Raw genomic sequence first — 144,179 nt, 5'->3', positions numbered from 1 at the left:
AGCACGGCATACTAGCTCATTATGAAATAGTTACCTTGGAACGAGGTTAGGGGAACTTACCTGGTCCACGCAGAGGGAGATGTCATCTTTCCTCAGCGTTTCATCCGGGTATCGCCACTCCAGCACTGTGATTGGGTGGAGCGGAGATGACGTCACTCCCGCGCATGCACGCGGGAGACTTCATTCCAGCAAGGTCCGGCGGCCGCCGGGCCTTTACCTAAAGATCCCCCCTGCGCATGCGCCACTGCAGTCAGCGGCACATTGCGAAGGGAATATCTCCTGAACCGTACAGGTTTAGTAGATATTCTTTATACTTACAGGTAAGCCTTATTATAGGCTTACCTGTAAGTGAAAGTGGTAGTAAAGAGTTTACTACCACTTTAAGAGTCATAAAGCAGGCCTATAGGGCAGTACAGTAAAAGTTAGTGTTTGTAACCCTAAAAAAAAAAAAAGATTATATTCTTTTAAGGCATGCTGTATAGCACAGTGCATGAGCTAAATCATTTCCCATCGAGTAAAAAACCTGGCTGATCCTGCCAGTTCCTGTGCCGACTATGGCTGCAGATCCATGATTGCCGTGGTCAGTTTATGTGCCTCCGTAATCCACTGCTCTGCTCTTACAGTCTCGCCCCTCTCCCTCTTCCATTGTCAGCATGAGAGCGGCTCTTCTCCACACCCCCTCCCACCACTATTCTAGTAATACTAGCTGTATAATGCAGCAAACATACATGTACCCCCCCCCCCCCTTGATTATGCTGCCATTAACTCCTGTGTATTTTTATGCAAAAGCTAAATACCTTTTCCCACACCACCGCTGTGCAGTCACGTGATCCACCTGTGCTAGCCGGCCCCGATCTATGGATAGAAACGGGAGGGAGGCAGAGAACCCCCTGTGCTGGCTGGCTGACATCACAGGGGAATCTCAGCCCCTACCCAGAGATAGGCCAGCCAGCTCACGTGACCACCACAGCAGAGGTGTGGGACAAGGCATTTAGCTTTTTCAGGTTAAGGTTATTAACCGATTAATCGATAAATCAAAACAATAAATCGGTCAACTAATAGATTATGAAAAGAATTGTTATTTGCAGCCCTATAAAAAACAAATACACTCTTAAATGGCAGAATACATGTAAAGTTACAAGAAAACAACCAAATCTAACTTTTTAACAGAATTGTGCAACCAGTGTGGTTCTGCATAAAGGTCCCGTTGCCAGCTCCTAAAATTCCCTGAAAAAGATCACACGACCAATACCTTGGGACTAGTCTTGTGACCATGTCACAATATTGATTTTTCCAGCCATTTTACCATATTATAAAATGCCGATTGAAACGTTTGCTAATGGTCCGCTTTGATGCAAGCTCAGCAGAGCGCAAAAATGTATAAGAAACCTTTACCTTTAGTAAAGAACACATCAGGAGATCTGTAAAACCAATATACTGTACAGGCAGTTGAAATAAAAAGCAAATCTTAACTCCTTTAACAGTTCTTCTTACCTGACCTCTCCAGACCTACTGCTCACTAATGCCTCGTACACACGATCGGAACTTCCGATGAAAAAAGTCTGACAGAAGTTTTTCATCGGATATTCCGACTGTGTGTATGCCCCATCGTACTTTTTCCGTCAGAATTCAGACGGAAAGAGAACATGTTCTCTTTCTTTCCTCAATGGGAAAAATGTATATCGGAAATTCCATTTGTCTGTATGGAACTCCGACGGAGAAAAAAAAAAAAAAACACGCATGCTCAAAAGCATTGAACTTCATTTTTCTAGGTCGTCGTAGTGTTGTACGTCACCGCATTTTGGACAGTTGGAATTTGGTGTGTCCGTATGTATGCTAGAACAGCTTGAGCAGAATTCTGTCGAAAAAACCTGTCTGAGTTTATCCCGATGGAAAAAACGATTGTGTGTACAAGGCATAAGGCTGGATTTACACCTATGCATTTAGTACTTTTTGCATATTTGCACTACAGAATGTGTTCCATTGGAAACCATGTTAAATGGACTGTAGTGCAAATCTGCAAAAAGCAATAAAACAGCATAGGTGTGAATCCAGGCTTAAGGCGTATTCACGCTACATTCGTAGAGCTGCATTGCTCGTCGTCTTAAACTAAATTTTAAGTTCCCAATTCATACCACAAGGCTGTCTTGGAGCATTATTTAAAAATACAGACACGCTGCATATTTGCGGCACCCCAAATAGAAACGAATGACATATTGTGACATTCTAAAATTAAAAAAAGTTGTTGTCACTGAAGGCAAGATCTGGTCTGTGACCAAACATACAAAAGAAGTGTATGCATTTTCATTTTTTAATCTCAGAACGAGACATAAAATAAAAAAATACATAGTTTACTAGGTAAACCTGAAATAATGAATGAAACTATTCTGGGGAGTACTGAAAGTGATGGTTTGGCCCCCAACAGAGCCCTGATCTCATCACCATTGAGTCTGTCAGGAATTAAAACGGTTCTCCACCCTAAAGTGAAGTTCCGCTGATCGGAATCCCCCCCCCCTCCGGTGTCACATTTGACACCTTTCAGGGAGAGGGGGGTGCAGATACCTGTCTAAAGACAGGTATTTGCACCCACTTCCGGCCCGGCATTCACGGGCAAAAGACGGGCATTGCGTCACATCCCGTCGCCCCCCCGTTGTTTGCTGGGAACACTCGGCTCCCAGCACACAGCGGGAGCCAATCAGCGGGCGCGGCGCGACTCACGCATGCGCCGTAGGGAACCGGGCAGTGAAGCCGCAGCGCTTCACTTCCTGGTTCCCTCAGCGTGGATGGAGGGGGGAGCAGCAGGGTGACGAGCGATCGCTCGTCATCTGCTGCGGACGCCGCTGGACTCCAGGACAGGTAAGTGTCCTAATATTAAAAGTCAGCAGCTGCAGTATTTGTAGCTGCTGGCTTTTAATATTTTTTTTGGCGGAACATCCGCTTTAAATGGAGACAGAAGGATATGGGGCAGCCTACATCCCCAGAATGATCTGTGATCAGTTCTGCAAGATGTTTGAAACAACCTGCCGAGTTCCTTCAAAAACTGTGTGCAGGTGTACCTAGAAGAATTGATGTGGATTTGAAGGCAAAGGGCGATCACACCAAATATGCATTCCTCTTTACTTTCTATTTTGTCAAGTGGTAAAAATTTATATATATCTATATATATATATCTATATATCTATATATCTATATATCTATATATCTATATATCTATATATCTATATATCTATATAATGTATGTATGTATAAACTTTCAGGCATTTTGCAGATAGAGAAAAAAGGGAAGGCGATGTGGTGCCGAAATGCATTCAATTTTGTGGCAATAAAAGCCATCAAAAATGTGTATTGGTGTGTTTTCTTGCTGCATTTTCAGTGCATTGCAACAGGGAGGTGCATTTTTGGTGCACTTTTTTTTAACTGACCAAAAATGCAAGCAAGATTTTTAACATCAGTGCAATGGAATCGTGTGAAGACATGCATTGAATTTATATGGATGCATTTTTCTTGCACTAAACATGTCGATAATGGTGAAGCCTGAATTTTCATTACCAAAATTTCCATTCGGTGCACCCCTAATATATATGTTGAGGTCAGGGGGAAGTATTGCATTTTCAAAGTCTCCCCCACCAAGAAATACTCCAGGGATGAATCCCAACACCAACTTTCACTGAATCCTGTTATGTACGACATCAGCCACAACTTTACCGCAAACTGCAGGAGGCATCAAACACAATGCTATTTCAATCTGGGGTCACAAAGGAAAGTCAACACTCAATTTTATACCTCTAGTTACTATACACCACGCTGACCTCATGACATGCCATAGCAGATTCCTGTGCTGTCAGAGCAATTCATGTCTACCACCAGCGTTCGCAACTGAAACCCTATACATAAAGAATGCATCAAGACGGCATCCATACATCCCGTAACCTGACCTCTACTTAACTATTAAAGAAGGTCTGGAAAGTGATACTACAAGGGGGGTAATGAGACACAGGATTCTTACAAAGCACGACCTACAACAGTGTGCTCCATGACACATGCAGCTCCAGGAATAGGGCCATTCTGCCATTCAGTATACATTTACATTAAGCCTATTTACAGCTTACGCGTCAAAATAAAAGCACATTAATAGCTCGGAATTGTGGAAAATACCAGTCTTCATGTTACAGAATAAAGAATATAATGCAACTGCAGCCATCAAGGCAGACATGAGCAACTCACAAAACCATCTAAACAATCTCTAAGCGATCGTTCACAGAATGTGCGTTAAGCTGCGTTGAGGACAAAGCAAACACCATTACTGTCTATGTCCAGTTCACACCAAAGTGGAACTAAACCCACCCATTTAAAAAGGTTTCCCCAAATCATGCCATGAATGATTAAATGTCACAGTTGCTTGAGCTTCCGAATAAACTGTCAAGCCTTCAAATAGCTGGGGTCATAGCTAATCACATCTGTACACTTGCAACTGCAGATCAGAGGCCAAGACAGCAGCTTCCTTAGCTGTAAAGGAACAAAGTGTTTAGTTCCTCTAAGCATTGTATTGATTTGTGCAGCGCAGATAAAGGTCTTACAACAGGCAGCCTAAAGAAATACATTGAAGTATAAAAAGAGAAAATAATGCACTGCAAATGACTATCCCTCAAGCCTTCGCCAAGCAAGCCATAAATAAAGCAAGTTGGGGCCCAAAAAAAATGGCCCCATGGGATCATCACCCATTTGTTTTTAACCACTTGCCTACTGGGCACTTCCACCCCCTTTGCTGCCCAGACAAGTTTTGGTGTTGCATGACTTTGCAATTGTCATTAAAAGTGCAACACTGTACGCATACGTTTTTTTTTTTTCCCCCACACAAGTTGATCTTTTAGGTGTTTTTTCATCACCACTGTTTTTTTTTGCTAAACAAATGGAAAACCCCAATTATTTTTTTTTTAAATACAAATTTTAGTTTTGGCGATGAAATTTTGCCAACTGGTAATTTTTCCTCATTCATTTATGTGCTCTGATGAGACTGCACCAATGATCTGTGCCCCGATTATCAAGGATGTCCCCTTTAAAGGCCGGTTCCCACTGGGGAACCCTGCAAATCCAGTGTGAGTTCTCACATCAGATACAACTCACAGGCAGTCCACACTGCCATATGCAAACTGCTGGGAGTGCAATAGAAAGCTAATGCCACCCCCAAATTAGTTTGCATATGGCAGAGCGAACTGCAAATTCAGACAGGAATCGGATTGCATGGGTGTGAACACCCATGCAATCAGATTGTGCTGCGGATCAAAAAAATGGTCCTGTGTGAGTTTGGTCCAAATGCGATGCAAATTCAGCTTTACAATCTGTATAGCCGAGTTTGCATCGCACAAGCATCGCATGTGATTTGCACTGCGAATCACATCTGATGTCAGACAGAACAGTGGACCTCAAACTTGCTGGTTACTGGCTCTCCTCAAGCCGTGCCGGAGGGAGCGGGTCATGAAAGAACCCACCGACATCTGTGCATGTGCCAGTTGTGTGCCATCTGTGCACACTAAAGGTTTGCCACGCTCATGCAAAGACTATTACCAGGAAGTAAGATGCCTTCCCTGCCTTTGTGCAAAATTATTGTGTGCATGTGCCGATGGGTTCTGCCAGGACCCGAAAGGCCAGGTGAGTAGAACCTGTGTGCATATCTGTGCATGCGCCATAATCTGACGCCTGTGGGGTAGGGGGAGGGACAGTCACCTGGCAGGCGGACTAAAGTTCCACTTTAAGTAGAGGTCTTTCTGGGGAAGCTTTGCATTTCAGGTTATAAGCGGTTTGCAGTCGCCAAGAAGATGCACCGTGGCTGCTGGGCAGATCTTCAGTCAAGTGATCACTGGATTGGTGCCAAATATTGGTGGGAAAAGCTGGCCGATAAGTGTAACCTTTCCGTATATTCACTAGCCAATGGGCAGTGTCAGCAGTTACCTTGGGTCTGTCATCTGGACTAAACTCTGGATCATCCTCAGCACTCTTGATCTTGTGACCTGCTCCCCAACCACCCTCTGCATTATTTTGCGTTCATCACTGTCAGTCTATTACAGCAACGCTGCCCATTTTATGGGTGGGTAGTGGTTAAGCTGGCCAGAAATGGACCAAAATTCATCTAGTTCAGCAAGATTTAACAAGTCGTCTAATGATTGACCTCAGAAGAGCAAAGCAGCAGGAAAAGTCTCAATCAGCAGCTGCTGATCTGTGTATTCTGATGGCAGAAGTGTCCTGACGCCAGAACATTCAAATAAATGGGTTGCCCTATGAGTGTGGTACAAAAAACAGAACATAAGTGGGGCGCAATTTGGCTCGAGTTCACAAAACACTAACTGTGAATGTAGTTAGCCTACATTAAAACCTGGCAGATTAAAACCAACATTTCAGAAAATCTGTAGACTATTCAATAACTTGTTAAAACATACTGTACTGGGGGAATTTATAAAGAATGGTCGACACCTTGTAGTGCAGTGGACCTGATGGGGCACCAAAACACCAATCCCCCCCATCAGGTCTGCAATGGATTGTCAGGGTACAGTAGACTGTGGATCCTTAGCTGGGATTCAGTCCCACAGCAAGCTTACGAATTTACCATCACCCATTGTCCATGAAAAGTAAGGCAGACCTGATCGAAACTAGTCTCAGCAACCTAGTCAACCTCAACCCACAGAACTGACAATGAGGCCGTGGCGACGAGTTCCCCATAAAGTCTGCCTACCGTCTATGGGCGCTGTCATAGTGAGTTAATGACATCACCAATATACCTAGTCCCTTTGATCCAACCGCTGAATGAGGCCTGTGTGGGGATTGGTCACATTGAGCATCACTTCCCTGTATAGACATGCCCCATTCGGAGTGCTGCCATCTTCCTGTCCTGTATGCCAACTCAGAGCCGATCTTACGCTGTTACCAGTTTCTTAGCCTATGGTGGTAGTTCTTAAAGTGTGGGCAGTTAGAACTACCTGAATGGAAACCACTGCCAGAAACATGTCAAATATGTTTTATAGAGTTCCCCAGGGTGTATTTGGATGTGGTGTATTCTTCACAATGCAGGAAGGCCATTGTGCAGAACACAGCTACAAGCCTGAGAGAAGGAAGGGTGGCCCAATGCCCAGATCTGTCAGAGCACCCGGTACAATACCATTGGAGAACACACAAGGTCTGGTACAAGATAGCATTGTGTACACACAATGCTAAACACTTAAGCAAAGTATTCCACATGGTCAGATAGTCTTGGCACTAGTCTCCATCTTTGCTGTGGTCATAGACTAACAGTTCCGCACCTGACCGCTTCTGTTGAAAATACTAGTTGCCTGGCTAGGTTACACAGAAAACTGATCACCTGTATGTAGACCAACTTTAAATTCCTCTGACGTCAACTACATAGTTTTTGTTAATCAGCAAGCTGAGGAGACCAGGCATATAGCATTTTCAGGTGATCGCCTATCGTTCTCAGTAGACGGAATGGGTCCTATACAGATTTTGGCATTTGCATCCCATGGACCGTCACACCACTGCTGCAGATTTCCCTTTGCCAAATGCCTCTATAAACTGTTTAATAAATACAAACAGTCCATTTTCTTCTTCTCGTACCTGTACCGCGGTTTGTCCTCAATCACTCACAAAGCCAGCAAACCCAGCGTTCTCTGCTGAAACTTTCTGCATTTGGCGCCACACCCTATAATGACATCATCAGGGGGCCAGGTGTCTATGTTTTTTACCCAGCCCCCTAATGATGTGCTGTGTATGCATATGTGTAGTGTGCCTGAGATGGTTGCACAGGGATACAGAGGGGGTGCATCCACCTTGTGTGTAGGCAGCCTATACAGGTAGACGTGGACAAAGCCGCCTAGGCAGCCCTGAATGAAGCCAGTGTGGCGATGCTGTGTCTGCATACACCTCTATAGGCTAGCTGCACGCTTTGCACCTTGATCTGTCCAAGCTGCGTGCAGCTAGCCTATAGAGGTGTATGCAGACACAGCATCTCCACACACTGGCTTCATTCAGGGCATGCAAAATGGGTGCCAGTGCCCATATGAAATGATACTTTAAAGTGATAGATGAACTTTACAGAAAAAGTGAAAATCTGAATTCCTGCTGCACCATAAACGTGGGTAAGGATGAGCTCCAGCGTGTTCGCAATCGCATAGTAGACATGCAGAGCCCCGCCATGAAGTCCGCACGGCGGTGTGCTAATCACAGCCAGGGAGACATTTCCCGATGCTCGGCTGCAGAGACCGGGAAAGGTCTCCCTGGCTGTGATGAGCGCAGCGACGTGCAGACATCCTGGCGGGCACTGCGCGTGTACTATGCGAACACGCCAGAGCTCATCCTTAACCGTGCGTGATACAATCTAAAGGGTCACTAAAGGAAAACAAAATCTTTGCTGAAATGATTGTTTACAGGGTATAGAGACCGATTCCTTTTAAAATTAATAAAAAATAGATAAAAGACAATCATATAATGTACCTACAGTTTAGTTTCGTTTTTGCCGTTTCCTGGTTCTCTGATGTACAGAGCCAATAGAGGGCAGTGAAGGTTTTGCAAAACGAAACTGGATTGGCGCTGATAAGTTTTAGACACACAGTAATCACACCTCCTTGATTAGTCACCACAGTGAGAAATCTCCCAGTACTGTGGTGATCAGGAAACAGACAACCAGGAAGTGTCCAGAACAGAGAAGCATTACAGCAACATCAGAGCAAAATCGAACAATGAGGACATGAAACCAGGACTGCAGTAAGGTAAAGGAAGCTATTTAGCTATAAAAAAAATTCCTTTAGTGACCCTTTAACTATCCACGCAGCCTGGTGCAGTTTTCCCAAGGATGGGTCAGATGGTTGTGATTGGTCAGCATAGTCACCTGACTGTCTTGACCACTTAGAACAGCTCTGATCTGTGCCGGCATTCCCAGGGAAAGAAGAGGAAGAAAATCATGGTTTTCAAACTGCACTAGGCTGTTTGGTCAGTTAAACTCTCATTACCCACAGAGGTACATGCAGCAGGGACCTGGGGGGCAGACTTATGGGGTGGTGCAAGTTAACTTAATCTAAAAATGTAATTAAAAGTCACAAAATTACTTATTCAACTTTACGCACCAGTATGTGGTAAGGTGTGTGGCAACACCCACGACACAAAAATGCAGCAGATCCCACTTTTTCAGGACGTGGGGACTCAAAACAATAGGACAGAAAGCAAAGTGCCTGGTCAGTGCGCCAAAACTGCGTTTTGCCCAGCACCACCAAACACATTGTGCAAATTTCTATAGACAATTACAGACAATTTTCTGGCATTATAAAATCCATAAAAAACGGTATTTTGTATATAGGGGGCCCGGGGCCATCTCCATCACCACCTCTATATCGCCAGTCTGTTCTCTATAAGATGAGGTTTAGATATATGCGCGTGTGCAGTTAATGCAGCCTCGTGGCACGGTTTCAGGCACGTTTTGCATTTTTGATGCGTTTTTTGGGAAGCATCGATGTTGCTAGGAGTCTGCTGTCATGTAGGAAGACATACCAAAAACACTTTCTTTTTTATGCAATTCTATTGACGTTATGGGGCCCAAAAACTCACTGTGCTGCGTGTAAGACCCCTTTCACACTGGGGCGTTTTTCAGGTGCTTTAGCGTTAAAAAAACGCCTATAAAACGCCTAAAAGAAGCTGCATCTGCAATCCCAATGTGAAAGCCTGAGTGCTTTCACACTAAAGCACCTGAAAAACGTCCCAATGTGAAAGGGGTCTTAGCGTTAAAAAAAGCGCCTGAAAGAAGCTGCATCTGCAATCCCAATGTGAAAGCCCGAGCGCTTTCACACTGAGGCGCTGCGCTGACAGGGCATCAAAAAAAGTCCTGCAAGCAGCTTCTTTGCTGCGCTTTAGGAACGGTGAATACACCGCGCCTAAAGCCCGCTTCCCATTGAGGGAGCTTTTTTTTAATGCCAAAGCGCCTGAAAAACGCCCCAGTGTGAAAGGGGTCTAAGCGGCGCTTTACCAGCTTTTTTTTGGGCGCTGGCAGTGTGAAAGGGCTCTGAAAGAACTCTGGCTTTCACATTGGGATTGCAGATGAGGCTCCTTTCAGGCTTTTAACTAGGGTTGTCCCGATACCGATACAGAGTATTTGCGGAAGTACTTGTATTCAAATAAAAGCTGTAATGTTCCCCACCCGTATTAACTAAACGGCGGCGCGGCAGCATCTAGGTATGGGGGACATGGCTGCATATATGGGGGGGACATGGCTGCATCTGTGGGGGGACATGGCTGCATCTGTGGGGGGACATGGCTGCATCTGTGGGGGGACATGGCTGCATCTGTGGGGGGACATGGCTGCATCTGTGGGGGGACATGGCTGCATCTGTGGGGGGACATGGCTGCATTTGGGGACACATTTAAAAAAAAAGTACCGGTATTCGGTATCGGCGAGTACTTGAAAAATAGTATCGGTACTTGTACTCAGTCCTAAAAAAGTGGTATCGGGACAACCCTACTTTTAACACCAAAGCGCCTGAAAAACACCTAAAAAACGCCCCAGTGTGAAAGCCCATTCACACCTAGGCGTTTTGTCGCCTGTAGTGTGACGCCCGCTGCCGCCCCGACACGCCAGAGGGATGATTTAACATTGCCCTCTATGGAGATGGTTCACATCACTACGCCGAACGCCTGCAAAAAAGTCCCGGACCTTTTTTTCAGGCGGCTTTCGGCATTGGAGATGGGAACCATCTCCATAGGGGGACAATCTAGGGGCACATCTAGGCGGACAATCGCGGCGTTTTTGTCGCCGCAAATCGCGGTACAAAATGCCGCTATTTGTCGCCGCAATTCGCAGGACAAAACGCAGCGATTTTGTCCGCCTAGATGTGAATGCAGCCTAAAAGGGGTCTAAAAGAAAAAGTCCCTGCACCCTCATTCACACTGAGCACAGCTTTGAAATTGTGTTCGTTCATTTGAACCTGCGCAATTTCAAAGCCGCATTTCAGGTTGACTTCGGGGGGCAACTTGAAAGACATCTTTGAGCCCCCGAAGTCACTAAAAGTAGTGCAGGAACTACTTTTGAAAAATGGGTGCAGCGTCGCACCAATTGGGGCGCTCCTAGTGCTGACAATAGGCTTTGATTTGACCTCTCAAGTCACACCATTGTGAGAGTGATATAACTTTCCAAAAAAAAAAACGCATTGCGAGACGTGAGCGCGACCAATAAGAAATAAAGTTAAATGGATTCTAGAAGTACCTGGAATAAATAAATAAATCGCAGTGGGTTTCTGTAGATCTACAAACACATAATAATAATAAACCCCATAGATGTGATACTAGAGACAGTTAAACATGAGGAGGGACTGATAGAATATATTCCCTCATTATATACAATGATCAGCAAGGCTCCAGCACATGACACACAGCATTGTACATCCATTACCGGGATGGAGGACCGCTACACAGGGAAGACACCGAGCTGTCATTGGACCAGGTACCTCCATGTGTCGTCATACACCTAGAGGGGACTCATCAAGGTCATACCGGAAGAAGAGAGGGGGGGGGGGGCTTCACCTGCCTGCTCCGCACTGCCGCTGCTGCTGGGGGCGTCCCGGGAGATGCCGGACACTTACACGTGAGAAGTGCTGAGCTCAGCTTCCTGCAGAGACCGGCACACATACGGGCAGCTCATTTAAATCACTTCTCCCGCTGCGGTACTGGCGCCCCCTGCAGGACACAGCGCTCACTGCTGACAGAGGAGATGAGAGGTCTGTCTCCACCATAGTCCAGTCCCATTCATGTCACCCAAAGATCAACGGCCCAGATTCTCATACAATTACGTTGCTCCTGGGCAGCGTAACGTATGTGATTTACGTTACACCGCCCCAGGTTTACAACGTTAGTGCCTGATTCTCAGAACACTTACCTGTAAACTTGCGGCGGTGTATCGTAAAAGCGCTCGGCGCATGCCCGCCCAATTCAAATGGGGCGGGCACCATTTAAATTACTGCGCATGCTCCGTCGGGTAAATTACCCGACGTGCATTGCGCTAAATGACATCGCCCCAACGTCATTTGCTTAGACGTTAACGTAAATGGCGTCCAGCGCCATTCACGGACGTCTTACGCAAACAACGTAATTTTTTTAAATTTCGACGCGGGAACGACGGCCATACTTAACATTGGTTGCCCCTCATAATAGCAGGGGCAACTTTACGCGTCGCTTAAGCTACGGAAACGTCGTAAATTCTCAGCGTCGACCGCGCGTATGTTCGGGAATCTCGCGTAATTACCTAATTTGCATAGACGACGGGGAAAACGACGATGCGACACCTAGCGGCGGGGAAAAAAATTGCATTTAAGATCTGACAGCGTAAGAGCCTTACGCCTGTCAGATCTAATGGGTATCTATGCGTAACTGATTCTAAGAATCAGTCGCATAGATACCCGGGGCCAGATTAGGACTTACGACGGCGCAAATGGTGTTGCGCCGTCGTAACGCCATTGAGCATCTGGGCCATAGTGTTTACACTATATTACCAAAAGTATTGGGACGCTTGCCTTTACACGCACATGAACTTTAATGGCATCCCAGTCTAATGCCCCGTACACACGATCCGATTATCAGACGAATGATCGTCTGTTTTTTTGTTTGCATGCTAATCTCACGTCGACTCTGATGAGTTTACTAAAGTCATGAAAATTCTTGTACGGCAGAATAACAATTCGGAAGTGATGTCATATATTGTAATGCATTTGTATTGCATTATTAATAGAATTTTCAAACGACAGCTGTACTGAAAATCTTACGATCTGTCATCGTACGAAAACATTTCTAACCCCCGGACCATATTGCTGCCCAAAGACCAGAGTACTTTTTGCGATTCGGGACTGCGTCGCTTTAACAGACAATTGCGCGGTCGTGCGACGTGGCTCCCAAACAAAATTGGCGTCCTTTTTTTCCCACAAATAGAGCTTTCTTTTGGTGGTATTTAATCACCTCTGCGGTTTTTAGTTTTTGCGCTATAAACAAAAATAGAGAGACAATTTTGAAAAAAATGAATATTTTTTACATTTTGCTATAATAAATATCCCCCAAAAATATATAAAAAACATTTTTTTTCCTCAGTTTAGGCCGATACGTTTTCTTCTACATATTTTTCGTAAAAAAAAATCGCAATAAGCGTTTATTGATTGGTTTGCGCAAAAGTTATAGCGTTTACAAAATAGGGGGTATTTTTATGTCATTTTTATTATATTTTTTTTACTAGTAATGGCGGCGATCAGCGATTTTTTTTTCGGTATTGCGACATTATGGCGGACACTTCGGACACTTTTGACACATTTTTGGGACCATTGGCATTTTTATAGCGATCAGTGCTATAAAAATGCATTGGATTACTATAAAAATGCCACTGGCAGTGAAGGGGTTAACACTAGGGGGCGGGGAAGGGGTTAAGTATGTCCCTGTGTGTTCTTACTGTGGGGGGGGGGGGGGGGGGCCTCACTAGGGGAAACACTGATCCTCGGTTCATACATTGTATGAACCGAAGATCAGCATTTCACCTGCTGACAGGACCGGGAGCTGTGTGTTTACACACACAGCTCCCGGTCCCCGCTCTGTACCGAGCGATCGCGTGTGCCCGGCGACGATCGCGCCCGCCGGGCACACGCACGGGAGTCGGGGGCGAGCGGGGGGCACGCGCGCGCACCCCTAGTGGCGGCTGGGAGAGAGGACGTCATACTACGTGCTCTCGCCCAGCCGAGCCAACTTGCCGACGTATAACGGCGGTGGGCGGTCGGCTAGTGGTTAAAGCGGAGTTCCACCCAAACCCTCCCCCCATCCGGTGTCACATTTGGCACCTTTCAGGGGGGAGGGGGGTGCATATATCTGTCTAAGACTGGTATTTACACACACTTCCGGGCATATAGGTAGATTCAGGTACGTATGCCTAAACTTGCGGCAGCGTAGCTTAGCATGTTTAGGCTACGCCGCCGTAAGTTAGCGAGGCAAGTACATGATTCACAATGTACTTGCCTGCTATGTTACGGCGGCGTAGCCTAAAGCGGACGGGCGTAAGGGCGCCGAATTCAAATGTGTGTAAGGGGGGCGTGTTTTATGTTAATAAGGCTTGACCTTACGTTTTTGACGTTTTTTTTTTGTTACTGCGCATGCGCCGGGTGCCTACATTTCCCAGTGTGCATTGCGGCTAAGTACGCCGCACGGCCTATTGATTTTGACGTGGACGTAAACGACGTAAATCGCTATTCGCGGGCGACTTACGCAAACGACGTAAAAATTTTGAATCTCGAAGCGGGAACGGCGGCCATACTTTAACATTGCTATTCCATCTAATAGATGGAATAACTTTAGGCCTGATAATGGCTTACGGAAACGGCGTAAATGTACTGCGGCGGCCGGGCGTACGTTCGTGAATCGGCGTATCTACTAATTTACATATTCTACGCCGACCGCAATGGAAGCGTCACCTAGCAGCCATCCGAAATATTGCAACCTAAGATAGGATGGCGCAAGCCGTCCTATCTTAGATATGTTTAAGCGTATCTCTGTTTGAGCATACGCTTAAACATAAGTCGGCTTAGATTCTGAGTTAGGTTGGCTTATCTACTGATAAGCCGGCCTAACTTTTACTGAATCTACCTAATAGACTCCTGTGGGAGTCACGCCACTTCCCCCCTGCTGTCTCCTGGCAAACACTGTTCCCAGGAGACAGCGGGGACCAGTGAGGGCCCCGCCGTTCGCGCATGCGCAGTAGGGAACCGGCCAGTGAAGCCGCAACAATTTACTTCCTGATTCCCTCACCGAGGATGGCGGCGGGGGCAGCCGAGAGATGAGCGATTGCTCGGCCTCGGCTGCCAACATCGCAGGCGCGCTGGACAGGTAAGTGTCCATTTTTTAAAAGTCAGCAGCTGCAGTATTTGTAGCTGCTGCCTTTTAAAAAAAAAAAAAATCGAGTGGACCTCCGCTATAATATCGGATGAACTGTCCTGATCGGCTCTCGAAAGCTCTGTACTACCGATCCGATTATCGTACGATCGATTTGAAAGCGGCAATTTTCGTACGTTTTTTCGGATGGTGCGTGCGAGGCTTAAGTCTGTAGGGTTTAATATTGACTTGGCCCACCCTTTGCAGCTATAACAGCTTCAACTCATTTGGGAAGTCTGTCTACAAGGTTTAGGAGTGTCTATGCAGAGGCGGCTCTAGGCTTTGTGAGGCCTTAGGCAAAACTTGACATAGGGCCCCACTCTTGCCCATAATGGGAAAAATAATTCAAGGACAAGAGCCTCTTCTCCACAACCCTGGCTGGTGGTTGTGGGGGTCTGCATGCAGGGTGCTTATCGAAATCTGGAAGCCCCCCAGATCCTGCTCTTTAGGGGCGTGGGCCACGCAATGATTTCACCTGGTGAACCTGCCACCCTGGTGAGATCATTGACTGAGGGCATGCTGGGTCATTGACGTCACAAGGGGTGGTGTCACCGATATTCACTGGTTGTTAGAGACACTGGCGCCCCCGATCCTGAGTCAGGGCTCTTAACGCTGCCTGAGCACAGCAGCCATTGGCTGCATTCACACTTGAGCGTTTTGTCGCCTGAAGCGCGATGCTCAAAAACGCTAGAGGGGAAAAAATACATTATTCCCTAAGGAGATGGTTCACATCTCCACTCCAAAACGCCTGACGCCGAACGCCTGAAGCTCAAACAAGTTCCGGACCCTTTTTTGTCGCGCGAATTGGGCGGTTTGGGCGTTTTTGAGCGTTTCCATTTCCCATAGAAAGTAATGGAAACGCTCGATTCAAGCGACTAGCGCGACAACGAGCGTTTGCTACGGGCGTTTCGTCGCTTTAATCAATAGAACTTTTCACCCAGGCAGAAGATTAAAAAAATCTACCAACATAGCAACAAGTGATGAAAAGATGATAATTTTTCCTATTGGCTAAAATAAAAAACGTCGAAGTACAAAAATGTCGGACGACGCTGTATGCAAAACGCGCAAATAAGCATGAATACGCGCGACAAAACGCCGGAAAAAAAACGACCGAACGACCTACGCTCAGGTGTGAATGCAGCCTTAAGGTCCCCCGTCCCTCAAAACTGGGGTAATGCATTGGGTAAGTTAGGCGGCTGTGAGGCCCCTGTGACTACGAGGCCTTAAGGCGACCGCCTAATTTGCCTAATTAAAGAGCCGTCTCTGTGTCTATGAGAATGTTTTATCATTTCTCCAGAAGCACAGGTTAGGCACTGATGTGGACGAGAAGGTCTGGCTTGTTTTCTATCATGTTCAGGTCAGGACTCTGTGCAGGCCAGTCAAGTTCTTCCCCCCCCCCAAACTCGCTCATCTATGGCTTTATGGATTTTGTTGTGAAGGAAAAGATCCTCAATGGAAAACAGATGGAGAAATAAAAAAACTGACGGGGTTATAACCTTCCCTTATCCAAAATGAAAAAAAAAAAAGTTTTGCCTATAGCTGTAATTTAAAATAAGCACATATTAAAAAAGCAACAAAAACAGTCCAACAACTTTGACCCCTTCCCTGCCCTCACTACATTATCCGTGCTAAGCTGCTCTTTCTCAGGATCCAGACAGTTCCGTCTGTAGGCTATGATTATTACAGCCAACAACATCCGTCCCCATACAGCCCCAGAGCCATAGCCCCATTATTTCTTAATTGCACCCCAATTGCAGCTAGCAGACACACATTTTGCCATGCAACAAAACACTTGGTACAAAAACCCACGAGGCTCAGGAGATACTTTGGCGTGTTTGTCGCTTGTAAGGCAGCGCATTCTTAGGTTTGAAAATGTTGTAAAATAAATGTCAGGACATGACTGATGTCTATTTTGTTTTATTTCTGAATTTGTTTTAAATTGAGTATTCAATGGTTTCTATAATACTGTATATGTGATACAAATCTCTGGTAGGCCATCAACCAATACTTATGGTATTTGGCTTCAGTATGCCTATGAAGACTCTAGATCAGGGGTAGGCAACCTTTGACAGGTGGAGATCTACCTGGACAACATCAAAGAGAGCAAAGATCCCCGGGGGGCGCCGCACCCTAAAAAAAAATAAAAACTATCAAGCCCCCCTAATAATTAGTGACCTCTCCCCCCTTCAAATCACTCTCTACAGTAGTGTCCTCTGCCCGACTTACACATCACCCCTCACTGTAGTTTTCTCTGCCCCCCTCTACTAATTAGTGTCCTCTGCCCCCCCCCCTTCAAATCACCCTCTACAGTAGTGTCCTCTGCCCGACTTACACATCACCCCTCATTGTAGTATACTCTGCCCCCCTCTACTAATTAGTGTCCTCTGCCCCCCTCCCCATTCAAATCACTTTCTACAGTAGTGTCCTCTGCCCGACTTACACATCACCCCTCACTGTAGTATACTCTGCCCCCCTCTACTAATTAGTGTCCTCTGCCCCCCCCCCCTTCAAATCACCCTCTACAGTAGTGTCCTCTGCCCGACTTACACATCACCCCTCACAGTAGTATACTTTGCCCCCTCCCCCCCTAATAATTAGTGACCTCTCCCCCCTTCAAATCACTCTCTACAGTAGTGTCCTCTGCCCGACTTACACATCACCCCTCACTGTAGTATACTCTGCCCCCCTCTACTAATTAGTGTCCTCTGCCCCCCTCCCCCTTCAAATCACTTTCTACAGTAGTGTCCTCTGCCCCCCCTTGCACATCACCCCCCACAGTAGTGTCCTCTACCCACCCAGTAGTGTTGTCTGCCCCCACACAGTAATGGCCTGTGCCCCCCCATAGCAGTGTCATGTGTCCCCCCCCCACAGTAGTGTTCTCTGCCCCCCAAGCAGTATTTTTGCCCCCAAAGTAGTGTCCTGTGCCTCCCTACTGTAGTGTCCTGTACCCTCAAAGCAATGCCATGTGCCTCCCCACAGTAGGGTCCTCTGCCCCCCCAAAGCAGTGTCTTGTGCCGGCCTTCACAATAGTGTCCTGTGCCCCCCCATGGTAGTGTCTTGTGCCCCCCAAAGCAGTGTCCTCCTGTGCCTCCTCACAGTAATGTCTTGCGCCCCCCAAAGCAATGTCCCCCCAAAGCAGTGTCCCCTGATAAGGATCGGCTGCTGCAGTTTTACTGTGGCAGGTTGGCCCCCCTGGGTGAACCATCATAGCTGTATGTCTGCCACTATAAGAGCACTAGGGGGCGTGTGCGTCTGACAACGAAGCAGATGCGTGTGCCCGGCATCCACAATGTCCGCAGGGCACCGTCGATCGCTCATGAGAGAGACAGAACGGAGGTCTGTCAATGTAAACAGACAGATCTCTGTTCTGTCAGGGTTGAAGAGAATGATGTGTTGTTTCTACTGCTTAGGAACAACAATCCGTCTCCTCCCCAGGCAGTCCAACCCCCCCACAGTTAGAAACACTCCCTAAGACACACATTTAACCCCTTGATCACCCCCTAGTGTTAACCCCTTTTTTTCCAATGACATTTATAAAGTAATCAGTGGCTATTTTTAGCACTGATCGCTGTATAAACGACAATGGTCTCAAAAAAGTGTCAAAAGCATCCGATTTGTCTGCCGCAATGTCACAGTCTCGCTAAAAATCACAGATCACCGCCATTACTAGTAAAAAAAAAAAATAATAATAATAATTTTGAAGATGCTATAACTTTTGCGCAAACCAATCAATATACACTTATTGTGATTTTTTTTACCAAAAACATGTAGAAGAATACATATTGGCCTAAACAGGAAGAAATTACATTTTTTTTTTTAATTGGGGGATATTTATTATAGCAAAAAGTAAAAAATATTGGGTTTTTTTTCAAAATTGTTGATCTTTTTTTTGGTTATAGCGCAAAAAATAAAAATCACAGAGGTGATCAAATACCACCAGAAGAAAGCTCTATTTGTGGGGAAAAAAGAACGTCAATTTTGTTTGGGTACAGCATCACACGACTGCGCAATTGTCAGTTAAAGTGCACAGTGCCGTATTGCAAAAAATGTCCTGGTCATTAATGGGGAAAATCTTCCACTTCTTAAAGGGGTTGTAAAGGAAAAAACATTTTTCCATAATAAGCATCCTTTACCTGCAGACATTCCTCTTTTCACTTCCTCATTGTTAGTTTTTGCTCAGAAGTTGCTCTATTTCTTCTCTGTTCTGTTCACTTCCTGCTTGTCTGATTGTTACTCACCACCGTGACGGGAGGCTTTACTGCGGTGGTCAGTGACGTGCTCACCCCCTCCTGGGAACTACATCTGTGCGGCAGGACGCTCTCTACATGTTAGAGACTTCAAGGAGGTGTGAATTACTGCCGCAATGCATAGTGGGAAATGTAGTTCTTACATGAACGAGCGCCGCAAACCAGGAAGTGAATGAGAGAACAGAAACTAGAATGCCGGAGGGGATATAGATGAAGGAATTTAATAGGTATGTACTCGTTTTTTAACAGAATCATTACACTATTCTGTCTGTCTACCTTGAAGACATTGGCCCAGATTCAAGAAGCAATTGCGCCCGTGTAACCATAGGTTACACGGCGCAATTGCTTACTTGCTCCGGTGTAACGAGTGCTCCTGATTCAGGAACCTCGTTACACCGACTGCAGCCTAAAATCTGCGCGGCATAAGGCTCTTATGCCATGCAGATTTTCGGCTGCATTCTTGCGTGGGCCGCTAGGGGGCGCTCCCATTGTGATCAGCGTGTAGTATGCAAATTGCATACTACCACTGATTCACAAACTTGCGCGGGCCCTGCGCAAGCCAGGTACGGAGTTTCCGTACGGCAACTTTAGCGCAAGGCTGCCCCTTCTAATAGTAGGGGCAGCCAATGCTAAAGTATAGCCGCCGCTCCCGCGACGTGAAATTTGAATTTCACGTCGTTTGCGTAAGTGATTCGTGAATGGCGCTGGACGCCATTCACGTTCACTTTGAAGCAAATGACGTCCTTGCGACGTCATTTGCCGCAATGCACGTCGGGAAAGTTTCCCGACGGAGCATGCGCTGTACGCTCGGCGCGGGAGCGCGCCTAATTTAAATGATTCCCGCCCCCGGGATCATTTACATTGCGCGCGCTTACGCCGGGCAATTTTCGCGGCGCGCCCTCGCAATTTACGAAGCTACTGCTCCGTGAATCGAGGGCAGCGCAAAATATTTGCGGGGACGCAGGGCAAAATCGTTGCCCTGCTCACCCGCAAATATCGCGCAAATGTACCTGAATCTGGGCCACAAATTTTAGCCCAAATTTTTTTTTCCTTTACAACTCCTTTAAGTTGGTAAAGTAGTACACAATCTAAAACCCTGACTTAATGGAAAAGGGAACGTCTGTGTATTATATTTATTGTTGTTTGTGTTCCCATTAAGACATTTCCCATCACTTCCTGGGAACTCTGAATATGTTCCAAATGTTTCAGAACACAAAACAGCAAGTAACATGATCCTTAGCATTCCAGATAAGTATTCCCAGTACTATGAGCTCCATCTAGTGAATCATAAATAGCTAACAGCCCCATGATCATCTACTGCACATTCCAATAACAATGCATTAACAGACAGCTAACACTTTGCTAACTGCCAGAATACAGGTACACAACATGTTTCTCTAACATGCCTGCAGGTTGTGGCTCATTGGTTACTAGCCCCTATGGATCATCTAATGACAGCTTATTAGCACATAGCGAACCCACTCACTCAGTGGAGGTGTGTACGTTAATGGAAGGTAAGACTTAGTGGTGACTCACAGTGTTCTTGGCAACTGAAAGCCAGTCTTCATTTTTTTAATCCACCTACTAATTTTACAGTCTAAGTTACAGGCCGTCTCTGAGTTGCAGACTAAAACTGGCCACACACATTACAATCTGATTGTGCAATTTACATTAGATTTGCCGACTATGTAGTGCAAGTTCTTATAGGAAAAACCTGTAAATTGAATGGATTATTGAATAGATTGTTCTTTGGTCTTTTGGCGGATTCTTCTCTGGGTCTTTTGGCGGATTCTTCTCTGGGTCTGGCCTAATAGTACCCCAAGAGAACCCCTGAGAGGGCCAGCTAGGGTCGGTTCTGGTTTGAGTTACCTCCAACAGCATGTTAATGACAAAGGCCTAATGGAGAGCTAAGACTGATGCCCATAAGAGAGTAAGACAGCGAACAGGGCCGCCATCAGGGGGGTACAGGCAGTACTCAAGTAAGGGGCCCAAGCGTCCCAAGGGGCCCGCTCCACCTACAGCAACTTTTTTTTTTGGCAGCAGCCAGGGCTGTCTTTAATGCAGGGCAAACGGGGAACCTGCCCTGGGCCCAATCTTTGTAGGGGGGCTTGCCCTACCTGTGAATTGCGGCCCCCGATGACAGCTTTGCAGAGTGCACAAAGGACACGGGAGGCTGTATTCCCGATTTAGCCAGCAGAGAGGGAGGGGGGCCGGGAGCTCCACTGACGCACTGACCGCAGTGATCGGAGTGGGCACGTCAGTGGAGCTCCCGCCCCGCTGGCTGAGGAATACAGAGGTGGGGGGTGGGGCCTGGGAGCTCCACTGACGCGCCCACTTCAAACACTGCTTTAACTACAGCCGCTCTGTTCCGAGCATACAGGCTACATTGGGGCTCCCGACCCCTCCCCCTCTCTGCTGGCTAGCCCGCGAATACAGCCTCCCGTGTCCTCTGTGCACTCTGCAAAGCTGTCATCGGAGCCCCAATTCACAGGTAATCTCATGCAGTATGACCGCAGTCTCTGGTAATCTCATGCAGTATGACCGCAGTCTCTGGTAATCTCATTCAGTATGACAGCAGTCTCTGGTAATCTCATGCAGTATGTCCGCAGTCTCTGGTAATCTCATGCAGTATGTCCGCAGTCTCTGGTAATCTCATGCAGTATGACAGCAGTCTCTGGTAATCTCATGCAGTATGTCCGCAGTCTCTGGTAATCTCATGCAGTATGTCCGCAGTCTTTGTTAACCTCATGCAGTATGTCCGCAGTCTGGAAATCTAATGCAGTATGACCGCAGTCTCTGGTAATCTCATGCAGTATGTCCGCAGTCTCTGGTAATCTCATGCAGTATGTCCGCAGTCTGGTAATCTAATGCAGTATGACCGCAGTCTCTGGTAATATCATGCAGTATGTCCGCAGTCTCTAGTAATCTCCTGCAGTATGTCCGCAGTCTCTAGTAATCTCCTGCAGTATGTCTGCACTCTCTGACCCTCTCCTGTAGTACTGTATGTGTATTAATGTTCCACTTTACTTGCTCAATTATTTGGGTTTGCACCACTGTTCAATAAGTAGTAATGACTGTGCATTAACCTGTAGCAACCAATCAGTGAGCGCTAATAATGTGCAGTAACCTCTAGCAACCAATCAGCAAGCAGAAATATGTTTTATAACCTCTAGCAAACAGCCAGTGAGCGGTAAGGATAGGCTGTAACCTCTGGCAAACAATTGCAATCGCTGCGTGATCTGCTGGAGGAAACTGATTTTGAGTCTATCTGCTATTTTTTTGTATGTCTCAGAATGGAGGGGGGGGGGGGCAAAGAAAATGTTTGCCCAGGGCCCAATCAAAATTAAAGATGGCCCTGGCAGCAGCACAAGAAATTAATCTATCACCTGCTGCACTGCCGCTAGGGCGAGGGGCCGTTAGCAGTAAAGCGCTGCTAATTTTAGCGGCACTTTACCACTGTTATAGTGTAATTTTTCGGCCGCTAGTGGTCGCCACTGCTGAAGCGCTTTGGAGGTGCATCGGCAGCGGTGCCAATTGATTTCAGTGACGGGCGGTGGAGCAGCGGTGTATACAACGCTCCCGCATTGCCCAAAAGATGCTGCTTGCAGGACTTTTTCTAACATCCTGCAAGTGCACCGCCCCAGTGTGAAAGGGGTCTTAAACTCTAATGTTGGTGGTCAGGCTTGGGGGGGGGGGCCCAGGCCTAAAACTGTGTAAGGGGCCCCAAAATTTCTGATGGCTGCCCTAACGGCGAACCACCCCTGCGAGGAGCAGAATGATATTGCTCAAAACCATAAAGTCATCAGAACTTGGGGTTCGCCCCGAGGATACCAGCACTGGAGGAATGCCTCTGATAAACTCTGTGTAGCGCTACCCCCTCAGGAGCCGCTGATTGTTGTTGGGATCGGCATATTAAGTTACCTCTTACTGTTGTCTAGGGGTGAAGTTGATGAGTAGATTAGTGAGCGAATGTCCAGACAATAAATGAAGGTTTTCTGAATGCTTTATTCTCGGCCCAACATGACCAACATCAACATGAGGTAGAGAGAAAAGGTTGATGAAGCAATAGAGAACTTTGCAGTATCAGGCCTGGATATGAGAAAGAGCAATCCTGCTCTCAGTAGTAGTAGATACGGTTCGTCGCCACTCTAGCCAGAGTGGGTGAAGTGCCTCCGGACAGACTCCTGCCACAAGCCTGGCAGCCGAAGCGCCACTTTAAGGTTGCTGGGAGGAACAGGCCTCTGCCACAGGCCTGGCTCTAGGGACCTCTGCCACAGGCCTAGTACTTGGATGAGCTCATTGGATTGAGCGAATCCTCCCAGTAGATTAGATTTGGGTCACCGGGTGACAGTTGAAGTGTACCTGTCAATGTCCCGGTCACCAGATCCCCGATGGTTCCTTAAAGCCCCTCAGATAACCTGCCTCTGGGTTCTCCTTGAGCCGATCCCCCACCGTTCAGCACATAGCTTGGGATCTCTTCAATAGAGCCGGGGACCCAGCGAGTCACTGGGGCCCCTTTCAGCAACATGGAGCTCCGCGTAGCATGCGACCCCGGCCTGGTAGGCCATATCGCCGGGGTCTGTTGGATGCGCACACCCTAAAGGTGGGTGCCGCACCTGGAACCTGGAACCCGCGAAGAACCAACGAAAATGGCGTCTGCCACAGACATACTCTCCCCCAGCATGCCCCGCGAGGGAAAACTCCTCTAATTGGCTGCTGGAGAAAAGCGGCTCTGCCAGAACCCCTCTAGCGCCAACTGTCACCCAGGGGTGGGATGGGCACCCCTGGAGCGCAGACTGACCTACAGGACAGTTCAGGAATGACAGCAGCCTAAATTTAACAAATTATGAATAGGAGCAAAATAACTCTCCCATTCCCCACTAACTTTAGCGTAGTGCCCATACTGAAAGTAAGGGGGCGCTACATCTGCATTGCATGAACACTACCTCTGTAGGTAAACTGGGGCAGCACAAAGCCTGTAGTTACAGTGGGGAATTAGAGAATAATTCTTTATTTGAATGTTAGACTCTGTAATTACCTTTTGCACTTGACTATGTAAAGCATTTGAAATGTTGTCCTTGCCTGGTCTGAAGTTACTGAAAAGGGTGTAATCCAAGTAACCATCAGACACAGACTACTGAGTAGGTCTTAAACACATTGGGGTATGAAGATATCGGTAAGGAGTGGAGCAGTGTAAAGACATAAGTCGTTACCTGGGGTAACGGAAATGTATCAAGCAGCCTGTCAGTAGCATGTACCTATAGGTGCCTATAGCAGCGAGGGAGATGTTGTCTGCACTAATTTCGCCAGCAATATGTGTAACAGAACAATAGGATCAGATTCAAGCTGCAGAGGTTTCCCAACCTGTACAGACATACGGAAGTTCAAGAGTTAAGTCAAGTGCACGTGTGGAGCCCATGCAGGGTGCAAAGCGGGCCCACTCCGCTACTAGGAATGGCAATGGAAAATGCTGGACAGGTGGATGTGGACAGGGCTCAGCATGTCCCTCCTAAATGCAAGGTACAGAGAAGGTGTGCGTTGACACGGAAGACCTGAGCGTTACCTGGAGAAGAGTTACAGTGCAAGTGTACAAGGTGTATGTTCATCTCTGAGAGCAGAGGCCCGTCTTAAAGTTGAGTATTCCTTCACGGCAGCCTTAGCCTTGTCCCAGGGCATTGATGAAAACAGCACAAAGCAAATGTGGGCTTCACATTCTTCACAGAATTAGACAGAATACCATTACTTTATTCTACTACAGTTAAAGAACACGTAAACCCAACATTTCATGATATGTGCCTGCTGTACCATGTACTTGTATGAAAAAGTATCCTGTTCTCTTTGTATAGCTTCCTTTGTGTATTCACAAAGCACTTGTTTCTATATTTACGCCAGCGTAACGTAAATAGGCCGGCGTAAGCCCGCCTAATTCAAAGTAGGCAGGTAGTGGGCGTGTTGTATTAAAATGAGTCGTGACCCCATGTATATGCATGGCCGTACGAACAGCGCATGCGCGCGCATGCTCAGAATCATAGATACGTTGGCTCAATGCTTTCGCCGTGAACGTAACCTACGCCCAGCCCCATTCACGTACTACTTACGCAAACGACGTAAAATCCGACGGCAGTTCCGACGTCCATACCCTACACGACTTAGACCAGCTATTTGGTGGTTTATCTTTACGCCGGACGTACGCCTTACGTAAACGGTGTAGCTTACTGCGACGGGCGCAAGTACGTTCGTGAATCAGCGTATCTAGCTCATTTACATATTCGACGCGTAAATCAACGCCTCATAAGCCTCCCGCGCTCCTCAATAGAGCCATGTAAGGACGCCAGCACACATGCTGCTGCAGCGTCTCACACTGCCATGCTCAACCACGCCCCCACTGCATTTTACTCTTATTTACTTATTATGAACTGTTTCAATGACAGTTGTATATGTAGCGCCTCTGTACTTTTTAGTACAGGTGCTATGTCAAATTTAGTTCGGGATGAGAGAGTTACCTTGCTTTCATCCATGTGATCTGTTAAATTGGGTTTCTGTCAGTCCTGGGCTGTCCTGTGGTGTCAGAGTGTGTTCTAAAGATACCTTCCCATCTTTGGATAGCAGGTGGCACCAGAGGGGTCCAGGCGGAGCGCCTTTCTCCTGCAGCCAATGGGAGGAGTGTTTCCCTTGCGGGGCATGCTGGAGGAGGGTATTTCTGTGACAGACGCCATTTGTTGGGGTTCTTCGCCCATTCCTGTTTTCAGGTGCGGCACCCACCTTTAGGGTGTGCGCACATCACGGGCCCTGGCGATATGGCCTACCAGGCCGGGGCGCACGTGGCACGCTGGGGGAGGGTATTTCTGTGACAGACGCCATTTTTTTGGGTTCTTCGCCCGTTCCTGGTTCCAGGTGCGGCACCTACCTTTAGGGTGTGCGCACATCACGGGCCCTGGCGATATGGCCTACCAGGCCAGGGCGCACGTGCCACGCGGAGTTCCTGACTCTGGGCCCTCATGGCCCGGAGTGACTGATGCTGCCATGGGGCCCCAGTGACTTACTGGGTCCCCCATCTCTTGTTGAGAAGATCCCAAGCGAGTTGTGCTGTTCGGTAGGGAGTCGGTCTGAGGTGAACCCGGAGGCAGGTGATCCAATAGGGCTTAGACAATCCATCGGGGATCTGGGTGACGGGACACTGACAGGTTGTATGCTGCAAACTGTCAGTCGGTGACCCCAAGCTAACAAGCCTACCTGAGGAAGATTCAGGAGTGGCTGGAGTGACGACGAAGCAAGAGCTATTATCCTGTAGCAGGACTGCTTCGCCTATCTAGAGGCCTGAATCTGCAAGTTTCTCTCCTTTCACCAACCTATTCTATCTACCTCGAGTTGACTGTTGGTCATGTTGGACCAGTAATAAAAGCACAGAAAACGTCACCCTGCTGTCTGGACATTCCGTCATTCGCTCTCATAACCATCCTCTCCTTCATCATCATCCCTAGACACATCACAGAGGTAACATAATAATGCCGTCCCAAATCTAACCATCGGCTCCTGAGGGGGTAGCGCTACATATAGTTAAAAAAAGCATCTTACAACACAACTTACTATGACAACACAATGAGATTTATCATGCTGAGCTTTGGTTCACAGTACATTGCAAGTTCATTATGTAAACCCTGTTGACATGCTTGATTAGATTGTGCATGGTTTTATTGTAAGAGGGTCTGATCCGTCAGCACAGCGAGGACTGGCGTTCAGAACACTTGATTCCTGTGCATGTCTGAGCCTGTCGGGAGTCATTACATCAGACCTGTAATACCAGGCACAGTACAGAACATTGGTGTGATTCCAGTGCTCTCCTTCCAAGTATTGCTTTTCTAGTTATCCGCTTCTTAAATAATGATCCTGTGTTGGCATGTGACCACTCATATGTCAATCTTCTTGTGTATCAGATTTTCTTCTCTTTGCTGGGAAGAAAAGAATTTAGCATTTTCATTTGAGATTAATTAAGGTTTTTGCTTCACATTCACTAAAAAAACGATGGGCCAGATTCACGTAGGGAGTGCGTATTTGTGAGCGGGCGTAACGTTTCCTATTTACGCTACGCCTCCGCAACTTTGATAGGCAAGTGCAGTATTCACAAAGCAAAGTTGCGGTGGCGCAGCGTAAATAGGCCGGCGTAAGCCCGCCTAATTCAAATATGGAACATGTGGGCGTGTTTTATGTTAATTTCTTGTGACCCCATGTAAATGACGCTTTTTACGAACGGCGCACGCGCCGTCCGTGAAAGTATCGCAGTGCGCATGCTCCAAATTAACCCGCAAAAAGCCAATGCTTTCGACGTGAACGTAAATGACGCACAGCCCTATTCGCGAACGACTTACGCAATCGACGGAAAATTTGACGCTGGCCCGACGTCCATACTTAACATTGGCTGCGCCTCATATAGCAGGGGTAACTTTACGCCGGAAAAAGCCTAACGTAAACGGCGTATCTGTATTGCGACGGCCGGGCGTACGTTCGTGAATTGGCGTATCTAGCTGATTTACATATTCTAGGAGTAAATCAGCGTAAACGCCCCTAGCGGCCAGCGTAAATATGCAGTTAAGATACGACGGCGTAGGCGACTTATCTTAGCAAAATTCTGGCGTATCTGAGTCTTTGAATCAGGCGCCAAGATACGACGCCTCAGACTCAGAGATACGCCGTCGTATCTCCTACGTGAATCTGGGCCTATGTAACATATACAGGGTGTCATTACAAACCACTTTGTAATGTATAATTATTATTAAAAAAATCCTTACCCTCTCTTATGCATGGAATATGTCTCACTAATATAATACTTTAACTTGAGAGTGGCTTTTCCTCGCGGTAACACTCCCTTCCTTGGTATGTATCGTTTTGACCCCCTGTTCTATTTCTTGGGGGGGGGGGGGGGTAGTGATAGTTATTAGCTGCAGTGGACACACATACATTGCCCCTTTATTTATGTCGTTCCTACATATTTTACAGCATCATTTTATCTTTTATATTTTATAGCCTAATAAAAAAAACAAATACAGGGAAGCACTTTGGGGCCTTACCTTTTGGATCCCAACTTGTATTAACCTCCTTTCTACCACCGAGAGTGCAGGTGTCAAACTGTCAGCCCTCCAGCTGTTGCAAAACTACAAGTCCCATGAGGCATTGCAAGGCTGAGTCCTCGTACACACGAGAAACTCGGTCAGAGCCTGATTCTGCCGAGAAACTCTGTCGTCTGTACACTTTCGGCCCGATGGAGCCGCCGAGGAACTCGTCGAGGAAATAGAGAACAGGTTCTCTATTTCCTCGTTGTTCTATGGGAGCTCTCGGCCCACCGAGCTCCTCGGCGGCTTCAGGGCTGAACTGGCCGAGGAACTCGATGTGTTTGGCACGTCGAGTTCCTCGGCCGTGTGTATGGGGCCTGACAGTTACAAACAACTCCCACAGGCAGAGGAATGATGGGAGTTGTATTTCCGCAACAGCTAGAGAGCGGCCAGTTTGACACCCCTGACCAAGAGGGTTCTAAACATTCACAGGGCCAGCCCTTTCTATAAGAGTGTAGAGATTGCAATGTCCCGTGTCTGCCCGTGCTTGAGTGTTCTATACCCCTCCTTCCCCATTCACCCTATGAGCTGTTATGGTATCCCCTTACAAGTTTGGATTTCTAGCTTCTTATATATGAGTTCTTTGTCTGTTACAGACTCTCTGATCCTAAGTGTAGTTAGTGTCTATGGCGCTCCAGTTGCTAAGGTCAGACTATCACTGACAGTGTCGCACATGCTGCAGTAGCTCACATACAGCCAGGGAGTCTGGTAACAACTATAAGCCCGTCCACCACCCAGGAAAACAGAGAAAACTAATTGGGATACCCCCAACCAGGGTTGGACTGGTCATTGGGACTACAGGGAGTTTCCCGGTGGGCCGATGGCTCAGTGGGCCGGCTTCAGTGACATCGGACCGCCGCCCCCCTCCTCTCCCTCCCTGCAGTGCTCACCTGGGGGGAACAGAGGAGCATGGGGGAGGGGACAGACAGCTGACTCAACAGCTACGGCCTGGGAGTTTCTCACTTCTGCCTAATCGTGTCCTGATACTTTGCCCCGGGTGAAATAATGTCTAGCTTCCCCACTGGTACTGCCTATAAGAGTACCAGTACCAGCCATTCTACTCTAATAAAGCAGAATGGCTAGTGGCTAGTGAAGGTGGAGAGGGGGCTTGGGTGGCGGGGGGGGGGTGCTGGAGTTGTCCGGCCGCCATGAGAGAGACCTGTCAAAGTGGGCCAGTCTGGATGAAGTCCAGGGCCGAATTTTTGTCCCAGTCCAGCCCTGCCCCCAACCTTTACTTGATAAAATGATGGCTCTTTATGACTTTCCTACTGGGAGAATTTGTTTTATTGGCTCCCTTTTGACCCAATGGCACTCTCCAAGGTTGCCTTATATCAGTTGTCATGAAGGGCTAGACTAGGGTCTGCAGATAGGTAAACACCACCACAAAATGGCCTAATACGCAGATGATTTCCTCCTTTGTGTTTCCAACCCCCACCATTGGCTTTCCTTCTATTCTTTGGGAATTTGCCACATTCAAAGCTTTTTGACATTTTAAGGTCATTGCCCACAAATTGGTCACACTTGACATTTGCTTCTCCAAAGGTGATAAGCAACATGTCATAGGTAATTTTCCTTTGCAATGGGTTTCCACAAACAATTGATATTCAGAGGTGCAGATTCTGATTTTACACACCTATATTGACTGAATTAACACTTCTTCTATAGACCTCAATGAACAGACTTGTGTAGTAAAAAACACTCTTCGTTTGGCCGTATAGCACTCTTTAAAATGAATCTTACCATGTAAGCACTATGCCTTTTTTAAATATTGTTGATTTTTTGTCCTACAAAGTTTGTATTTTGGTATACTGACTAGGTCAAACAACTGGGAGGATGGAACATCTTTACACATTGCTGGTTACTATAGGTCATTGTTCCTAGCTCATATCTTGAACTGGACTTTCCATGGTAAAGACAAGTTGTGTGTAGCCAATATGCTCTTTTTTTATACCCCTTACTTCTCTACTGTGGATTCATCCCCAATTACTGCCGATACCATTCCTCTATCTTGTCTGCATCCCTTTTCTCAATTGGATTAGTGACTATGTGATTGGACATTGTTCTATCTCTTCCTATGTGGATCTAATGACTATGGTTATAGGGAACCTAGTTTTCCCTTAGAGCAGGGGTGTCAACTAATTTTCATCGTGGGCTGCATCAGCATTATGATTGCCCTCAAAAGGGGCGGTTGTATCTGTAAGATTAGATGTCCAGCGCATCCCCTCCCCTTACATTAGATGTCAAAAGCCACCCCACCATCAGAAGTTGAGTCCCCCTCTCTCCCTTACATCACAGTGTACCCCCTTTCCTTATGCTGCTGTCAGGGATTTACCTCTCAAAATCGCCAGCCCATCATTGGGCTGAGACAACGGCGCGCATTTGCGGGACGTGCGCGTGCGTCAACGGCGCGCGCAGCGGGAGCGCGCGCGTGCACGTGAGTCCTCCTTGGCACCAAAACGCCTTTAAAAGGTCAGTCTTCCTTTCTGCACGTTGCTGTCTGATCTGCAGTCTCTGAGCAATCTTTGAACCTGAAAACCTGATTACCTGTTTGAACCTTCTGACCCGGCTTGTTTGACCATCCGTACCTCTCTGATCCTGACCTCGGCTTCCATTGACCTACCCTTCTGATTGATCCACCGCTACCAGATCCTCCTGCCTGTACCACGATTACTCTTCTGCCTGCTGTACCTGATTATCTGAACTACCTGTTGTGACCCGGCTTGTCTGACCCTGCTTCCGTCTGCTGTCCATTAACCAGCTTACTTCTCCAGCCTGCTGTCGTGAACCTTCACCTTCCACTAGGGTCGCTGACCCACGTCCCTGGCTTCAGTGGTTCCAGTCTACCCTTCCAGAGGAGTCAGCACCCCCTTCACCTACCCAGCACGCCGGCACTCCTACCCCGCCGGGCTCCTGAGTCTGCTGTTCCCAATCCGGCAGCTCACGAGCCGGACCTGTAAGAGAGGCCTCTTCCTACCATCAGGCTCTGGCTACCAGGTACGTGGTACATAACAGCTGCTGCTGGGAAGAAGCTGGATGCATTGCTTGAAAGAAGAAAGTAAGGTTCTGGAGGAGGACCAGAGGAGGGCTGGAGCTCACCTGCAGCTGCAGGAGAGGTACGAGGGCCGCATGAAATGGCCTGGAGGGCTGGATTCGGCCCGTGGGCCTTGTGTTTGACACCTGTGCCTTAGTGCATCATTGTGTCTTATATCTCTGCTGCTCTCATGGATCTCCTAATTCTGTAGTCAAAGCAGCCAGTCATCTGTCAGATTACCAAACCTGAGGCGGTTCAATGGTTTCCGTTTCCGGGGGGAGTGGCCTGAGCATGGAGGAGTGAGGCGGCGTGTGAGGAGCTCCTAGCGGGATCACCGCATGCACCCGACAGAGGACCGACCGACAGCGAGCACTGGAAATAAGCAGAGCCCTCACCTCAGAGCGCCGATCTCAGTGTCAGTGACGTGCGGATGCACGCTGTTTCGCCGCACTGCAGCCGACGAATGCAAGCCAGCTGAGTTGAGTGGCGGGGAGCGGAGCAAAACAGAGCGCCTACTGCAGAGTGCCTGCTCTTGTACTTACTCTGGTGAGCAGGCTCTGTAGCGGCGTACGGGGGGGCCGGTGCTGAAGAGCGGAGCGTCTACATCAGACAAGCGGGTCAGTACTGGCACATGTCGCGCCGTGGAAGGAGACCCGGAAGGAGTTCACGAGCATCAAGCACCCCAGTACACTCCTACATTACCCGCTATCTCAGGGCTCAGACGGACGCGACGCTGCAGTCACTGGAGGACACCAGGGAAAGAAGCAGCAGCACGAAAGACCCCTCAGGGATGGCTGTTGCAGGAAATGCTGTGAAGGGTAGACGGGACTCTATAAGTGAGGTAATATCTGCTGCACCAGCGGTATCTTCTATGCTGTATAAAGGTATGCCTAAGGGGGGAGATCCCCCCACTGAAGTTGTGGTAAACAGGATGGGGGAGGGGATGACAAGTCTGGAGAATAGTAACAAGGTCCCACAAACCCAGGAGAATAAGGTACAAGAGACTATATCAGATATGGAGCAGCTTAGAGCACTTATTCAGGCGCTCCCCACAAAGGAGGATATACAGACTCTAACTAAAACTATTATAAATACACTAAGAGAGGAGATAGAAGAAGTGCGCGCTGGTGTGGAAAGGGGCGAACAGAAAATAACAAATTTAGAAGTGCAAAACAGTAAATTAGAGCATAGACTATTGAATATGGAAGAAAAGCTCATGAGACAGCACCAACAGATGGCTGTGTTACAACTACACAGTGAGGAGGCTGAGGATAGAAGCAGACGAAATAATATCCGCATTAAGGGGGTTCCTGAAAACTTGGAAGGCCCGGCCCTGAGAGAGGCTGCCACGACCATATTCAATGTAATTTTGAATAGACCTGCTGATACACCAATCGAACTGGATCGGGTTCATAAAGTCCCTACGTTTCACCTTCCCGCCCAAGGGGGCCCTAGAGATGTGGTCTGTAGAGTACACTTCTTCAGGGTAAAGGAAGACATTATGCGGGCGGCCTGGAAGGAGGGAGTGGTAAAATGGGAGGGTGGGGACATTCAGGTCTATCCAGATCTTTGCAGGCTTACAAAATGGAGAAGATGCTTGCTAAAACCTCTCTTGGACTATATTCGCCTTAAAGAAGCCACGTATCGATGGGGATATCCTTTGGCAGTAATTATAAAAAAAGAAGGGCAGAACTTTAGCTTAAGGTCCCCTGCTCAACTACAAGAATTATTCCGGTTTCTGGGTGCTGAGCCCATAGAAGTGCCGAACTGGCTAGAGTCACCCATAATGATGGACAGATATTAAACTGACAAAGGGGACGTTTGTCATGTAGGAAATATAAGAACAGAGCTCCCATAGAGTAAGAAGAGGAAAATGGACAGTTTTTTTTTTTTTGTTTTTTTTTTTTTGTTTTTTTTGGTATCTCATCCCTACATGGGTCTCATATAGGTTTATGGGGAGAGGGCCCGGACTTGAATGCCTCTTGTCTCGGGGGCTTTTTTCTTTTTTTTTTTTTTTTTTTTTTTTTTTTTCTCTCTCCCCGTGTGATTTTCTTTTTTGGAGGAGGAGTGGAGTGATGGGTTAAATATACACTGAATGATATATAAAATAAGGGGGCTGTGTTAGAAGTGTATAGGCAAAGAATATATATAAGCTATACAAAGGCTGGTAAAATGAATGGTGCATATATTTACATATATTCCTGTTTTTTTTTTTTTTTTGGTGGTTTCTTGTTGTCGGCATGAGGTATCTGATATATGGAGGTTATATATATCATGGACCGATATAAGGAGGCTATGCATATTATGTACCATATATATAAAGGAGTGACAGAGGGGTAGGAATACATGTTTGTATGAGAGAGATAGGATTGCTCCACCCCTCCACCTTTTTTTTTATTTTTTTTTATTTTAGCATAGGGGAAGGGAGGGAGTAGAGGGAAGGAGGAAGGTGGAAGGAGGATGGAAGGGAAAGGGAGAGGGAGAATAAAATTGCAGATACATTTCCCTATTGGGGAGAATAGGCAGAAGAATAAAATGCCCTCTTGGAGGCCCAATAAAAGGGTGGGGGGAAGGGGGGGGCAAGAGGTGTTTCTTCTTTGTAGTGGGGTGGGAGTTGTGGGGGGGGATGTGGGTAGTATCTTTTTATAGGGGGGATGGATCCCTGATATTTTAGGGAGGGTAAAAAGGGGGGGCATAAGGGTTATTAAGGAGGGGAGGGGTAAATAGTAAAGATGGGGTCACAAATAATGGGCACATATAGTAAAGTCATCACAGACATTAAAACTGACTGCAATCGTGGTCACAATAATAAGTGGGGTGTATTCCCACCTTTTTTTTTTTTTTTTCCTTCTCTTTTTTTTCTTTTTTCAGGGTCCCATGCTTTTTTTTTTTTTATGGGGGTATGACAATTTTATCACTTTATACACGAATACACGAATATGGAAGTGTGGTTATTGGGGAAATAGAAGTATTAGGTGGGGAATAAGGGGGGGGGGGAAAGGGCCAAGGGGGGCAAGAGTAGGGTGGGAAATGGAAATAAAAACTCAAAAAGATTAGCTACCAGGGGCTGGTAAACAAAATTCACCTTCTCTCTTCTTTTTTTTTTTTTTTTTTTTTTCAAGCACACCCCCGATATCATTATGAGGTTCAAGAAAAGAAAATAGGGCTTGTATATTGAACAGTTGAATGGATTATTGAATAATTGTATAATGTATGTAGATGCTGGGGAGATGCGCATAGAAGTTTGTATGCATAAGATGGAGGATGCAGATACGCTAGATGTCTCCCATTACCCTAAATAAGCTAAAGAAGGAAGTCTGTTTTTTTCTTTTTTGGTGATATGTAGAAGTGTAGTGGGTTGCTATTGGGGTCCGGGTACGGTCGGGAGGGGTGAGGTACAATTTTGTGGGGGTGAGGGGAGAGGAGGGGAGGAAGGGAGGAAGGGAGGAAAGATAGCATTCTCTTTCTTTTTTTTTTTTCCCTCAGGAACCTTCCTCCATCCCTCCCTTCTCTCTCCCTCTTCTTTTTTTTTTTTGGTGTCCAAAAGATTGGGAGATATCTCCCAGTGGAGCTATCTCCAAGGGAGAACGTCTGGAATAAGGGGGTGACTCTGAAGCGGAGGTGAAGGGATATAGGACAAAGCTAACACTAGGGCAATGTGAAATGACTAATGGGGTGCATGTGGGATAACGCAGGGGAGCCCTGGACTCGCTATCCTCGCTCTCTTCTGCACATACATTCTCCCCACTAAAAACGCTTCTCCTCCAATTGGAGGTGAACCGGAAGCGTTAAATAAAGGGATAGGGATTTTTTCTCTGGTCCCTTTTTTTTTTTTTTTTTTTTTTTTGTTGTCCCCTCCGCGCCTGCGGGGTCTGGCCCCCAATATTAGGGGAGACACGAGAGGGGGGCGGAAGGGTAATTACTCGGGCACTTGGACGAGTGACTAGTTCTCGAGGTACGGGGGAAAGGGAGGGGGGTTTTCTTTTTTTTTTTTTTTTTTTTTGGTCTGTCTCTCTCCCCTTTTTCTCCCCCTTGCACCGTAGTTTTATTTTTTTTACTACTGGACCCCTTTGTGAGGTATACCAGATTAGAAAGGCGATAAAATGGACATAATAAATTTTACATCATATAACGTCAAGGGCCTGAACAGCCCAGAAAAACGTACTAAATTAATGGCAGAACTCAGTAGAATCAAAGCTCAAGTAATCTTTTTACAAGAGACACATTTCAGAAGAGATAAAATGCCAAGACTAGGCAATCAAAGATATCCGACAGTGTACCATGGTGCCTCCCAAACATCCAAAGCGAACGGGGTGGCAATTATGCTCTCAAAACAAATGAATTGGAAAGAATCAAATGTAATTACGGACGACGTAGGAAGGATGTTAATAGTGATAGGAGAATTAGGGAACCAAAAAGTTACTCTGGTGAATTTGTATTTACCCAATGAGGATCCTATACCTACACTGGAAAAATACTTGGAAGTGGTACAACAAAACAAGGAAGGATTTCTAATTTTGGGAGGCGACTTAAATATAGCGCTGGACCCAGCAATAGACGTGTCAAAGGGAGTATCTCATATATCTAATACAAAACTACGTAAAGCAAGGCGTCTACTGAAAGATACACAGATAATAGATAGCTGGAGGATAATGCATGCCTATGACAAGGATTATAGTTTCTTTTCCGCAAAGCACAAGACATACACAAGGTTAGACTATATTTTTTTAGACCAGAACATTCTTTCTAGGCTACGAGATGCAAAAATAGGATCTTTCACAATATCTGATCACGCGCCAACCAATTGTAGCATAGAATGGGGTGAGAGAGGCCCACGAGAATGGAACTGGAGAGTCAATGAGACACTCTTAAAAGATCCGGAATATGAGAAACAGATAGCCCAGGAACTTGATAACTTCTTCTCTACTAACGATCTGGATGAAACACTGCCTATGAGTGTATGGGAGACACATAAATGCTATTTGAGAGGAGTGCTTATATCATTGGGGGCACACAGAAAACGTACTCAGAATGCTAAACTCGATAGTCTGTTGGGGGAAATCCAATCGCTGGAAACGGCACATAAGAAACTACAGTCGCACCAGATAGGAGAGAAATTGGCGGGATTGCGGGAAAAACTAAATCTCATGTTAACGGATAAAGCAAAAGCTACATTGAATAGGTGTAAAAGAACTTATTATGAATATGGGAATAAACCCAGCAGACTATTGGCAAATGCACTCAGAGACACGAGAGCCCGTAACCAGATTGAGAAGATTAAAACACAGGGGAATGGGATGGTGAGCTCTACACAACAAATAGCGGAAGCATTTAGAGAGTATTACTCAAACCTATATAGTTTAGAAAAGCAGTGTTTAAGACCAGACCTTGTGGAAAGAGAAGAAGCTATCAAGGAATACTTAGTGTCCTCAGAAATGCCAAGGATACCCAAAGAAAGTGCAGAGAAGATAGACGGCCCGATTACAGTAGAAGAATTTATGGGAGCGCTGGGCGCCCTAAAAGCGGGAAAGGCGCCAGGTCCCGACGGATATACACTGAGATATTATAAGATCTTCGCGGAAAAACTGGCACCTAGGTACATAGCGGCATTTAACTCGATCCGCGATGGTCAGAGGATGCCGGCAGAAACCTTGCTGGCTGAGATTGTAGTGATTCCCAAGGAAGGGAAAGACCCTGCCCAGTGCTCCAGCTATCGGCCAATATCTTTGCTGGATGTTGATTTAAAGATTCTAGCAAAGATTTTGGCCGATAGAATACTAACATATATCCCGTTATTGATACATCCTGACCAAGTGGGGTTTACCCCGGGCAGAGAGGGCAGAGAAAACACTCAAAGGGTAATAAGTACAATATACCTCGCCCAACAACGCCATAAGCCTGCAGTCCTGATATCCGCGGATGCAGAAAAAGCGTTCGATAGGGTGGAATGGGGGTATTTAAAAGCAATGTTATCACATATTGGCTTGGGAAAGGGGGTACAGAATTGGGTCACAAGCCTATACTCCTGCCCATCGGCAAGAGTTAGAGTAAATGGGAAAAAATCAGACCCCTTCCCTATTCATAATGGTACCCGGCAGGGTTGCCCGCTATCCCCAATCATATTTGTTCTTTCGTTGGAGCCTTTTTTAAGAATTATAAGAGCAAATAATGATATACGGGGGATCCGGGTAGGGGAGGTGGATTATAAGGTGGCAGCATATGCCGATGATCTACTGTTCACATTAACATCCCCGATAACATCGCTTCCATGCTTATTAGCTGAAATTAAAAGATACGGAAAAATTTCCAATTTTAAAGTTAATTATAACAAATCAGAAGCAATGGGAGTTGAGGTGGACAGTGGATTGCGGCAACAACTAGCCAGTAATTTCCCTTTTAGATGGACGGAATCCCATGTAGAATATTTAGGGACAAAAATACCAAGAAACTTGGGTAGGCTTTATGAACTAAATTTTCTACCCCTATTAAAACAAATAAAACTAGACCTACTAAGGTGGGACAAAGAAATCTTTTCATGGTTTGGCCGAATAAACATAGTTAAAATGAACATTATGCCTAGACTACTCTATTTATTTCAGACCCTCCCAATAACACTCTCGAGGGGATTCCTGAAAGATTTAAGCTCTAAATTTACGAAGTTCATATGGGCAGGAAAACCGGCCAGAGTTCGGAGGAACATACTGATCTTATCCAAAGAAAAAGGAGGAGTGGGCCTACCCGATCCTATGGGGTATTACGAAGCTTCTCATCTGGTACGAGTTGTGGACTGGTGCTTACACCAGACAAACAAACCCTGGGTAAACCTGGAACAAGAAGTTAGCAATATCCCCATAGAAGGAATGGCGTGGCTGGATATGAATAAGATATCTCAGTCTGCAAAGAAACATCCCATGATAAAGGCCACACTTAGAGTTACCAGAAGGATAGGTATGAAATCGAATCTGGTGAAGTGTATTGGCCCTATGACACCTATTCTGGGAAACCCGAGCTTTGAGCCAGGTATCAGAGACCGACAGTTTAAAAACTTAAGACGGAAGGGAGCCAGTAGGCTGATACACTTCATAAGAGAAAATCATGTAATGCAGAGTGAAGATTTAGAGATGGCATACGGAGAAGATATAGACAGTTGGAGACGAAATCAATTAAGAACGTTTCTAGGCTCTCTGAAGATCCGGGAGGCAGAGATAGGAAGCCTCTCCAAATTTGAGGAAATCTGTTTAAAAAAAGAACCAAGGAGACATACGCTGTCTTATATGTATAATATATTGACTGAAGTTAACGCCCCACAAGAGCTCGTCTTTATGCAGGCATGGGAAAAGGATTTGGGCATCAAGTTTACGGAGACACAGAAAAATAAGATTTTTGCATTCACACATAAGGCCTCAATTGCATCTAGGTACCAGGAGGGGGGGTACAAAGTCCTGACAAGGTGGTATAGGACACCATCAATATTAAATCGGCTCTTCCCTAATACGTCCAAAGTCTGTTGGAGATGCCAGAAGGAAGAGGGCACTATGGTACACATATTTTGGGACTGTCGGGTGATAAGAGAATTCTGGGAGATGGTCTCGGAGACGGTCCTGGAAATTACCGGGATTGACCTGGGACATAGACCCGCAGCGTTCTTGTTACTCGACATTCCCATAACAATGGAAAAATATAAACAATCCCTAATACGCCATTTGATAACAGCTGCGAAGGCCTGTATACCAATTTTATGGAAGAACACCTCGTCCCCAACTAAATCGCAATGGATAAGTAGAATAAATGAGATACAGATGATGGAGAACCTCACAATGGGAATACAGGAACGAGAGGAGACCTATTGGAGGGTATGGACTCCATATAGGGAATATAGGGAGCGGAGCGGATAGGGGGGGAAGAGGGGAGAGACTACGGCCGACTCTTTTTTTTTTTTTTTTGTATATATTTTGTTTTCTATTTTTATTTTAGTTGTGGGAAGGGGGGGGGAGGGTAGGGAGGGTGATTAATAATTTTGGAGGCACAGGACACCTCTCTGAGGAAGGTAAAAGAAGAACGTGGGCATATACAAGAGAGGAGACCCGGGCTGTTGAAGGGGGACCAGAAGGGGTACAGGAGGTCGCAATATAGAGTATAAGAAATGTTAAGATAAGGAGTGCAATGTATGATGTAAAGATAAGCTGTACCTAGTCTGACTTGTATGTAGAAAACATATATAAAATAAAGAATTGTAAAAAAAAAAAAGCAGCCAGTCATCTCCAGTTGCCTAAATCTTGACCGCAGCCACTGGTTGCAATATTTTCAAATATCAGGATTGTTAGACAAACTTAACAAACCAGGCAAGATCCACAGGGAACTTGCATCATTTGAGGCTTTGTGTCTCAACGTAGAAGGCCCTTCTCACCTCTTTTCATTGCTTTATCCCATTTTACTACAGTATGTATTGTGGAATAATATTACCCATGGGTCATGTGGAAGAGTCATTGTATTGATCTTTGTAAATTTAATAGCAATCTGTCTCCAAAAGGATTTTATTAATGAAAAATTCCATCATATGAGAAAGGGTGCCTTGGGCAAGTTTACACCTTAGGCACAACTGCAAGGTCTAAGAGCCCCATCTACAGCATAAAGCAAAAACACTTGGTAAATACCACATCGAACAGAAATGAAAGTCAATGAAAAAATAAAACATTTGGTTAATAAGTAGTGGTCCCGCTCTGTGATTTTTAAGGAACTGGCAGTCGCCGGCATCCTTAGCAACCAGTAAACTGCCTGGTTGTTAAAGAGTGCTTAACAACCAATGAGTCACCCGCTGAAAGTACAAATAAATACAATTGCTGGCAATTAAAAACATGTAAAAAAAAAGATGGATAAAGGCCTGGCATGGATTTGAGGGGAGCCCCACACCATTTTTTTTAATTGCCCGCAATTGTTTTATTTTATTTTTACTTTCAACTGTCAGCAGGGAACCCCGCTCAATTATACTGGATATACTGCACGATGAGATGTTTCTTCTTTTACCTCTACATGGGGCAGTATGAGCATCTAGGAATCTAGAAACAACGGCAGTGGCAACTTTCCCTGGGCTGACTTTTCTCTTCAAGTGCATATATCCATCCATGCAGTCTTCCTACCTGTAATGGGGGTCAATACATACCGGCAGGATGCACATGTAGATGTTGGTGAAGAGGAGACACATTTAAGTCACGGGTGAAGTTGATCACATAGGTGTTTGGATTCCACGAAATGTTTATGGGACTATGTATTTTAATTTTTGTTTGTTTTGATATCTTTTTTTAACAACATTTATCACTTGTTACACAATTTATGGTAATTATTGATGCACTTTATTGGGAGCGCAGTTAATACATTTTTGCTTTATATTTATACTTTTTGTGTGCCTGACTGAATATAATTTTAGGTACAAGCTTTCAAAAACAAACACTTTCCTTTTTGTTGACCTTTTATTGAAAAATCATATTTATATGCACATAGCAGTACATATCAAAGAACAAATTCTTGCCAAAAAAGGGTATCCTCCTAACTTGACATTTTATAGCATATAGTGTCTGGAAGACGTTCATGGACAAACATTTAGGGGCAGATCCACAAAGCGAGTACGCCCGCGTATCTACTGATATGCCGGCGTACTTTCAAATTTCCCGCGTCGTATCTTTGTTTTGAATCCTCAAAACAAGATATGACGGCATCTGAGTTAGATCCGACAGGCGTATAGCTTCGTACACCTTCGGATCTAAGATGCAATTTTTCGGCGTCCGCTGGGTGGCGTTCACGTCGTTTTCCGCGTCGAGTATGGAAATTGGCTATTTCCGACGATCCATGAATGTACGAGCGGCTGTCGCATTCTTTTACGTCGTCTCTAGTCGGCTTTTTCCGGCGTATAGTTAAAGCTGCTGTTTTGTGGCGTATAGTTAAACCTGCTATGTTAAGTATAGCCGTCGTTCCCGCGTTTAATTTAAATTTTTTTTTTCGTTTGCGTAAGTCGTCCGTGAATCGCGGGATGGACGTAATTTACGTCCAAGTCAAAACAATGACGTCCTTGCGACTTCATTTAGCGCAATGCACGGCGGGAAATTTAGGGACAGCGCATGCACAGTTCGTTCGGCGCGGGGACGCGCTTCATTTAAATGAAACACGCCCCCCTACTCGCCGATTTGAATTAGGCGACCGTTACGCCGCGAGAGATACACTACGCTGCCGTAACTTACGGCGCAAATTCTTTGTGGATTCAAAGCTGCCAAAAGTAAGTTACAGCGGCGTAGCGTATCTCACATACGCTGCGCCCATCTAATTGTATGTGGATCTGCCCCTCAATTTATAATTTACCCTTGCCTCCCCCATATGCAGAAATGACATATTCATGGAGTCCTTTATGTGGTACAGTAAAACCTTGGATTGAGAGTAACTTGGTTTGAAAGCATTTTGAAAGACAAGCAAAATGTTTTAATAAATTTTTCCTTGATATACAAGCAATGTCTTGATATAAGAGTAGCGTCATGTCACAACTGAGTATAAATAAGAAGAGAGGAGCCTCTAAGTGTAGCAATATGTGTCATGTTACATGATATTGTTTTATTATAATGTACTGTCTCTTTAATGTTCATCTTATATTTGTCTCTTGTGCCACTCCGTAGTTTGCATGCTGCTGAGTTTTCTCTTCCCCCCTCTTCTCTGTATCAGCCTTTTTATGCTGTACATTCAATGTGACCTGTTGCATCTTCTATACCTGCATGGAAGAATCATTCTTTTACCTGTTGTAACTTTACACTCTACGGATCATACGACGAATAAACATCACAGATCTTCTTTCATGTGAGTTGTGACTGAGTAAGCTATCTGGAAAGGTGATTTGGTATGGATAATCTCTTTAGGGCAATGAGCGCCATGTGCTACTGAAAACCACATTCATAGCCTTTGCAGTAGATTCAGAATAATATGGTTACATTTATTGAAGGTACAACATTTAACAACTTAATGCTACACTTAGAGGCGCCTCTCTTCTATTTTATACCTTGTAAAAAAAAATGCTTTGATATACAAGTGCTTTGGATTACAAGCATGTTTCTGGAACAAATTATGCTCGCAAACCAAGGTTTTACTGTATATGGAAATGCTATCTTAAATTATGTTCTAATGAAAAATTTCCACCTGGAATTGTGAATTTCTTATATTTGATAAAACAGGTGAAGTGCGGGAGTTCTATAAATCTCCACCATTATGGGTTCTCGTTGCACAGAACTGATTGTTATAAAAGCAAATATATTTTTTTTACAACTTAGAGCAAAGGCAATATTGAACAGTAATATATATATATCTTTATACATTTTTCCTTCCTAATATAATATTTTCTGTAATATAAAAGTATAAAACCCACTTTTTTTAGGTATATATAAGATAGTAAGTAAATTTGTTATATATACCAGTGGTAGAAAGCAGGTGAAGCTCTATGCCAGAGTCCCCATGTGATGGTAGATTTCACAGAGAGGAGCTGTTGTGCTACTAGAAGACTTGAATTACTGCCCACTATAAGAAGTCAGCATCTTACCAGTGAATATAAAGAAGCAGGCAAAACGTACAAGCAGGGCTTTTTTTCAGCGGGAACGCGGGGGAACGCAGTTCCGGCACCTCCAGCACTGAATGTATGTACTGGAAAGAAGTGTTGGAGGGTCTATTGATTCTGGCTGCTGGGGTATCTATTGTCCCTGGTGGGGATCTGTTTTTGTGTGGGGGTCTATTGTTTCTGTGTAAGTCTACTTTTGCTGGTGGGAGGGGGGTCTTATCTTGCTGGGGGGTCAATTGTTGCTGGGTGGGATCTACTGTTGAGGGAGAGGTCTATTGTTTCTGGCTGCTGGAGAGTCTATTGATGCTGGCTGCTGAGAAATCTGTTATTTCTGCTAGGGGTCTATTGTTGCTGGGGTGGTATTTTGTTTTGGGGGGGGTCCATTGTTGCTGGGTGAAAAGTCTTTTGTTGTGTGAGTATCTTTTGTTTCTGTGGAGGGGGTCTGTTGTTGCTGCAGAGGGTCTATTGTTTCTGGGGTGGAGTCAATTGTTTTTGGGGTGGGGTCTATTGTTGCTGGTGTGGGGTCTATTGTTGCTCATTGCAAGGGATCTGTTTTACTATCTTTCTTGTTCTCATTACCAAATTTTATAGAAATTACAGAGTAGCACAAAATACTTGGTTCTGTATTCTCTGAAAGGTGCTGTACTAGGAGGCGGGTAGGGGGTGGAACCAAGGGTTGGCTCTCAGAGACGGGTAGGGGGAATAGATGAAGTGTGACTCGGAAGGGTGGAGTTCCTGCACCTATTCCCTGAGAAAAAAAGCCCTGCGTACAAGTAGCCCCCTTTCACATGGGCGGATAGAATTCAGCTTTTAGCTGCAGATAGATCAAATTATCTACCACAGCTAAACTAAGACAATGCTTTCCTATGGCCCTATTCACACACTGCGTTTATCAACGGTTTCGTTACATGGGGTTTGGTGTGGTTAGAAAAAATGTATTTGACTGCGTCCAGGGCCAATTTATTGCAGCTATCTGCACATAACTGCAGGTAATCGCAGTGTACTATTGCACCTGCAGATAGCAGCGGCAATAAGGAAAGAAAAACAACAGGAAGCACATCAGAAATGGTAGGAATGTTCCAATGTAGCTAAACACAGCTAAACGCAGCTGCATGTAAATGCACATAGGTGTACAAAGTAATAAATATTTATTTATAAAATAAAGTTTTTTTTTTTAATGTGTATCTAAATAGTATATAAAACATGTTAATATTAAAAACAATAATTCACGTGACCACAGTGAATTATAATCTCACTTTAAGTACTGTCCGTGGTGATCCACTTTCATTCTCTGTTATTTTCGCACAGTGTATACATTTGCTTGGTGGCTGTAAAGTAAAACAGCCTATCTGTGTTCTAGTACTGTTCAACACTGACAAACACTTGAGCACAACAACTTTTCTTGACCATTGGTGAAACTCTGGTATTTGGCCATTTTAGCGAAATGACTTGGAGCCAGCAAGGAAGGCAAAATGAAGGGTCGATGTGGTATACAGCAGTGGACCCGAACCTTTTTGGCACCAAGGACCGGTTTCATGGCAGCCATTTTTCCCCAGGAACTGGGGGGAAGGGTGGATGTGGTCACACCACAACCCCCCTTTACAGCACAGTCCCTCTTTACATTGCAGTGCCCCTTTTCATTAATGTAACGGGGACTGCTCTGTAAAGGGGGTGCTGTGATGTAAAGTGGACTGCTCTGTAAAGGGGCACTGTAATGTAAAGGGGGGCTGTGATGTAAAGGGGACTGTACTGTAAAGGGGGCACTGTGATATAAAGGGGACTGCACTGTAAAGGGGCACTAAAATGATTACAGTGCCTCTTTACAGTGCAGTCCCCTTTATATTACAGTGGCTCTAGCAATCACAGCCTCCTCCATCATAGAGCCCCTGCAGTCTGCCACCCCCCGTCCTTCCTCTCTAAAATCACACTTCCCCATTCCAATCTCTGCCTTCTCTGCACAGGACTCCTACCTTTTCCAGGGCAGATGCTGTTATCAGTCTCTGTGCCCTTTCCCAGCTCAGAGCTCTCCACTCCGATCTGCAGCACCTCCCGCCCCCTTCCTTGCTGATAGGATGACATTGTCGGCCGGGCAGGTGGAAGAGGACAAACAGGCATGGCCGCACAGCAGGAGGTGACCACGGTCTGTGATAGCCCCGTCCTGTGCGGAATGCAGTCACCGCTCACCTACTGCTGTGCGGCATGGCCATCAACAGGCCACGGACCAGCAACGGTCTGTGGCTTAGTGGTTGGGGACCCCTGGTATACAGTATATATGTCCTTAAGGTCTATATATTATAATATATACACTATATACTGTATTTACTGTGTGTGTGTGTGTATATATATATATATATATACACGGTATAAAATGGTGCACATAGAATATGGTGCAGCTGTGTATAGTAACCAATTAGTTTCTAGTTTTTATTTTCAAAGCTGCACCAGATTCTGTGTGCACCAGTTGTAGTAAATCTCTCCCAGAATAGCTATACTGTATATATTATGATTTATAGACCTTAAAGCGGTGGTTCACCCTAAAAAACAAGTTTCTACCATGAAATTCAGCATACTAGCGCGGGCTACAGTATGCCTTTATTTTATTTTTTTGGGCTGTACTCACAGTTTAATCCCGTAGTTAAGTTTCAGGGAACATGATTGACGGCCGGCTGTGGCGCGTCACGCTTCCCGAAAATAGCCGGAATAGGACTCGGCTCTTCACGGCGCTATACGGCGCCTGCGCACAGACTAGGAGCAGACTGCGCAGGCGCCGTGAAGAACCAAGTCCTATTTCGGCTATTTTCGGGAAGCGTGACGCGCCATAGCCGGCCGTCAATCATGTTCCCCTCTGCCTAAGAACACCTACTCCCTGTGGGGAGTCTGAAACTTAACTAAGGCATTAAACTGTGAGTACGGCGCAAAAAAAAAAAAAAAAAAGGCATACTGTAGCTCGCGCTAGTATGCTGGATGGCATGGATTATTTTTTTTTTAGGGTGAACCCCCGCTTTAAAGACAAATACAGTTGAATGACCCACAGTTGTGCTGTCTAGTCTATATTTACAACAAGAGGGATTATAGGAGTGAAGCTGTTGGGTGATACATAATTCCTCATTTCTGTTTCTTTAACAGATAAAGCTAAAGATCCCTTAGAATAATAATATGCTTCATACAGCATAATACAGAGTATCATCGCAATTGTATTATAAATCTGTTACGAAATAAATCTCTGGAAATGTTAGGGTTAAAAAAAGAACTCAGACAACATTTGGTTGAAAGTTTGCAGACCTAATCTTCATGGCAACATATTTTAAGGAATACCACCATCCATGCCATGTGTACCAAACAATCCCATCATCGGTTTTGGATGTGTAAGGTCCTTTGTAGTACACACCATTCAGATTAGCAGAGTGACACCTGGTGGAAATATGAAAAACATTTAACATAGACTAAGTAATCATTTATATAGTGCTAAGTCCATCATTCTTTTTGTAAAATTGTGTTATACATCCCAGTGTGCACTATAAAATGTTCATGAACAAAATGACTTTAAAATATTTTTTTAATAATTATGCAATAGTACTGAATTTCAGTAAATAAGGTTTTAAAGAATTACAGTTAATGTAGATACGAAGAACACATTTCCTTTTTTTTTTTTTGTTGTTGTTGCTACACTAAAATTATCTTTCTAGTAGAAAACATGGAAAGGGCATTCACCATCTTTTGTATTTAAATTTTTGTAATTATATAAACACACTAAAAAGAAAGAACAACGGGATGCAAAAAAAAAAAAAAAAAAAAAAAAATATATATATATATATATATATATATATATACCTGTATATATATATTTATTTAATTGATTAATTAATTAACCAAGGAGAGAAGAATGAATAAATTAGGGTTAATAAGGTGTACCTCAGGAGTTGATTCTGCTTCCTGCCCCAGGTTGGCTGTGTGTTTCTGGTGATTGATTAAAGCAGGCGTGTCCAAAGTCCGGCCCGCGGGCCAAATGCGGCCCCCCTGTTGATTTAATACGGCCCCCCTGGGGATTTTGATATATATATTGTTTGTGGCCCCCAGGGCCACAAAAGATATATACTGTATTTATCGGCACTGCCTTGGAGGGGGCAGGACGAGCGCCGTCAGATTACATGAAGAGAATCTCCTGTTTACTCAGCAATGTCTGTATTGGAAGTCCCGTCTCCTAGGATGCCATTGGACGATTGTTCTGTCTATCATAGGAGGACTTTGTATTAAGGAGGCCGCCGAGTAAACAAGAGATTTTCCTGTTTGTAATCTGTCGGCACTCGTCCCGCCCCCTCCCTCTGCCCTCTGAGGCTGCAGATGGGCATCGATCAGGCTGCACTGATGGCAATGGTAAGGCTGCATTCATGGCACATGTGAGGCTGCATTGGTTGCAATGGTAAGCTGCATTGGTTGCAATGGTAAGGCTGCATTCATGGCACATGTGAGGCTGCATTTATGGCACATGTGAGGCCGCATTTATGGCACATGTGGGGCTGCATTGGTTGCAATGGTGAGGCTGCATTCATGGCAATGGTGAGGCTGCATTCATGGCAATGGTGAGGCTGCATTCATGGCAATGATGAGGCTGCATTCATGGCAATGGTGGGGCTGCATTCATGTCAATGGTGAGGCTGCATTCATGGCAATGGTAAGCCTGTGAGTGTTATACGCCGATAAATACGGTATATCCAAATAGCACGCCCAAGATCATCCTTAGTCCTGAGCAGCGCTCTGGGATTCGTTGGGGCCACAAAATAAATATATACAGTATATCCAAATAACACGCCCGAGCTCATCTCTTCACCACACACAGCCACAAAGGCAAGAGAATTCTTGTTTGGCCGTGTATTAGTGCTCGAAAGAACACACTTAGACCGAATTTTAATGGTTCAAAGAATGTCAGGCAAAATTGTCGGCCCTCACGCATGTTTACTTCATCAAACCTGGCCCTCTTTGAAAAAAGTTTGGACACCCCTGGATTAAAGCATCACATGCCCATGTCTGCTACTTAGCTTCCGAGTCCCTACCTGTTGTGCCCTGCCTCCTGTGTTACCTGTTGGCGGATTCCTGCTTGCTGATCCTTGTACCACTCATTTGGATTTCTGCCTGACTTGACCTTGGAATTGTTCACAGCATTTTGCTTGCCTGCTGCCTACGCTGACCTTGTACAGTCCATAGATTTCTCTTGTGTTATCAGCCTCAGGACTACAGATAACATTTCTTACTACTTTCTTTTGGTCCTGGTGCCGTCTTGCCAGGAGCTATAGCATGGTGTGCAAAGACCTGGGGGCAACCAAGTACCAGTAGGCCTGCTTGCTTTAAAGTGGTTGTAAAGTCAGAAGTTTTTTTATCTTTATGCATTAAAATAAAAAACCCTGCGTGTGCAGCAGCCCCCTCAGCCCCCTAATACTTACCTGAGCCATCTTGATCCAGCGATGTTGCAGGAGTGTCTCGGCTGCCCGGGACTCTCCCTACTCATTGGCAGAAACTGCAGCGTGGCGCCATTAGCTCCCACTGCTGTCAATCAAAGTCAGTGAGCTAATGAGGAGAGAGGGGCGGGGCTGAACTGTGGCTCCATGTTTAAATGTACACACATATCAGCAGCTCGGCTCAGTTGCCTTCATAGCAAGCTGCAGGGGGGTGGGGCCAGAAGCACTGGCGAGGGACACGAAAAGAGGAGGATCTGGGTTGCTAATTCACACAACTGGGTGGGCTTGGGGCACAGTGCTCAGTCCCCCGAGCCCACCCTTTTTGGAAGCCTATTAGAGCCTCTGGCTCTAACCACGTTCTTAATCCATATGTCTGGCGCCCGGCATGTAGATTAGGGGGCCATACCCCTGTGCCCTGCATCACGGGCCGCCAATAATATACAACATCAAATGGAGGGGAAAAAAGGAAAGAGGTACCCGGACACAAAGGGTGCCGGGTAAGGGGTTACTTGTAGCAACAAAGACTAGATCATGCTGATATTTTATCAAAAATCTGATTTATTCTATTAACAAGATGTATATTTATTGTATCAAAAAAGCTCCAAAAAGGGAGAAATGGAAGGTTCTTTAAAAAATTGATTAATTTAATTACCGTAAACATTCCAACAAATAAGACAAACATTTAACAGGTACACAACAACACAAAACACTGTCCGGACGCTTTTGAATTGTCCCACGGTCAGCCAAACTACCGTTTATTGCAGGGATATGCAATTAGCGGACCTCCAGCTGTTGCAAAACTACAATTCCCATCATGCCACTGCCTCTGGGTGTCATGCTTGTGGCTGTCAGAATCTTGCTATGCCTCATGGGAATTGTAGTTCTGCAACAGCTGGAGGTCCGCTAATTGCATATCCCTGGTTTATTGTAACTATTGTATTGGAGTCAATTAAAGACCAATATATGCAAATTAGTAGTGGCTGGCGGTGGGACAGTCCAAAAGTATGGTAGTGTGGGGTGGGAGGGATAGTGAATTAGCCTTTTATTAATTTTGGCACATCCAATCATTACACAAGGTATTCACTGGTATAGTAATGTTACACGTCTGGGATGCAATGCTGATCCTGGTGTTGAAAAAAAAATGAGAGGAAGCAGGCTTTAGGACAATACTATCCCTAGATGCAACCTAGGCCTTTGACAGTATTGAATGGCCTTATTTATGGGAAACCCCAAGATGCTTTGGCATAGGCCCTAAATTTATAGCTTGGGTACAACATGTCCAATCAGTGGCAAAAGTCAGTGTCGATGGTCAATGCTCCCCCTTTCTGCATCTCTCAAGAAGCTCCAGGCAGGGGTGCCCTTTATTTCCCCCCTGTTTGCTCTCATTATGGTTCCATTGGCAATGTCAGTACAGGCGTCGTCTGGTTCCATAAAAGGTTTTAGATGTGCCTCATTAGAAGAATAGATAATACTGTATGCTCATGACACCCTATTTTTTCTTCAGAATACTAGTGTAGCACTACCCCCGAAGGAGCTGCTGGTTTGTTTTCGCCAGCCTCTCATTGGCTCTCCTCAGATGGACTCCCCACCAAACAGCTATCTCGCTTGGGATCTTCAGGATTGGGAACCTAGTCGACCACTGGGTTCCCTGCCACAGCTCAAATGTTCTGGACCATCATGGTCCCGGAACCAGGAATTCCGCGTGGCATGCATGCCCCGGTAGGCCATAACGCTGGGGCGCCATGGTGCAGACACCCTAAATGTGGGTGCCGCACTTGAAGAAGAAGACCCAGAACTAATGGCGTCTGCCCCATAAATACCCTCCCCCAGCATGCACAGAGAGGCTCAAATAATATGAAAAGCAGGTGATGGCGCCACCCTAAAGTGTAGAGTGTAGACTAGTGTCAATGGTAATTAATAATAATGTGTGGGTGGTACAATATAAAAAACAGAACAAAAAAACGAAAAATGCTTAGTGATAGTCCAAATAACAAACAAAAAATTCAAATGTGTTCCAGTGCTAAAACAAAATCCTCATTCCATTTCTGCTTCATGCACAAATTGAGTGAATCAATAAATATAAATATATATATGGTGCTGTGTGCTTTCAACAGACAGTACTCATACTGTAAGTGAAAAAGTCTTTATGCAAAAGTTCCATGCAATAAATAAATAAATAAAAGTGCTGTGTGCTTCTTCCACGTGAAACAACGTTGATCTAAATCTTCTGTGCAAAAATCGTGCTCACTCCCTGTGGTCCCGCACTCACCAGATACTTGCACCCCTACAGGGGGTATCCTGCAAGTATCTGGTGAGTGCGGGACCACAGGGAGTGAGCACGATTTTTGCACAGAAGATTTAGATCAACGTTGTTTCACGTGGAAGAAGCACACAGCACTTTTATTTATTTATTTATTGCATGGAACTTTTGCATAAAGACTTTTTCACTTACAGTATGAGTACTGTCTGTTGAAAGCACACAGCACCATATATATATTTATATTTATTGATTCACTCAATTTGTGCATGAAGCAGAAATGGAATGAGGATTTTGTTTTAGCACTGGAACACATTTGAATTTTTTGTTTGTTATTTGGACTATCACTAAGCATTTTTCGTTTTTTTGTTCTGTTTTTTATATTGTACCACCCACACATTATTATTAATTACCATTGACACTAGTCTACACTCTACACTTTAGGGTGGCGCCACCACCTGCTTTTCATATTATTTCATACCCTTCTCCATTTTGTGGGGATTTTTTTGCAGGGGCAGCCCCTCATACTCATTATATATATATTTTTTAATCACCTGAGAGTCTATCCGAGGGCTCCAGACTATTTTTAAATATTCTGTGGCGCAGATTCATATTTTCTTTTCACAGAGAGGCTCAACCCTCCTGAATGGCTGCTGGGGAAGAGCACCCAAACCTTGACGCCACTGCTGCCACCTACTGTCCTGGGGTGGGAAGAACACCCCAGCAACAACAGAATAAGCTCACAGCACAGCCAAGCTGAGACACAGACCCAATTTTAACACATTAACCAGATCAGAGTTTAACTAACACTCTGATCTCCCTCTAAATTTTAATAGCACTTTAAAGTAACCAGGCGCTACACTAGTTTGTCCTTAGTTAATCTCATCACTCTGATTCGAACATTTGGGCCCTTCTCAGGCCTAGAAATCAACCCTTATGCCATCAGACCGTAGCGTCTTCATATTCTTGATGCACTGAACCACAAGCTGATCTGGAAACAGGGTTCATCCAGGATTAGGTAGGAAACAATGGAGTGGCCTCTGGAGGAGGGAGGCTTGATGCTGCCTCATTTATGTTTTTATTATCTGGTGGAAAAACTGCAAATGCTTACATCAGTGTCTTGATTGTGGACCCCACCTTCCTCCTGATGGAACAGATTCTGGGCTCAATCCCATTTAGATGCAGGATCTCTGCGCAATTTAAAATCTCTGCCCACTATCCTGATGTTGCAAAGGGTTTGGGATACTATTAAGTCTATCTTGCGAAATAAGGGATACTCGGAATACACTCTGCTATGGGATAACATCACTTTGCCAGAAATTGCCAACCTAGGCACCTTTGCACAATGGAAGTAAACTTTCCCACCTGTTTACGAACAATTAGGTAGATTCAGAGAGAGTTAGGCCAGCGTGTCAGTAGATACGCCGACCTAACTCTGAATCTGCCCCGACCTATGTTTAAGTGTATTCTCAATCAGAGATACGCTTAAACATATCTAAAATACGACGGCTTGCGCCGTCCTCTCTTAGGTTGCAATATTTCTGCTGGCCGCTAGGTGGCGCTTCCATTGCGGTCGGCGTAGAATATGCAAATCACTAGATACGCCGATTCATGAACGTACGCCCGGCCCCCGCTGTACATTGACTCCGTTTACGTAAGAGATAGGCCGCCTAAAGTTAAAGCTAGGCCCTAGGTGGCGTAGCCAATGTTAAAGTATGGCCACCGTTCCCGCGTCGAAATTCGAAATTTTTACGTCGTTTGCCTAAGTCGTCCGTGAATAGGGATTTACGTCGTTTACGTCCACGTCGAAATCAATAGGCCCGTGCGGCGTACTTAGCCGCAATGCACACTGGGAAATGTAGGCGCCCGGCGCATGCGCAGTTTAAAAAAAACTTCAAAAACGTCAGGTCAAGCCCCATTGACATAAAACACGCCCCCTTAGACAAATTTGAATTAGGCGCCCTTACGCCCGCCCGCTTTAGGCTACGCCGATGTAACTTAGCAGGCAAGTACTTTGAGATTCAAGTACTTGCCTAGCTAACTGACGGCGGCGTAGCCTAAACACGCTAAGCTACGCCGCCACAAAGTTGCGGCAACGTCTCTGAACCTACCTAAAAGTGTTGAAATCATTTCAACAGATTCAGGATAAATTTCATCTCCCTCACACCTGTTTTTACCAATATCTCCAGCTGAGGCATGCACTACAAGCCTTGTACACACGACCGGGATTCCCGGTGGTAAAAAGTCCGCCGGGAATCCCGTGGGGAAAACTGAGAACCTGCTCGGTAACTTTCCCCCTGTACACACCAGAGGTTTTCCCGTCGGGAAAACTGCGGTGAGAGCTTTGGCCAGGAATCCTGGCCGTGTGTATGCTCCACAGTGTTTCTTATAGGAAAACTGCTCGGAAAAAGACCGCCTGGAGCCGCAGCAGGAAAAAAGAGAACATGTTCTCATTTTTCCTGCCAGGATTCCCGGCGGTTTTCCTGTCGAAGAAACTGCCATGGAGCATACACACGGCCAGTTTTCCCGGCCAAAAACTGGTTGTGTGTACGAGGCATTACGCGTTATAGACCATCTGTGCTCAACACCATATTCAAAGCCAACGATAGGGGGGGTAACGTTTCCTATGTATACATGAGTTTACTTAACTCTATCTTGCACAAAAATCTTTTATCCTCAAAATCTAAATGAGAACAGGATGTGGACATGATTTCTAGGGATTATTGAAAATCTATCTTACAAATGATCCCTTTAGTCTCCTTCTCTAAATCTAGGCATTTGTTTCAACTGTACATTCTAGATAGAACCTATCGCACCACTGAATGGTTGCAGAAATACTATCTTCTATTTCCTAGATGCTTGAGGGACACTGGAAACTTAGGGTCAGATTCTCGCAGACTGGTGTATCTTTGCGGCGGTGTAACATATCTGATTTACGTTACGCCGCCGCAACTTACACGGGCAAGTGCTGTATTCTCAAAGCACTTGCTCTGTAAGTTGCGGCGGCGTAGCGTAAAGCGGCCGGCGTAAGCCTGCCTAATTCAAATGTGGAAGGGGGGGGCGTGTTTTATGTTAATCTACTGTGACCCGACGTGATTGACGTTTTTAACGAACGGCGCATGCGCCATCCGTGGAAATCTCCCAGTGTGCATTGCTCCTAATACGCCGCAAGGACGTATTGGTTTTGACGTGGACGTAAATGACATCCAGCCCCATTCACGGACGAGTTACGCAAACGACGTAACTTTTTAAAATTTTGACGCGGGAACGACGGCCATACTTAACATTATATAACATTATTATAACCTTAGATACGACGGCTCAAAGCAGAGATACGCTGTTGTATCTTGGTTGAGAATCCGGGCCTTAAAGGGGTTGTAAAGGTAATTTTTTTTTCTAAATAGCTTTCTTTACCTTAGTGCAGTCCTCCTTCACTCACCTCATCCTTCGATTTTGCTTTTAAATGAAGGAAAAATTTGGGAACAACTGCGCTAAGGTGATAGTTTGAGATTGATAAGCAGCAATTAAAATTGTGTATAAACAAAGTATGAACAAGTGAAAAAAAAGGGGGGGATAATTGCGCTAAACTCAATTGTGTCGAATGTGTGACCAAATATGTGCAATTAACAAGTGAATCTATACTGGAGGCATAGATTCGTCCTGTGGAATCAGGGGGGCGTAGCCACCTATTCCCACTGTGCACTGGTGTTTAAAAACCCAGTCGTCGTATGGCACTGGGATGTGTAAATCGTGACTGCAAATATCAGAGTCAGGGAGCTGTGGCTGCCAGTCCCTCCCAGACAGTGGCTAGTGTGAGCCCAAAAAATTCTTTTGCAGTGAAAACAATGTAACACAAATAATAACACAAAAAACCGTGATAGCAGTTTCTGCTGAGATTAATCACAGAAATAATATACCGTATTTTCCGGCGTATAAGACGACCCGGCGTATAAGACGACCCCCTAATTTTCCAGGAAAATTTTTGGTTTTGGGATATACTCACTGTATAAGACTACCCCCTTTTTTTCAAGCCCCACTGTGCCATTACATGCCCCCACTTTGCCATTACATGCCCCCACTGTGCCATTACATGCCCCCACTGTGCCATTACATGCCCCCACTGTGCCATCACATTAAATGCCCCCACAGTGCCATCACATTACATGCCCCCACAGTGCCATCACATTACTTTCCCCCACAGTGCCATCACATTGCATGCCCCCACAGTGCCATCACATTGCATTCCCCCACAGTGCCATCACATTGCATTCCCCCACAGTGCCATCACATTGCATGCCCCTACAGTGCCATCACATTGCATTCCCCCACAGTGCCATCACATTGCATGCCCCCACAGTGCCATCACATTGCATGCCCCCACTTTCCCCCCCACTGTGCCATCACTCACGTTTTGCAGGCCGGTGACAGTCTCCGTCTGCTGCGAGTGTTCATGATTTCAAAGCCGCGCGCCGTCTTCTCAGCGTGTCCTGTGATTGGCAGAACACAAATTTTCCCAGTAGCGCCTCTGTTCTATGTTCCGCCAATCACGGATGCCTTCTCATCTCGTCCGAGGATGAGAAGGCATCCGTGATAGGCGGAAAACAGAACAGAGGCGCTGCTGGGAAGAGTTCTGTTCCGCCTATCACAGGACAGCGAGGACGTGCTGAGAAGACGGCGCGCAGCTTTGAAATTATGACGATCGCAGCTGCACGGAGACCGTACCCGGCGTATAAGACGACCCGCGACTTTGGATGCATTTTTTTGCATCCAGAAAGTCGTCTTATACGCCGGAAAATACGGTAAGTCCATAAAGTCCAAATTTAAAATTAGGTAGATAGTAAGTCCATAGGCTATGGAGACACCCGTGAAATTCCAGAATGCTGTAACTGAACACCAGATGTGAATCCACCACCAATTGTGCAGCTGCTTACCAGAAATTCAGGTCCTGCCGGACCACTATCAACATATCTCTTAACCCAGATTTTAAGGTAGTAGGGACTCCTCCACTTGCACCAGAACCCAGCCGTATCCAGCGATGGATATAGAAAACAAGACAGAGCTCCACATGGCATAAAATCCAGGTGATTTATTTAAAATAACATAAAGTGAATATACAACTCACATTTGCAGATAAAAAAACCAGCAATTGGCCTGTAACGCCGGCCGGACGTATCCAGGAACCAGCCGGCGTTACAGGCCAATTGCTGGTTTTTTTATCTGCAAATGTGAGTTGTATATTCACTTTATGTTATTTTAAATAAATCACCTGGATTTTATGCCATGTGGAGCTCTGTCTTGTTTTCTATATCCATCGCTGGATACGGCTGGGTTCTGGTGCAAGTGGAGGAGTCCCTACTACCTTAAAATCTGGGTTAAGAGATATGTTGATAGTGGTCCGGCAGGACCTGAATTTCTGGTAAGCAGCTGCACAATTGGTGGTGGATTCACATCTGGTGTTCAGTTACAGCATTCTGGAATTTCACGGGTGTCTCCATAGCCTATGGACTTACTATCTACCTAATTTTAAATTTGGACTTTATGGACTTATATTATTTCTGTGATTAATCTCAGCAGAAACTGCTATCACGGTTTTTTGCTTTTAAATGTCCTTATTTCTTCTGAGAAATTTTCACTTCCTGTTCTTTTGTCTGTAACTCCACACAGTAATGCAAGGCTTTCTCCCTGGTGTGGAGTGTCGTGCTCGCCCCCTCCGTTGGACTGCAGGAGAGTCAGGACGCTCTCTGCGTTGCAGATAGAAAAAGGAGCTGTGTGTTAGTGGGCGTCCTGACTCTCACCACTATCGGCGGCGGGAGAGGGCCCCGCAGGTCTCCCGCGCCCTCCGCCGCTTACCGGAGCTGTCGGTAGCGGCGGAGGCGATCGGGTCCTTCTCCCTCTGTGTCATAGATACAAATGAGGGCAAGATGGCCCCCACCCGTCTCCACAGCATAGCAGAAGCGACGTCAAAACGTCACTTCCGCCCATGCGTTTAAAGGCACATTTTTTTGTTGCAATTTTTTCAAAATTTTTGCATATTAGTCTAAATATGAGATCTGTGGTCTTTTTTTCCTTTTACAAGGGATGCTTACAAAGTGACCCTTTTTGTTTTTTTAAAAACAGTGTAAAAATAAATAAAATCATGTAAAATAAATAAGAAAACAAAAATTTTTTTTTTAATCGCCCCGCCCCGAAGAGCTTGTGCGCAGAAGCGAACACATACGTGAGTAGCGCCCGCATATGAAAACAGTGTTCAAACCGCACAAGTGAGATATTGCTGCAATCGTTAGAGTGAGAGCAATAATTATAGTCCTAGACCTCCTCTGTAACTCAAAAGATGCAGCCTATAGAATTTTTTAAACGTCACCTATGGAAATTTTTAAGGGTAAAAGTTTGACGCCATTCCACGAGCGGGTGCAATTTTGAAGCGTGACATGTTAGGTATCATTTTACTCAGCGTAACATTATCTTTCACAATGTAAAAACTTTACTGTTGTCTTATTTTTTAATTAAAAAACGTGCGCTTGTAAGATCGCTGCGCAAATATGGTGTGACAAAAAGTATTGCAATGACCGCCATTTTATTCTCTAGGGTGTTAGAAAAAATATATAATGTTTGGGGGTTCTAAGTAATTTTCTAGCAAAAAAACTTGTTTTAAACTTGTAAACACAGAGGGCCAGATCCAGAGAGAATTGGATCCTCGCAGCGTATCAGAGATACGCTACGTCGCCGTACCTTACCTGGCGGAATTTCGAATCCTCAACGATTTCGCACCGTAAGTTACGGTGGCGTAGTGTATTTCTGGCGGCAGAATTCAAATCTGCGATCAGGGGGCGGGTTTCATTTAAATGAAGCGCGTCCCCACGCCGAATGAACTGCGCATGCGTCGTCCAGAAATTTCCCGCCGTGCTTTGCGCGAAATGACGTCGCAACGACGTCATTTTTTTAACTTAGACGTGAGTTACGTCATTCCTATTCACGGACTACTTACGCAAAAAAAAAAAAAATATTCTAATTTCGATGCGGGAACGACGGCCATACTTAACATGGCAAGTCTATCTATACGCCGCAAAATACCAGCTTTAACTATACGCCGAAAAAAGCCGACTACAGACGACGTTAGAAAATGCGACGGCCGCGCGTACGTTCGTGGATCGTCGTAAATCTCTAATTTACATACCCGATGTGGAAAACGACGCGAACTCCACCCAGTGGGCGCCGAAGTATTGCATCTAAGATCCGAAGGCGTACGAAGCCGTACGCCTGTCGGATCTTACCCAAATGCCGTCGTATCTTGGTTTGAGGATTCAAACTAAAGATACGACGCAGGAAATTTGAAAGTACCGCCGGCGTACATGCTCTGTGAATCTGGCCCGGAGTCTGAAAAACAGGCTCTGTCCTTAAGTGGTTAAGGTACGAGGCTTTATTGAAAATCCCTTATTTTATAATTTGAGACTAGTGCATGATTGTTATACCAACTTTATTCAAGCTGAATATAGACACACTAATAGCAGAAAAAATGAGGAAAATTAGCAAGTGATGAACTTTTATTTACAGCTGGCTGATATTGATGATTGAAGGCTTGATATCTGAAAAGACAACAGTTTTATAATAATCTTGGCCCAATGAGGGCTAGCTGTCACTAGCTGCAGGGCAAATTTAAACAATCTCCTAATGTAATGCCAGTTGCCATTTTGGAGCAGGTAGTGTTTTGGTTAGATAGCATGCCTCCAGGAGAATAAGATATCTGCAGGACAATGATAAGGGCAGGTGGGAGAGTCTTTGCAATGTATGAGGTGCTAGGGATGGGTCCTGGATGCCTGATATATTTTACCACTATTTAGGTTGTGGGCCCTTTAGGGGGGAACTGAAGATAATTTTTTTGTACTCAGGGTTTCCTACCCAATGAAGGGTAAGTGGTTCCAGGGTGGTCCTGATGGAAAGGAGAGTACTAATTTCCAGTACTCTCTGAATTGCTAAGTCCTCATTTTGGGACTCAATTCGGAGGTTTGGAAAGATATTTGGATGAGACGAAACCTCCAGCCCTGATTGCGGAGACTTTGGTCGTGGATGAGGCTGGGTTCACACTACTACACTACTTTCATCCTACTTTGCTCTGCTACATTGGTCCTACACTGATCCTACATTGGTCCTACATTGGTCCTACATTGATCCTACATTGGTCCTACATCCATCCTACTTTCATGAACAGGATACTACTTTGATCCGACTTTGTGATAGTCTGACTTGTTCTTTGACCAATCAAAACAATCCCAGAGTGAGATAAATTCCTTTTACTGCTGCTGTAATCACAAGTCGGATGTCAAAAGTCGGATGGTAAGGACAAGGCTCCTACTTTGGTCCGACTTCAATGATATTCAATGGTTGAAGTAGGATCAATGTAGGACCAAAGTAGTACAGGGAGCATTTTCAAAGTCCGACCGACTTGTGTAGGACCAGTTAAGACAGCTCTCATAGGGAAACATTGATTTTCACACGTCATGCTACATGAGCTCCCAATGTAGGACCGTTGTCGGACAAGTGTGAACCCAGCCAGAGGCTGGGTTCACACTACTACACTACTTTCATCCTACTTTGCTCTGCTACATTGGTCCTACATTTATCCTACATTGGTCCTACATCCATCCTACTTTCATGAACAGGATACTACTTTGGTCCGACTTAAATGATATTCAATGGGCCTGAAGTAGGATCAATGTAGGACCAAAAGTAGTACAGGGAGCATTTTCAAAGTCGGACCGACTTGTGTAGGACGCTACAAGACGCTCTCATAGGGAAACATTGAACACAGAGCAAAGTAGGATGAAAGTAGTGTAGTAGTGTGAACCCAGCCTTAGGCTGGGTTCACACTACTACACTACTTTGATCCTACTTTGCTCTGCTACATTGGTCCTACACTGATCCTACATTGGTCCTACATTGGTCCTACATTGATCCTACATTGGTCCTACATCCATCCTACTTTCATGAACAGGATACTACTTTGATCCGACTTTGTGATAGTCTGACTTGTTCTTTGACCAATCAAAACAATCCCAGAGTGAGATAAATTCCTTTTACTGCTGCTGTAATCACAAGTCGGATGTCAAAAGTCGGATGGTTAGGACAAGGCTCCTACTTTGATCCTACTTTAATGATATTCAATGGGCTGATGTAGGATCAAAGTAGGACCAAAGTAGTACAGGGAGTAGTTTCAAAGTCCGACCGACTTGTGTCGGACCAGTTAAGACAGCTCTCATAGGGAAACATTGATTTTCACACGTCATGCTACATGAGCTCCCAATGTAGGACCGTTGTAGGACAAGTGTGAACCCAGCCTTAGGCTGGGTTCACACTACTACACTACTTTCATCCTACTTTGCTCTGCTACATTGGTCCTACATTTATCCTACATTGGTCCTACATCCATCCTACTTTCATGAACAGGATACTACTTTGGTCCGACTTCAATGATATTCAATGGGCCTGAAGTAGGATCAATGTAGGACCAAAAGTAGTACAGGGAGCATTTTCAAAGTCGGACCGACTTGTGTAGGATGCTACAAGACGCTCTCATAGGGAAACATTGAACACAGAGCAAAGTAGGATGAAAGTAGTGTAGTAGTGTGAACCCAGCCTTAACCTGTGTTAATCAGAGTACAGAAAAGGAAGAGGAAACAGTCGTCACCTGTCTGTGAGGGAAACAACAGAACACAGCTGTGTAAGCAATGTGGGCTAGCTTGTGGCTGAGACACGGTTGCTAAACTATGGTAACCTCCTTTTGGGGACCCCTGAGGCACACAGGAGCTTGCAAATACCCTGTAAAGGACGAGTGTGACTAACAGTAAGCCAACTCTTTATTTTTGATCGATGGGCAATTTTTGTTTGCTTTTTTTTTGCTGAGTACAAAGCTATTTCTGTTTGCCTGTATTTTTTATGTTTTTGTTTCTTTTTAAATAAAAGGACTGTTTGCTTTTACCTACATGCTTGGCTAATAATCTTGGGCTCCAATATCACATCTTTTGGGTTCTCATGTCCAACTCAAAAGATACACTTTATGACCTCTAAGAAGTTACTTTGAATTGGGAATGTCAGGTCTAACTAGACATGGTAAGGCCATAATAATGTTAAATTCAAATGTGGGAAATACTGCATTTGAAAAACAATACAGGGAACTTAGCTCATGTTTCTTATCCAAATGTTACCTGTTATACCACCATCCACCTTTATCCTGTTCAGCACAGTTCTCCTCATAGTTGTCATTGTCTCGATCCAAAGTGCTAAATTTCATCCCATTATGGTTTGCCCACCATTGTACTTCTGGGTTAAATCCTCCAGTGAGAGAGTCTCCAGCTGTACCTGAATACTCTCCACAACTAATCTGGTAACTGCTCTGAAAACAAGGAAGGAGGTTGTAGTAAAATATATGGTGCACATTATAAAACTGATTGAAATTTGAATGTGTTTTTTTTTTTTAACTAGTGGTTATTTAATACGTTTTAAAACTATTCCAGAAAAGTTCAGCACTACTGTAAATCATACAAACTGATCCAAATAACATCAGAATATTATAAGATATGCATCTATTATCTAAGTTAAAGTGCAGTTTACACCTATTTGTAGTTACCCAAACATCAAATTGCGTAATTCTACCTGGCTGGGCCAGCACATGTGCTCCGAGTTATTTCTATGGAAAGCTCGGGGGACTGTGCCTTTATATATGTACAACTTTGTGTAGATCCATATTAGATCTCTGCACATATGACCCATGATGCTGTTTATTGCTTCTGTAGTGTAGCTGTTAAATACTGAACATGTTCTTTTAAAATTTTCAGTATCCTATGTGAAGTTAAGGATTGTGACTGTATAACACATTGTACTGCTCTGAAGAGTAATGGATGTATTATGTATGTTTAATAAAATTGTCTGTCTTGAGATAGAATATAAGACTAAGGAGGGGGGGGGGGGGCTCTGGAGGAACTACAATACAAGTGTAACTGCAGATAAACTTTCTTTCCCCAGTCCTTCCATTACCTCTTCATGGCCAACTCTGAAACTTTTGTAGTCAGCAATTCGTCTTTGTCCTTCAAAATCCTGGAGATCAATTCTTAATGTGTAGTCATCTGGTTATGGAAAAATAACATAATAAAAATGTTTATTTCAATAAAAATATGTTATGCCCCGTACACACGAGCGGTACGGGGCATAACAATGGTTTTCCCGATGGAATTCCTCTCAAGTCTACCTTGCATACACACGGTCACACAAAAGTTCAATACAATTTTGACTGCCAAGAACGCGGTGACGTAAAAGAAAATGAAGTTCAATGCTTCTGAGCATGCGTCAAATTTTTCCGAGCATGCGTGTTTTTTTTTTACCGTTGGAATTCCATACAGACGAACGGTTTTCCCACTAGGGTTTTTTCCTGATGGGAAAAAAGAGATCCTGCTCTCTTTTTTTCCCGGCAGATTTCCTGTAGGAAAAAGTCAGATGGAGCATACACATGGTCGGAATTCCCGGCCAAAAGCTCTCATCTGACTTTTTTCGCCGGGAAAACTGTCCGTGTGTACGGGGCATTATACTCTTAGTCTGGGAAAATGCATTCTGAAAGCACAAAAACAGTAGGATGTGTTCTGACAGGCACACAATATGTGAAAATTAGGTATTGTTATCTGCATGAATCATTTCTTTTATTTTTCTTGAAGAACATTATAACTGGAGGGCGTGCCATTAATGAGACAATTATTTCAGACAGCAAGCTCATGTGCAAACAAATATATGGGATGTACTGAATATTTTGACTGTAGAGCTCACACATATGGGGCATACTATTGTAGCATTACCCCCGGAGGAGCTGCTGGATTTTTGGGCGGCACATTACCTCATGGCTCCTCCAAATTCCTAGGGGTGAATGATGCGTATTGCATATAGTAGAAGAAAAGCAATGTCCACAACAGGTGCTCTTTGCTGTGCTCTTTATTACCCAGCCGGGTAAAAACAGTAAACTTATGGTGAGGAAAGTAAAGTTGAAGAAGGGAGAATAGCAGATTCAGGCGTGAGGATAGGAAACAGTCCTGCTCCCAAGCAGTAACACTTTTATGCGCCGCTACTGCTGGAGTGGGTTTAGCATACCCGGACAGGCCTCTCTCACTGACCTGGCAGCCGAAGTATCACTCGGAACAATTGTAGGATAAAGTCTCTGCCACAGACCCTCCTTGGTGAGCCTCAGAAAGATACCTCTGCCACAGGCCCTCTCTGGATTGAATTCTTGGAGATATCCCTCCTTAGAGGAGTTACGCCTGGATCTCCTTCAACTGATCGCCCAGGTACCAACTGATAGGTGATCAATGCCTCAGTGTCCGGCAACCTCGATCACCAGTGGTTTGTCCAGGCCCTCCTCAGACTGACTCCCCAGTGAACAGCAGTACAGCTTGGGATCCTCAAAGGTCGGAACCCAGTCACTCACTGGGTCCCTGTCGCTTTTCAGATGCTCCGGGCCAGCATGGGTCCGGAACCAGGAACACCGTGTGGCACGCAAACCCCAGGCCAGGTAGGCCATAACGCCGGGGCGCCGTAATGTGAAATAATGACATTGTTTTGTTCCTAAAGAAACCATACATTTTGCTATTTTCAGGATCAAAACCTGAATTTCAGCATCACTAGCATTAGTAGTAGTACACTAAGGGGCTTTACATAATCTATGAAAATGTGAACAGATTTATGTCCTTTAATTCAGACTGGGGTTCAAGTCAATAAGAGGTGGCAGAATAAAAGGTATGTTAATGGTAATGTAAAGTACCTTGCTTAGTCAAGAAGTGCAAGTTATCATTTCCTAGCCAGAATTCTCCCTTCGCTGAAGCAAAATCTCCAAATCCTTGTTTATAGTCAGTCCAATTCCTAATGGAACAGAAAATCAAATGTTTATGTGTAGTTATAATATCTGCAATTATAGTTTTATATTATCTACAAGATTTAAAGGTTTATTTTGCAACTGGATAGACAAATGGACATGATACTTATTAACACACAATAGAATTTTGATCCAAGTTAACGTTTGTTTGTTAATACAGGGTCAGGAACGATTGTCCCCACTTTAAGGAAAATATAATTATTTTTTCTCAAATTTTCCAGTTTATTTTGAATGATTGCAAGGTAAGAAACTGATCTTATATGTCATTTTTTTCATTATGAGTTCAAAAACTGATAATTTTTTTCATTACTTGTATAAAATCTACAATATACAGTATAAACAAAGTGCTGAACACTTAACACTTTGTCTGTAGAGCATTCTGAGCTTTCTAAGGGACATCTGCCCCTGCGAGGCAGTCTGTGTCACTGAAGAGCCATTGCAGTTAGGCCTCAGCATGTGCTTGCCTGAGGGCCCTGACCTTAAAAAAAACGTACTGGAGGACACTACTTTAGGAAGCTGGGCTGGAGAAGGACCCCTTTCACTTCTAAGTGTCTCAGGGGAGTTAGTTGGGGAGCGAGAGAGCTAAACGAACACTTCGAAAACATTTATCTTCTTCTCAGCCATACCTTCTGGGCGGCTGGGCCCCACTCCCAGGGATTGGCTGGGGTCAGTTAAATATTCATAACTCAGTAGCTGACCATCCAACTCTAGTTCTGGAAGCTTCTTAAAACGTAATTTAATCAGCCTAGGGCAGGACGCTACATCTAAAAAGAAAGAAAAAATATTTTGGCTCTGACAAAACTTAGATCTAGCACAGTGGTCTCCAAACTGTGGCCCGGGGGCCAGATGCGGCACTTTGCTTGCTTGTATCTGGCCCTTGGGGCACTGTATTATTTACGGACACCAATGAAGGGTACAGTTCCTCCCAAAGATACCATCGATGGGCCGCAATTCCTACCAATGACATCAATGATGGGGCACAGCTCCTCTCAATGACACCAACAATGAAGCCCAATGACACAAATGATTGGGCACAATTCCACCCAATGATATCAATGATGGGGCACAATTCCTCCCAATGACACCAAACATTGGGACGATTCCTCCCAATGATGGGGCACAATTCTTCCCAATGATGGGGCACAATTACTCCCAATGACACTGATGATGGGGCACAATTACTCCCAATGACACCAATGATGGGGGATTATTTACTTCCACTGATGCTGGGACAGTCTGTTCTCCCGATGGCCAGAGTCCAACCCCCCCGAAAGTCTGAAGGACAGTAAACTGGCCCTTTGTTTAGAAAGTTTGGAGACCCCTGATCTAGCAGATAGCGCTAGGTCTGCTAGTCAGCTTCTGGTTTCTTATGTGTCCTTGGTGCTTCATCATTGAGACCTTCTTCCAATCATTAACAGCAATATTCTTGTCCACCTGGGAGTCCTTGATGTTACCACCCACCTCTGAGTGTTTCAGCATCAACCAAAAAACATACATATAAAATGCTTTAATTTTTTACTAAGATTTACCGATAGAAATTTTGGTTTCCATCCGAACGTCTCTGAAAAACTGTCCAGCCCCCTCCCTCAGACATGTCGCAGTATGCATAGAATGATGTATTGCTTTGCAATGGTTTAATCTTGTAAAAGCCACTCTGTTTATGTCCATCGTTGTAAATGTCACCACAGTCTGACCAAAAAGCAAAAAAAAAAGAATGACAGAAGATGAATTAGTGACTAGACTAATAAAGACTGTGACACTGGTGTATAATTGCCAAATGTGTTACATATTCAGATTCTTCTATATAGAAAAATGAGAAATATACAAATAGCTGCTTTTTCTCATTAATATCACTGGACAACACTAATACAATATGAAGGAAAAGTTCTAGTAGTGCCCACGTTACTTCCTGCTGACTTGGACATTGCCCATTTGCTGAGAAGCCAAGAGTCCTGTATTGAACGCTCAGATCGGTTGGTCACTTGCCAAGAGAGAAGGTTGCGATGACTAGTTTACATTACAGGACATGGTGCCGCTGATGATCATGAGGCAGTGGATTCAGGTATGAAAACAAGGTCGATTGTTTATGACCCTAAAATGGTTGATAAATCAAGAACAGGTGGAGTAACTTCCAAAACTTTTAGCTTTAAGTGTCCAGCATCTACTGAAAACTAAAGTAATAAATAGAAAGCAAAGTAAAGCCTCACACAGATATACTATAGCATTTATATATTTTTTTATGTTGATGGATGATCATAGAAATGGCCCGAGAACAATATAATATTGTAAAAAAAAAAATTCAATACTAATGTAGCACTACCCCCGGAGGAGCTGCTGGTTGTTTTGGGTGGCACATTTACCTCGTGGCTCTTCCGAATTCCTAGGGGTGAATGGTGCGTATAGCAATAGTAAAGGAATGTCCGCAACAGGTGTCTTTTCTGTGCTCTTTATTACCCAGCCGGGTAAAAACAATGAACTGGTGATGAAAGGGATAGAGTTTGCAAGAAGAAGGAGAACAGCAGATTCAGGCGTAGTATTTGGAACAGTCCTGCTCCCACGTGTAACATTTTCTGCACCACTTCTGCCTGAGTGGGTTTAGTGTACCCGGACAGGTCTCTCTCACTGACCTGGCAGCCGGAGTGTGATAGATTATAATAATATGCCTATTTTATGTTAAGACTAATTTTTTTATTCTTTTATTAGAATCACTGAAATGTTTCTCTTTTCTATATTCCTTATACTGTTTATTTGTTTCATACGCATTATGGATATGTATGTATGGGAATGATCAATACTGCTTATTTTCCTTGATAAGATTTGTCAGATATCAGATATTGTTTTAAAGTAATGAACTCAGCATTGAAAATATGAAGGATAAAGAACTGAAGATTGGGAACAGATGTAATTTCGTTCCCTCATGTTACAAATGTGTTCAGCTTCCTTTTTTTTCCTTCTGCTTCTCATCTTTCAAATGTGTGCTTCGGCCCATCCCCCTACTACATTCTAAAGTGGACTTTAACCTTCCCTCCCCTCCATTTCACTCGGATCTCCTGAAGGCTTGTGGAGGAAACTTGCTGAGCTGAATTAACTTTTTTACACTAGATGTGTGTGCAGCCTTCCCAGGAAAAGACCCTTATATGGACTGACCAATGAGAAGCTTCATGCCAAGGACAAGCCACACAGGGAGGAGGGTAGAGTGGGTGTGGGTGTATGATGTGAACCAATCAATGCATGTTTTGTGATTCTATGCTTTTAATAAAGCTGTGGGGGCCATAGCTCAGGCCCTCTCTTGGCTGATGAACATTGGAAGGTGAGCATGTGAAATCTTTTTGTCTGGATTGCCTGATCTCATTTATTTGAATCAGGCGGTAGAATGGGTTCCTCCCTGAGAAATTGTGTCAGGAAAATAATTAGTCCACATCAGGAGTATCACTCGAACCTTTGTAGGATAAAGTCTCTGCCACAGACCCTCCTGAAATAGACGTCAGGGAGACACCTCTACTACAGGCCCTCTCTAATTGCAGTTACGGACGCAATCCTCCTTAGGTGAATTACGCCTGGATCTCCTTCTTAACATCGCCAGGTACCAACTGACAGGTGATCAATCCTTCAGTGTCCGGCTACCTTGATCCCCGGTGTTTTTAAAAAAAAATCCTTTTGGATCGCCAGCCTCTCATTGGCGCTCCTCAGATGGACTCCCCACCGAACAGCTATACTGCTTGGGGTCCTCAGAGGTGGGAACCCAGTCGATCACTGGGTCCCCGTCGCTGCTCAATTGTTCCGGACCAACATAGTCCCGGAACCAGGAACACCGCGTGGCACGCACGCCCCAGCCAGGTAGGCCATAACGCCGGGGCGCCGTGATGTGGGCACCCTAAAGGTGAGTGCCACACTGGACGAAGAAGACCCCAGAACAAATGGCGTCTACCCCATAAATACCCTCCCCCAGCATGCACAGCGAGGCTCAACCCTCCTGATTGGCTGCTGGGGAAGAGCACCCAAACCTTGACTCCACTGCTGCCATCTACTGCACTGGGGTGGGAAGAACACCCCAGCACAACAGAATGAGCCCACAGCACAGTCAAGCTGAGACAGAGACCCCGTTTTGAACATAACAATTTGGATCAGAGTTTAAAGCGGAGCTCCACCCTAAAGTGGAACTCACGCTGATCGGAACCCTGCCCCCCTCCGGTGTCACATTTGACACCTTTCAGGGGGAGGGGGGTGCAGATACCTGTCTAAAGACAGGTATTTGCACCCACTTCCGGCCACAGAGCTTCGGGTTTTATCCGGGCATGACGTCACCTCCCGTTGTGCTCTGGGAACACTCGGCTCCCAGAGCACAGCGGGAGCCAATCAGCGGCGCAGCGCAACTCGCGCATGCGCCGTAGGGAACCGGGTAGTGAAGCCGGAGCGCTTCACTTCCTGGTTCCCTCACTGAGGATGGCGGGGGGAGCAGCAGAGAGACAAGCGATCGCCCTCTGCTGCGGACGGCGCTGGACTCCAGAACAGGTAAGTGTCCTAATATTAAAAGTCAGCAGCTGCAGTATTTGAAGCTGCTGGCTTTTAATATTTTTTTTTAGTGACACATCCGCTTTAACTACACTCTGATCTACCTCTAAATTTAAATAGCACCGGTACTCCAAAGTAACCAGGCGCTACACTAATATTGGCCAGGCAAGGAGAGCATTAATCAGAGAAGCAGCCCATGGTAACTCTGGAGGAGCTGCAGAGATCCACAACGCAGGTGGGAGAATCTGTCCACATGACAACTATTAGTTATCCACTCCACAAATCTGGCCTTTATGGAAGAGTGGCAAGAAAAAAGCCATTGTTAAAAGGAAGCCATAATAAGTCCCGTTTGCAGTTTGCGAGAAGCAATTTGGGGGACACAGCAAACATGTGGAATAAGGTGCTCTGGTCAGAAGAGACCAAAAATGAACTTTTTGGCTTAAAAGCAAAACACTATGTGTGGTGGAAAACACTACACATCACCCTGAACACACAATCCTTATGCCGCGTACACACGATCATTTTTCAGCATGTCCAAAAAACTAAGTTTTCCCAACTTCATCATTAAAACGACGTTGCCTACACACCATTGTTTTTAAAAAATGATCTAGCAAAGCGCGGTGACGTACAACACGTACGACGGCACTATAAAGGGGAAAAAAGTCTTAGTAAAAGACGATTCGCGCTTTTCTGTCTGTTACAGCGTGATGAATGTGCTTACTCCATTATGAATAGTAGTTTTACCAGAACGAGCACTCCCGTCTCATAACTTGCTTCTGAGCATGCGCGTTTTTTTTACGTCGTTTTAGCTCACACACGATCATTTTTTACAACCCGAATAACGACATTGTTTAAAAACGACGTTAAAAGATGCAGCATGTTCGAATTTTTTTTTGTCATTTTTCAAAACCTGAAAAATGATGTGTAGCCCACACACGATCATTTTAAATGACGTTTTTGAAAAACAAAGTTTTTTTCATCCCGAAAAATGATCGTGTGTACGAGGCATAATGTGCATAATTGTCAAACATGGTGGTGGCAGCATCATGTTGTGGGGATGCTTTTCTTCAGCAGGGACAGGGAAGCTGGTCCAAGTTGATGGGAAGATGGATGGAGCCAAATACAGGGCAATCTAAAGCCTCGTACACACGATCGGTCCATCCGATGAGAACGGTCTGATGGACCGTTTTCATCGGTTAACTGATGAAACTGACTGATGGTCAGTCGTGCCTACACACCATCGGTTAAAAAAACGTTTGTGTCAGAACGCGGTGACGTAAAACACAACGACGTGCTGAAAAAAACGAAGTTCAATGCTTCCAAGCATGCGTCGACTTGATTCTGAGCATGCGTGGATTTTTAACCGATGGTCGTGCCTACTAACGATCATTTTTTTTCTATCGGTTAGGAATCCATCGGTTAAATTTAAAACAAGATTGCTTTTTTTTAACCTATGGATAAATAACCGATAGGGCCCACACACAATCGGTTTGATCCAATGAAAACGGTCCATCAGACCGTTCTCATCGGTTTGACCGATCGTGTGTATGCGGAATTAGAAGAAAACCTGTTAGAGTCTACAAAAGACATGAGACTGGGTCAAAGGTTCACCTTCCAGCAGGACAACGACCCTAAACATACAGCCAGAACTACAATGGAATGGTTTAGATCAAAGCATATTCATGTGTTAGATTAGCCCAGTCAAAGTCCAGACCTAAATCCAATTAAGATTTTGTGGCAAGACTTGAAAATTACTGTTCACCAATGCTCTCCATCCAATCTGACAGAGCTTGAGCTATTTTGCAAAGAAGAATGGGCAAAAATGTCACTCTCTAGATTTGCAAAGCTGGTAGAGACATACCAAAAAGACTGCAGCTGTAATTGCAGAGAAAGGTGATTCTACAAAGTATTGACTGAGGGGGCTGAATACAAATTCACGCCACACTTTTCACATATTTATTTGTAAAAAAAAAAAAAATTGAAAACCATTTATCATTTTCCTTCCATTTCACAATTATGTGCCACTTTGTGTTGGTCTATTACATAAAATCCCAATAAAATACATTTACGTTTTTGGTTGTAACATGAAAAATTTGGAAAATTTCAAGGGGTGTGAATACTTTTTCAAAATCAGTCTGCATTAGAGCTTACATGGGATCTTCCCCCTGCACTCACCTGGCATTGCACGGGCCTGCTCACCTAATACCCAGAAGTACCAGGTATTTCCAGGATCTCCAGTAAGCAAACAAGATAGCATAGAAGCACAGGGAAGGTAATTAGTATTTGCATAGGAGGTGGGTTATAAAGAATACCTAATAATTTGCTGCAAATCTAAAAAAAAATGATAGGTTTACTTTAAAGGGTCACTAAAGGATTTTTTTTTTTTAGCTAAATAGCTTCCTTTACCTTACTGCAGTCCTGGTTTCATGTCCTCATTGTTCGTTTTTGCTCTGATGTTGCTGTAATTCTTCTCTGTTCCGAACACTTCCTGGTTGTCTGTTTCCTGATCACCACAGTACCTCTATTGGCTCTCTGGCTCTGTACATCAGAGAACCAGGAAACAACAGCAAAAACGAAACTAAACTGTAGGTACATTATATGATTGGTTTTTATCTATTTTTAATCATTTTTAAAAGGAATCAGTTAACTATTATGTCTCTATACCCTGTAAACAGTCATTTCAGCAAAAAAAAATGATTTCCTTTAGTGACCCTTTAAGGGTAAATTTGTCCAGAAATATACATCATGCAATCATGATGTATAAATTACAGTTTGCTATTGTCAAATCAGCAAAAAATAATTTCTCATTGGCTGCTATAGTTTACTGTTCATTATAGATTGCTCTTTGCCATAGGTGTGCACAGCCTATTGCATTAGAGTGTGCACCCCAAATGTATAAAAACATGGACGGTGTCAGTAGAGAAGAGTTTGGTGTCAGTAGGGCTGTGGACAGTGTCAGTAGCTTTTTATTTTTATTATTTTAATCTTAAAAAAAAAAAAAAATTGCCCCGTTCATTGCCAGGGGCATTGGTGCAATATTAGCAAGGGGAATCTACACCTCAAGCAGTGATTAGGGTGTGCCCAGGCACACCCGGAACACCCCCTGCGCATGCCTATGCTCTTTGCTTGCTGAATATGTGCAATGATCTTAGTGGAAAATACTATACAAAAGATAAAAAAATAAATAAAAGGAAAGTAGAATAAACTTACCTGCATAGCTTCGTATTTCTCCTAGGTTGATGACTAACATCTCATCTCCCCGATCCATAAACTGCAGCTCCCTTTCTCGTAATAGATTCTCAATCTTTATTTGCTGCAACTTGGTTTGCTGCTCAAGAAGCCTTACTTGGGCCTTTAGTCTCAGCTGTTCTTGTAAACAGACATCCAAAGCCTTCCATGACAGAAACACAAGTTTTTTTTTGTTTTTTTAAAGGAACTAAATAAACTAAACGATAATGCAAACAACAATAATAATATGAATTTCCCAGTAGCATAAACATTATAATTACAATAACAATGTTGGCTGCACTGTACTAATCAAGGTCACAAAATATCAGATGGCTACTGTGAAAGAAATGTATCTGCAGCTTGCAACGAGTATTTTATTAGAAATGAGATGAGTACTTAAAGCGGAGGTTCACCCTCAAAATTTACTTTTTAGATAACCTATCTGCAGCCTTAATAAAGGCTTGTAGCGTTGTCATTTTTTTTTTAAATGTGTACACTTACCTTACCTTCAGCCTCACTTCCGGGTCTTCTATCTTGCGGGGAGTGGGTATGTCCCTCCTTTTCCCCGCCGGGGAGCTCTGCGCAATGTCTTCTGGGAGTAAGTGTTGATCCTCCCAGGAGACGATTGACGTGCGGGTAAAGCGCGTCATCGCCTTCCGAAAATATCCGACGGGGACTCGGCTCTTTACGGCGCTATACGGCGCCTGCGCCTGCCGTGTAGAGCTGACTGCGCAGGTGCCGTAAAGTGCAGAGTACCCCTCGGATATTTTCGGAAGGCAATGACGCGCTTTACCCGCACGTCAATCATCTATGCGTCGTCTTAGGAACGCCTACTCCCCGGGGGAGCGAGAACCCGGAAGCCGGGTGAAAACAACGTAAGTACAGCGTTAAAAAAAAAAAAAATCCAGCATAATGTTAATGTCAGCAGTATGTTGGATGTAACGGTATGTAGATGTTTTAGGGTGAACCCCTGCTTTAAGAAAGGGTTCCAAAGTTGCAAAGGAGCCCTAGCTTTATACATTTAAAGAGAAAGTCCAACACGACTTTAGGGTTAAGTTTGTCGGACCCAGTTGGGTCTTCCTTGTTGTCTCCATCTTGATGTACTTATGCAGTAATAAGCAATGTATGTGAAAAGAAGAGTAGACAGTTTTCATAGGCCTCTGACTTTCACAATGTATTTCCTAGAACTACTAATATTGTTTTTTCTACCTCGGTCCCCATTTCTTTTTTTTTTTTTTTTTTTTTAAAGGTATCGGTCTACTCACTACCGTTTTCAGCGGACATGTCCGCCCGGAGATTTCTGTCTGATGGTTGTACACACCATCAAACAGAAATCAGCGTGTACACGATACGCGGTGACGTGGCCGTGCCGTCGCCGTGACGATGATGCGCGGCCCTGGAAGTTCAATGCTTCCACGCATGCGTCGAATCACTTTGACGCATGCGAGGGATGGCGGCTGATCGGACCTGTCCGGTAAGTCTGTACAGACGACCGAACAGGTCCGACGGACAGGCTTCCAGCGGACATGTTTCTTAGCATGCTAAGAAACATTTGTCCGCTGGAAACCTGTCCGATCCACCGGAAAATTGTCCGGTCGGACGTACAGACTACCGAACATGTCCGCTGACCAGTAACTGATCAGCGGACCAGTTTCAGCGGACTTGTTCGGTCGTGTGTACGGGGCCTAATGCCTAACATCCCATTCTAAAAATAAAAATATGATGCCTTGAATAGAGATGTTGAAGGAAGATATAAAATACATAAGTCGTTCATCCATCTAATCCATGGGTGCTCATGTGTGGGCCTTGAGCTGATGAGGAAGTCCCATCATGCCTTTGCCTTTAGGAGTCATGCTTGTAACTGTCAGTCTTGCAGTGCTTCATGGGAATTGTAGTTCTGCTACAGCTGGAGAGCCACAGGTTAAGCACCAATGATATCATTAGCATATAATAAAATGCATTTCTTAATGAAAGCAGTGCAAGTTCCTGACTCTGATATGGTATCAGCCTCTTGAAATGCCTGTTCAGCAGGGATGGAAAGTGATAGGAAGAAACAGTACAAGGAGTCAATCAGTTCATCTGCTGACACATGGGGCATAACAACGGGGGGCAGGGGGGCTGTCTGCTCATGGTGCCACACAGTGTGGGGTGTCAGTGGCGTCGCTATGGGGGTGTTCTCCGCACCTGGGTCGGGTGACACCAGCCAGAGGTGACACCATCTCGAGGACGGCGAGAGCCCTGGCTGCTCCCTTTGGCAGTTTTCTTTTGGCCAGAACACCCCTGGCACCTCAGTCCTGATCGCCTGGCCCAGTCTGTGTTTTCCTCCTCGCTACTCCCACCACTGCTGTGCTGGAGACTCAGGCCTATCACTATTCTCCACCTGGGTGGCACGGCTGCCATTGCATCCTTTGGAGTCCGGACCACCCTAACTGTACCTGAGGCTGAGCCAGCTGCAGGGAGTTGTGGATTGCAATGGCAGTGTCCTCTACTGCCCGAGGTGAGCTTGTGGTAAGGGGGTGGGTTGGCATTGTGTCTACCATGCAGTCACTTTAGCCGCCCTGAGCTGGTGTGAGAAGATGGAGGGGTTTGTGTCTGCCACCCTGAGATGGTCTGAGGAGGCTGCATTGATTGGAACTGGTGAGGCCGCATTGATGGGCACTGGTTAGATGCATTGATGGGCACTGGTGAGATACATTGATGGGCATTGATTGGCACTGGTGAGGCTGTACTGACCCTTTTACCCTCACTAGAGAGTAAAAGGGGCACTGTGATTAGAGAGATGGGGGGGGGGGGGCAGACTGAAAGGGGCATTGTGATGGGGGCTGTGAAATGTGTGAGATAAATATTCTTGAAAACATTACAAGTTTTTGTGGGTGTTTTTACATTTTAAAGTTGGGCGGGTGCCAGATATAGGATCTGCCCCAGGTGCCAAATGCTCTAGGTACGCCCCTGTGCTGACAAGAAGCATGCTGATAGGAAAAGAAAGCAGAGTAACAGAGAGATGAACTTGTCACTATGCTGTTTCTCCTTTCACTGTGCATTCACAGGCTGTGGCAGGTCCAGAATGACCTGGGCTGAGAAGAATGGGCTTCAATGATGCAGGTCATTAAGGACGTCTAATGGCAAAAAAAGTATTTTAGGAGGAATCTTTGCATTAAAGGTGAACATTGTAGCAAAAGCTAGTTTTGTTATGTTACCTTTTAATGGGCTATTCAGTTGTATCTTGTTATTTTTGGCTGAAGTTCTGCTTTAGGGCTGCAGGACTGTTGTGGATTTATGAGTTTTAAGATGCACTTTGGCAAATTCTAAATTGTAGTAGAACTATGTTGCTTGGCTAGGTATTACAGTTTATTCTGGCCTGGCCACAGATCTAGCCATATTAATGGGAATACAAATCCACATCCGGTAAATGTTTACTGGTGTTAAACAGACCTCCCAGGAAATGCTTACATTCTTGTAATAAGCTCTCCAAAACCTACAGCTTGGAAAAACACTAGGGTCATTTAATAACCATCAGAAGTGTTCCAGGGGATCATGCTGTCATAATTGAAGCGGCACTCTGGGCACAAACACATCTTTATAAGGCCTAGCATATGTCAGCACCAGCAATTACAATAAAACCTTGGTTTGCGAGCATAATTAGTTCCAGAAACATGCTTGTAATCCAAAGCACTTGTATATCAAAACATTTTTTTACAGGGAATAAAAGAGAAGAGAGGCGGCTCTAAGTGTAGCAATAAGTTGCTAAATGTTGTACCTTCATTTAATGTAACCATATTGCTACACTTAGAGGCACCTCTCTTCTCTTTTATAGTCAGTTGTGACATGACGCTACTCTTATATCGAGACATCGCTTGTATATCAAGGCAAAATTTATTAAAACATTTTGCTTGTCTTGCAAAACGCTCTCAAACCAAGTTACTCTCAAACCAAGGTTTTACTGTATAACCCTCTGAAAAAAATCCTAGCTCGTGTCAAGACCAGCAATGATCCACCCAGCAAGCGACAGGGCCATCAATGGTAACTCCCAACAAGTGTCGGGGCTCCCAACAAGTAATGAAAAGCCCCAGAAAATATCAGGACCAACAATGAAATTTCACAGGGCAGCACTCCTAGCAAATGTCAGGGAAAGCAAAAACCCACTGCACAATAATAACCCTTTAGCAGCAATAATAACCCCCTCTGTTCCCAGCAAAAATAACAACCCCCATTGTCCCCTCCAATAGTAACCTCTGCCAGCAATAACGACCTCCCCAATGTCCCAAAAAATAATCCCCCCAGCAACAATAATAACCCCATCACTGAAAGGAAAAAAAAACACTTTCCCCAGCAATTATAACCCACTGTGCCTAAAAACAACCCCCAGCACAATAATAACCCTTAGCAATATTAAAAAGTATTTAAATCCAACGTTTCATATTCCTGATATGTGCCTCCTGTACCATATACTTATATAAAAATGTAACCTGTTCTCTTTTCTCTTTGTATTGCAGTGTTCCTGCCAGCCTTTGAAAATGTCCTATTAAATACTGACCACACTAATCAGCAGACCACATCGTGGTTTTTCTCCAATGACCTGAGGGATAACCCCCAATGACCTGATAGCTCGTATGGAGGTCAGAGGTCAAAGCTAAGTGAGGCAGCGTTGAGAGGTCAGTGCTAAGTGAGGCGAAGGTCAGAGGTCGGTGCTAGGTGGGGCGGAGTTCAGAAGTCAGTACTAAGGCAGAGTTCAGAGGTCAGTGCTTAGTGAGCCAGAGGTTGGGAGTCTGCAGTGTCACAGAGTGCAATGGTAACTGTCTGTTTCACCTCTGCACTATTTACTTCTGTTTTCCTTCTCACTGAACTTTTCACAGTACTCAGGAAGGATACTGCAGCTCCAACTCTTCTCCACCTTCTCCTATTCCTCGGTCCAGTAGGTGGAGCTAAACGTACCCAAGTTATTCATAGCCCCACCCATTGGACCAGGGAATAGGAGAAGGGCAAGAAGAGCTAAAGCTGCACTACCTTGAGTACTGTAAAGAGTCCCAGGGAGAACAGACATAAGTTTGTTATGGGCAGCTACAGTACAGAGAAAACACTGTTTGTTTATGCCAGGGAGGGGGCGGGTGCAAAAGCATGCTGCGGTGAGTAGGAGGCGGGCTGTGATTGGCTTGTAGCCCCACCCCCACTGCCGCACCTTTAGCACCCCCTCCCCCGTACAAGGCTAATCACTCTTAAAGCGGTGGTTCACCCTCCTTCACATCATTAGACCATTACATTCGGCATCGTAGCGCGAGCTACGGTATGCCGGTCTTAAATTTTTAATCCCCGTACTCACTGTGCTATCGCTCATTGAAGAATCCGACTCCCGCGGGGAATGGGCGTGCCTATGGAGAGGGAGGATGATTGACGGCCGGCTCTGGCACGTCACGCTCCCCGAAGACAGCCGGAGTAGGTCTCGGCTCTTCACGGCGCCTGCGCACAGGCTATGCGCAGGCGCCGTGAATAGCCAAGCCTATTTCGGCTATTTCCGGAGAAGCGTGACGTGCCAGGGCCGGCCGTCAATCACCTTCTCTCACCATAGGAACGCCCATTCCCCGGAATCTTCAATGAGCCATAGCACAGTGAGTACGGGGATAAAAAATGTAAGACCGGCATACCGTAGCTCGCGCTACGATGCCGAATGTAATGGTCTAATAAAAAAAAAACATTTTTTTTTTTTTTTAACAGGGTGAACCCCCGCTTTAAGCACAGCCCTGCCTCCCTACTTTCTGTTCCAGCCCTTTACTACCTGACCCGGAATAAATAAGCATTGTTTCCTCCATAGCTGCCTGTGACAAGCGTAGCTGCAGGGGAGATACAGAAGATAGGAGCCGCGTGTCGGAACAGCTTAGCGATTAAGCATGGATTGGCAGGATGCTGGGATTTCATTTAAATCTTGGGATTGTACCGCCCAATCCAGGGCACTTGGGAGATATGCACAGGGGTTAACCACTTGCTTATTGGGCACATATACCCTCCTCCTGCCCAGGTGAAATTTCAGCTTCCGGCACTGCGTCGCTTTAACTAACAATTGCGCGGTCGTGCGACATGGCCCCCAAACAAAATTGACGTCCTTTTTTCCCCACAAATAGAGCTTTCTTTTGGTGGTATTTGATCGTCTGTGCGGTTTTTATTTTTTGCGCTATAAACAAAAAAGAGCGACAATTTTGAAAAAAATACAATATTTTTTACTTGTTGCTATAATAAATATCCCAATTTAAAAAAAAAAAAAAAAACATTTTTTTTTCTCAGTTTAGGCCGATGCGTATTCTTCTACATATTTTTGGTAAAAAAAAAAAAAAAAATCGCAATAAGCGAGTAAGTTATAGCGCCTACAAAATAGGGGACAGAATTATTATTTTTTATTATTTATTTTTTTTACTAGAAATGGCGGCGATCTGCGATTTTTATTGGGACTGCGACGTTATGGCGGACACATCGGACACTTTTGACACATTTTTGGCGCCATTCACATTTATACTGCGATCAGTGCTATAAATATGCACTAATTACAGTATAAATGTGACTGGCATTGAAGGGGTTAACACTAGGGGGTGAGGAAGGGGTTAAATGTATCCCTGCATTGTGTTCTAACTGTAGGTGGAGGGGGGGTGACTGGGGGGGGTGACCGATCTATGTACAAGGGACACAGATCGGTCTCCTCTCCAGAGACAGGACGCTGTCTCTGTGTGAGCCGGCAATGACAGATGATCTCATATGTTTACATATGAGATCATCTCTCATTGGCCGCACAGATCGCATCGCAAACGGCCACTCTGATTGGCCGTTCGTGGCGATCTGTAATTGGCTGTGTCCAAGGGACACGGCCAACACAGAGTTTCCCCGCTGCGCGCTCTGGAGCGCGCGCGGGGAACGCCCAAAGGGGCGGATGTCAATTGACGTCCTGTTGGATTTTGGGATCCGCGCTGTAGCCGTCATTTGACTATAGCGCGGGTCCCAGGAGGTTAATTAGGGTATGCCCAGGCACACCCAGCACACCCCTATGGCTGCCAGTGCCACCACTTCCTTCACACTGCTACCACCAAGCCAACATTGCAAATTCGTACAGGCCACTTCTTCACACCAGAAGCAATCACTCTCCCTTTCTACAGAGAGCATATCAATGTGCTGGGGACAGACAGTCTTGAGCCCCAGCTGCCTGATGGCCCATTATCACTGCTCTCAAATCAGATCAAACATGACTTTAGAACAGTGAATGGATTGTATTGCTGTCTGTGACCCAGTTGGGGAGATTTCACCTCATGTCCTGTCTCTCTGATAGCAGGACAAGAAAGTGGAACTGTGGAAATGTCTTGACAGGCCTCCATTTATTGCTATGCACAGCCAGGCACACCAATTTTTTACAGACACTTCAGAGACAAGGAACAGTCCGTGACTATGTTTTTTGTGGTTTATTGAGGATAATACCTTGGATGGGGATAGAAGATTATGGGATTCCCACTTGACTTCAGCAACACTTTAGTAACATTTTCGGGGACATCTTGAACACAGTCCTTTGACACTCCTCCAGCACTTTATTTACTCACAGACTCCAGCTGGATCACTGTAATGGATCTGACAGGCACAATCAGATTTAGCAATGGCCTTTGCAGGCAACAAGGAGTCCCTTGTCGTGTAGCAGTACAAAGTGATCAGCTTGCATTTTCTCTTTCCTGTGGCTACTGGTCCCAGCAGCACCTCTTCAGGCACTGCCAACCCACCTGGCTGCAGCTGCCCCTTTGACCCCCCCTCCAGGCTAAATTCTCCCAGCTTCCTCCAGACTGACTCTCACCAGCCCATCCAGCTGACTCTGCAGGAGATCTTTCAAAGAAGGGATAAAAACTTGGCACAACATGGTCTTCAGGGAGAACTGGCTAAATGTGTGTCTCCCCTCTTGTAAGTCCCCTGTAGTGCTGCTGTACTTACACTGTCCTCACACTTGCTCCGTGCCTCCAGGAAGGGCTTCCTCCCCGTGTTGTGGTAGGATCCTTCCAGCACCCGAACCCCGGCCAAGGTCACCCCCCGCCCTTAGACTAGGGGGCACCCTTAAGGGTCACGACAGCCTCTACAGCACTATATCTCCATCTTCCACCCGATTGCCCCTGCTGGCAGCCCAGATCCTCCTCTTCTTGTGTCTCTTCTCTTCGGTGCTCCTTGCTCCTCCCTCCTGATGAGTGTCCCCACAGCAAGCTGCTTGCTATGGGAGCAGCACCCGAGCTGAGCCGCAGCTCTGTGTGTCCATTCAGACACGGAGCCGTGGTTCGGCCCCGCCCCTCTCTCTCCTGATTGGCAAACTGGCTTTGATTGACAGCAGCGGGAGCCAATGGCGTTGCTGCTGTGTCTCAGCCAATCAGGAGGGAGAGGCTGAGGCACTCGTGAACATTGCTGGATAGAGATGGGCTCAGGTAAGCATCGGAGGGGGCTGCTGCACACAGAAGGTTTTTTTTTTTTTTAATGCATAGAATGCATTAGTATAAAAAACCTTCTACCTTTAAATCTAGAGGGTGCTACAGCTACATGGATTATTGCACAGAAAGTCTTCCCAAAATAGGAATTGTTCTTTAAATCCAAATCTGACAAAGCTTGCACAAAGGAATGGCCATTTACCAGAATCAAACACCTGTCTTGAATCATGTAGAACAAATACATATTCACTTAATTTTTCATGTTGACTTTGTATATTTTGAAATACTAATGTAAACTAATGTTAAAGCGGAGTTCCGGCCACAATTTCACTTTTTCAATATAAATACCCCTGTAATACACAAGCTTAATGTATTCTAGTAAAGTTAGTCTGTAAACTAAGGTCCGTTTTGTTAGGTTGTTACAGCATTTAGACACTTTATAAAATAGAAATTGACTGGGGCCATCTTAAGTGTGGGCATTATGAAGCCAGACTGTATGACTTCCTGGAGTTCAGCCTTGCAGATCTCGCACATGCTCAGTGCTGCACAAGCAGTGTCAGATCAGGTTTCAGCACCTGTGCTGTCCAAGTCACATGATTCTTTGAGACTGGGGAGTGCACAGACTCCTGGAAAGTTACACCCACTACATTCCCAGGAGTCTGTGCGGTGTAGGTTAGGAAGCTTAAGTACCTAGGTGCAGGAAGTGGGAAGATTAACTATTCTGCCTAGCAACAACACTTTGAAGGCATCTAGAAAAAAAAAAAAACATTTCGTAAAGGACTAATGACATTTTTTTAAAACTACTGATGTAATGTTATATTTATGGGTGGAACTCCACTTTAATAACTGTATTTATTGGGTTGCTTGTAATTGAAAGGGGTTGTAAAGGTAAAAGTTTTTTCACCTTAATGCATTTTATGGAGCGCGCCCGCAAGGACTCCAGACAATGCGAGGGAGCTTACATGAATGTGTGGAGTTCTTGCGGGGAGGACCAGAGACAGCCGCCGAGGGACCCCAGAAGATGTGGAACGGGGCCACTCTGTGCAAAACGAGCTGCACAGTGGAGGTAAGTATAACATGTTTGTTATTTAAAAAAAAATGTTTTTCTTTAAAACCCCTTTAAATATTTTGACTTTGTGATTGGATGAGGGGATATTGTGAAGTTCATCTGCCTTCCTTGCCCCATGAGGGCCGGTTCACACTGGTGCGATGCGGGAACTCTGCGAATCCACTGGGGTATCCGCATCGCACGGCAGTTCACATTGCCATATGCAAACTGCTGGGGAGTGTCATACAATGTTAAGTTCGCATATCACACTGCAAACCTTTGGACCGAATGCGGTGTTATATCAACCATACTATATGTATGGATGAAATCGCATCGTACAGATATCGCATGTGATGTGAACAGCAGTGCACTGCAAATCACATGCGATGTCTGGCATCGCAGCAGTGTTAACCGGCCCTTATGCATAAATGGCATCAACTGCCCAGATCAGCATATACCATACAATGGGGCAAAAAAGTATTTTGTCAGCCACCAATTGTGCAAGTTCTCCCACTTAAAAAGATGAGAGAGGCCTGTAATTGTCATCATAGGTATACCTCAACTATGAGAGACAAAATGTGGAAACAAATACAGACAATCACATTGTCTGATTTGGAAAGAATTTATTTGCAAATTGTGGTGGAAAATAAGTATTTGGTCACCTAAAATAAAAAAAAATAAAAAAAAAATAACAAAATTATAAATGTATGCTAACAAAAGCACCGTGCATTTTTGTGCAGCGGCATTAAAAAATAAAATTAAAAAAAGGCCCATGCACTTTTGTGCTATTGGAGGGGTGGCAGGCAGTTCATTCTCAAATTAATAGGCTGTTCTGCAGCAAGGCACATACTCTGATGCATTGCATAGATGTGAAGTTGAACCTTTAAAACACAGTTAGGAGGCCGAGGGGCATCAAAAACCACAGCAGTTATAGCTGTTAATAGCATGGCTGTTTTGTACAATGTCACTACAGTACTACCCTACCTCACTGCGCACTCACTGCTGTACTCCTCGTTTCCCAAGACAGACGTGAGAAACTGTCTATGTTTATGCACCGCCCGTGCCCAGCGGCGCGCCGCTTCACGCATTGAACTGACGTCAGTTCCGATATCCGCCATTTGCGTTCCACGCTGGTTATGTGGAACCGGCGGCTACATATAAAGATCGCGGGTCATCCCGCGTGGAAATCGCAGGGGGGGTGAATTGAGATTGCGATATTCTCGCGATTAATTGTGCAGCTCTAAAAGGCAGGGATCTTCTCATATTAATACCACAGGCAGGGGATCATTCTGCAAGTATTTTCACGTGGTGTGCTGTGTCCTCCACAGTCCTCCACAGTGTGCACCTAAAGCCACGTGAATACAATTGCTGTTGTTGTCAAATTAATATCACAGGCAGTGGCTGATCAGCAAGTATTTTCACTGCGCCCACCAAGTCCTACTTTCAAACGGAAGGAGACAACAGGAGGTGAGAGGAAATCTACCCCTAAGAAGGGAAATTCTCTTCTGTAAGAGGTGTCTCCTGTCCACTGATGCTTTATCACCAATCCTTGTTTCACAAAAAAAATCATTTGTCATTGGGACAGAAAGTGAGGTGCAATCTTCTGAACAGATGCGCACAGACAGCAAAACAAATGTTACAGGGGTGATAACCCCTCTCTATGTTTTCCAAAAAGCTTAAAAATAGATTTTTTGGCTGGAGCTACACTTTAAAAAAAGTACCAGTTCAAAATTACAAACAGATTCTACTTAACAACAAACCTACAGTCCCTGTCTTGTTTGCACTGCCTGTATACTGCTGTTCAAAGTATATAGGCCAAAGGGGCTGGTAATGACCTGGGGGGAGGGGGGCGGGGAAACCCATGCTATTTTTCTCAATGATTTTTATCCATATTGCAGGAACCAGACATTACATTAAAGCCGCAAGCAGTTTTAAATGACTTTTCTTATAGTAATCTTATTTTTGTACAGGGACAGTTCTAAACATGTGCCACTTCACAGGCATACTATAGACACCCAGCAGGTACGATATTTAACCACTTAAGGACCGGACCAATATGCTGCTAAATGACCCAAGGGGTTTTTACAATTCGGCACTGCGTCGCTTTAACAGACAATTGCGCGGTCGTGCGATGTGGCTCCCAAACAAAATTGACGTCCTTTTTTCCCCACAAATAGAGCTTTCTTTTGGTGGTATTTGATCACCTCTGCGGTTTTTATTTTTTGCGCTATAAACAAAAATAGAGCGACAATTTTGAAAAAAATGCAATATTTTTCACTTTTTGCTATAATAAATATCCCCCAAAAATATATAAAAAAACTAATCGTAATAAGCGTTTATCGGTTGGTTTGCGCAAAATTTATAGCGTTTACAAAATAGGGGATAGTTTTATTGCATTTTTATAATTTTTTTTTTTTTTTTACTACTTATGGCGGCGATCAGCGATTTTTTTTTGGTGACTGCGACATTATGGCGGAAACCCTTCGGACAATTTTGACACATTTTTGGGACCATTGTCATTTTCACAGCAAAAAATGCATTTAAATTGCATTGTTTATTGTGAAAATGACAGTTGCAGTTTGGGAGTTAACCACAGGGGGTGCTGAAGGAGTTTCGTTTCACCTAGTGTGTGTTTACAACTGTAGGGGGGTGTGGCTGTAGGTGTGACGTCATTGATCGTGTCTCCCTATAAAAGGGATGACATGATCGATGCAGCCGCCACAGTGAAGAACGGGGAAGCCGTGTTTACACACGGCTCTCCCCGTTCTTCAGCTCCTGGAAACGGTCGCCGCACTCCAGCGGCGATCGCAGCTTCGCTGCGGGACCGCACTCCGCGGTCCCGCAGCTTCGGACCGGGCCGCGCGCCCGCGACCCACAGCTGTGTACTAGTACAGGACGTACCTGTATGTACATGTGCCCAGCCGTGCCATTCTGCCGACGTATATGTGCAGGAGGCGGTCCGGAAGTGGTTATGGGAATTTTTTTTTTCACTTTAAGCATCATTAAAATCACTGCTCCAGAAAAAACGTCAGTTTTTAAAACTTTTTTTTCCATTGATACATGTTCCCTGGGGCAAAACCTGGGTTCTCAAACCCGTTTATGACAATAACTTGCATATTAGCCTATAAAATGAGCACTTTTGAATTCGAACGTTCGAGTCCCATAGACTTCAATGGGGTTCTAAAAGTTTGCGCGAACGTTCGGTCCGTTCGAAGGTTCTGGTGCGAACCAAACGGGGGGGTGTTCGGCTTATCCCTACTAGTGAATGACCTGCATACTACGCCACCTGCTTAAGCCAGTACATGTCCGGGCCCATCTGAGGTTTGCTAGAGAGCATTTGGATGATCCAGAAGAGGATTGGGAGTATGCCATATGGTCAGATGAAACCAAAGTAGAACTGTTTGGTAGAAACAAAACTTGTCGTGTTTGGAGGAGAGAGAATGCTGAGTTGCAACCAAAGAACACCATACCTACTGTGAAGCATGGGGGTGGCAACATCATGCTTTGGGGCTGTTTCTCTGCAAAGGGAACAGGACGACTGATCCGTGTACATGAAAGAATGAATGGGGCCATGTATCGTGAGATTTTGAGTGCAAACCTCCTCCCATCAGCAAGGGCGATGAAATGTGGCTGGGTCTTTCAGCATGACAATGATCCAAACACACCACCTGGGCAACGAAGGAGTGGCTTACGTAAGAAGAATTTCAAGGTCCTGGAGTGGCCTAGCCAGTCTCCTGATCTCAACCCTATAGAAAACCTTTGGAGGGAGTTGAAAGTCCACATTTCCCAGTGACAGCTCCAAAACATCACTGCTCTAGAGGAGATCTGCATGGAGGAATGGGCCAACATACCAGCAACAGTGTGTGACAACCTTGTGAAGACTTACAGAAAACGTTTGACCTCTGTCATTGCCAACAAAGGATATATAACAAAGTATTGAGATGAACTTTTGATATTGACCAAATACTTATTTTCCACCATAATTTGAAAATAAATTCTTTCCAAATCAGACAATGTGATTGTCTGTATTTGTTTCCACATTTTGTCTCTCATAGTTGAGGTATACCTATGATGACAATTACAGGCCTCTCTCATCTTTTTAAGTGGGAGAACTTACACAATTTGTGGCTGACTAAATATTTTTTCCCCCACTGTAGCAGTGTCACCTCAAGTGCAGCAGTGGGCAGTAATGAGACTTGATCTAACAATGCAGGAGCTATACTGCTAGTGTACACTGATGACGGCCTTGCTAGGCCTAAACAGACTGGGTAGGCATGGTGAAAATTGAACAACATAAGCAGTTAAGGAGAAATTAGGGAAATCTGCAAGATGGATTGTAGGGGCAGTCCATAAAGTTGATCTTCTGCCAACTAAAGTTGGGGCCCTTTTAGTGAGTGTTGGTCATCGTTTAAACCTGCATGCAGTAAGGTGACAACAGGTGCAAAATAGTTCAGTGCAAGGTGATCTAGATATAATGATGGTGTAAAACAAACACAGCTCAGAGTTGGTTCTGGTGTTGTATGGACTTGAAGAAAATGAGTTATGGAATTGCTATGGTTGGGTGCCATAATTGTCTTGCTCTCAGCAATATGGCTACTGATAAACAGTACAAAAGTGGGTACTGATTTCCTGGTGATCTTGCCTTGAACTTTAGACTCTTTAGGACTGGCTCTGTCTCCTGTTCACAAAGACAGGTCTGGATGCATGGACTCCTCAGGCACCAAGAGAGCCGGCTTTTCCTGGGCGAATCAATAAAAGCATTCCCTAGCTCCTCCCTACACAAAGTCTACTGGAACCTGTAGCTCAGATAGTCAACCATACCAATACATGGCTGTGGCTTCAGACTACACGTCCCAGGATTCCAGGTCCTCTGCATTAAGGTCAATATGTTCACTGGACTCAGCTCTCCCCTGCTGGTCATTGGAGGATTGTGTAGTACAACATTAACATCACAAAGAGCAAGGGAAAAGTAAATAAGAGCAATGTCTCCTTCACCATACTGTCATAGCCCAGTACCTGGCTACATATATTTTATAGTGCAAAAATTTCAGGTACTTGGAAAAAAAAATAACTTACCTTTGCAGGCGGTCCAAGAAAGGCAAGGATGCACACAAAATATTGAGAATAATAATAACTCTCCATTGTAAGAAATCTAGAAGAATAACAAAAGGCATAATGTTAACATCCTAATGCATACCGAGAGCTGGTAAATGCTAATTCCTAAACTATATTTTAGAAAAATGCATCCTTTTAATTCCTATGGAGCTCTTCACACTGATCAGCTGCGTTTTTAAAAATCCTGTTTGCTGTATATTTGGTGCGCTTTCAAAACTGCAGCAAAAACACAGCTCCCTATTGAAATTAATAGTAAAAGCTTTTAAAAAATTCATCAAAAATGCACTGCGTTTGAATTTTTTGGTATATTTTTTAGTCACATGTCCATGTTTGACAGATGCACACACTGGCCCAGATTCAAGAAGCACTTGCGCCCGCGCAACCATAGTTGCGCGGCGCAAGTGCTTACTTGCTCCGGTGTAACGAGTGCTCCTGATTCAGGAACCTCGTTACACCGAATGCAGCCTAGGATGTGACAAACATAAGCCTCCTTATGCCTTCACATCCCAGGCTGCATTCTTGCGTTGGCCGCTAGGGGGCGCGGCCTTTGTGATCGGCGTGTAGTATGCAAATTGCATACTACCACCGATTCACAAAAGTTGCGCGGGCCCTGCGTACGCAAGGTACGGAGTTTCCGTACGGCGCCTTTAGCATAAGGCTGCTCCTGCTAATAGCAGGCGCAGCCAATGCTAAAGTATAGCTGCGCCTCCCGCCCGTGAAATTTAAATTTCACGTCGTTTACGTAAGTGAACCGTGAATGGCGCTGGACGCCATTCACGTTCACTTAGAAGCAAATGACGTCCTTGCGACGTCATTTGCCGCAATGCACGTCGGGAAAGTTTCCCGACGGAGCATGCGCTGTTAGCTCGGCGCGGGAGCGCGCCTAATTTAAATGATTCCCGCCCCCGGCGGGATCATTTACATTAGGCGCCCTTACGCAGGGCTAATTAGCATAGCGCCCGCGCAATTTACGGAGCTACTGCTCCGTGAATCGCTGGGCAAATGGAAATATTTGCGTGGGCGCAGAGAAAAATCTTTGCTCTTTGCCCACTCAAATATTGCTCCATTCTACCTGAATCTGGGCCACTGAAAATAGACCAGAAATGCATCAAAAACACACATGTGTAGAATGCAACAGTGTAAGACATTAAATCACCCAGAGGCTGGTGTACACAAACACATTTTGCAATAGAAAAAAAAAAATTATGTCACAGAAGTTAGAAAACAAGAAGGCAAGAGCAAGAAGGAAACGAGAATAAGCAAGTTCAATAGGGGAAGACAGGTATTGAACAGGATTTATTGAATTGTTCCTCGTTTAACACAGCCGTTAATTGTTCCATCAGCTTTATTTCATTTGCCACAGCTATCCATGAACCAACTGATGGGGGTCATTTGCAAAGATACCCCTTTCCATTCTGTGGATTACAAATATTACTTCACTAAAGTCTGAGTACTCAAACACAGGATTTAAAGGGCCCCAACGCTGGCAGACTTAGTTTGTGTAAATAGAATTCCCACTGGCCAGTGGTTGGCTAGAACCTACAAGACATAGATAGGATCTTATAGTCAGTAACATCACTTTTGAGAAATTGTTGAACATTATTTTTGTATTGTATATTACAGTTTCGTTCACCACTCGTTCAGTGCATTTCAGGCAAGGCCTCCCACTGGCGGTTAAAGTGAACGAATGCCAATCCTGTTTTCATTTACTGAGCAGTTGTATTATATCATTGCATTTAATATTGGTATTCTGTTAATCAGTTTATCTCTTTTCAGGGCTTATTGCTAGTTCTAATAAAACCCAGCTAAGTTTATACAGTGTTTTGGAGTTACTTGGATCCAGGTGAGGGTGAGCCATCACTGATGTGGGACAGAAGACCGTAAATTACAGCGGCCCTTGCGGGGGTAGCGCTACATCAGGAAACCCACGACCTGGATGAGGCAAGTGCGGACCTGGCGGGCTAGTGAATAAGCGGGCGGTGGGGGATGCTGCCCCCCCTAAAAAAAATGGAGCACCAGCCGCCACTGGTTCTGAGCATTTACATTTTTGCGGTATACATATTTTAGCGGCTTTAAGAAGATGGATTAAGAGGGAACTCTTATATCTACGCCTCAAAATCGGAGTGGAGTAAAGCAAGCACTGAGTCGGATCGTCTGCTAGTGAAATGTCTGTCACTCTAAAAAAATAAATTTTCGGATAGTGTCTCAGAAGGGGCGGATAAGGGGACATGTCCAACTTCAGACTGTCTATAGCCAACTTCATACTGTATATAGCCTATGGATCCTCCCACTGCCTGCTGTCAATCACATGAAGAGGGAACCTGATAGGGAATTAGTGTCTTTGAATCCCCATCAGAAGGAGGGAACTCTGTATGGACACTCCGACATCAATGCGCCTCTGCTTGTCCCAAATTCACGTACCTGTAGACACTCTTGATGAATTTATTCCCTTGAGTGTTTTTATTATATAAAGTGCAGAGCATATTTTTATATATTGAAAGTGCACCTATGTTCAGACTATAAGCATCAAAGTATATAAATACTTTTAAGTTCCATTTAGAATTGGAGGGGGAGGTTCAGAATAAGATCTGAGACCAATATGATGGCACACTCATACCGCGTACACACGATCGGACATTCCGACAACAGAGCCGTGGATACATTTCTGACAGGTGTTGGCTTAAACTTGTCTTGCATACACACGGTCGCACAAATGTTGTCGGAAATTCCGATCGCCAAGAACGCGGTCACATACAACACGTACGACGGCACTATAAAAGGGAAGTTCAATACCATTGTGCGCCACCCTTTGGGCTCCTTCTGCTAATCTCGTGTTAGTAGAAGTTTGGTGAGAGACGATTCGCACTTTTCAGCCTTGTGCTTTTAAGTCCGTTACTGCTCTTCAGAAATAATAAAGAAATTAGATTTGTCAGAACTCTGTGTGAAGATCAGCAGCAAAACAACTTCTTTATTCTAGCATTATAAAGGCCCCTTTCACACGGGGCGGATCAGTAATGATCCGCCCCCTTAACCTCCGCTTGCTCAGAGGGGATTGCTCCGTTGATCCCCGCTGAGCCGACGGATGACAGGGCAGTCCCCGCACACTGTGTAGGGACCGCCCTGTCTTTTCACCGCTCTCCCCTATGGGGGGATCGGATAAACACGGAAGGGAGGGGAGATTATGGTATGGTGTGGGGTTGTTTTTCAGGGGTTGAGATTGGTCCCTTAGCTCCAGTGAAGGAAACTCTGAAGGTGTCAGCATTCCAAGACATTTTGTACAATTTCCTACTCCCAACTTTGTGGGAACAGTTTGGGGATGGCCCCTTCCTGTTCCAACATGACTGCACACCCATGCACAAAGTAAGGTCCGTAAACACATGAATTAGCAAGTTTGGAGTGGAGGAACTTGACTGGCCTGCACAGAGTCCTAACCTCAACCCAATAGAACACCTTTGGGATGAATTAGAATGGAGACTGCAAGCCAGGCTTTCTCATTCAACATCAGTGCCTGACCTCACAAATGTGCTTCTGGAAGAATGGTCAAACATTCCCATAGACACTCTCCTAAACCTTGTGGACAGCCTTCTCAGAAGAGTTGAAGCTGTTATAGCTGCTACGGCCGGGTGGGCCAACTCAATATTGAAACTTATGGACTATAAGACTGGGATGCTTGACTTTATAAGCATATAAACTTTAATGGCACCCCAGTCTTTAGTTTATATGCATATAAAGTCAAGCAGCCCAATACTTTTGACAATACAATGCTGAAAGTTTGAAAGTGACTTGCTAAGCTTTTGCTAGACTTGCCAGGCTTCACAAGTTTGTTGCACAATTGCAGCAAGTCCAGAATGCATAACTCCACATCAACTTTCTTTGCAAACATTTTGCAAGTCCTTTGAAAGTTCTGGTTCAGTTATGTTGTGCAAAAGTCATCCCACCACAGGGGGTCACTGTGGCTGAATTTTCATGGTGTAGACTTGCAGAGCTCTTGCTGTAGACTCACCACCACAACTTTGCTCTTGCTAGAGAAATTTGCTACAAATTTTAAAAGTGCCAAGTAGAACTTGTGTTTCAGGTGCTCTGCAAGTGTACAACTTGCCAGTGAAAATGTGCAGCAAGTTAACAAGACTTACAATTCAACACTGCCACAAACTTGTGGCAAGTTATCCTTCCTATATGGGATATGCCACTGCTGCAATGCCTATATCTCAGCACTGCAAAAATGATGCCCGCTGTTACATTCAGCAGACAGTACTGCCGACAGAACGCGACACATTCAACTGAATGGGGGTGCCCTGCAAGTGGGTGCAATACATGTGGTTGTGGGGTACTAATGTATTTTTTAAGTAATTACTAAGCCTTTTTACCATCTGTCAAATGCTCTTTGGAAAGCGATCCAATGTAGAACACACTTCAGAGGGTAATACAAATGTAAATTAGGCCTGGGGAGCAAGGAGCAATACAAATCAATATAACAACCTAGAGGCAAAATAAATACAAGGTGAAACTGAGTGACAGCTGCCTTTACTTCAAATAAACTATAAAGTAAAAGATAATTGAAAAAATCTATTTTTAATTGCCTTGATTGGAAAAAAGTATTAAATGCAATTTTTATGTCACATTGGAGAGCATTTGAATGTTTGAAAGTTTTGTAATTGCCTTAAATTGGTTTCCTTTAAAGAGGTGCCACAAAGACTTGGTGTATTGGCTTTGCCCTCTGAGAAATGGATTGTTATGCTGTTCTGATACCCAGAAAAGTCAGCCTAGGCACACCTGGACCCAATTTCCAGGGCGTGGGTCTCTCTAGGCACATATGCTTCCCATTAAAGTTAATGTTGCAATAGTCAAGTTTCAGACGTCATCCTGAGACCACAGCTTGTTGCTCTTATTTCATATCTTTCCAGTTCACTTGAAACACATTCTCATACTAGAATTTAACTTCATGGCTATGTAGAATATTAAATGCAGGATTTCCATAGAAGTGGGAATGGTCTTACTTTATACTCCAGCTGAAACAATTAAAATGTACACAGTTTCATTATATTGTTTATTCATCAGAGGCTTTGTAAACTGAGAGCTATATACAATACAAAATGACTTTCCATTCTTGCTTTGAGTGCCAAGCACAATTTCACTGGGCTGATTCCAGTTTGCAGATACAGTGGAACCTTGGATTACAAGCATAATCCGTTCCAGGAGAATGCTCGTAATCCAAAGTACTCGCATATCAAAGCGAATTTCCCCATTGAAGTCAATGGAAACAAAAATAATTTGTTCTGCATTGACATCAATGGCATGCAATTCTGCATGCGGCCATAGGTGGGGGGGGCGCCAAAGAGCCTCAGAAACGGCCGGAAAAACCCCAGGACACCTCGGCTGACCTCGGCAAACCTTGTAAAGACTCAGTTCCTGAGGTTTGCCAAGGTCAGTCCTCGGGCCTTTCTGTGGATTTTCCGAACGCGCTGATCGGCTGCTCCGCCTCAGGCCAAACGTGGTACTGCACACAGCTTTGGTCTGAATCCTGCTCGTTTTTCGAGACAACACTCGCAAACCGAGTTAGGATTTTTTTTAAATAAAGTGCTCGTATTGCGAAACACTCGTTGACCACGTTACTTGCAATCCGAGGTTCAACTGTATGTATTCCTTTCTGTACTCTATCAATATGACAACAGTTAGCTGGTGTAGAGGGATAGCTTTTTTTCAGTACACTTCACATTTTAGAGGTTGGCAACAAAGGCTCTTCTCTATCACCCAAAACCCCATCATTTCTATTATGATGTTGCTGGTGCAGGTAAAACACTTTCTTTCTACAACTTACCTTTGTGGTAATTGTAAGAACTAAAAAATAGGTGTATAAAATACCTCAAATACACCGCTCGGCGCCAAAGATTAAACTGATGTTCCAAAGTGGGATCACCAAAAAATCATCCAAACAATGATTGACAATACTAATAGTAAAATGTTCCTTATAATTTTTTCAAACACATAAGGAACCTATCTGAGCTGTTGTTTAAAACAAAGCAAATATAGAAAATAGTAAAAACCAATAAAAGTAAAAACTAAAATGGTCATATACTACAAACAGCGCTAATGTTGAGTAGTAGTATAGTATGGCCAACTCCACACAAAAAGTCCACACAGATGATGAGCCAGGTGATAATTCAGAAAGTGTCCATAGGTGATCTTAGAATCAAAGTAGTGTGCACCTTCCACCAACCTCTTCAAATCCACCACGTGAGAACACGGTCCCCTTAGGGGTATACACTCACCAGAGCACAATGTATAGCCAGCATAACACAGGGAACACTCGTCTGACCCACAAACCGCAGTCAGCATCGGTCAAGGAGACATAAATATGATGTAGGCTCCCAAACAGAGTAAATAAACAAAAGAAACCGCAATAGCGTAATCCTATTTATTAAATGAAAATACCCCTTACATCACACATCCCCTTCATAAAATGCATGTACAAAATAAATAAATCAATGAGCAGAAGAAGATGCCAAGGTACTTCACCATCTCCGCTGTCTGGCGTGTAACGCTGTAACCGAGTACTGTAAACAGGTTACTTCCTACTTCCGGGTTCAGCTGCGGTGGAGCGCATAGGTCACTTCCGGCTTGTCGTGTGGGTCACGCCTAAGTGCTTCAGTGTAACTTACCTGAAACTGAAGCCTGCGATGTCACCGCTGTCCCCTGTTGCAGGAAGCATCAGTTCTTCACCCCTCTTCCTTCCGGGGCCGCAAATTCCGGCTCTGTGACTGGCCGGAGTCACCCGCGGGAGCCGGCAGTCACGGCATGACCTTCCTTTAGAAACAGCATGATTGCCATTTCTAAAGTACGCCTGCGCTGTTGTCTACGGTGCATGCGCCGTAGACATTGGTGCTTGTTTCTTTTGTAAATATCTACTAAACTGTGGAGGTTTAGGAGATATTTCCAGCACCTACAGGTAAGCCTAATCTAGACTTGCCTGTAGGTAAAAGTGGCTGTACAGGGTGTACAATCACTTTAATATCACTTTTGCATGATGTCCTGTGCTGAGAGATTATCACTCCTGTTCCTACTATCATTTAGGAATTGGGGCTCATTCACACTATGTGCAAAAACCAACATGGCCACTGATAAGGCACTACAGCCAGCCTTCCTCTACTGGGCCCAGGCCTCATCAGTTCAAAGGGGGGACCGGGCACCTGCCGAGCAGGAGGGCCAGCAGTACTGCCTTATTGCTGACACTTGTGACTCTTGTGCAGTGCTGCCAGCTTCTACTTTTCTTTTCTTCCCCCTGCTGTTTGGGGCCCCTGTGTGCCCTTTTCCCCCAAAGTGCTGGTGATTTTCCTCCTCTTCTCTCCCACTGGCAGCTGTTGAGGGCACACAGGCGGGGTATTTCAAGATGGTTCACCATCCTGAATGAACACACCCCCCTATATCAACACAGTAAGTGATTGGCACTGATCACTCACTGTGAGGTGCAGATATTGCCTTTGTTTTGCTATTCACCTGAAAAGGTCTTGTTCTACAGGGGTATATTTTCAGCCATGGCTGAAAAGCATAGCATTGCGGACATTCCATTTTAGAAAAAATACCATACCAAATTTTTGGAGAAGGGGGGACCCTGTCATGTAAGCTGTACAGGGCCCCGTAACTATGAGCAGCCCTGATGACCAATGTTAATCTGCACAGATCAACACAGGTTTACCACAAGGAAAAAAACGTATTAAAATAAAAAAACATTCCTCTAATACATTACACTCACATATTTAAGGATAAAAACGTGCTTTCTTGTGAAAAAAAAAAAAAGATAAAAACTTGCAGTAAAACCAGGTAGCGTTCCACAGACCAGAAATTATGTCACTGTGTAGTCCAGCCCAACATGATTCGCTAGCCAATCAGGGGAGCCAGGTGAAGCTTTGATCACACACCTGGATGGAACATATTCAAGATCAATGGCCATATCAGCTATATTGGTGTAACATTGGTGAAAGTTTAAGGGATGTCCACCTTCCAATCTCTTCCAGCTAGCCAGACTACAGGATTTGATGGAAAAGTAAAAAAAAAATCTGGTCCAGTTTATAGCCAAATTAAATAGAAAATAAGAGGAGACAAGGATTCTGTTCACCTCTGTTCCTAGTAAAAAAAAAAATAATAATAATAAGGCAATATGTGCTAAATTTGAAGAAAACTCAACAGGCACAGAAAGCTGGTGTCGCGCAAGATAGAGAACCAACAAATGTTAGGGGTAGACAAAAATGGACTTTGTAGGCACCAATTATAAAAATATGAATACGTTTATTGACACAAAACCCAAAGGGGTTATTGGACCAACAGCAAAAATAGCACAATAACATACATTAAAACATTAAAACAAAAGAAAAGAACCACAGTAGCAACTGCGGTAACAGCAAAATAATCCAATAATGATCCAAAAGGAGGCATCAGATCTCAAAAAATATGTAATGACTATCGTGCATAATAGGACGCAGATTAGCTCGACATGTTTCGCGGAGACCGCTTCTTCGGGAGCTATTAATGTTTCATGCAAAATACTGGAATATACTTGAAGATGGATAATGTTAAACAGGATTATAATAGTTGGTAATACATTCAGACTTCCAAAAAATGCCTCATTGGCATCCAAGGTGGGGCACATCTATTTATCAGCCACAAGATGGTAAACCATGGCACGGCAGGCTGGATGTGTAAGGATGGTTTAAGACCAATAATAAAGTGAAACTGATGTCACATAAAATTTAAAAGGTACACCTGGGGTAAGATTTAGCCAAGTAAGTTACCGCAATAACTGTGTCATTGATGTGGTATCACCAAGAGGGCAATCATAAGAAAAAGTCCGGTAAGAAGACTGTAACGGGAGTCACTTTTGGGCACAGATTGAGCCAGGAAATAATGGACAGATCTCAGATTACATGAGATGGGGCACAGGGTGAATGAGAATCCCACTATGGTCTGTGCTAGTCACATTTAATGAGGTATAGATATTGTATATATATTATGTGTTGGCTGTTGTGCACTATAGCTTGCTGTGATGAGGTGGGGTGTGATTGCATTCTATTGTCTATTGTGCTAATTAAGTCTGCTACTGTGGTGATTTGGATTGGAGCTTGGTAGACAGTCTGGCTGCCTATTATGGGATGTTTAAGTGTCTTGCTGTGAGAAAAAGGGGGGTTCACTCCAGCAACCCACCCCCCCTGCTAAGACTGTTTACTGAAGGAGAAGTTTGAACACACCTGACCTGTATCACCATTGTCATTGGACAATTTAACCCACCCTGTTTGCCATGGGTGGGAGGGGTGTATTGTGAAGAGAAATGTTCTACCATGGGCTTGCAATAAAGATTCATTCCTTGTTTTGAACCTCAAACAGAGCTGTGTGTCTCGTTAATGGGGAGGGAATTCCTATGGGTCGTGTCTGCCGGATTGTGGAGTGTCGATAAGCTGTTGTGGGTTGGTGGGATGGAATATCGTAAACGGCGTTAACCCCTGACCGTTACAAAGACAATAGGTGGAGGTGTTACCAGTTTATAGCCAAATTAGAAAACAAGCAATCGTAAAGGTTCCAAATAACCAGAGGAGACAAGGATTCTGTCCACCTCTGTTCCTAGTGAAAAAAAAAAAAAAACTGGCAATATGTGCTAAATTTGAAGAAAACTCAACAGGCACAGAAAGTTGGTGTCGTGCAAGATAGAAAACCTCCAATCGATTCTTTTATTGATAAAACTGGGAGATTGCATGCTCTGCAGGTTTATCAGACACCTACTTACTTGTCCCAATCCATCCTGCATTTCAGTTCCACTACCAGTTTTGGTGCTTCCCTTTTAGTCTGTCTACATCCCCCAGGACATTAACAAAGGTCCTACTGTCTGCAATAGCGAGGGGGATGAGAATACACCGCTACTTGGATGGCATCCTTCTTCTAGCCAGCAATTGGGAGATGCTTATCCAGCATCAGGATGCTCTGCTAACACAATATATCTATCAATTTTGGTAGCCAATTAATTGGGAAAAAGAGCTTCCTCTGCCCAGCCCAATGAATAAGATTCTTGGGGGCATTTTTGAACACAGAAAAATTCAGTAGAACTTCCATGAAGTAAGATCCATCCTCTAATAGAGAAAGTCAATGGTGCTTGGGAGTGAAGTCTCTTCCAGCAGAACAGTACTTGGTTCTTCTTAACTGACCAATTGTTTTTGAATGTAACATTATCACATAATCCCCCAGCCAGACAGGTTGGGAATGCATTTTATAGAGCAGGCTGCTCAAGGTCATGGTATGTTCAGCTTATAAGGCATAGTATTGAATGCTCTCGAACTGAGAGCAGCGTTCAAAGCCCTTCCGTCATTCACTCCTTTTATAAGGGGAACAAGAGTTGTACTGTGCCTAGACAGCAGTGGAAGGATATCATTCTTGAGCTGTCAATAGAACTTCCAGTATCGATAACTGCAATTTTAGCTGAGGAGGCTCTGGTGTCAGCCTGAGCCTCTCCTACAGTTCACTGTACAATGAGATTCTCTTAGATACCCCAGACCAGTAACCCTGTAATAATTATAACGTCTTGCGATTATTAATGTTTGCTGTCATAAAGAAGAGAAAAGGTTTGGGACATTATATGAGGCAGAAAATAGAAACAAAGTAAAAAATATCTTACCGCTTTTATTGACATAAGCATGTATCATGTCACATTGCAGTAGATAAGCATATGTGGAAATTATTTAATATATTTACAGGTCACCAAGTATTACAGTTCATATATGTACATAAATAGATGAGCAGCACGCAGTAGTCATAAAAATTCATATATATACAAAGATGGATAAGTGGTACACAGCAGTAACCAGTGTTCATACATATACATAAATAAAAAACAGTATATTGCAGTAATCCACAGGCAAAGTATTAGTACCCCATACAATATAGTTTGTAAAAATTATAAAAAGCCTGTAATCTAGATGGAAATACAGGTATGTATATTATAACATGGCAGCATTCTGATGTTCAACGTGTTTCGTGGGTAAAACAACTTCATCAGGAGCAGATTAGTCCAAATATCTGCAAAAAATATATTAATCAATCAATATGATCTACTGCTTGACTATAAAATCAAAAAGGATACAGTACAGACCAAAAGTTTGGACACACCTTCTCATTCAAAGAGTTTTCTTTATTTTCATGACTATTTTGGAAATAATTGTAGATTCACACTGAAGGCATCAAAACTATGAATTAACACATGTGGAATTATACATAACAAAAAAGTGTGAAACAACTGAAAATATATTTGATATTCTAGGTTCTTCAAAGTAGCCACCTTTTGCTTTGATTACTGCTTGCTTGGCACACTCTTGGCATTCTCTTGATGAGCTTCAAGAGGTAGTCACCTGGCGCACCTGTATATTTATGTTGGCTACTTTCTTTTTAGTATTACTCAGTACGATATGGAGGCTTTCCCTTATCCTTGGTGACCTTATGTATGTGTCCGATACCTATACCTAAGCTCCCGGGACATGCATTTCCAGCGGTCTCTATACCGCAGTACCATATGCTCCTATAGCCTAGCCCTGTGACGGTATTAGAATGATATCCCCGTCAAAGTCTTCCCTTCTCCCCATAAAAGCAAATCACCCAGTATTCCATGAGTAGAACTCCCTGGGATGGCCCAATAATCCACACATGAGCCAAGGTTAATGCTGGAACAAGAGACAGACTTTAATGGTTTCTTCTCAGCTTTATATACAGTACCAGGCATTAAAGCAACCATGAGATCTCCACCCCCCCTAATCTTACACTAAGGCTAATTACTACAACATTCTAGACAGGTCGGCACCGGCCTATAATTATCATGTCTAATCACTGCACATTCCTTAATTAATGGCATCAAACAAACCACCTTCACACACTGAGTTTCCTAGGCAGACGTTTCGTCTCCGCATGCCGCTTGACACCTATTCACACCTCTGAGCATCAATAGGTTTTAGACAGTGTTATCACACAATTAAAGGCCTTTCAAAAGCTAGCCTTATTTAACATATTAACAGAGAGATGAGTCACACATGAAATCACCTTCTAACACAGCATTAACCAAGCAGGGAGAATTTAAACTGAAGCATCCTTCACAATGGCCCCCCCTTTTCTCCCTGCTCCGGCAACCCGGTTGGACCTTTCCTGGTCCAGTAGGGTTGACGGGTTCAGAGCTTTTAGTCCGAGGTTAACTCCGTTTGGCGTGACTGACCTCCCTTGGCAACTGCTTCAGACTCAGGTATGCCACCGGGTCGTCAGATCACACGCCGGTCAGTCCCCAAGTCTTTGTGCGATCTGCAGAGTCACCAGAAGTCAGTGTGAAGACGGCGAATGGGTCCATGCGCCGCCGTCTAGGTGTCCCGCTATGGGAGGGGGAAGGTTATGGCTCTGAAGTGACAATCACAGGAGATTCATAAAAAGAAAAAGTTATATTTGTTTAAATGCTGTAGCACTGGTGCTCAGAGTTCAGGGGGGGGATCAGTGCCCCATAGGGTCAGCCACCCCCTGCTCCCTCCGCAGCCGCCGGTTCTCCTCTTTGAGCTTCTCCAGCTCCATCTCCAGTTCATGGAGCCTGGGGGGGTCAGCCTGCTGTGACCTCAGGTGGTTGTTCTCCTCCTCCATGCGGCTTATGCACTCCTCCAGCTCCATGTACTCACGGATCAGCTCCTGCTTGCTCATGTCCTAAAGGCTTTCCACGTGGTCCTTCATCATCAGGAACTGGGTGGTGGTGTAAGGGGCCACCGGTGGGCCCTTGGCGAACATCTCGGCCCGCATCTGGGACGCCCGCTGCGACTCCCTCTCTTCCAGTCGCTTTTTTTCCTCCCAGGTCAGCTTGTTATACGGCTTCCAGGACCTCTTCTTCTTGGAGGGTGGCCGGCGGTGCCTCTTTCTGCCCAGCTCCCTCCAGGGCCCCTCCGGCTCATGGCTGTCGCCCATGACCAGCTGACAATGGTGTTCCCTGTTGTCCGTAATAACAGATTGTACCATGAGGGCTTCGTAAGGGGTGCCCAATGGTTCTTCCGGACCCAGCTCCTGGGGATCCCAAGCTGAGTCTACACAATGGGCTGCTGCTGGTGGGCGGTACCCAGGTTGAGACCAATTTGACCTGGTGTTGTCATTCATGGGGCAATTCTGCTTGAAGTGACCCAGCTGTTTGCACCGGAAGCAGCGTTGTTCGTTGTCCTCCTGGCGTAGATAGCGAGGGCTAGATGTCACCGGTCTGTTAGGAGGTTGGTATCTATCGGCTGGTGGGTGTGAGGGCGCCGTTGGTCGTGGAGGTTGTACCCATGGTGTGACCTGGTTTGTCTTGCGAGTATCCGCATATTCATCCGCCAACTCCGCAGCCTCTGGTAGAGTCATGGGCCTGCGATCTCTCACCCAGTCTTTTTTTTTTTTAATCCAACAAAAAGTTTTTATTGATGAAAAGGTGGTACACAGCTTATGGCATTCAACATTACACAGCAAAACCAGGAATGCATTTCTCATCGTCCAGTCCCAGCCGGGCACTGCAGTCACTTGGCATTTCTCTCACCCCCCCTAGTATACATTTCCCCGAATTATAACATTTATCCCACATGCGCTCCCAGCAATCTCTCACCCAGTCTTTGACGTCCGTCTGGATGTGATTGTAAAATTGCTCCAGGAGCATTAGTTGCAAAATGTCCTCTGCGGTGGTGGCCTGGCTGCTGTTAACCCAGTTAGAGGCCGACAGGGATAACTGCCATGCCCATTCCGCGTAAGAGTCTTTCGTGGTTTTGCGTGAGTCCCTGAACTTTTGTCGGTGGGACTCTGGGGTTACTGCATAACGAGCCAGGAGCACTTCTTTAACCCGGGCGTAGCTATGGATATCCTGATCTGGCACGGTCTGGAAAGCATCAGAAGCTTTGCCTGACAGTTTGCCTGACAATATTGCAACCCACTCTCCTCTAGCTATTCGGTGCAGGTTACATTGTCGCTCAAAATCTGCCAGGTAGTTATCAATCTCACAGTCCTTTTCATCAAAAGCTTTAAAAGCGCTAAACGGAATCTTCCTTGCGTCTGCTGTGCTGTACTCACTGTTTGGAGAATGTGCGGCTGCTTGTTGGACTGCTGCCAGTTTTAACTGTAGTTCTGCGTCTCTTATTTGTTTATCCTTCTGTAGTTCTGCGTCTCTTATTTGTTTAGCCTCCTGTAGTTCTGCGTCTCTTATTTGTTTAGCCTCCTGTAGTTCTGCGTCTCTTATTTGTTTAGCCTCCTCCGCTAACAGGTCCATCACTTTCAGCACCACATCCGCCGTTGGGTTCGGACCGAACCATGCTAGCTTCTCTCTCATTAGCTTGTTGGCTGGTGATTCCTCTTCCTGAATCACTGGTGTCTCCATCTCTTTTACTGCTGGCGTTGCTGCAACCAAGTTCTCCTGGTCTAGCTCCATTAATTCTGCTATGATGCCCCGCTTGGTTTTGTTGCTAGCAATCCTTCCACGACTTCCAGTAGTTCTTCCAGTGTCTGCTTGGAATCCGGGTGTAAAGGAGAGTAGAAGGGAAAATCCCGCTGCTGCCAACCAATTTTGACGGTATTAGAATGATATCACCGTCAAAGTCTTCCCTTCTCCCCATAAAAGCAAATCACCCAGTATTCCATGAGTAGAACTCCCTGGGATGGCCCAATAATCCACACATGAGCCAAGGTTAATGCTGGAACAAGAGACAGACTTTAATGGTTTCTTCTCAGCTTTATATACAGTACCAGGCATTAAAGCAACCATGAGATCTCCACCCCCCCTAATCACACACTAAGGCTAATTACTACAACATTCTAGACAGGTCGGCACCGGCCTATAATTATCATGTCTAATCACTGCACATTCCTTAATTAATGGCATCAAACAAACCACCTTCACACACTGAGTTTCCTAGGCAGACGTTTCGTCTCCGCATGCCGCTTGACACCTATTCACACCTCTGAGCATCAATAGGTTTTAGACAGGGTTATCACACAATTAAAGGACTTTCAAAAGCTAGCCTTATTTAACATATTAACAGAGAGATGAGTCACATATGAAATCACCTTCTAACACAGCATTAACCAAGCAGGGAGAATTTAAACTGAAGCATCCTTCACAAGCCCTATGTGAGTATTTAGGACTGGGAACCTTTTCTTTGTTTTTATATATCATTTTTGATTTTATAGTCAAGCATAAGATCATATTGATATTTATATATTTTTTGCAGATATTTGGACACATCTGTTCCTGATGAAGTGATTTCACCCACGAAACACGTCAAGCATTAGGATGCTGCCATGTTATAATATACATACCTGTATTGCCATCTAGATTACACTCTTCCATATTTATCATTTTTACAAATTATATTCTATGGAGTACTAATACCTTGCCCACAGGTTACTACAATATTCTGTTTATTTATTTATGTATATGTATGAACACTGGTTACTGCTGTTTACCGCTTACCCATCTTTGTATATGTATATATATATATATATATATATATATATATATATATATATGAATATTTATGACTACTGCATGCTGCTCATCTATTTATGTACATATATGAGCTGTAATACTTGATGACCTGTAAATATATGAAATCATTTCCACATATGTTTATCTACTGCATTGTGACATGATACATGTTTTTTTTTAAAGAGTTAAGATATTTTTTAGTTAGTTTCTATTTTCTGCCTCATATAAAGTCCAAAACCTTTTCTCTTCTTTAATATAGATTTAGGGATGGAGATGTATGATATCTTATGTCTCATATAAAGTCCCAATTCCCCCTTTTTTTTAATATAATGTTTTCTGTCAATTTTCAGAATGTTCTCACTGGCTATTGACCTGGAACACCCATCCACTCCTAACCACATTATCACCTCCTTTTCATCCCTCCCTATTTCTTGGTATTCTTTATATATGTTTATATCTTCATATCAGGGCTCAAAATTTCAAGTCCTGAGCTACTAGCCAGGCCTCAAGAGTTTCTCGCCACCAGTTGCCCCACCTAATTCATACACTGCCCTGCGCCTAATTGTACCCGTAAACACGCCCTCGTAGATTATCTCATGGAATGACAATGTTTTATGCAGAATCAAGTTACAAAATTAAATATTACCAACAACAACTTTAACAAAGGGGCACTGTGGGAAGACCAGAGTGACAGGGCACTGGGGGCAGACCAAAGGGACAGGGCACTGGGGGCAGACCAGAGGGACATGGCACTGGGGGCAGACCAGAGGGACAGGGCACTGGGGGCAGACCAGAGGGACAGGGCACTAGAACTGGGTCTCTTCCCCATTCTCTTCCTGCCTCCTCCGCAACTCCCATCCATCCTCTCTCTCTCTCCCATTCATCTCATCATCAGAAGCCTGTGTGTGCGGCACCACGCTTGCATGTCCCCACTTCCCTCTTTTATTCAGGCTGGCAGAGGGAGTACAATCCAGCGCTGAGATCCACACAACTGCACAGCCATTGACACCATAGCACAGCGCACACTGACAGCGCACAGCACACATTGAGACCAGTCTGTTCACAGTGCTCAGGCTAAACTGTTGGACACTTACATAGAGCAGAAGCAGAAGAAAACTGCACAAACTAGAAGGCTACTGCTCTTATGTCAGGGCAACTTTCAGTGAGCGCTGCACCGGAGTGGTAATTTTTGCAATCCTCCACCTCACTCATTACTTTCTGCTCTCCAGCTACATTGGTCAGGGCCCGGGGGAGGGGGGCAGGCTCAGAGAGGTCATTCTGTTGGGTCCCATGGCTTAATGAGAATTGTAAGTATAGCACCTGTGTACTGCTCTGCCTGTGCACGGCTCACCAGACTACTTTTCCCGATCATGCGCCTTTCCTCTTCAGCCGCCAATCTCATCGGGGCTGTAGGCACAGATTGGAGGGAGATTGGTCATGCAGCCCTGTCATCACTCGCCACCAGCTTAAATTCACTCGCCAAATGCTAGTAGGCGAGTGGAAATTTTGAGGGCTGTTCATATTATAGTGTGCCACACAAGTTATCCTTACTTATCTAGTTAGAACCCAGGTAATACCCTCCGCTTTACACTTCTTCTAATGATCTTATTGGATCCTGATGGTCCTAACGTACTCTGGACTATTACTACATGCAGGGCTTCATTGATAATGTTGTTCTGCCTTGTTCATTCTTAATAAACATTTAATAAACACAAAAAAACAATCCTCCACAGGTATCAGTATGTTTACTTGAATCACTGATCTCAGCATACAAGTTTGCAAAAAAAAAAACAATTGTAGAAAGACCATAACAGTGTTTTTTTCCATTTTAAAGGCTTCAAAATTGATTAAAAGTACTAATAAACACTCTTTGAGGAAGTCACATGACTGGTGATAAAACGCATTGGTGGCAGAGTCTGTGACGTCATTACGCCAGGCAAAAAATGATACCCTATAGTTTGATAGTCTGTGGCTGATATCTTGAATTCTTATGGGGGCAGTGTAGTTTTAACCCAGGCAAGCTTTATACATCTATGTGCGCAGATTTAAGTGGACATTAAAATGTGTGTTTATTGATACGTTTAATAAATTGTGAAGCTTTTAAAATGGAAATGTTTGAGGGGTTTCAACATTAAGTGGAAGTTCCACTTTTGGGTGGAACTCCGCTTTAAACCACTCCTTGCCCCCTTACATGCCACATTTTGGATGTCATTTTTTTTGGGGGGGTGGGGGCTTCAAGAGGAGTGGGACTTCCTGTCCCACTTCCTTCTTCCGCCCAGGGACCGCTTAGGCGAAACGTCATATCGCCTACGGCGGCCCCTCCCTGTAGGCGATCGCCAAAAGCTGTCACAGCCAGGTGCCCACAGTTAGAATGAAGGCGCCGGCGGAGAGGGGGGGGCGGAGCTCCGGACGTCACGTCGCTGGACAGTGGATTAGGTAAGTGTATGTTTATTAAAAGCCAGCAGCTATGCTTTTTGTAGCTGCTGACTTTTAATAAACATAAAAAAAAGTCTGGAACTCCGCTTTAACACATTGTCACATTATGTTTATGACCCTTTCACACGGGGCGGATCAGTAATGATCCGCCTCCGTGTGTCCGTCAGCTCAGCGGGGATCCTCCGTAAAATCCCTGCTGAGCCGTCGGCTGACAGGGCGGTCCCCGCACACTGTGCAGGGACCGCCCTGTCTTTTCTCCGCTCTCCCCCGTGTGTCCGTGTTCATCCGATCCGATCCCGGACGGAAGAAAAAATAGGATTTTCTTCCTTTCGCAAAATCGGAGCTTTGCGGAGGTGGGTGATTACGGGTGTCAGCGGATGTTCATCCGCTGACACCCGCAATCACATAGGGACCAATGTATGTCCCGTTTTCATCCGCAAACGGACGGATGAAAATGGGGACATACGGTCCGCACATGTGAAGGGGGCCTTATTGATTTCCATCACTCTGATCACTTCAGCTTTATTTTAGTTGCTGTGCATAAGGGATATTGTGTGTATTGTATGGGCAGAATACTCATTGCAATGTGGGATTACTAATCACAATGTTTTGTATTGGTATTTGAGATTCATATTAGATTCCCTTTATATTAGAGGGTTCCACCATAATTTGTGAATCACCCATCATGCTGCACTTTTGGTTTCTCCTTCCTGGCAGGGAAAGGAAAAATTTGCATTTTTATCTAGGATAAACTTCCACTATTTATGAAAACGGGCTGCCATTATCCAAAACCCTAGAAACCACAAGGATATTCATCACCGTGGAACTGATCTCAGTGTATTTACAGTGCAAGCTGGTGATCACTGACAAGTGTTATGGTTACAGGTGAAAATGCGCATTGGCCTCATTCTGGTCAATGAACACATTTATGAAGATTATTTTTTTTTGTAGATGTTTGATGGCAAAAAGTAAAATATTTTTTTTTCAAAACTCAGTCTTTTTTGTTTATATAATAACAAATAAAAAAAAACAATTGGTAATTAAATACCACCAAAAGAAAGCTATGTGTGAAAAAAATGATATCAATTTTGTTTGGGTACAGCATTGCATGACTGTGCAATTACCAGTTAAAGTAGCGCAGTGCTAATTAGCAAAACAATGGCCTGGTCATGAAGGGAATAAAACCTTCTGGAGCTGAGGTGGTTAATCTACTGTATACAGTTCAAACTTTTATGTGGCCTGTATTGTACAGTTCTTCAACTATTGTTCCACAATTGCAGCCTTTGTACTTTTTGGAAATCCTTACAATAAAAAGACTGAACAGAAAACAAGGGATGCAATATGTTTTACTGTCCTTCAGAATTTAAGGGGGCGGACTGTGCCCAGTGAGAGTAATCTTTGTTGCCAGTGGAAGGAATTATTCCCTATTGTTGGTGTCAGTGGAAGGAACAGTTCCTCATTACTGGTGTCAGTGGAAGGAATAGTGCCCCACATCACTGGTGTCAGTGAAAGAAATAGTGCCCCCTTATTGGTGTCAGTGAAGGGAATAGCGCCCCATTGTTGGTGTCAGTGACAGGAATCATGCCCCATTGTTGGTGTCAGTGACAGGAATTGTGCCCCATTGTTGCCGTCAGTGACAGGAATAATGCCCCATTGTTGGAGTCAGTGACAGGAATTATGCCCCATTGTTGGTGTCAGTGCCCGGAATTATGCCCCATTGTTGGGGTCAGTGACAGGAATTATGCCCCATTGTTGGTGTCAGTGACAGGAATTATGCCCCATTGTTGGTGTTAGTGGCAGGAATAATGCCTCAAGGGCCGGATGAAGGCAATCAAAGGGCTGCATCTGGCTCCAGGGCCGCAGTTTGGAGACCAGGGCCCGGATTCAGATAGGAGATATGACGGCGTATCTCCGCATACGCCGTCGTATCTCTGAGTGCGGGCCGTCATATCTATGCGACTGATTCAGAGAATCAGTTACGCATAGATTTCCCTAAGATCCGACCGGCGTAAGTGTCTTACACCATCGTATCTTATGGGCCGTACAAACGACCGAACATGCCTGCTAAAACTGGTCCGCGGACCAGTTTCAGCAGACATGTTCGTTCGTGTGTAGGCCCGAGCGTGCAGGATTCCAGCAAACATTTGACCGCCGGGCCTTTTCCCAGCGGGCAAATATTTCTGGACTTGTTTTAAAACAGTCCGCTGGAATCCTGCCCGCTCGGACATGTTCGGTCGTCTGTACAGACCTACCGTACATGTCCGAGCGCCCGCCATCCCTCGCATGCGTCGAATGACTTTGACGCATGCGTGGAAGCATTTAACTGGCAGGCCCGCCCACGTCGCCGCGTCATCGTCGCGGCGACGGCGCGGACACGCCCCGCGTATTGTTTACGCGCGGATTTCTGTACGATGGTTAGTACATCCATCGTACAGAAATCCCCGGGCAGACATGTACGGTGAAAACGGTCCGGCAGACCGGTTTCATCGTACATGTTTGCCCGTGTGTAACGATGTCCACTAGGTGGCGCTTCCGTATAGTTACATATAGTTACGCGATGAATATGCTAATTAGGTAGATACACCGATTCAGAAACGTACGTCCGGCCGGCGCATTTTTTTACGTCGTTTACGTTAGGCTTTTTTCGACGTAAAGTTACCCCTGCTATATGAGGCGTAGCTAATGTTAAGTATGGACGTCGTTCCCGCGTCGAGTTTTGAAAATTTTAAGTCGTTTGCGTAAGTCGTTCTCGAATAGGGCTGTATGTAAGTTACGTTCACGTCTAAAGCAATGACGACTTGGGGCGTAATTTCGAGCATGCGCATTGGGATTTTTTCACAAACGGCGCATGCACCGTTCGTAAAAAAACGTCAAATACGCGGGGTCACAGTTAATATGCATAAGACACGCCCACATCATCCCCATTTGAATTAGGCGGGTTTACGCCGGACCAAATACGTTACGCCGCCGTAACTAAGGGCGCAAGTTGTTTCTGCATACGAAACTTGCGCCCTAAGTTACGGCGGCGTACCGTATCTGCAATACGTTACGCCCGCCCATAGATAGACCATTCTATCTGAATCCGGGCCCACTGCTCTAAGTTCTAGGTAGGTCTACACAGATATCTGACTGCTCATGAGGATGCTTCCACAAAGTGTTTCTTTTAAAAGTGTAAATAATAACATTCTTTTGGTAAAACAATTATGCCTGAAATATAATAACAACATTTTATTCCCTAACGGTAAAAAATAAAACAATAAAAAACCAGGATGTAAAAATAAGAGAAGTTTGGTTTGTGATACTGTAATTACAAGACCCACAGTTCCTCATAAGCTGGAGAGATGCTGGTACCTGTGGTGCTTACTACATCACACATTGTTTTTTTATTTTGAACAGCTAATTTTACAATGTTCTATTATTTTAACAATACCTTTTCATAGTCATACACCCTGTAAAAAGTGAAGGACTATATACAGTGTGTCAAGTGCCTAGAGTTTTGTCTTGACCCCAGTAACAATTGTTGGCGAGCCGCAAGCATATTATGACAGTTACATGCAGTAGTACTGTGATTGGAGAAAGAAAATCTTCTTACCCTCCTGTCAGAATGTTGTGCTTTTCCTTTCTTTGCGTTGTGTTGTGTCTCACTGCTTTTTCCAAACTTCTGCTGTCTATGCTGCTCTGTTGAGCAATGCAGTAAAACAGATCTGCTGTGAGTCAGGGGCCAAGAATGTTTTGGATTATCCAAATTTACAGGGAATACAATGAAAGCATAACACGGGCAGGAGGTTCCAATACACAAGAGGGAAAACCATGACATCAAACCTAATGCTTAAATTTTTTTTTTAAAAGGCACCACAAGGAATGGGTAATAGAAATCAGAGAATATAGTAGATAATATGTTAATTCATTCTTATCTATTATGTTGATAAGCAATGATGATCTGCAATTGCTGTAATCCATAGAAACCAGTGCAGCAAGTAGTGTTGAGATGCTTCTAGATTATTTTGGGTAACTGCAAAGTGTATATTGCTTTTTGCCCTGTTGTTTTGGCTAAAGCTGTTTGTGATTTTTTTTTTTACATATTGTAGAGGTGTATTTATAAAAAATGTGCATAGCAATTCGTCTAGGGGATGTGCAATTACATTTGTTCTGTGTAAACAGTGTTGTTAGACTGTGAAAAAAGAGAAAAACACTGCGCTAAACCAAACATATATGTGAAACAAAGCAGCTAGCACTCAAACAAACAAAGTAGAGAAAATAGTAGAACAATAGTGCAGCGCTAAATGATGTGCACAATGGTTATGTAGCGCCCCCTTTACTTTCAGAAAGGGCACTACGCTAAAGTTAGTGGGAGAATGAGAGAGATAAGTTGCTCTCATTCTTAATTTTGTTAAATTTGCCTGTCGGCAACTTCTGGATTGTTCTGTGGGTCAGTCTGCATTCCAGGGATGTGGTGCCATCCCTGGGCAGTAGATGGCGCCAGAGAGGTCCAGGCGGAGCCGCTTTCTCCCAGCAGCCAATGAGAGGAGTTGGGCCTCGCTGTGCATGCTGGGAAAGGGGTATTTCTGTGGCGGAGGCCATTGTTCTGGGTTCTTCGTGGGTTCCTGATTCTGGGTACGGCACCCACCTTTAGGGTGTGCGCACAATCGTGGGCCCCACCACTATGGCCTACCTGGCCTGGGGTTGCGTGCTACGCGGAGTTCCTGACTCTGGGCCCTCCTGGCTTGGAGCAACTGATGCCACAAAGGGGCCCCAGTCACTTACTGGGTCCCCACTTCTACTGAGGAGATCCCAGGCTGCATGCCGTTCGGTGGGGGAACGGCTTGAGGAAAACCCAGAGGCAGGTTTTCCAAAAGGGCTTGAACGAACCATCGGGGATCTGGTGACCGGACATTAACAGGTACATTTGCACTGTCAACCGGTGACCCTGACGTGATCTATTGGGAGGATTTGCTCTGCTGTTCACATTGCCAGCATTGAGCCTGTGGCAGAGGTTTCATCTGGCATCCTAATTTAATCAGAGCCAAGTCGGTGGCAGAGACTTGTTCCTCCCAGCAACCTAAAGTGACACTCCGGCTGCCAGGCCTGTGGCAGGGGTCTGTCCGGGGGCACTTCACCCACTCTGGCTAGAGTGGCGACGTATCATTACAGCTGTAGAAAAGCAGGACTGCTTTTCCTTATCCAAGGCCTGATACTGCAAAGTTACTTTATTTCATCAACCTTTCCTGTCTACCTCAAGTTGATGTTGGTCGTGTTGGACCAAGAAATAAAGCATTCAGAAAACTTCATCTACCGACTGGACATTCAATTACTGCTCTACTCAGTACCTTCACCCCTACTTACTTAACTTAATACACCGATCCCAAAACAATCAGCGGCTCCTGAGGGGGTAGCGCTACAGTTAGAGAGGCACAAAAGTGAATATAAACAAAATATATATAAAGTCTGTGTAGGGACCCTATATCACAATGGATGTGACACTGGGTTAGTAAATGGATCACACAGTTCAGTGTACAATTAAAATTCCATAGGAAAGGTGATGAATGAAAACATTGACATGATTGTTGAGTATATAGTTGTCTGAAGGGATCATCAAGGCATCACTTAAAAGAGGTAAGTATGGTAGGGTACTCTTACCGGAGGGTGTGGACTTAGCTGTTTTTTTAGGACAGTAAGTCTCGTGAGCGTGGTGGTTTCAGCGGACCTGGATCTCTGCGTAGAAGAACTCCCCAGGCGGCGATGGCTGGACACGTCCGATGAGATGAGTATCATAACATTGCAGACATATTTCCGGTATTATTTGTTACTTTTGCGTAAAAGATGAGACATTCACACAGCAAATTTTTTATATATAGACCCCTAAGATCAATATTAATTTGCCACTTTTTTGGTTACTAAGTGGTTAAATGCTCCAACCTCTTTGGCTAACCATTGGCTAATATGACATGTAAGAATGTAAAATGACAATGGAAATTGAGATCCTCCTTGCACACTTAGGCCAGTACAAAATAAAGACACGGGGAGATTTACTAAAACTGGAGCACTTAGAAGATGGTGCAGCTGTGCATGGTAGCCAATCAGCTTCTAAACTCAGCTTGTTCAGTTAATCTTTGACTATGAAATCTGGAAGCTCATTGGTTCTAATTCCGCTTGTATTGAATTGTATTGTAACTGTACTGTCTGCACTCATGTTGTAAATTGCTGCACAAACTGTTGGCGCTATATACATCCTGTATAATAATATATCAATAATACAATGCACTGCTGCACCAGTTTTAGTAAATCTCCCCCACTGTGCATTCACATCTAAGCTTTGGTGATGTGAATACTGAACAGTGAACACCCATGATAATTGTGGCTTTACATCGACATCTAGTGGTGATTTTTAATATTGCACTTGTGTTACCAAACAATTTACTGTATTTTTTTTACATGAAAATGAGATTCCAGGGATTATAAAAAATAAATTACATATGAAATAAGTCTGTGCAGAGGTGTCATGTGTTCCAAGAAGGCAGGGCATTGTGGGAAATGTAGTCTCTTTCTACTAAGTGTCAATGGAGTCCATATCTCCTGGTACTTCCGATCCCACAATGCATGGCTTCTAAAAAGGTGTAAACATGTATATACAAATATAACTAGAGTTCCAGTGGGGATTCACACTATATAGTCCATAATAGTGTGACCCCGCTACACAAGAATAGAAGACCCTTTGCAGGAGAGGAATTCAGCCATTCCTTGACCATGTCTTGACCATATACATAATTGTGACAACTTGGTCCCCATCATCTTAACCACAGCCTGCCTGAACAAAGTAGGAATCACATGTTCATTCCCCTCTGCTTGGCAAGAAACTGACAATGGTTAATTTTCCTGAGGAGGTTCTGAGACTACTCATGGGCACCATGTATGACCCCTTCACAGAGTAAGTGGAAATGACGCCTTTAGAGAGTGTATTGACCACATCCTTAAAAAAGGATCACTAAAGGAAATTTTTTTTTTGCTAAATAGCTTTCTTTACCTTACTGCAGTACTGGTTTCATGTCCTCATTGTTCGTTTTTGCTTTGAAGTGGCTGTAATTCTGCTCTGATCTCCACACTTCCTGGTTGTCCGTTTCCTTATAACCATCATACTGGGAGCTTTTCACGATGGTCTAAGCTGTCATTACTGTGTGTCTAAAACTTAACAGAACCAATCAGATTCATTTTAAAAACAAAACACTGCCCTGGATTTGTTTGTTTTTGTTTTGTGTGTCTCTTTAGCTCACAGGAACATGAAACCAGTTTAAAAGTGAAACTAAACTGCAGGCACATTATATGATTGATTTTTATCTATTTGTAATCATTTTTAAAAGGAATCAGTTAACTTGTATGTCTCTATACCCTGTAAACAGTCATTTCAGCAAAAACATTTTTTTCCTTTAGTGACCCTTTAATCAATGTGGTAACCGGTTAGGTGTCGTCGTCATCTTTATCCTAGGTTGCTTGAACTAGGCAACATTCTTGCAGTCATGTTCGTCTGTCTTCTCTTTGGAAGGATCTCAAGCAGATTGTTTGCCTGGGAAGGCTTGGAGACAGTCCATAGGGGGCGCCCGGGCGCCGCCCCCCATCCCCCAGTCATTAAAAAAAAAAAAAAAATTATTTAAATCTGTCCCTTTAAGAAAAAAAAATTCCAAAAAAGGGCCTTATGTGCACTGTGTCCGCGTGCCGGGCGCCGGGCACAGTGAAGTAGGAGTAGTGCCACGTCTGTGCAATTACGGGATTGCAGACGCGGCGCTACATTGGCACCAAAAATATGCCTTTGTGGTGTTCTCCATCGTGCCACTTGCTTCCGGCGCGATGGAGTGTATTGTTATGGCCGGGCGAGTGCATACACTTTCTGTGTGCACCCGCCCGTCTCTGTGCTCGTTCCGACGTCACTGGAAAAACAGGAAGTGACGTAGGGACTGCACGAGCTCAGTGCGCCTGACCGAGGAACAGGTAAGCTGCAGCTATGCCTGCCTGCCTGCCATGTTTCTAAGCTTCGGCGGACGCTTATACTAAGCATCGGCGACAGCATCCAACCGATGATTCGATGTTGGTACTATTTGAGCTCAATGTCTCATGTTAGGGCATCATTCTGCCTGAAAAAAGATCCGATGAGGTCCTGGAACATGAACTTGTGATGCTCTACAGTATGTGAATAAAGGGCAAGTTTATCACAATCCCCCCTCCTAACCCCCCGCTTATTTAAAAAAAAAGTTTTTGCATGTAATATTCGGCGGCTGGCATCCACCCTCCACCCCCCTGCTTAATCCAAATTTTTTTTTAATATTTAATATTCAGCGAAAATAATGCCAGGCAACAACCCCCCGCCCCAATCAATGTTTTTTTTTTAGATTTATTTTATTAACAGTTAAGCTTATTAACAGTTTATTTTTTACATTTGATTCAATTTAGCAATAAGTGGGTAAATGAACCACACCACCCCCCGCTTGCAAATTGTCCTGCGACTTGGGACTGGAAAGTTGCAGGATAAGTTGGACCCGATAATTTCCAATAAGAACTGTTCATATCTGTGCAACTTTGAAGTAGTCCCTGCATTACTTTTGTCCCACTTTGATGTGACTTGAGGTCCATAGACCTCCAGAATACATAGGCATTGCTTCAAGTCGCTGCAAAATCGCACCAAAAAATTGTGGCAGAATCTTGCAACTTTCAGGCTACTGCAGTCTGAAAGTTGCACAATTCTACTGCAATTTTGATGTAACTTAAAGCAATGCCTGTGTATTCTGGAGGTCTATGAAGTAATGCAGGGACTACTTTGAAGTCGCACAGATATGAACGGTTCTCATTGGAAATCATGGGGTACGACTTGTCATGCAACGTTTAAGTCCCAAGTCGCAGGACAAGTAATGCCTGCAGTCTCTGGTAATCTTGTGCAGAATGTCCGCAGTCTCTGGTAATCTTGTGCAGTATGTCCGCAGTCTCTGGTAATCTCCTGCAGTATGTCCGCAGTCTCTGGTAATCTTGTGTAGTATGTCCGCAGTCTCTGGTAATCTTGTGCAGTATGTCCGCAGTCTCTGGTAATCTTGTGCAGTATGTCCGCAGTCTCTGGTAATCTCCTGCAGTATGTCCGCAGTCTCTGGTAATCTCCTGCAGTATGTCTGCAGTCTCTGGTAATCTTGTGTAGTATGTCCGCAGTCTCTGGTAATCTTTTGCAGTATGTCTGCAGTCTCTGGTAATCTCCTGCAGTATGTCCGCAGTCTCTGGTAATCTTCTGCAGTATGTCCGCAGTCTCTGGTAATCTTGTGCAGTATGTCCGCAGTTTCTGATAATCTCGTGAAGTATGTCCGCAGTCTCTGGTAATCTTGTGCAGTATGTCCGCAGTCTCTGGTAATCTTGTGCAGTATGTCCGCTGTCTCTGGTAATCTCCTGCCCATTTCGAGTCCTTCATTACTAACAGTGTCATATTTTAGTTTGTTTGCACCGATCTGTAAGGCTGCGCTATATACCATGATTTGTGATGCTGGGGCTGTATACTCTGTGCTGTGACGCTGAGCTGTATACTCCTGACATTGAGTGGAAGAAAGTGGAATACAGGGACGGAGTGGTGGATTCTATAAGGGGTGTGGCTTATGAGAAGTGGGAGGGACCAAATGTGGAAGGGCAGGGTATTGCGCCCCCCCATCCTAAAACTTCACCAGCCGCCACTGCTTGGAGACTTCACAGGGTGAGTGGAAATGCTCCTTTAGAGTGTATTGACCACAGGTTTAATGAATGCGCAACCTGTTAGGTGTCATCATCTTTATCCTTGGTTGCTTGAACTAAGCATAATTTATGGAAAGGGATTTCTCCGTCTAAACAGAAAAAAACACTGCGCTAGTCTTAAAGGATATAGCGGATCTTAAAATCCCCAAATCCAGAAATACATTTGAGTTTCAGGGTCAATTGAAACAGATATGTAAACGTAACGATTTGGTTGTACGCCCAGCTGATAAGGGTGGAGGGGTGGTGGTCTTGGACAAGAGCGATTATATTGCAGAAATGCATAGGCTTTTGTCTGACACCGCTACTTATAGCCTTTTAGCAAATAATCCAACAGTTAAATACAAGAAAGAACTCCAGGCCTTAATTAATGAGGGTTTCTCATTGGGCATTCTAAATAAAAAAGAAAAAGCTCACTTAATCCCATCAGCACCGAGAGTGCCAGTGATTTATTACCTGCCCAAGGTGCATAAGAGTACCACCAACCCACCTGGTCGTCCGATCATCAGTGGGTTGAATTCTATAACGGCACGTATTGGCAAATATATAGACGAATTTTTGCAGCCACTGGTTATCTCCACTCCATCTTATTTACGTGACACTACTCAGGTCATCAATTTATTGAAAGATTGTGAATGGAAAAATGGGTTTACATTAGCTACTGCTGATGTGAACTCACTGTATACTGTTATTTCACACCATCATGGTCTGGAAGCAGTTCGCTTTTATTTACAGCAAGACATTTCACTTTCAGTTATACAGAGAGATTTCATTGCCAATCTTCTGGTATTTGCAACTAGCCATAACTATTTCTGGTTTGGTGGAGACTATTATCTGCAAAAATGCGGAGTAGCGATGGGCGCTAAGTTTGCCCCTAGTGTGGCAAACTTGTTCATGTCTTTTTGGGAAAGAGAAGTCATTGATGTTAACCCTCCAAGTCAACTCAAATTATGGAAGAGATATATTGATGACATTTTGATAATTTGGGAGGGTGACATCTCGTCCCTTGATAGTTTTTTATCTAGTCTGAATGTCAATGACCGAGGAATTTTTTTAAAATATGATATCAGTGAATCTATGATTAACTTCTTGGACCTTATTATTACGGTTAAAGATGAGACAATAACCACCATGACTCACTTTAAAGAAACTGATCGGAATGCATATATTCCCACAACGAGCTGTCACCATTCACAATGGCTTAAGGCTGTCCCAAAGGGACAATTTCAGAGAATTAGACGTAACTGTACCTCTTTATATGATTTTCAACAACAGGCCCAAACTCTAAAGAAGAAATTCTTAGATAAAGGCTATAAAGAGGACAGCATAGATGAAACCATCTTGGCTGTCAGTACTTTGAACAGAGATCAGCTCCTCACTTCGAAACAGACCCTCACTAATGACAAAGATTTCTTCAGTTTTGCTTTGATTACTGGATTTTCTGATCAACACTTCTCTGTAAAAAAGATTTTAAAAAAACACTGGAGTGTTCTGAAGAACGACCAAATATTGGGATCCATTATCCCAGATAAACCCACAGTAATCTTTAGAGGAGCACCGTCATTACGTTTAAAAATTGCCCCAAACATCATTGATCCCCCTAAAGTTGTGCATTTTTTTCAAGAAATGAAGGGTTTTTATCCATGCCGTAAGTGCAATGTTTGCAAAATTAATGCATTTCAGGGACGTAAACTCACATCTTTTCAGTCCACTCAGACCCTCAAGGTATATAACATTGAAACATTTATCACCTGTACTAGTGATCATGTGGTTTATTTAATACAATGTCCCTGTAAAAAACAATACATCGGTCGGACCAAACGAGCTGTTAACATCAGACTCAATGAACATGTTGGCAATATAGGTAGAGGATTCCCTAAACATAACTTATCTAAACATTTTGCGAAGTATCATGCCCAAAGTACTGATGGGACACTGTTTTTACCTATGGAAAAATTATGTCCACACTGGAGGGGCACAAACAAAGTGCGTACCATTTCCCAGCTTGAAACCCGTTGGATTTTTAATATGCGATCTTATAGGCCTTATGGGTTAAATGTGGACTGGGACATCAATTGTTTTATAAATAATGCATGATTTTTGTCCCGTCCAAATTTCTCATTATACCTCATCACCATTTAAATTTGTTTTCCTCCTTTATCAATAGGTGTTTTTAACATATTTTTAACATTTTTTATATATTTTTTTTTTTTTTTTAATCATGTAAATATATACCTCATATGAAATGTTATAATTCTCTTATAAGACTCTAAATATATTTAGCATATGATGTGTAAATTTTTGTACATCTTTATGTGTTATGGGTCGGCTTAAGATTTATATATTTATGTCATATGTTTATTTTCATTAAGAAACTTTGTGATTTGTGAGGTGGTTATGGCGTTCCCTGATTTTCCCTGTGCTGTGTTTTACTCCATTCATGTGTCTTATTCCTTTTTGTCCACAAGATGGCACCCATCTTATTATTTCCACTCTCTTCCGCAAACAGCTTCGTTTATGCGTTGCACATTAACACGTGCACGCTCCGTTCTTTTCTCTCCCATAGTCTCTATTATATTGCCCTCTTCCATCATGGCGGATGTGGCTATATATAATGAGCTATGTGATGACGATCTCCCAGGCAGCCAATCCCCGTAGACGTCCGTATTGTGACGAAACGCGTAGGAGGAGCTTAGCCGTAGTGACGTCATCACGTTAGAAGGAGAGACACGTGACGAACGGAAGTACGAGGCAAACGGAAGGTCGAGGAAACGCCATCCTATCCACGCTATATCCCACATGCGAATTTACCAAGTCTTTGCTGTAAGTGCACACTTGTTTTTATTAAAACTCAGTTTTTATACAGTAACGCACTATGTGGTTTCCTACCATTTTTTATTTTATGAACACATCAACGCCACATTGTTAATCTGGAGCGGATCTGATCAGGATCTCTGTCCCCTGGAGCTCTTATGCTGGTGTTAGTAGCAGTGTCTGGAATAGTCTTTTCAAGGAAGACTTTAAACATCCTTATATCCTATGAGACCGTTGAAAGTCCGGTCTTTTTCTCTGGTAAGGAGATTTCAATTCCCACACATTGGGTGTCCTTTTATCTCATCTTCGGTGGAGGATCTTTTTCACAAGCAGATAGTGTTGGTCACTTAAATTGGACTCAATTCACTGTTATTTATGGACTATGTTTTATCACACCCATTGATCAATTGGATGGGTCCGATATTTTGAATTGTTCATCCTTATATTCACTTATTATGTTCACTTATATTATTCATGGTTATTTCACTCACCATTTTCAAGGATTAAGATATTAAGCGCTGTATTATCTTGTATTTTGTAAGCATAATTTATGCAGTCATGTCCATCTGGAAATTTGGAAAATGTGCTGTTTCACCTGGTATGGTTAGGCAGCTTTTCGTTGCCAGAGCAGATAACCCTTTCAAAGGGTGAGCAGAAACCACTCCTTTAGAGTATATTGGCAATGTGTTTATTGAATGTGACATCCTATTAGCTGTCATCCATATCCCTGGCTTCTTGAGCCAGTGGGATACATACTGTCATGCCCATCTGTGTATTCCTCTTATAGAGTCTGAAGAGGGATGTTTGCTTGGGAAAGCTATGAGACATTGCCAGAGAAATTAACCCCTTCACAGGGTAAGTGGGAATAACTCCTTTGAGTGTATTGGCCACTTGTTTAATAAATAAGACAACCTGTTGGGTATCATCATCCTAATTTCTGGTTGCTTAATCAAAGCATGTTTCACACAGTCATGTTCATCCACGTCTTCTTTATTGTAGAGCATGAAGAGGGCTGTTTTGCTCTGAGATTGGTAATTACCAAAAGATAACCTTTCCACAGGGTTTTGCATACCATTTAACAAACCAGCCCATAAAAATAGTTTGCTTAGTAACAAACCCTAATGCTGCGTACATACGATCGGATTTTTGTGTGGGCCCCATCGGACTTTTCTCTATCGGAGTAAAAAAAATAGAACATGTGTTAAATTCTTCCGATGGAAAAAAATCCGATGGGAAATTCCGATCGTCTGTGTGGAATTCCGTCGGAGAAAAATCCATACATGCTCAGAATCAAGTTGACGCATGCTCGGAAGCATTGAACCTAATTTTTCTCGGCTCGTTGTAGTGTTTTACGTGACACGTTTTGGACGATCGGAATTTAGTCTGACAGTGTATATGCGAGACAGCTGGAACGGAATTCCAATGTAAAAATCCATCGGATTTTAGACCATCGGAGAATCCGATCGTGTGTACGCAGCATAAGGGGTTAACCACTGCTAGAGGGAGACTGAAGCATCCATCTACACTGCTGTAACAACCTAACAAAACGGACCTTAGTTTACAGACTAACTGTACTAGAATACATTAAGCTTGTGTATTACAGGGGTATTTATATTTAAAAAGCGTAATTGTGGCCGGAGCTCCACTTTAAGGACCAAGCCTATTTTTTATACTTGGTGTTTACAAGTTAAAATATTTTTTTTTGCTAGAAAATTACTTGGAACCCCCAAACATTATATATATATATTTTTTTTCCAGACACCCTCGAGAATAAAATGGCGGTCGTTGCAATACTATGTCACACCGTATTTGGGCAATGGTCTTACAAGCGCAATTTTGAAAAAAACAAATTTTTCAATAAAATAATAAGACAACAGTAAAGTTAGCCCAATTTTTTATATTGTGATAAATAATGTTACACCAAGTAAATTGATACGCAACATGTCGAGCTTCAAAACTGCGCACGCTCATGGAATTGTCTATATTTTAACCACTTGCCACCCGCCCTATAATAAAAGGACGGCGGCAAAGTGGTTTCAATATCCTGACTGGATGTCATATGACGTCCTCAGGATATTGAGCCGCTGAACGCCCCCGGGAGCGTGCATCGCGGCGATCGTTGTTGCAGGGTGTCAGTCAGTCTCTCTGACGGAGACTCTTTACCACGTGATCAGCCGTGTCCAATCACGGCTGATCACGATGTAAACAGTAAAAACGGTAATCGGCTTTTCCTCACTGTCAGACGCGAGCAGAGGAGAGCCGATCGGCTGCTCCTCTGACAGGGGGGGTTTGTGCTGATCGATTATCAGCGCAGCCCCCCCAAGGATGCCCACACTGAACCACTAGACCACCAAGGATGCCCACCACAGGTATGCCACCCTAGACCACCAGGGATGACAATCAGAAATAATGGATGCCAATCAGTGCCCACAATGGATGCCAACCACAATGGGCATCACTGATTGGCAGGCATTATTGTTTGGCACTGATTGGCATCCATTAGTGCAACACACTACAGTACATTAGTGCCACCTATCAGTGCCCATCTATGCCCATCCGTGCCACCTATCAGTGCCCATCCATGCCGCCTATCAGTGCCCATCCATGCCGCCTATCAGTGCCCATCCATGCCGCCTATCAGTGCCCATCCATGCCGCCTATCCGTGCCCATCCATGCCGCCTATCCGTGCCCATCCGTGTCACCTATCCATGCCCATCCATGCCGCCTATCCGTGCCCATCCGTGCCGCCTATCAGTGCTCATCCGTGCCGCCTATCAGTGCCGTATATTAGTGCCCATCATCAGTGCCTATCAATGCCACCTCATCAGTGCCACCTCATCGGTGCCCATCAGTGCCGCTTTATCAGTGTCCCGCCAGTGCAGTACCATAAGTGCCCATCAGTGAAGGAGAAAACGTACTTATTTACAATGTTTTGTAACTGAAACCAAAAAAAAACTTTTGTTTTTCTAAATTTTCGGTCATTTTTTTATTTTTTTGCAGAAAATAAATATCCCAGAGGTGATCAAATACCACCAAAAGAAAGCTCTATTTGTGGGAACAAAATGATAAAAATCTAGTTTGGGTACAGTGTAGCATGACCGTGCAATTGTCATTCAAAGTGCAACAGCCCTGTATGGAAGTGGTTAAAGAAAAATTTGCAAGTCACATTTTAATGCTATGCATTTGAACCTGTATTTTTTTATTGTTTTATAGTATAGTTTTTTTTTATTGATTAGTATTAGTAGCGTGGCACATGATATATATCAGGCATATGCAAATAGCGGACCTCCAGCTGTTGCATAACTCCAAGTCCCATAAGGCATAGCAAGACTCTGACAGCCACAGGCATGAAACCTTGTGGGGAAGTGTGGGAAGTGCAGGTAGCTGCTTTTTAGTTTTTTAGTTCAGTTTATGGTATTTTTTTAGATTTGGCAGCTCACAGGGTTTTATCTACCCGAGTTACAGAGTAGGTCTTTTGCTAGAAGTATTGTTTTCGCTCTAACGATCGCGGCGATACCTCACATAAGTGGTTTGAACACCGTTTTAATATGCAGGCACGACTTACGTATGCTTCCGCTTCTGCGTGTGAGCTCAGCAGGACTGGGCACTTAAAAAAAAAAGAAAAAAAAAATTATTACCGTATTTATCGGCGTATAACACGCACCCCAATTTTAGGAGGGAAGTTTAAGGAAAAAAACTTATATTTTAAATAAAGAACTTTGAAGCAAAATTAGGATCACAGCTCATCAATGCACCCTGATCAGTGCCCATCTGCAGCCATTAAATTGCCCAACAATGCACTCTGCTCAGTGCCCATCTGCAGCCATTAAATTGCCCAACAATGCACCCTGCTCAGTGCCCATCTGCAGCTATTAAATTGCCCAACAATGCACCCTGCTCAGTGCTCATCTGCAGCCTATAAACTGACCAACACTGCAGCCTGTTCAGTGCCCATCTGCAGTCTCACCTTTCCCATTTTTACAGCCTCGCCAGTGTCAGATTATCCCTGCATCTTCGATGGAAGAGGAGGAGCGAGCGGCGCAAAATTTACACAGAGTCATGATCTCCTGTGTACCCAGCGCACCGTCACTCACAGCCACGCCTCCTGGCCCTGCTCATATGATAGACAGAACAGTGGACCAATGCGGGGCCAGGAGACATGGCTGTGCATGACGGAGCGCTGGGGACACAGGAGATCGTGGCTCTATGTAATTTCAGCGGCGTTCGCTCCTCTTCCCTCAGACAGCAGGGATCGGCATATAACACGCACCCACGATTTTCCCCTGATTTTACAGTATTTATTTTACAATTTATTTTTACGCTGTCCTCTTAAAAAACAAAATGGTGTCACTTTTATTCCTATTACAAGGGATGTAAACACCCCCCTATAATAGAAAAAAGCATGACGGGACCTCTTAAATCTGGGGTCAAAAAGACCTCAGATCTCACATTTACACTTTACATGTCTCAGGAGGGGAGAGGACCTGATCAGCTCCCCCGCTACCGACGGCTCTGGTAAGCGGCTGAGACAACCGGAGTGCGGTGGGAGGGGGCCCTCTCCCGCCCCCAATAAAAGTGATATTGCGGCGAATCGCCGCAGAGACCACTTTTATCAGAAAGAGGACTGTCTGCCATTTAAAAATATACTGGGGTTTTGGCTACTTTCTGCTGCCATAACCCCAGTATTATACATCAAAGTACCAACATATAACGACTGCGGGCGGTCCGCAAGTACAGTAGTTAACAGGCAGCAGCTGCAAAGGATTCTAGGAAATGTAGTACCCCATCTAAAATGGCCCCATAGCTGTCTATGGAGACAGAACTACAAGAGACAGCCTGCTCTGGGAGAAAAGGAAGTAGAGACTCCATCTTGCTGATCTGAGGAGATCTGTCAGACACCACGAGGCAAGAGAAAAGACTGGACCTACAGGAGAGGTGCTGCCTCCCAGGTCAGTCCACCGCGTGATTTCAGGCATCCACAGCCAGTCAGAGACATCAACCCTGATAGAGGAGGATCCCAGGTGCACATCCAGATGCACCTGCATCGACTGTGGTGAAGGGTTCTAGTGTGAGGTGACCAGTCGGGTTGCTTGCCCGTTTTCAGGACATTCGTTTGGGCCTTAATGCAGGATTCGATGAGAGGGCATTTGCCCATTTGCAGGAAACAAGGACACTGAACACAGATAGAGTCTTATGGACACTGTATACAGACATCATTGCTCTTAGTCAGTTTGCTGACACCTGTAGTGCTACAGGTCAGATACAGAGACACTGTATACAATCTGAGCCAGTTGTCTTGTTTGGCCTTGCTATTCAGGAGTTTAAGTACACCGAGAGTGGCTAGCTGAAGATACAAGCCTCATTCTTTTTCAAAGGGCCTGATGTTACTAGTTCCATATGGGCACGCACACACATGCTCAGGGCTCTGTATATGCAGTGGGTGTGCGGGACAGTTTATCTGGGAAGCTAAGCCATTAAATATTGATTTGAATACAGTGCTTGTCATTGGGCCTGTGGTGTCAGGAATCAGAAGGGAGAGGTCTGACATAAAGAGGATCAGGCTTCTGCTCTCCTCCTACCTGAAATGGTAGATCCACATTTGAGTAGAGGTAATCAATCTGATATAAAGTGTCATATTGTGATTTTTTTTGCCATTTTAGTGTGCCTCTGCTCTTGGGGTTATTCTCAGGTTGGGAATTCCCTGATAGCAGCCTGAATACAGTATTAAGTGTAGCGCTCACCCCCGAAGGAGCCGGTGGTTATAGATTGGGTGGCATGTTACCTCTGTGATCCCGCCGTCTAGGGTAGTTGATGAGAGTCAAGCAATGGAATGTCCACACAGCAGGTGTCTTTTCTTGTGCTTTTATTTACCCAACACGGTAAAACAGTAAAACTTGAGGTAGAGAGTAAAGATGTATGAGGAGAAGAAATAGCAGATTCAGGTGTAACAGAACGGAAACAGTCCTGCTTCCAACAACACTTCGCTTTTGTCGCCACTCCAGCCGGAGTGGGTATAGTGTACCTGGACAGGCCTCTCACACCGACCTGGCAGCCAGAGTATCACTCGGAACTTTGAGGGAAAAGATCTCTGCCACAGACCCTCCCTAGAACTTAGATCATGGAGACAGTCCTCCTTGGTAGAATTTGTGTTTGAATCTCCTTCAGGTAGTGTCTTCAATCAGGTTACCGACTGACAGGTTGCTGACATCCAACCTTTCAGTGTCCGGTTACATTGATCCCCAATGGATTGTCTAGGCCCTGTTGGATCGCCAGCCTCTCTTGGCTCTCCTCAGGCGGACTCCCCACCGAACAGCTATCTTGCTTGGGATCTTCTAAAGAATTGGGGACCCAGTCGAACACTGGGGCCCCGCCACAGCTTTAAATGTTTCCGGGCTAACATGGTCCCAGAACCAGGAACACCCCGTGGTACGCGCACCCCGGCCTGGTAGGCCATCTCGCCAGGGAACCGCGATGTGTGGTCACCCTAAAGGTGGGTGCCACCTCAAGAAAGAACCCCGCCCCAATGGCGTCTGCTCCACAAGTACCCTCCCCAGCATGCCCGGCAAGAGAAACTCCCTCCTGATTGGCTGCTGGCAAGAGGCACCCCAGCCTGAACTCCACTGGCGCCACCTGACGCCCCGCGGTGATATAACACCCCGGCAACAACAGAATGAACCCACAGCACAGCGCAGCTAAAACAGAGACCCTTTATAGAATTGAAATCAGAATCAGAGTCTGTACACTCTGATTACCCCCTAAATTTTGTCAGCACCGGTACTTAGAAGTAACCAGGCGCTACATAAGCTATATTGCTCTTAATCTCAGTTATTGCTCTCCAGTTGATTGCTTGAATATATGGACTGTTACTGTCTGTTACTTTTCCACAGAAACCTCACAGTAAAGACAATTTCTGTGTTTTATCATAACGTGTCTATTTCTCATTGGTCCTTTCACTTACACTATTGCCAGGTGTGCCAGAGGGGAATAAGGTGATGGTAACTGTAAGCGCAAATACATAGGCTGGGATGTTAGCTAGATAAGCAATTAGTCCATAGCAGCAGTGGCGGCTGGTGCTCAAAATTTTTGGGGGGGCGCAAACAAACGAAAAACAAAAAACAATTGCAGCCTCACTGTGCCCATCAAACGCAATCACTGTGCCCATCAAACGCAGCCACTGTGCCATCAAATTCAGCAACTGTGCCATCAAATGCAGCCACTGTGCCATCAATTGTCGCCACTGTGCCATGCCATCAATTGTCGCCACTGTGCCATAATTTATTGCCACTGTGCCCATCAATTGTCACCACTGTGCCATGCCATCAAACACAGCCACTGTGCCATCAATTGTCACCACTGTGCCATGCCATCAAACGCAGCCACTGTGCCATCAATTATCGCCACTGTGCCCATTAATTGTCACCACTGTGCCATGCCATCAAACGCAGCCACTGTGCCATCAATTGTCGCCACTGTGCCATCAATTATCACCACTGTGCCATCAATTGTCACCACTGAGCCATCAATTGTCACCACTGTGCCCATCAATTGTCACCACTGTGCCATGCCAAACGCAACCACTGTGCCATCAAACTCAGCCACTGTGCCATGCCATCAAACGCAGCCACTGTGCCATCAATTGTTACCACTGTGCCATCAATTGTCACCACTGTGCCCATCAATTGTCACCACTGTGCCATTGTGGTGTCCCAGTACAGGTATCTGCTGTAGGCCCTGTCAGATTGAGGCCCTCGGCTTGTGGGGTCTCTCCTGCAGGGACTCAGCTAGTTATGATGTGATTTATACTGTTATGGTTGATAATACGTTTATTAGGTGTGTATAGCTTTAAGGGGTTTAGTCAGCCATCTCATGTTCAGTCAGAGTGTATTACCATCTCATGTTCAGTCAGAGTGTATTAGAGTCGGGAGGACTAAATGCTAGACAAGACCTTATTGTGTTGTGTTATACTACAGGTCAGTCTCTATGATCCACAGCTCTCAACCAATGGGCTTCAGTCTGATCAGGCCCTTATAAGGGATTGTACTTCCTGTTTAAGCCAGTCTAGACTATACACAGTTCCTGGCAGAACAGAGCAAAACACAGTCAGAGAAGAAGTGCAGGCCAGAAGCCTCCAGTTCAGGAGAAAATACAGCAAAGAGTGGAGTATCCCTAAACATTACAGAACCAGTACTTCAGCTCATTTATCGGATCAATCCGTTATTCCGGCGAAAAGCCTCAAGTCTACAGACACTTCAGTAAGTGTATCTATTTTTCAGCCTAGTTAGGCATAGGCCCTGAATTACTAATCCGGCTTTTGCAGCCGAGTATATATATATATGATCAGCTAAGCTCAAGCATTATCAGCCGTGTGATCCAGAGACTGCCTGCAGAACATTTTGACACTCTGTTTAAACGCTGTGAAGATTTTGACACCTGCCTTCATGCCAGTAAAGCCTTCGTTGTTTTAACCCCTGTTGTGGACTGTGTTATTACCATCCTAACTAGCGGGGATACGGAGGCCCCCGGAGCTGTAGTTTCCCGGGGTATTCCAAGACTACAGTGGCGTCACGTGACAGAGAGGGTTAATACCATCTGGCCCTCACTAAGGGTTAATACCACCTGACCCTGGGCTCCTAGCCCCAAGAACCAAGTAGCTAACCATCAAGCGCATGTGTGTGGCCATGGGGCTCACCCTCCCCGGTCACCACACCATCAATTGTGACCACTGTGCCCATCAATTGTCACCATTGTGCCATGCCAAACGCAACCACTGTGCCATCAATTGTCGCCACTGTGCCCTGTAACATTCTGCCAGATTGACCCCTCCCCCGCCCGGCATTTACCTTTCTGGGGTCAGCCATCCTCCTTCCACCGTCCCTCGATGTCTTCTCCCGCTCTCGATGACGCTTCAGCCAATCAGAACCGGTGAACCTGATTGGCTGAGACGCCTGTCAGTGTTAACCAGGGAACACCCCCCCCCCCCCCGTGCGTCCCCTGGTTAACTATTTGAAAGCCGTTTACAGCCCTCAGGCCATCTAAATAGTGGGCGGCAGTGACAATACATGGATTCATGCAATGTATGAATCTATTTATTGTATTCAGTGGCGGTGCAGGAGCGAGAGGGGGTGACGCTCCTGCGCCCTCTATGGACGCACCGCCACTGCATAGCAGTATATCAAACAGTTCAGGGGTTAATCATATACCATGATAGATCAATGGTGGCTGCTGTCCTTAGAGAGGGGGGAGTGCTACACTCATATATGTGCACAGGGCCGCCATCAGGGGGGTACAGGCAGTACACCTGTAAGAGGCCTGGAGGTCCCCAGGGGCCCGGATGGCAACCCCCTTTAACCCCCTTTTTTTGGGGCGGTTCTGGAGGTCCCCAGGGGCCCGGAGGCCCACAGGGCCCCAGATGGCAACCCCCCTTTTTTTTATTTATTTTTATTAAAAAATTATATATTTTTAAATATATTTTTATTTTATTTTTTATTAAAGGGCCAATTTATTTATTTTTTAGAGGTCCGGAGGTCCCCAGGGCCCCGGATGGCAACCCCCCCCTTTTTTAATTAAAAAAAATAATATTTTTTTTAATATATTCTTATTTTATTTTTTATTAAAGGGACAATTTTTTTTTTTTTAGGGGTCCGGAGGTCCCCAGGGGCCCGGAGATCCCCAGGGCCCTGGATGACAACCCCCTTTTTTTTTTTATAAAAAAAAAAATATATATATTTTTTTTATTTTTTTTATTTATATATATATATATATATATATATATATATATATATATATATATAGCGCCCCCTTACTTCCAGTATGGGCACTACGCTAAAGTTAGTGGCGAATGGGAGAGTTACCTTGCTCTCATTCACTATTTGTTTAAAATTTGGGACTTCTGTCATTCCAGAAATGTCCACTGGGTCAGTCTGTGGTCCAGGGATGCAATGTCATCCCTGGCCAGCAGTTGGCGCCAGAGGGTTTCTGGCGGAGTAAGTTTCTCCAGCAGCCAATCAGAGGAGCTTTTCTCTTGCGGGGCGTGCTGGAGAGGAGTATATCTGTGATAGGTGTCATGTGTTCTAAATTTTTCCCACCTGGCCATAGTTGCAGACTGCTCGGAACCTCATCCGGAGGTACAAGGGGACCCCAGTCGGTTTAGACTGGGTTCCCGATTCTATTGAAAGGATCCCAGACTGGGTGCCGTTCGATTGGGGAGTCGGTTTGAGGGGGACCCGGAGGCAGGTGGTCCAACAGAGCCTGAACAAACCAATTGGGGATCCGGTGACCAGAGTACTGACAGGTATGTTTGCTGTCATCTGGTGACCAATGCAAAAAATCTACTGGGAGGATTTGCTCTATCCAGGGGCGGACTGACCATTGAGTCACTCGGGCACTGCCCGAGGGCCCCATGCCACTAGGGGGCCCCATCAGGGTTGCCAGGCTCAGTAAAACCAGGGACAGTATGTAAAAATCTGTGTTTTTTTAGATCTGTCCCTGATATGTCCGAAACTGACATGCTTTTAATGTGAATATCCCAAGATTTTAGCTGCCCTGCCTCTGCACTGCCTCCTGGCGTGGTGGCCATCTGTAAGCCAGAGGGGCCCCATAATCTTCTATTGCCCGGGGGCCCCATGAGTTGTCAGTCCGCCCCTGGCTCTATCTAGCTCAGTTATTGTAATAGGCCTGTGGCAGGGACCGTAAAGGGGACGTCCTAGACTCATAAGTTTGTAGGCAGCGAACCACACAAAGGTGTGGATGAGATGGGAAGAAAGGGTAAAAAAAACCGACTGAAGTCCGGTCTTAGTACGACGTACGACCGTAAACCTCACCCCCTGAGGCGAGAACTGGCGTCTGGAAATGTCCAGAGCTCTGACGTCTGACACCCGTTTAATGGAGATCAGACATAAGAGAACAGTCAATTTAAAGGATAGTAACTTCAAGGACAGCGAATCATTGTCGTTCCAATCTGAGAACATGGAGAGAACTTTGGTCACGTCCCAAGTCTGTTGGTACTTGGGCCGTGGGGGTCGTTGAAACCTAACGCCCCGTAGTAGGCGGCACACTAAAGGGTGTCTTCCTACCGGTAGCGAGTCAACGGGAGAGTGGTAGGCTGAGATCGCTGATCGATATACATTGAGGGAATTGTAAGACTTCCCGGATCCATAGGATTCCGCTAAGTAATTGACCACTAGGGTCACAGGTGCTTGAATGGGATCAACCTGTCGTTGATCACACCAACGAACCCAGAGTTTCCAGGCTGATTGGTATGCCGACCTAGTTCCGGGGGCCCAGGCCATGGTGAGGAGATTCCTAGCTGCTCCTGAAAGGACGCAGCCTGCACCGGGCACCCCGAGACCAACCACGCGAGGAGAGGAAGTGAGTTGTCCACGAGTAATGGATGTAGGTCCCCGTTGGGGCCGGTGAGAAGGTGAGGGGAGTGAGGGAGGAGTCTGGGGAGATCCACCGTCATCCCCAGGAGGAGAGGGAACCACGGTTGCGTCGGCCACCATGGTGTGATTAGAACGGCCGCCGCTGTCAGGTGTGTAATGTGAAGAAGAACCCTGAGGATCAGGGAGAAGGGGGGAAACGCATAGTGCGTCCCTCGGGGCCAGGTCTGGCGAAGGGCGTCTACCGCCTGAGCCTCCGGATCCGGTCTCCAGCTGTAAAACTGTGGGAGTTGGCGGTTGAGGCGGGACGCGAAGAGGTCTAGGGTAAATGGACCCCACAGGAGATTAATACGCAAGGAATACTGTCTGCTCCAGTCGCCAATCGCTGGAATCGGACAGGTGACGGGAGTTCCAGTCCGCTACTATATTGGAGATGCCGGGAATATATTCCGCGATTGGAATGATGTTGCGTTCCAGGCAGAAATGCCAGAACTCCCTCGCGAGATCCGCTAGGATCTTGGAGCCCCCCAGCCGATTGACGTATTGGACAGCGGAGACGTTGTCCATGCGAAGCAATATACAACAGTTGAAAGCGTGAGGTAGTAGACTCTTGACGGCGAAAAAGGCTGCTAAGAGTTCTAACGCATTGATGTGAAGTAGTGATTCCTCCGCGGACCACGTCCCTCCTGTGGAGGATGAACCGCACCGAGCGCCCCAGCCATGGTGGCTGGCATCCGACTCCAGAATGAAGTCCGGGTTGGAGCTGAATATGGTCTTGCCGTTCCATTCTACGGCATGGCGCAGCCACCATCGAAGCTCCCCCATGGCTTCCGCGTCCAGCTGGACTTCGTCCGCGTAGCGAAGCCCCTGGCGGAGGTGAAGGGCTTTGAGCCTCTGAAGGGCTCGGTAATGGAGGGGGGCAGGAAAAATGGCTTGGATCGACGCTGCCAATAGACCGACGAGACGTGCCAGTCCGCGTAAGGACACCCTCTGCTTGTTGAGCACGAGGCTGATCTCCTTGCGTATGGTCAAAAGTTTGGTCTTGGGTAGACGAAGGACCGCTAGGTTGGTGTCTACCAGAAATCCTAAAAACTCCATCTCCTGAGATGGGATAAGGACCGACTTTTCGTGGTTTACTAGGAAACCCAGGTCTTGAAGTAGGGTAACTGTCCAGGATGCATGGACGTTTGCTTGGTGGGGTGAGCGAGCCATTATGAGTATGTCGTCTAGGTAGACGATCAATCTCACACCTCTGCTCCGTAGGGATGCTATTACAGGTTTTAGTAACTTGGTAAAACACCAAGGAGCTGAGGAGAGACCGAAGGGAAGACAAGTGAATTGCCACACTCTGTCCCTCCACAGGAAACGGAGTAAGTGTTGAGAGGACGGATGGATGGGAACTGTAAGGTAGGCGTCCTTCAAGTCCACCTTGACTAACCATTCCTCCGGGCGTAAGAGGTCTCTTAGGCAGTGAATGCCTTCCATCTTGAAATGTCGGTAGACGACATGTTGGTTGAGGTTCCTCAAGTTTATGACCGGCCGGAAACCTCCGCCCTTTTTTCTGACTAGAAAAAGGTTGCTGAGGAAACCGGGAGAGTTTGAGTCCACCTCTGTTACAGCTAGTTTGGTCTGGAGATCCTGTAATTCGTTGCCCATCAGACTGGCGTTTGGGATAGAAAACCGGATGGGGTGAGGAGTATGGTCCATCACTGGAAGGGCATATAATTCTATTTGGTAGCCCGCCACTGTATTGAGTATCCACGAATCTGCCGTAATCGCAGACCAGGCGTGGATAAAATGTCTCAACCTTCCCCCTACAGGTATTTGGGACAAATGCAGAGGTATCGTACTCACCGGAAGGTGGTCTGGAACGGGGGGTAGCCTCTAGCTCCTCGGCCTCTCCATGGACGTCCCCGGGGGGGGAAAAAGGGTGCTGGTTGAGCAACCGGTACGGAGTAGGGCGGTGGAGTCTGGTACTGCACGGGAGCTCTTTGGAATGGCCTGGAGGAGGAGAAACGGCCGGCAGAGCGGCCTCTATATCTACCGGCCTTGTGAAAAACTCTATTGTTAGTCTTCTTCAGAGACGTCTGGGCCTTGTCCAGGCTGGAATAGAGCCCTACCATTTTGTTTATGTCCTTTATTAAGGAATCTCCGAATAGCATGCCGTCGGCAGACGGCCCCGGTTCAGAGTCGGCCAGATGGGAGAGTTGGGGATCAAGTCTCATGAGTATTGAGCGTCGACGCTCCATGGAGCATGCAGTATTTGCTGAACCCAGGAGACACACCGCTCTCTGGGCCCATCCCCTAAGTTGGGATAAATCGACGGGTTGTCCAGAGGCGGAAGCCTGCTCACTGAGATTTAGGATCTTTGTGATGGGGCCAAACAGGTCTAAGACCCGGTCTTGGATCATTTTGAAGGACCTCTCTATCCCCTTTTTAGAATATTTCCCACTCTTAGTGAGGTATCTCAAGAGGATGGGGTCCACCTCAGGAGTGCTCACTACCTTTTTGGTAATACACGGGCGGGGACATTCCGCGCGAAGTTTATTTCTGTTGGTCTTGTCGACCGACCTCCGAGCCCAGTATTCAATGTATTGAGCCACCTCGGGTAGGGGTGTCCAATCACCGGATCTGGGGTGACTAATGGCTTCGGGGTCAAAGAATGGCTCCCCGTGGGAGTCCAATAAAACCTCACCCTGGGGTACAGGGTTGGTGCCGTTCTTAGCCGACAGGTGCCCACTGTCCTCATAATCCTCATCATCTTCTCCAGACTCATAGGCGTCAGACGCCTCGGACTCCGCGGACGACTCAGGAGAGGAGTCCACAAAGGAGTCCGGTTTTGTCCGCCTGGCGGATCGTTGCCTCTGTAAATTTATCTCCCCGAGGCCCGGGGGTCGTACCGAGTCTGGGAGAACAGTGGGTCGACAGTCCTGGGATGGTACTGTCTGGAGCATGTTTAGTACTTCCCCTGCCGGGGAGTCGTGGGCCACGTCAATGTGGCGGCGTTTCTGAGACGCTTTACCCCTCTTTATAATAGGTATGCCGGTGTCAGCAGATCCGGACCTATGGGGTATAGGTGGGGTAGATACCACCGAGGCCATGGCAGTCTGCACTGATTGTTTTATCAGCTCTTGGATTTGTGCTGTAGTCATGACTACAGGCGTGTCCTGTGAGGGATCTAATAGTTCTATGGGCATGTCCATACTGGTGGGATCTCTGCCTTCTGCCATGGTGAAACTGTTGGCAATAGTGCTGTTAGGGGTAAAATGCAGCGCTAGACTAAAGGAGGGCTAGGGATGCTGAGAAATCAGATGTAATAATAAGAGTGCAGTAGCACTAAGGGCTAGGGATGCTAAGAAATCAGATGTAATAATAAGAGTGCAGTAGCACTAAGGAGGGAGAGCTGCAGCGCTAGATCGATTACTATTAAAACTATTTATGAGGGGTTTAGGATGGAAGTATGGTATTAAGGGAATAAATTCCCAGGAAAATCGTACCGCAGGGTCCGTGCTCCGTCCACCTCTCCGAACGCTCACACACTGCTGAGCGTGACGGAGGAGCGGAGCACGGGGGAGGAGGGCGTAGTCTCGCGAGAACTCCCGTCCTGATCTGATAGGACGAGGAGTCGCGACACGCCCTCCCTCTGTGAGAGCGCGCTGTAGGGAAAGAGCGCGAACGAGCTGAGAAGGAAGGAGAAAATGGCGCCGAGATCTCGCGGTGTTTGACGAGATCACGCGGCTGAGAGTGAGAGGGCTCGGGACGGACAGAGCGTCGGAAGGGTGCGCGCTGACCGGAGCGCCATCAGGAAAAATAAATAGAGAGTCATCAAGGTAGATGAAATAGGAAAAGGCAAACGGATTCTGTCAGGAAAAAATAGTAAAAGAAAAAGGTGGAGAAATACCCAGCGCCCCGAGAGAGGGGGGGGGGGGGGTTTTAGAGGATGACAAGAATCTAGGAAAAAAGTGTATATATATATACAACACTGTAAATAACAATACTGAATCAAAGATATGATAAATATGATAAAATATATAAATTCTAGGATTCTAGTAAAGTACTTATCTGAGTTCTGATCTGTGAGCAGAAAGAAAGAGGAGGTTCCTAAAGGGACAGGCCTTTATATACTGACTGGACTACCTCGTGATTGGCAGACCCACCTAGAGGGCTGCCGGGGGTGTAGCTTTCTGGTTGTCAGTTTAAAGAAACATTTTTTTCTATAACATTTCACTAAAGTTGGTTTTCTGCTGTGAGCATGAATAAAGAAAGATCATGCATAAGATATGAGCCTCCTGTCTGATGTATAATCATATTGCTACACTTACAGGCACCTCTCTTCTCTTTTATTCTCAGTCTACTCAGTGGTGAAATGACGCTACTCTTATATCAAGACATCGCTTGTATATCAAGTCAAAATGTATTTAAACATTTTGCTTGTCTTGCAAAACGCTCTCAAACCAAGTTACTCTCAAACCAAGGTTTTACTTTATGCCTAAAAAAGCTGCGTTTAGAAGTATCCATGCGCAAAAGACCTTAAGGGCCCTTTCACACCGAACGCAGCTGGATGCATTTTGAATTGCACTCCAACCGCATAGACAGTCTACAATTATATGGGCATAGTTCACATCATTGCAGTGCAGTTGGGTGCAGTTGAAAAAAAAAAGTTGAGTACGCTGCATTTTTCTGCACTGCAAATGCAGGGAAAGTGCTACAAACGTGCTTCAAATACACTGCACTGCGCCCTTTAACTACTTTCGGACCGCCTGCCGTCGTTATACGTTGGCTGTTTTACGTTAAATACCGTGGTTATGGCAGCAGATGATTGCCGTAACCCGATATCTTTTTAAACAGGGGGCGGTCCACTTTCACATAAAAGTGATTTTCTGCGAGATCACGTTTATCGCCGCTCTCCGCCACTTACAGGAGCCGACGGTAGCGGTGGAGACGATTGGGTTATTTTCCTCTGAGAGACATGGTGTTAAGTGAGGTAAAGATGGCCCCCACTTGGCTCCATACCATTGGATGACGGAAGTAATGTCAAACGTCGCTTCTGCCCAATGGTCTCAAAGGATAAAAAAAAAAAAATGTGAGATCTGAGGTCTTTTTGAACCCAGATCTCATATTTAAGAGGACCTGTCATGCTTTTTGGGATAGTTAAGCCATAAAATCCTAACCCAAAAATGTATAGAAAAATGCACTGCTAAGAAAGCGCAAAACGCATTCAAGTGTGCATCAAATGCATGTAAACATGCAGTGAAAAACGCAGTTGTGTGCAGTTTCTGATGTGAATAGGCCCTAAATGCGTATTCATTCGTTTTTTAATAACCTCAATGAAAGGTTGAAGCCCGCCATAACAGAATGGCTTTACAAGCTGAATGAAGAGAGCAGGTGGCCAGACTCAGCCGTCTTCTGCTTTCTATGTTCTATGGTATGCAGCGCACATCACTGACACCAGGTGGCGCTCTCTCTCCGCAACCTTTCTAGGACCATAGGACAGACCGTGACGGAGAGACGCTGTTTTCCCGCCCTCTCCGTCTTGTCTGGCGCTTCCCTGGTTGTCATGGGAACCGGCGTGTTTCCGTAACGCGTCGGGCCTGCGAGTCTAATCCCAATATGGCGGCCTGAGAACAGAGAGAACGATCAGCAGAGACCGGAGGAGGCCGCGGGATATAGAGATTTGTCGGCTACACTACACGGGGTGAGCGGAGAGCATAGCCCCTCTGTGTATTGGGGTTGTGTGAGGTGTACGGAGCGGGGGCTCCTTTGAGGGGACAGGGCCGTTTTTTGTCTAGTCGTGTTTACACGGACTGGCGTAATATAATTGTGGCGTTATTCCGGGTGCGATTGCCGCTAGAACGGCAGGACATATAAAGAGGGGATGGTCCCCTTGAGGAGATTTCTCCTCACGACCCTTCCAATGGTGAAAACTGGGACCCCATTATTGAAAAACTTGTGTCCAAAGGAGACAATAATGGGGTCCTAGTTGTCACCATTGGAAGGATTGACCCCTTTTTCTCCTCATCACACCTTTTGATTTTCCTTCAGGTCCCATTCACATTTGTGTATTCCAGGAACGTGCGCCAAAAAGCACATCACGCTCACGCCAGGCCCCATACACACTGCTTTATTGTAAACTGTCCTGATTGGAGGAAATTAGCATTAACCACTCGACGACCGCCCCACGCAGACCCTAAAAAATGAAGAATTAAAGCGGTGGTTCACCCTTATTGACAACTTTCCATCATTAAATTAGGCATAGTAGCGCGAGCTACAGTATGCCAGTATTTATTTTTTTATCCCGGTACTCACTGTGCAATCCTAGCGAGACGATTCCGACTCCCCGCGGGGAATGGGCGTTCCTATCCAGAGGGAGCATGATTGACGGCCGGCTCTGGCACGTCACGCTCCCCGAAGATAGCCAGAGTAGGTCTCGGCTCTTCACGGCGCCTGCGCACAGACTATGCGCAGGCGCCGTGAAGCGCCAAGTCCTATTTCGGCTATTTCCGGAGAAGCGTGACACGCCATAGCCGGCCGTCAATCATGCTGCCTCTGGATAGGAAGGCCCATTCCCCGCGGGGAGTCGGAATCGTCTCGCTAGGATTGCACAGTGAGTACCTGGATAAAAAAATAAATACTGGCATACTGTAGCTCGCGCTACTATGCCTAATTTAATGATAGAAAAAAAAAAATGTTTTATTAGGGTGAACCACCGCTTTAAATAGGACATAGCGAGACTATGCTAAAATTGCAGATGTACTGCGGCAGGGTGGCTTATCACGTATCGTATAGACCAGTGGTCATCAACCCTGTCCTCGGTGCCCACTAACAGGCCAGGTTTTATGTATTACCTTGGGGAGATCCAGACTAGAATACTGCAATCACTGAGCAGCAAATGATATGACCTGTGATGTATTTCAGTTATCTTGCAAACCTGGCCTGTTAGTGGGCCCTGAGGACAAGGTTGCCACTAATATAGATGATCCAGTACTTGGGGGTAAGGGGGTGTGCCTCCCGCTGGCCCGGCTGTGCTGTGATTTGTCAATTAGTGATGCAGGTGCCAGCCAACCATTAGTCACCGGCACCCACTTGTCGGCTCCATCTTTTCATGGAAGGGAGCTCTGTGATGTAAACAATATAGAGCTCCAAACACTGACAGGCGATCTTGCTGTTTTTATTATTCCCTGCAAAGCAAGGGGAAAAAACAGCGGGATCGCTTGGTAAAAGCAGAACTTAACACCCACATTACACCTAGTTAGACCCATCTTTACCCATTGGTCACCCCTAGATGTTAACCCATTCCAAGCCAGTGTCAGTGCGGTGACAGTGTTTAGTATTAGCACTGATCACTGTATTGGTGTCAATATTAATGTCAGTGAGAGATTGCCTGCCAAACTATCCCTGATCACCACCGTATATATATATATATATATATATATATATATATATATATATATATATATATATATATATATATTCCAGTATCTGTACCGGATGCTATAACTTTCCCGCAAAACAAATATTATACACTTATTCAAAAATGTTTTAAAATATTTTTATTTATAACTTTACTGCTATCCTAAGAGGTTAACGAATCTCCAAGTGATCGTATTGAACATTGACCCCCAATGTCTTTATGTAGACATTGGGGGTCTATTAGACCTAAATGTCTCTCTCGTCTGCCCTGATTTCCAGAACATTTAACCAAGCGCAAATTGTGCTTTGTTTATTACAATGAAAATTCCGGTGCTGAAACGGAAAATTCACAATGCAGTTTTTTTTTTGTTTAATTGATGTGGCTAAGATTTTTGCATTGAAGTCAGTGGGATGCAGCATGCCATTATCGATAATTGTTTTATATCAGCAAAACTCTGATAACCCTATTTTCAGACGATATATTGGGTGCTTCCCTGGCTGATATCGCTCTAGAACCAGAAGTGATTCAATTATTGTCGCTTCTGGCTTCATTCAGTGCAAAGGAGATCAGGGAACGGGGTTTCCTTTATCATATCCCGCTTAAAGCGGAGCTCCACCCTAAAGTGGAACTTCCGCTCATCGAATCCCGCCCCCCCCCCTTTTGGTGCTACAATTGACATCTTTCGGGGGGAGGGGGGACAGGATACCTGTCTTTGACAGGTATACTTTCCCACTTCTGGGAGTCCGGCCGCGGCAGTGACGTCACAGCGGGGCTCCCTCCTCCCCTGGCCGTTGGGCTAATAGGAGAGAGGAGCGGGGCCTTGCGCATGCGCAGTACGGTTCCCAGCGTGAAGCCGAAAGGCTACACTGCCGGGTTCCCTTATCCGCAATGACTGTGGCAGCACCCGACAGTTGATGGAAACATCAGCTGCGGTGCCAAAATCAAGGGACTGCAGGACAGGTAAGTGTCCATTTATTAAAAGCCAGCAGCTGCAGTATGTGTAGCTGCTGGCTTTTATTTATTTTTATTTTTTCCGGACCTCCGCTTTAAGTAGATCAGGGTCTGGTAAGAGCGGGAGAGCCTGGTACCTACATGGAAAGGGAATGTCACACCTGCACTGTAAAATTGGTGGCTATGTAGTTGCCCGGATCACTTCCACCTTACAGCCGGAAGCCAGCTGAGGAAAATAGGCACGAGCTGATGATTGCTACTGCAGCCTTCAGTTTGTGCCTTACACTTAATTCTTTGTACAAACTACATACTACATCCAAAAAACTGATCTTGAAAATGTGTGTAATGAGCAAGTGATCCAACTTCAGAATCTGTAATATTTTTCTAGAAGTTTGCTCAGTGGCTCCTCCTGCTGACCTTTGTGTCGCCTTACAATGTCCTGTATATCAGTGGTGTAAAGAGAGTGAGTAGTATAGGCTACATTCAGGGCTGTGGCCAGTTGAGGTAGCTGTCCATTCCCACAACATCAATACCTAACAGGTTGTTAAACCATGCAGGAGGTTATTGCAGAGAGGGCGAGTGGACTAGGGAGCTATCATTCCCAAATAGAGCTCCTATGACAGGGCACGTAGTTAGTCAAGCCAACTAAGAATTACAGGAACATTGGATATTGGGATCCCATAATTGATTATGTGATTGGGGACAAGGTAATGAGCAACCAATATAAATAAGGACGTATGGCATTGAAGCCATACTGGTAAGTGTTGAGGGAAAGAGGGTGAGTGAATGCAGGGAAGGATGCGAGAGTGCTCGTGAGAGCCAAGGAATTAATAAAATAATATTGAGGAAATAACCCAAATAGGGGGGTGATCACAAAGGGGTGCACCAAGTGCAAGTGGGGTAGGGGTGTGAGGCAGTAAGAGGTCTAGGGCACAATGGTGTCCAATTACCTAGGTGTACAAATTGTATGCTATGGAAAGGAATACAGGAACGTGATAATTTCAATAATGGGACGGCATGTCCGTTTAAGTGACCAGAGAGGGGAGCGAGAATATATCTCCGCAATGGCAAGGGAAGATAGAATGTCAATATTAAAGTAATGTGGTGATAGACGGTATGGTCAGCTTAGGATTCCAAGTGTAGGTAACATATGGAAATCCTATTGGATCGAAATGTTATCCGATCCATTAAGCACATAGTCTTGTGTAGAGACTAGTAAATGTTGCTGAATACGTCCTACTTGATAGTCATAATCGCTATATTAGTAATTATAATCAATATTGTTTGAACTCCTTGGTGACATTAGGTGACAGAGTAACACTGGCTAAATAATAAGAGCCTGTATATTTGGTGCCGAAGGCATCTATATGCCCAAATAGCCCAGGGACAACCTCCCAGTGGATCGATACAATTACCATTGGATAGATAGTAATTACAAGTTTGAAGCACTCGGTAAAGGAGAAACGGTGTGTTATCCACCCTAATAATATGCAAAAATGTTGAGTTTGGCCTCAGACAAAATAACCAATCTTAAGAGTGTACCATCATCCAGGTTGATATAGAGAAAAAGGGGTTGGGGACAAGGGACAGTGGCTAAAGCTGATCCTCTAACATGCCCTCCCCCCAAAAGGGGCGATTGATGGACTATCTCGGTACTGGGTAAGAAATGACATACATGTAAATATAAAATAATAATACATTTTATTACATAAAATTGTTGAACAAAGAATACAGGATAAAAAATGGAAAAACAGGGCCTCAGGGATAACCCCGGGCAAATTCTGTTATTACAAACATATAGACTGGTCTATGCTTCGACTAGTTTCGCGGTATAACCGCTTCCTCAAAAAAAACAATCTATAAAGCAAATAAATACAATTAATATTAAGCAAACATAATAATTCAACAATAGCCATATAATAATACAATAGAAAGGGATAATATAGAGGGTGGACAAGGGGGATGATGCAGAAACCTCTAGATGGAGGCATAGAATCGGTAAGAATTCAAGTAAAGAACAATGTCAAGGAGAGACGGGACACCCGCTGCACTGTTCTCAGTGTGCAGCCTGTGGCTGGGCATCTACAGTGACGCAGAGCCTGTTACAATGCACCACAGAGATGACTGCCTGTGTGTGGATACACACATAGCACTACTGCCTGAGGTGGCCATATTTGCCCCGTTGGTTAGTAGGCTTTTTTTTTTTTTTTTTTTTTTTCAAATAACAATTTTTATTTTTCAAAAAAATTTCAGTACAGAGTATAGCAGCAGTTCAAGTACCGAAGATGAGCGGAGATACAAAATTCCAGCTAGGTGGGCTTACACAGTGGCTCCATCTCTATGTCTGCTATCGGTGATATGTAACCCAATTGGAGATCTAAAAGAAAGAGTAAAGAAAAGAAGAAATAGGGAAAGAGAGGGGGTGGATGTAAGGAGGGAATGGGGTGAGGAGGGGGGGACAGGGCGGGGAGGGAAGCGAGAAGGAAAAAGGTAAAGAGGAGATGGGACAGGAGAGACGGGGGGGGGGGGGAGGCAGGCAAGATTGTCAGGGTGAGCAGCGTACCTTGGCGGCCTATTGTCGACTCACGGCGGGTCCTCCACCACGTGCCACCTCTCCCAGACCAGATCATGGGCATCCAACCTATCCTGGATCCTAGCCGTCATTTTTTCCATGAGTTCTACATCTTTGACCCTAGCATAGAGGGCTTCTTGTGATGGGGGGGTTGGTTTCTTCCAATGAAGCGCTATCAAGCACCTCGCAGCTGTGGTTATGTGTCTCAGCAGTTTCTTGTAGGGTTTAGCTATGCGAGGGAGGGATAGGCCTAGTAAGAACAGCTTCGGGGAGAAGGGTATGGGCGCCTCCAGGAGGCGAGATAGGAGCTCTTGCGTTTGAGTCCAGAATGGGACAATCAGGGGACACGTCCAGTAGATATGGAACAGTGTGCCCTTAGCTTGGCCACAGCGCCAGCATCGGTCAGAGGTGGAGGGGTAGATCCTATGGAGGACGTCCGGGGTCAGGTACCAAAAGAACAGCACTTTATACATATTTTCCTTATAAAGGGTGCAGATTGAACTCTTGGCCGCCTGCCTCCAAACCGCCCCCCACTCGTCCTCCGAGAGTACCTCCCCCAGCTCCTTCTCCCATCGGAGCATATAAGTATGTTTGCCTTTGGTTTGTATGGGGTATTCATTAAGGATTTGGTAAATGTCTGATATGAGACCCCTTCGGGCAGTGCCCTCGAGGATGATTCGCTCAAATGGGGTCGGTTTTGAGAAGAGGAGCCGGGGAGCGATTGTTTGGGCGTAGTGCCTGATCTGTAGGTAGCTGAAAAAAGCTTGCCGTGGAATGTCATGCTTGGCTTGGAGATCAGTGAAGGAGTGTAAGGTGCGGGATCTGGGGTCTACTAAATGACCAAAGTGGAATAGGCCTCGTGAAGCCCAGGGCCAGGACATCTGGTGGGTGAGACTGGTCGGTACTTTAGGGTTGTAGAGGAAAGAGGTCAGCAGGGAGCTATCGGACCGAAGTCGACCGTCTCGGGCTAGCCTCCTCCATGTACTTTGAAGCTGCCGCATGGAGCCCAGTAAGCGTCCGGGCTCCACTGCCGCATCCGCGTTCCACAGGAGGTTGTTGGGGTGTATCGGCGCCAGCCAGATCTTTTCCACCTCCGTCCATCTATTGTAAGACTTCTGGGGGAACCATGATGCCACCGCCCGGAGCTGCGAGGCCTGGTAGTATTTGACCAGGTCTGGAAAGGCCAGACCTCCCTCGGCTCGTGATGCCGTCATAACCGAACGTGGGATCCTGTGGCGTTTGTAGTTCCACACATACCGGAGGAGGTCAGTTTGTAGGGTTCGCAGATGCGCGCAGGGGACCGGGACAGGGAGGGTCTGGAAGAGGTATAGTAGTTTTGGGAGGACAACCATCTTTATTGCCGCTATCCGGCCCAATAGGGATATCTGGTGGGACTTCCATTTGTGGATCAGTGCCCTTATTGAGCTGTATAGGGGGGGGAAGTTGGCTTGGTACAGGGATGCAAAGCTTGGGGTCAATTGGACCCCCAGGTATTTCAGGGAGGTACGCTCCCAGTGGTACGGGAAGACGGACTGCAGGTGTAGGGCCTCTGGTTCGGGCATATTGATCGGCATGGCCATAGACTTAGACGTATTAGTCTTATATCCCGAGAGGGCCCCGTAGCACTCTAATTCCCTGTGTAAGTTAGGCAGGGAGATGCGGGGGCGCGTTAGTGTCAGGATGATGTCATCGGCAAAGAGGGAGATCTTAAATTCCCTCCCCCTTACTGGGATTCCTCGGATGTCCGGGTTGCCTCGGATCGTCGCTGCTAAGGGCTCGACGCAGAGAGCAAAGAGGAGGGGGGAGAGGGGGCACCCCTGGCGTGTTCCATTAGTAACGGGGAAGGTGGATGAAGTGGCAAAGGGCGTTTTCACCTGCGATATCGGGTTGGTATAGAGGTGCCGGACCGCCCGGAGGAAAGGTCCCCTAAATCCCATATGCCTTAACGTGGCGAGCATGAAGGGCCAGCCAAGGCGGTCAAACGCCTTTTCTGCGTCCAGACTCAGGAGCAAAGACTCCGGTCCCTCCCTGCTCGCCACGTCAATTAGGTCAATCACCTTCCTCGTGTTGTCCCCCGCTTGGCGGAGGGGAACAAAGCCCACCTGGTCTTTATGGACCAGAGAGGGTAAAACTACATTTAGGCGGAGGGAGAGGACCTTTGTGAAGATCTTGAGATCAGAGTTCAGCAGGGCTATCGGCCTGTAGCTAGCGCATAGTGAGGGGTCCTTGTCTGGTTTGGGGATGAGGGTGATGAATGAGCGCTGCATGTCTTGCGGGATGGGGGTCTGCTGTAGGAAGGCATTGAAGAGCTTCGTCATGTGAGGGAGGAGTGTGGGGAGGAAGGTCTTATAGTATTCGTATGGAAACCCGTCAGGGCCTGGGGATTTGTGGGCGGGTAGGGACTTAATGGCCGCGGTCAGTTCCTCTCCTGTAATGGGAGCGTTAAGGGAGGCTAGGTCGTCCGGTTGTAACCGGGAAATGCCCGCCCGAGATAGGTATTGTGTCATCCTGTCTAGCAGGTCGGGGGGGGGTGGGTCATGCGGGATTTCTGGCTTGTTATACAGGTCGGCGTAAAATGCTGCGAAGGTATCCGCAATACTCTGTGGGTGTGATATAATATTGCCCGAGCCGTCCTGGACCTGGTGCGGGGTGGACGCGAGCGAGCGGTCTGCTAGTTTCCTCGCCAGTAGCGCCTGTGCCTTGTTACCCTTGTCATAGTATACCTGGCGGAGGCGTACTAGAGCTTTCTCGACTCGACCCAACGCGAGGTCCCGGAGTGTTGAGCGTACCAGGGCGATACGTTTCAGTAGCGTCAGGGAGGGGGAAGACTGTAAGCGAATCTCTAGGGCCCGGAGCTGCGCTTCCGCCTGTTTTCTAGCCGACTCGGCATTCCTCTTAAGGGCCGAGGATATGGCCATGCACCGTCCCCTAATTACCGCCTTGTGGGCGGCCCACAGTGTGGTAGTGGAGACGTCCTGTGTGTCATTTTCGCTGAAGTAAAGTTGCAGGGTGGAGTCTATTTCCATTTTGGAGGGGGTGTGTTTCAGGAGAAAGTCATTCAGGCGCCAGTTATAGGGCCTGCGGGTGGGGGTGTTGAGGTCAATGGTCAAGGTTATGGGGGCATGGTCGGACCAGGAGATGGGCAGGATCTGTGCGGAGTCAGTAACACGTAATGTAGTATTGTTGACTAAGAAGTAATCTATACGTGAGTGCGTATGGTGGGGGGATGAATAGAATGTGAACTGGCGATCCCCTGGGTGAAGCGCCCTCCATGCATCGAATAGCGCATGTTTCCTCGTCAGCTGACGGAAGAGTTTAGAGTCCCGTAGGGCTTTTGTTTGAGAGGCTCGGGGGTTCACCACCAGGCGGTCCCAGGTCGCCGAATGGGGCAAGTTAAAGTCCCCCCCCACTACCAGTAGGTCGTGGGGGGATTTAGCCAGGCGGGTAAGAACCCGACTTAGAAATCTGTGCTGATGTGCGTTGGGGGCATACAAGGTGCATAAAGTTATGTCCCGAGAGTGCCATGTCCCCCTCAGAATGATGAAGTGGCCCAGGGGGTCGATGTAGGAGTCTGTGCAAGTGAAGGGAGTTCCCCGTTTGATCAGGATTGCGACCCCTGCCCGTTTGCGTGGACTGAAGGCCTGGTATATTAAGGGGAAATACCTGGATGCAAAGGTAAAGGAATCGCCCTTGGAAAAGTGTGACTCCTGTACCATTATAATCTCTGCTCCTGTTTGCCTGAATTCCCTAAGTGCTAGGTGACGTTTTCTGTTAGAGTTAAGCCCGTGTACGTTTAGAGATAGCAACTTAGCCATATTGTGGGTGGAGAGAACGCGGTTTGTACTTAGCTGGAGTTGGTCGAGCTGCATCTGGTTCTGGGAGGGCGAGTGGGGAGACCGCCGGGGCGACGGCAACCAAGGCGTGCTGTCGGGTGCTGCCTGCACGGGAGAGGAGAGAGAGGTGGGTTAGTAGGCTTTTATTGAGCATAACAGCTTGCTGGTGTGAGGGTTGCCAAGCACACATTTGATGTCTGTACAGCTAGGCTTAGCCTACTGTTTATTGGTGATTGAATCCCAACTCCAAGAAAAATAAAACCCTTGCAGTAGCACCCCCACTACAAGTGTTAAATGCTTGTTATGTTTAGGGTAGCTGGAATAAGGAAAACCTTTTTTATTCCTTGCTCTAGCAGGGTCCCTTCAGTGGTGTGACTGGTCCAACACTGTCTCCCCTGTAAGCCACTTAGAGGAAGCAGGAGGATGCACTTCTGTCTCCTCAATGTACAGTACATGGTTAAAAGCCCTGTGTTGTACATGATGGGCCTGAAGGAGGGAATGCCCACAGAATAGAGGAGAGTGCCCCGAAGACGGGGTGTAAATGAAGTAATATTGCCTGTTTCTGTTCCCCTAGACATAACAAGCATTTCACCCTCGTAGTGCAGATGTGTATTGGGGAGGGCACCGTAACTCCCTAAACCCCCCCCCCCCCCCCCCATACTCGCCTTTTTAGCAATACCTTCCAGCCAGCGGCTCTGGGAGACAGTGACGTAGCTTCTTGCAGCACAATGTGGTTTTAGCTACTGGATGCTACTATGTCTGTCATAATAACAATAATTAAAAAAAAGATTTTGGCTGGAGTTGGACTTTAATACAAATAGATTCATAATGTAACAAATTTTACACTGTAACATGTTCATATGTTTACCAAGTTATCTTATTTCAGAAAGTGACACAAACATTGAATACACAGTGGAATGCATTTAGATATATTTCTGCATTGTACAGTTTATTGCAAGTGGTGGGTTATCTCGGTTATCAACCAAAAAAAAGCCACAAGGGTTATTATAAGCAGATTTCCTTTTTTCCTTCTGATCTGCAGTTTGCAAAGATCTAAAATGTAATCTGAATTTTGCTCTGGATTTTAGGGAGCGGTGAACAATTGTATTTGTTGCTGCTTTGCGTTTTAGTAAATGTAGCCTGTCCCATTCCGTTAATGTGTATGTAAAACCTAAGGCCCCATTCACACTGATGCTAGTTCATACGGAATGTGTCAAAACCATTCTAAATTTGCATGTCATCCATAAAGTCATCGTTTTCAATGACGGTCGTTCACATACATGCGTTGCGATTCCTCTACGAATGCGATGCGATAAAGAAAAGGGTCTTGTGCGAGTTTACTGCATTGCGAATTTAGTCTCCATAGACATCAATGTTAATCATTCTGAAATGATGGTTCACATCTGTGCGAATTTCACCACACTATTCAAAAACCATGAAGTACACAGGAACTTAACACCTTCTTTTTTTTACATTATGATTTTGTTGGCTAGAACAGACCTCAAATTTTCCACTTGCATTTTGCGAGAGGAAAATGAGGTCTGGCGAGGAGCTGGGCTGTTTGGGAGTGGGGGGCGAGCACCACTGGCGATCAGGGTTAATCGCGAGCCGTTCTCCTAGTTATCACCCCAATGGCATAGAGGAAGCGGAGAGCCGTGGATCGCAGAGCGGTATAGCATGGTGTTACCACTTAGATTGAAATGTCCTCCGCT

At 45.2% G+C, this 144,179-nt stretch overlaps 2 protein-coding genes across 8 annotated transcripts in view; one reads left to right on the top strand and one right to left on the bottom strand.

Annotated features, from left to right (window-relative positions):
- Window positions 1-45,868: 45,868 nt before the first annotated feature.
- FGL1 (fibrinogen like 1) lies at window positions 45,869-107,492 on the bottom strand. Its single transcript, XM_040334584.1, has 8 exons — window positions 107,353-107,492; window positions 85,796-85,871; window positions 71,228-71,408; window positions 65,035-65,194; window positions 63,395-63,492; window positions 61,630-61,718; window positions 60,801-60,988; window positions 45,869-46,302 (listed from the first exon to the last, which is right to left on the bottom strand). The coding sequence occupies exons 2-8, from the start codon at window positions 85,859-85,861 to the stop codon at window positions 46,143-46,145; spliced, it is 942 nt and encodes a 313-aa protein (XP_040190518.1). The 5' UTR covers window positions 85,862-85,871; window positions 107,353-107,492; the 3' UTR covers window positions 45,869-46,142.
- A 25,748-nt stretch (window positions 107,493-133,240) lies between these two features.
- The window catches only part of PCM1 (pericentriolar material 1), a 229,552-nt gene continuing 218,613 nt past the window's right edge, over window positions 133,241-144,179 (top strand). For 2 of the 7 annotated variants that reach the window (XM_040334544.1, XM_040334515.1), the window contains exon 1: window positions 133,242-133,395. The gene's annotated coding sequence lies outside the window, so the exon portion shown is untranslated. Of the gene's footprint in view, window positions 133,396-144,179 lie in introns of all 7 variants that reach the window. The other 5 variants (XM_040334558.1, XM_040334566.1, XM_040334550.1 and 2 more) reach the window with 4 other exon arrangements.

This window comes from Rana temporaria, chromosome 1, assembly GCF_905171775.1.
Source record: "Rana temporaria chromosome 1, aRanTem1.1, whole genome shotgun sequence".
NCBI classification, from domain to species: Eukaryota; Metazoa; Chordata; class Amphibia; order Anura; family Ranidae; genus Rana; species Rana temporaria.
This window is presented reverse-complemented; position numbering and strand designations above follow the sequence as displayed.

Bases quoted from the DNA above. Each gene is read 5' to 3' on its own strand.
- FGL1 (XM_040334584.1), bottom strand. From the start codon at position 85,861: ATGGAGAGTTATTATTATTCTCAATATTTTGTGTGCATCCTTGCCTTT. The intron at 63,493-65,034 runs GTAAATCTTAGT...CTGTTCCATTAG, and splicing joins GGAAACCAAAATTTCTATCG to GAATTGGACTGACTATAAAC. The intron at 61,719-63,394 runs GTACTTTACATT...TTCCATAACCAG, and splicing joins GCACTTCTTGACTAAGCAAG to ATGACTACACATTAAGAATT.